The sequence below is a fragment of the Echeneis naucrates genome, chromosome 16 (genome assembly GCF_900963305.1).
Source record: "Echeneis naucrates chromosome 16, fEcheNa1.1, whole genome shotgun sequence".
Taxonomy (NCBI): domain Eukaryota; kingdom Metazoa; phylum Chordata; class Actinopteri; order Carangiformes; family Echeneidae; genus Echeneis; species Echeneis naucrates.
Window position 1 is genome coordinate 21,458,744 of NC_042526.1, and position 144,179 is coordinate 21,602,922.

The following is a 144,179-nucleotide window of genomic DNA, read 5'->3' on the forward strand; positions in this document are numbered from 1 at the left end:
CTGGGGGCACTACAGTAACAATATAAAAAGTAATTTCTGCAAAGCGGAATATGATCGGGGTGACTTTTGAAGACTGGAAAATGAATCATGTACTCATCCCGGCAGCAGCCCCCCCGAGGCACTCTAAAAATTTCTGCCAAGGAATTTTCTAGTTTTACCTCTTGTGCTCTTTTTAACCCAGTGAGTTAGAGATCCACTACCCTTTTCTGCCTCACACAGCTCTTTTTGCTGCTTAATACGTCTGTTTGCAAGGCATCTTTGCACCATAGAATAAAATATTATTATGAATAACAGAAAATGAATGAGAAAGAGAAGAAGAAGGTTGTGGGTTCGGTCCCCGGGCCTGGAGCCTTTCTATGCGATGTCATGCTCTCCATGTGCGAGTGTGGTTTTCCTCCCACAGTCTGCAGATGCTTGTCTTGGTTCAATGGTGACTCTAAATTGCTAATAGGCTTGAGTGTGCTTGTGTTTATATGTTGATCCTGCAATAGATCTGTCTTGGGTGTACGCCATAATCGCCTGAGATGCCAAAGATTGGCTCCAGTGCCCTCTGTAATCCTGATAGGTAAGCAGTTGAAAATGAAATGAAACAACAGTACTAGTTTTCTCTGGACTTAAAAGAGAGTGATCTGGCATAATGTTTAGTCCTGAGAAGGTGTACTCACTGGTATAGATATATGCAGAGGCACTGCCAGGTATTTTTTGGGCCCCATGAAAAGAATCTTTACAATTTATAATTTTTATAAATTTTCTGGGCCCCTCTCAATCATGGGCCCCTAGAATCCTTCTCTAGGGTAGGATATGCGATACATATGTGTGTATAAATATTTTTGCTTTGAGGACAGGTTCTCTTTGTTACCTCTGGCAGAAAATACTCTGAAAAAAAAAAAGGAAAACTCAAGAACCAAAGGCCACTGAATAGCCTTGAGTATGTACACAATACATGCAGTTCGATCTTGAACAAATACAAACAGGCAATAGTTATAGGCAATAATATGCTGAAGGTTTGAAGTTTATCCTTTTAGCACTTTACTTTAAATACAGACTGTCTAAAAAACGACACTAAGATAAAATTAATGGATGAGCCATTGAAAAAAACTATGAGGAAAGGATTAACTCTTCAACTATTCAAAAAAGTATTATTAATTTCATAATTATCATTATTATCATCTTGTGAAAATAAAAAAAACAACCACTTTGAGGAAAACCTATGTAAATGGGTTTGCACAGTGCAACAGATTTAGTCCGGACCTGGCCTTTAGGTTTTCTGTTTGACAGGAAAGCAAAGGGCAACATTTTCTTTTCTTTTTTTTTTTGGAATGCATAAGCGTTTATGTAAAATATTGAAGAGGTCAGATATAGCTACTGCTAAATTGGCACACTTTTCTGTGCTCTTGGGGGTCTGTGGTCTTGGGGAAGTCCATGGAGAAATAATTTAAACTGTATTGACCCTTGGTTGAAAATGTAAAAAACATGGACAATGGGTGGAGTGCATGCCCCATGATTAGGAGTCTAGGTCCAGGTCACTCTCCTTCCTCCCATTCCCTTTCACTCCTCAAGCAAATCTTAAGAGAGAGAGAGAGAGAAAAACAAACTAATCTGGACACTGGGGTTCAGGTCACGATATAACAATAGATCACAAAATGTCCACTGTTAGATGAAGTTGTAGAAACCAAAGAGGTGTTTGCATAACATCTTGCATTACCTATGACCTTGTTCATAACTTTAGACCATAGCAGATACATGCAAGATAATAGATAGATTGTATACTTATTAACTCTTTAATGCCTTCTATCTTGGGAGACTAAAGCCACCTAATTCTTCATAAATGGCTCTACAATTAAGGGAAGGTCTTTTGTCAGTTATGATACAGGAGTTGATGGTAGAAATTTCACCATCACATTGAATTTAAAGAAAAACATTTTTGAAGTTGGACATCTTTTGAGGTTTATGACAGAAAACTTGATAAGTACTGTAAGAAAATATTAGAAACAGGCAGAACAATTACTTTCTTTTGGGAAAATAAGTTCTGTTAGTTTATTGTAAAATGAGTATTTGTACTATTGACTGAGCTGATGAATTTTATAACCAGCAGATTTTTCCTTGCCTTTATTATCTCTTCCTCACTTATTATTTTTGAATAAAATACCAGGAGAAAGAAAGAAGCTGGGCATTGTGAAAAGATGTTCCAAAGACTACAGTGACTGATCAGACTCATTTTCTTGACTGGTTAGTGTGTTTGCATAAAGACTGCCCGCTAGTTTAAAAACTGTCCATTCAGTACCTAAAACAAGAAAAGAAGAAGTATTTCTTCCACTTGTTTGTGGGACCTGGCCTTAATTTCAACCTGACTGTATCTTTCACAGCAACCACCTGATTTAGTTACCTTTACTCACATTCACTAACTTTTCCTAACACGCTCCCAAGACATTAGATTGACTTGAATGTTTAAGTCTTTACACTTGTGTTACATTTTCAAAATAATAAAAAAGATCATACAGGAAGAAGGTAGTACGTATATCTGCATATCTATCAATATCTAGAGAACATACAACTACAATGTGTACAAACGGCTAGGCATAGTCTCTGTAATGTATTTACTTGGTACTGTACGCTCAGAAGAATTTAGGCTTCTCCTCTGTCAGGAAATTCAGGAAAATAGACTTTCACAACCATGGGCTTTCCTCAAGGAAATCCAAAAGTCTTAACAAGTTGCAAAAAGCACAATAAAACTCTGCTGAGAAAAACATGTGGGCTGCTATGTTTTGGGGCCAGAGTAGATGTGAGCTTCAGAAAGAAGATGAATTTGTGTATAACTCAAGAAATAAGTAGTGTCTCCCTTCAAAAGATTTTTCCTTTCTTCTTGTTCTTTTCCATTGTCCTGTGTGAAAAGAGTGAAAATAGAGAACATTAATTTCCTCTCAGGTGCATTATCATTAACAAAAAAACAAACAAACTCATTAAGCTTTGCAGGGACCTGGACCTGGAGTATCCTGAAATTAGATTATTTAAGTTACTTTGTTCACAATACTGACACTCTAAGGAAGAGTAAAAACACCCTAACCCTACCACCATACTTAGACATGGCTAATACTGTAATGTAGCTAACAATGTTATCAACTTAACACAGTCCTTCACAGTGCTGGACTGAAAAAATGTTTTATAATATCACCAAAAAAATCTATATTTAAATAAAAGAATAATATACTTTACTGTGCAACAACTAAGGGCTTGAACTAATGGCTACAAGGTGACCAGGAAATTCTAACCCTAACCCCTAACCCCTTTTCTAGACTTAAAAATACTTGAATAGTGTAAAAATAACACAAGACATAACACATGCGAATACCAAAACACTTGAAATGTGAATAGTGAATGAATTAATGTGTATGGTGATGATGTGTTACGAACTTGGAGGCATCCAGTTTCTGTTGTTCAAGAATTCTCTGCTGAGCCTCCCAGTTGGCCTTCTCCTCCTCAAACACCCGCCTCTTCTCCTCTAGCTCTTTATACTGCGCCTCCAAGTTCCTTTTCATCTGTTCGTGGCGTCGCTCCAGCTGAGGATGGCAACATTTGTTAGTCAGCCATTAAATTGAGTTCATGCGCTCACACACTCACACGCAGGTTAGGTCTCCATTGTGGGTCGCCTCTTTCATAGCATACCATAGTTCATTCTCAAGGTTCTTTGAGTTGAATGGGCAGATTTACTCAAATAACAAAGACATTAGAAATTAAATTTGGCTGGAGAAAATAACCCAAGGTCTACAGCATTGGTGTTATGCACATAATTTGAGGGAGTTTGAAGCCTGTGTTGCTGAACTCACATACAAGATACATGATACAGATACACTGATCGTCAAACACACCTCAGCCTCTGAATCCTTAAGTTTCTGCTTCTTCTCCTTAACCTTCATTTCGAAGACTTGTTCCATTTCTGCCTCCATCTTCTTCATTTTCATCACATGTTCCCTGCGCTCCTCCTCCATTTGTGCTAGGGGACTCCTGTTGATTACAGAAATTAGTTAGGACACACCATTCTGTGTTCAAAGACTCCGCTAAGCTTGCATGGCAATATATGATGGGTTTTGTCATATTTTAAATTTCAGTTTGTTCACTATATATTATCATATAACTGTATTTACCATCTCAGGTAGAAGCAAACCTGTCATTGAAGAGTTGAACTGTTTGAATGTTTGTTTACCACATTCCAAGTCATAACGTAATTTACAAAGCTGTGAAATTAGTCTTTGACTCAGTAACAGGAAAGTGCAAAACCGCAATATTAATGTTCTGCTCAAGCCGAGTGGAGGCAAATTTGGATAGATGTAATCTTGGTTTGAAACAAGGTACTGATAATGTTGAGATAAATGGCAGGAAGTACCAAATTTGGGGCGATCATTTTCTCCTCAAAATATCAAAAAGTCAAAATGGGACAGGATACAAGCTCTAAACATACTGTTTTTCCTAAGAAGTCCGCTTCAAGGCTCTCTCTGCTCTCTCTTCTAAGGTGCTGTATGCTTGCAATAGGAGCCTATTTTTATGGGTCAGAGCGGTGAATGTTGCTCAATCCCTATTGATTTTGAAGCAATGAGGTATATGTTTTTGCTATTTTCCTGAAATGGTCTCATTCATCATTCTGAGTCGCAAATCATCTCCATCTTTGCTTTACAATTCTGCTTAATACTGACAAAAAGTTATCAAAAACAATTGCATTCCTATTTGAAAATTTATTTTTTCTTTTGTTGAGATCAATTTTAAATATATACATTTCAAAATTAAAAAAAAAAAAAAAAAAAAAAAAAAAAGCAGTTGCAAATAAATACTCAGAGAAACCAAATCGTGCAAAGTTTTTTGGTGGATCCATGTGACCTGAGCTTTTGGAATGGCTGAAGGCAGCCATGAACTTCTTTGTATTTATCTGTGGAATGTGAACCTAAACCTGCTTTATAACCAAAATCATAAAAACAAACAAACAAACACACACACACAAAAAAACCCTAAGAAAAATAAAAAAATGAACATATAAATATGTAATCTTAAAACCAGAATAATACTATATGGAGTAAATGCTCCGTACTTAGTGAGCTGTCCCTTGGTCTTTGATGTGTCCACTCCATTACAGGTGACGGCGGCAAGTTTCTTACTGCGGTAATTCTCATAGTGGACATTGTTGGTGACATCTTTCAAATCCTGCATATGAGTCCTATTTGGAAAGGTTGGGTGGGGCAAAACACCAATTAGGGAGGTTAAAAGTTGGCTCATCCAAACCAAACAAAATAAATATACTAATTCAACAAGATTAAAGATTCAATTTCTTAATTTAGTTGACCTGGAATCTGAGTATTAGGCTTGACAAGTTGTTCCATTTATCAAAAGGTGAACAATTTTTAATCTGTAAAATCAAGCACTGTCTCACCTGATCAACATGTTGCGAAGCACAGTGAAATCGCAGTGTTCCCCATTCTCCACTGAAACACATAGGCAGAGATAGGAAGAAAGAGAGGGAAGATGACAGACACAGATGCCAAAGTTGTTACTCTTCAACACTTCGAAAAGAAATCAGAGTTGTAATATAATCATCTGTCCTTGAGCTAAAACGAATTTGATCATTCAACCTATACAGATTTTCTTACAAATAGCGTCACTGTCAGGACAATAAAAAAGTAATATTTGATTTATCTTCAGCCGTGTTCATATGTAGAGGCAGTCCCGGCAAAATTGTTATTATTGTGTTCATGGTGTATTAAATACTATGGTACTGTGGGTTTTATATGGTGGAACTTGGATGACAATAAATAACAAGCAAAACATTACAGAGTTACAATTATGCTACTTATCTCATGGTTCAAACACACATTTCATATGCAAGGTGGTTCATTCATCTCTTTAAAACAAAGGTTTTCACGTGTAGCCATTGTTTAAGGTGACAGTACAAAAAGTACACAACATCATTAGTTATAAAAGCACATTAACAGAGAGATACAACAAGGGGAACGAGACGAGGCCATGATCACATAGGATGATTTTGAGCACTCAAACTTAATAGTTTGTATTGAGGAAAATAGGCCTCAGTAAATATGGGCCCACTAATTACGTCTTTCCTGGAAAACTCTAACCAACCACTGCTGTGCAGCCAATTTCAGAATCACTGATCTATTTAGGCATGCTCACAAACATATTGTGGAACAGACAGCAAGACCACTGAATTCATTATACATTTCTACAATACACCAGCCTCATATCCATACATTCTATAGTATTAAAACTACAAGTTGGACCAGTAGCTTGTTGGCTGTTAACTAGTTTTGCTAAACAGTCATGTATGCAAAATAAGAATAAGTAATTTTATAAGTTATAAGTAATTATACTTCTTCTTTTTTCAGTTTTGTTATTTATTTGAAAGGGACAATACAATTAAAAGATGATTCTAGAACATGCCATTGAATTTAGATCTCTGATCTAAGTGTTCCGGTCTAGATACCTATTTTATAGTTGCCATTACAAGGACTCCTAGTTAGGAATGATAAAGCTCTGACAATTGAGTTAATTGTACTGTGCACCCTTGGGTATATAGTGTTCAGTTAATTTAAATCAATTAAGCGTGGCTACTGCTTAAAACCTTCTTTATATGCCCATCAAATCTCAGTTTTAGATCTAAAACTGTTTATGTTCATAAACCTTCCTCCTTTCTTGCTTTTAAAGTGTTCACTTGAGTCATATTTTGTAATTTGGAAAGACGTGCTTGTTGCCTTTTTCAAATTCAAAATGAGTTGATTATGTGGCAGCAACTGAATTACATCTGCAGAAAGCTGACAATCAGCCTACAGGCAACTTGCAGGCCATTTGTGAACAAACAAGAGAACAGCAGAACCCAATTTCAAACTTCTGGATTACCCTTTCTATTGTGTAGAAGGGATGAGGTTTGCAGGTCTTTTCACATTTCTTTCTAGTTTAAAGATATGACTGAAAAACTTAAGTTAAATAAAATACTATGGCCTTAGTTGACAGTGTATAATACCTTTTTCAGGTCTCCGAACACTTTCACATTACTTCTCACTATGGAGTGCTTTACATTTTGAACTGTGGAATGTTTTGTTGGATGTTGTTTGATAAAACTATTGAAAGAGTAACTTAAAGGTTCAGTATCACAAGTAAAAATGATTAAATGATATCAGGTTGACACCATTACGTACACTGACGCTTAAGTAACATTTGCAGACATTAGTCATTAGCCACCCTAAGCCACTTGTCACACCAAACTAATAATAAAATAAATGTCTACTGTTTTTCAGAGCTCATTTGTTGAAAGCAGTTACCATTTGTTTTGACCAGCTTTTGACAAATTGTTTTATTAAAGCAGCTTCAATAGTAAAAAAAAAAAAAAATACCATTGAGCATTATTGTTGAGTCTTATGGAAAGAAAGACTTAAGACAGCTTACTTTGGTGGTTGATTAATAACCGAGTTTGTGTAGTTGAGCCTGAGAAAAACACCTATCTGATCACAGCCTGCATCTGTGGGACCCTGACATAGTTAGAACACGCAGGGATTCTCAGTGAGAAAATTGAACAGAACTGGTCTTCGTTCTTTAGTATAGTTAGAAGGTTGTAAGTCTTCATCTAAGCAACAAAGACAACAAAGACATGACATGGTCCGACGGGATTCAGAAAAAGGACTGCTGAACTCCTGTGTGCAGTTGATCTTCAGTCTCCTCTTCATTGATATACAACTCCTTGTATATTCTGGTAAGCTTTCCTCCAAGTGGCATCATCATCGGGGAGCAAATAAGGAGGACACCTTACCATTGATGAAACTTAAGCAGTCCTGCCCCTTGGCATCCCAAGCCAGCCATTGACCTCCTGTCTCTTCTAGAGGGGGGAGCTCTGACGAAGGGGAGGGGTATGGTTTTTCAGTTACTGTCTGCGCCCAGCAGGTGGCTAAATCTGGGTCTTGAGCAGCTGGGTATAATATGGCTTAGACCTGGCCCACTTTGGACCCAGAAACAACCCACGTTTTGGCCCAGATTCAGCCCAGATTTGGCCTGGATCAACACCACAGCCTGCATGTGTCCAAGCTAACTGATTTAGGTTTGTAGAGGGGGAGGGAGTGTGGTAAGTTATATGATCTATGCATTACCATCTGTGGAAAGACTCAATGAGGAAAAAGTAGAGGAGTTAAGTGAGGTCAAGGGTCATGGGGGAAAAAAAGGTTCATACAGTAGTAAACAGATCTTACTTGTTGATGAATGACCAAAATACCTGATGTATATTTCGATGTTTTGCTTACTGCATGTCACTTTAGTTGGTATCCTTCAATCAGTGAGACATGGATTTTTGAATAAACTGTCTCCATCCATCAGGTGTTTTGAGCCTGACTGCTTTATCTGCTAGTATAGATTATTTAGATCATAATAATATACTGCATTGGTTCGATGATTCAACAGCACAAAACATTTGAACTAAAACATGCAAACAAGTGTGTATGCGGGACTCCTTTTCCAAACACCATACTTCTACATTTAAAATTCAATGTTTGAAAATTCATGCTATCAAGCCACATGTTAACTTGATGAGTGCAACGGCTATTACATGCCCTTTTGCAAAACACTAACTTGCCAATGCTCATGAACCTATAAGCAATGCGTTAGGCTGGTGGATCCCAATCCTTGGCCCGGTGATGCTTTAAGACTTAAACCTTTCTCACTTTACTCCAGCACAACTGATTCAAGTCAAACAAAATTCAGGGTGCTGAATTGTAAAGTGGGCAACAGGGGCAAATGCACTGCAACAGCTCAAACTGAGCTGCATATTCTGAGATGAAAATTCAAAAACGAAACAAAAAAGTAGAAAAGTAGTAGAAAAGCAGTAGAAAATAATGCAAATCAAAGGATTTGATTCTTCTCTCTTTTCTTCCAGGTCTGATGTCATTGCTGCAGATGTTTCTTTCCAACTTCATAAGTTTATACAGTATAATAATAAATAAAATGTTTTCATTTGACAGCTTTATAATAGCATTTTATAAATTTATTTTATTAAATATATGTATATTAATGCTGAAAGCGTTGCTCACAATTGATTAAAAGGCTAATATTTTTTTATTACAGTATTCCGGTGGTGACAAGTTTACTTCATCAAGCCATCAGCAGCTTCCAGCATCCACTTCGCCCTCCCCTTGGAGTCGTGGATCACTTCCATTTGGTTGTCTGGATACACAGTGCTTGGGTGGAGGTTAGGCATTGTGTGTTTTTGTATCATTTTTATATCTGCAGCATGTTTCTTTTTGCATGTTTCATCTATCTATTTTTTTAGCACTTGCATGTGTGGCTTTTAAATCTGCATTGCTTTTGCATTTGCAGTTTTTTGCTCTTAATGAGAAGGTTTAGCTGCCGCAGCACATTTTCCCCTGTTGGCAACTTTTCAATCACCTGGTAAAGCACAGCTAAGATTAAATGGAACTGCTACATGGTATACCACAGGAGCAAAGAAGGGAACCACAGCATTAGAATGATAGATCTATTGCAGCTGGACGTTAAGCAGCAATCAGCCTCTTGTTTTCTTCAAGACTATTCACAGCATCACACCTGAGACAAAAATAATCAAGGTTTTGGAAGCTTCCTGAGCATCCTAGAATGAACATCATCTAATGCAACTTATACTGTAATTCGCATTAGTTACCAGCATGTATGCATTATAATTGCAATTTTTAGTCAAAATACATTGTAATGATCATAGTATGATCTCCATGTTAATTGCTGAGATCTGGGAACACCTTGGCATGATAAAAATGTCTGATGGATCAGGAAAATGGTTTGACAGGATTTAAAGCAAAGCCTTTCATTTTGAACACTGAAAGAGGTGAACATGTCAGATTTTCATTTTTACTTCCAGAGAGTGCAGCTCGTCACCAAGGCCAGGGCTATACATTGTACATTACAAAATTCTAATTCATAAATGATCTAGATCTGCCCTGCTCCCCATTACTGCATCATATTTGGTGCAGTAATTTTTGTGTATTCTTAAGGACCAACCAACAGCAGTTAGTCCAAACTGATAAAAAATGGTTTAAATCATGTGGGATCTAGGTTAACTGTTGTTTTATCAACTGACTGCTGATGTCTCTCATCCTATCAAGCTTTGTGGTAATGTAACATTGTTCCCGTATCTCAGTAATGACTGTGGTGAGCTGTTAAAGCTAATAGAAATGGTAAGGCATAAATTGCAATAGCGCTCGATTAGCGTGAACATTCAGGGAGGTTCTGAAAGATTAATTTATTGATCGACTTCCAAATTAGGCTGTAGGGATAAAAACAAAAACTATCATTCATGAGTCCCCCTGCTACATCACTAGCTCTTTTGTTCAGTTATTCCTGGCATACACTATTATAAAAAAAAAAAAAACTAAGGACAGATTATATTATTTAAATCTTCTGTTGAAATGAATAAAATCTTAAAAAAAACAAAGCAATACAATTTGGAATTGGTAATTTGTTCTGGTGTAGCATGCAATATTTTTTTCTTTTTAATGGTTGTGGATTTATTTATTTATTTATTTATTTTCTCTCTTTTTATGAAGAACTTGGATATGTTTGATTTGGACATAGAGATATTTTACCATTTTAGACTCAGAGTCAGGCTCATTGTTCATAAAAATTTCATAAAGTGAATTTTTTTTTTTGAACTAGCGTTGAGGACAAAAGACATACACACCGCGAAGAAATAATAAACAACAGAATAAACAACATTCTAGACTAAGTTGTCAGTGGTGTCTGGTGGATTAACCATGTATCAGCAAAACTTTCTAAATTGCCCCAAAATACATAACATTTCAGATGTATTTTATAGCTCATTATTAACATTTCTGCTTCAAATGAAAACCAGATAGTATGTGCCACTTTTTTTTATTCTGTCTTTAATTCACACCACATTATATGGGGAGGATGACAAAGGATTACATTTTGTGTTTATAGCTGAATGGATATATGGTTAAAATAAACCCAGGGCATTGGTGGATTATCAGTAAAACATATGCTCTGTATTCACCCTATTACTATTGTCTCCACATAATTTATTTTATCAGTAAAATATGAGATATAAATGACAAATGCTGGCTTTAAAGAGTATTGCAAGTTTTTCAAGCCCTCAGGATCTAGTCCTACATTTGGTGGGGAACACATGAATAATTTTGGTGTACACAATTTCATATTTCATATTCTTCTTTGTTTTCAAATGTTTGAGGAAAAGTTCCCATATGTATTCAGCCCAAGTCTAATTAGAACATTGGCTTGGCCATTAGCCTTATGCTGAGACAACGCAGCAACATAAAAGTAGAGGGAAAGGAGAGATTGGAGAGTTTAGGGGACACCCTGGGGGACGCAGAGTGTGTTGAGGGCGGGAGGGGTTAGATTGAAATAAAGTAAAAAAATTGTGTTGTTTACCAAAAATGCCCTCTGTCAGTCATGGAAAAGAATAAGTGAAGAAAAAAGAAAAAAGAGAGAAAAAAAGAATGAAAGGTGAAAGACCACAGAGACAAAATATATATTACTTTATGCAAAGATAGATACAACATATCATCTTTCAGGGGACTTTAATACAAATGAAACATTGGAAGGAGCAACTACACTTCATTCCATATAATAGTGAAAAGGTGAAAGGCTGATGTCAGCTAGGTCATTCAGTGCTAAATGCAACTTTATCAGAACACACACCATAAAGGACCATCAATTTTTGATCAAGACCAAACGGGTAGAAATAGTGTGCATGTGTATTGAAGTGACAAGGGATAGGTTATAGCAAAGTAAAACTGGATTAACTGCCATAGAACCTTCTATTTGTTGAACAGTAACTAGGGCAACCCCATGATCTGGGGGTCAAAGTTCTGCAAAAGATATTAAACTTAATTATTGTATAACAAAGTCAGACCCCCTCTCTGAGTGTTGTAATGTGAGTCTCTTTGTTCTGTTTCAAGTAACCTATCTGGGAGATGTTGATGTCCATGCATCTGAGTCTTTTTAGCGGTGAAGGCTAGCTGTTCTTTATAAAACAGCTAGCCTTCACCGCATTTGAACACACAGGCACCAGCAACAAATGAGCTTACACATGCCATTAAACGGCATTAAGATAAAAGCAACATCTTTAAGGTGAACATGATCTCTGGATATTTCCTCCACTGAAGAAACCACCACCACCAGTGCACAGGTGTGGTGACAACTCGTCTTAATCCTGACAGCAGGTGGAGCATCAAGACATCCAAAATGTCTTAAAAGGAATGTTTGCTCTAGAGACAGCACGGCAGCATAGTGGTTAATGCTGTTGACCCAGAATAAGAAAAATAAGGTTGAGGGTTTGGTTCCCAGGCCTGAGGCCTTTCTGTGTTGGAGTTTGCATGTTCTCTCCGTGCTTCTGAGTTCACCTTGTCGTCAATGGGACACAGCAAGTACCCACTGGATGAGGTTAATTGTCTGATATTAATAGAAAGAGTTGCCAACATTATTTTTGGTGTCCTAGAGAATAAGAACGGAATACCCTATGGTGTCAATCTGGGCACAAAAATTGTTTAATTTTAAAAATCAAAAAATTTATGTCGCTTACTGCTAAATTTAAGTTGAAATTAAATAATACATGCAGCATGGTTGCATAGTAGTAAGCACTGTTGCCTCACAACAAGAAGGTTGTGGTTCCCGGCCTGGGGCCTTTGTGTGCGGAGTTTGCATGTTCTCCCTGTGCCTGCATGGGTTTCAAATCGTTTGGGTAAATTTGTGACTCTAAATTGTCCGTAGGTCTGAGTGTGAGTGTGAGTGGGTGTTGGTCTCTGTCTGTGTCTGTGTGTTGGCCCTGTGATGGTCTCGTGACCTGTTGAGGGTGTACCCCACCCTCGCCCAATGTGAGTTGGGATTGCCTCCAGCACCCCCCACAAGCCAGAAACGGATAAGCAGCAGAAGATGAATGAATGAATGTTGACTCTGCGGCTTAAAAGTGAAGCTTTGGATGTTGGGGGTGAGAAACTCCACGGCTTGTAAACAGAAATCAGATTGTCTAGAAGTCTATGTGAAAATGGCCCTACTTCCAATTGGTTTATTGCCTCAGTTAAATTTTTCTCTTCAAGTTCAAGCATTTAGTCTTAACTTTCAAGACCTCTTCAATACATCAGGATGTCTATCATGGTACCACTTAAGGTAGAATAGATGACAAAGCAGAGTTTGACTGACAGACTGTACCACAAACAATGACCTATCAGAGGAAGCACAAAGAAAGTTGAAGGAATCCCTCACGGTCCACTTTCTCCTTTCTTTCAAAAAAACGGCATGAAGGTGTGGCTTAGTCAGCATTTGTTTTGGTCTAAGATTCTGGTGGCTGTGAGAATCTTTCACAGAGCACAATAGTTGAACTGATACAATGTAAAACATAAAAAGCTTCTACATGAATACAAGCAACTATTCATTGGTGGGTTCGAGATAATGGAGCTTGACCACCATTCAATGAAGTTGGTCCTAGTGCTAGAATAGCACTTAAGTCCGACACCCTGTGCAACAGATGGTTGTTCATGGCAAAGAATAACTGGAAGCGCAACCAAATAATGTTATCACCTGAAACATGGCCATCTAATAAAGCACACCTGTCAGAATCAATCCCCTTCAATGATAGAAAATATTTCCTTTTTTTTAGCCTGGTAGTTCATACATTCAGTAGATACATGGGCTGAAAGCAGGGAACATGCACTGTGTGTCACAGATTCTACCAGCTAGATATTTGCAGATATATATAACTTCAACAAATGTCAACATGCTTCACTCTCACTATCTCACAAAGGTATAATCATACAAGCATTTATTGTGAAATAAATAATTAAAAATTCCCTAATAAGTCTTCAGTGTTGATCAAAGCTGCTTAGGTCACAAAGTGGAAGTTGTGTTCTTCCCTTTTGGCCGTAGACCTACCTTCTGCCACGCCCCATGGGTACTGGCGACCTCTGACCTTCTTGCCGTTCACTTCAATAACAACATTGCTGCCAACTACGGCCAATGGCATCTTCTCCTGGAAAGAGAAGGCACCCAATTTTATTTCACATCTGAATAAATAACTCATCCTTGTTTGGCATTGATGCCACTGGCTTAGATTCACATTGAGAGTTTTTAGAGACTGGTCACACTGAAAACTGCTCTGAAAGTAAAGCAGTCCTACAGGATTGGTGATATATAAAGACTACTTGCAAGGCTAACAAGTATAATACTTTAGCTGGCAAGCCAACAGCTAACAAAAGGTTAATACAATCAAGAGCCCTGTGGGTTAATCGAAGGTTGGCTAGCTTGCTTAGCAAAGTTCTCTTTTATGAAGCCATTTCTAAAATAATAATAATAATAATATTTTGAGAATTGGGGAATAAATCTATTTTATTAATTAATATTGTGTTTTAAGACGATTTGCTTATTATGAAACAAATTTTCTTCCACTGGCTCCAGTAGTTTAGGCTGGGCTGAGTTTGTTGCAGTATTACTTGTGCTGAGTTGAACATGTGCAGTGACGCATATTCAGACCCAACATCTTGGACAGCTACGTATGGCAAATCAAGTTAACATAAAGAGCACCTGATTCAATCATGATTTGCAAGAAAATGTGATATAAGATATAAAAACTTTTTCATACTTTGGTACTTTAACTCGGAACCTTTGACCCCTCTGCATTTTTACTACTAAGATCAGTCAGAAGAAATAGTTGATTTTTTTAATTATTAGAAAGACTGTCTGCTTCATTACCTTAATCTTTCGGATGAGCTTGTTGTCGTCGTCATCCTCTGTGTCTGGAAATTCATAAATTTTGATTTTGTGCTCCTGTATCTCTTTCATTATCTGAAAAAGTAAAGAGTACTCAGATTAATGGTTACATGCACACACAGTATATAGATTAAAACATATTTGGATTTTAAAAAGGTTTTGAATTTCTCTTTCTATTATTTTTAGAATCTTTACACAGTTAAAGAAATTATTTAGATAGAAATATTTCCTGTTATTTAAATCTTAGATTTGCTTGGCATAACAAGAATACTGGGAGAATGAAGCAGCATAGGTCTATCAAAAGTTCACATAAAAAAATTTAAATTGCAGATTCACCAGAAATGTATAACCTGGAACAACATTTTATGAGCAGGTTATCCATTTTTCAGGAATTGGCTGGAAGTACTGAGTCCCTAGCTGCCTTAATGTAAGAACAAGCCTCCAGAGAGCCATGGGTCAGGGATGAGATAATTACAAACACAAACACAAATACCTGTTTTTTAAAAAGTTGGCACTCTTCTGGGGTCAGAGTGTCAGCTTTTGCTATGAGAGGGATGACGTTGACTTTGTCATGCAGTCTCTTCATGAACTCAATGTCCAGCGGCTTCAAACTGATGGAGAGAGAGAAAGAACACAATGGACGATTGACCAGTGACCTAAATCAACATCAAATAAATTTGCTACACGCTTGAGAAACAACAAGGCATGAGTGAACTCTGCTTCTTGAGATGGCTCAGGCCACACAATGCTTCACATCATTTTAGTCACTACCATCATTTTTCCTGTGGTGTGCTGCGGCTGTGGCCCTACAGCAAAGGACACCAACAGCCTCAATAAGCTCATCAAAAAGGCTGGTGGCTGTGAAGGCGATCCCAACTAAATGTTTTGAATTAATTATGTCCAGTTGGTTAAAACCTGTTCTGTCAGAGACATGAGGTCCTAATCATTTAACCATTATTCAAAGGCTTTCAGTATACTGTTAGGTCAGTTGTAAAATCTCATTATTTTAGGACAGGAGGCATTAGATTAGACCCCGAGCAAACAGTAGACAGGAGACCTGTGATACTGGTGTGATCTTTAACTTACATAAGGTACATGTATAAAACTGAGCTCAAACCAAAAGACATTCAATTGGATTTTGGAGAACAAAGATATCCCCCCCTCGCGGAGGGAGGCAATGATTTCAATCATACCTAAGGAGGGGAAAGACAAATTGTTGTGTGGGAATTACTGTCCTGTAAGTCTCCTAAATACCTATAAACTATTTACACGTAACGAATAGAGGTAATATTACCAGTACTAATACACAAGGACCAAACTGGCTTTGTTAGACAAAGACAGACCCAAGATAACATTAGGAAAACGCTGCACGTTATGAGACAAGTCACACATCAAAAACTGGAGACAATGATATTGAGTTGGAACGCTGAGAAAGCATTTGACTCAGTGAGGTGGTCATTCTTATATACAAGTATATATAAAGTACTTTCAAAATTTGGCTTTCATACAACTGTAATTAACACATTTGCAGCGTTATATAACAAACCAACAGCTAGAGTCAAAATCAATGGAAGCTTAACTAATTCATTCACTCTAGAAAGAGGAACGAGGCAGGGGTGTTGTGCATTGCCACTCCTGTTTGTCTTGTTTATAGAACCCAAAGGTCTACTAATTAAGCAGAGGGCTGATATAAAAGGGGTAACAATGGCATCTGGGGAGCAAAAACTGGCCCTATTCGCTGATGATTTATTGATAAGTATAACACAACTTACTCAGACACTCCCAAAATTGATGGAATTGCTAGAGGAATTTGGTTTAGTTTGTAGTTATAAAATTAACATTAGTAAAACCCAAGCATTAACATTTAATTATGACCCTCCACCTTAAATTAGGACCAGGTACAATTGGAAATGGGACGCTAAATCCATTAAATATTTGGGAGTCTCTCTACCTAGGGACGTCACGAAACTATACAACATCAATTATGACTCATTAAACTCAAAGATAAAAACTGATATACAAAGATGGAATGTTATCCCCTTTTTAAGTTTAAGCTCCCGGATAGAGTCAATCAGGATGAATATTCTTCCATGGATGTTGTACCTTTTTCAATGCTTACCAGTTAAAATACCATCCAAACAGTTTTTGGAGTGGGACAGACTAATAGCGAGATATCTGTGGCAAGGGAAAAGGGCCAGAATCAAATTTAAAACATTACAGTTAAGAAAAGATAAGGGGGGAATGGGCTTTCCCTGCTTACAGGACTACTACCACGCAGCCCAGTTGAGGCCTTTGGTTTGCCTGTGCTCTGCCTGTGCTCACCTACTTACACTGCAGGATAGAAGGAAATAGAAGGAACAATGTTTAAGGGAATTCCAATAACAGCTTTATTAAGTGATAATAAACTACAAGAGGAACAGGAGATCCCAGACAACTCTATATCAAGCAGCTTCCTGAAGTCCTGGCAGGAAACAGTCAAAATTTGCAGATTAAAAGACACATCTAGGATTATGAGGTGGTGTGCTTATGACTCAGACTTTATGCCAAATAAAACTGATGGTAGATTTAAGACATGGCTCACAAAAGGTTTAACTACATATTATTCATTTGTTCACAAGGGGGCACTTAAGAGTTTTGAGACCCTACTCCCCCTAGATCATGCTCTAGGGAAAGAAGATTTTTTTTTAGGTACCTACAGGTGAGATATTATTATGACAAAAACATTAAAGAGGTGTTAGGAAAAGATGAATCAGGGTTCATGGATGTATTTTTGTCATTAATTAAGTCCAGATCTTGCAACAAAATTATCTCCAAATTATATAAAGCTATACAACTATCCAAACAAGAGAATACAGAATACATAAAGAGGAAATGGGAAACAGAAATAAGGATAATAATCACACCAGAGAGGTGGGAGAAAATATGTCAACTACAATGGATCTCAACCGTGTCAAACACATGGCGTGAGTTCTGTTGGAAAAGTATAACAAAATTCTTTATCACACCAATCCAAAAATGCCATCAAGGATGCGGGGACCCTTGTTGGAGACTCTGTGGGTCTGATGGAGCCAACCACTGCCACATTTTCTGGGACTGCCAAGTAATAAGACCGTATTGGGAAGAGATCCACAAACATATTGAAAATATATTTAACGTGAACATTCCATTGAATTGCGAGAATATGTTTTTGGGTGATATAATGTTTGAAACATGGAACATTAAAGACAAAAAACTATTGACGATATTGTTGGCAGCTAGTAAGAAATGTGCTACTAGGAAATGGTTAAAAGTGGAACCTCCCATCATTGACGAATGGATCGAAATTGTTTGTTTGTTTCTTTTTCCCTTAAAGTTGAGAAAGATAATTTTTATAAGATCTGGACCAAGTGGACTGAATATGTAAAACCAATCAGATCTGACGGTTCTGTTGTTTTTGTGTTATTGCTTAAAAATTTGGGTCCATAAAGGGCCAGAAGGGCAATATTATGGACAGAATCACTTAAACTTTGTTAAAGTCTGTTTTTGACAATCTGAGTTAATGTATGTGTATAGTGGTATATGTGATGGAGATAAGCCTTTCTGAATAAAAAAAGAAAATTGAAAAAAAAAAAAAAAAAAAAAAAAAACTGAGCTCTAACCACAGAGGAATTGTCACACTTCTCTAACCCACTTGGGTGAAAGAACTCCATTCCTATTCAGCCAAATAGTATTGTTGGCTGTGACTTTTTGGCTTTTTACTTTATTATTGCTTTTTAATATTTGTAATAAAATATTCAAGCTTGACCAAGTTGACAAGGTTTTTTTCTTACCAGGAAATTATAAAAACTTCAACCACAGTCATGTTATCGGCTCTAAGATGGTCACCCTAGAGGAGGTGGTGGCAGAGAAACATCTGCCAAAACTGCAGGACGTCTTGGACAACCTCTCCACAACATGATAAGCAAGCAAAAGAGCTACATCAGCCAGAGTAACATACTGATCATGCCTCAATGGCTCAGGGAATGCCTATGAATATCTTTTCTACAAAGTGCTCAAGGCTCAAAACCTCTGCTTTGGTAAAAAAAAAAAGAAAAAGAAAAAGGTTAAATTATTGCACTTCAGCATTGGCAGTTTACACCAGTTGTCATAATAGTTTGAACATGTTAAATCTCCCTGGACCAGATAATTATTTTTCACAACATTTTTTAAATGCTCTTGTGTTTTAACGTCTGCGTTTTTAATGCTATATGTGTCGCTGCTAAAACATATAGCATGGCACTGCAAGTCTTGATTATCTTATTTTCTACTTTAAGGTAACTTAATTTGACTTGCCTCAATTTAACTGCTGGCTTGCAGCAAAATTTTTTTCACAAACGCACACACATACAAAAAGCAATTGCAATAGCATTTTCTCCATGATAATATAATCTTCACCTTTTTGGTGTTTGACGCACCATCAACAAATGCATGCTGAGATAGGCTCGGGAGGCTCTCCTTTGTTGAACGCAATAAGTTGTGACAGAAAAATGATGACGGAAATCTCATTTGTGGTTCTTTACAATAAATATACTGTCATTATGCTGCAGGTAGAAAGACACGCTCTGTAAATGAGGTATTATTGTGAAGAAAATAGCACATTAAATGTCCTACATGCATGGTTTTCCAAAATAAATGTAGTTCAGTAGGTCACCTGCAGAGGGTAACAACGACTGAATACTACATAACATGTAGCTGACAGCAAAGACAATCAGACCCTACAGTAGTAGTTCCTCTGTAGGGTCCCCATTTCTATTTGAATGATAGAGAAGGGCCTGAGTTGTATTAAATGTGAATACAGAGGCAGACAACTTGGAATTGGGCACAAATGTGAGTATTTGCTGCATGAAGGTGGCATATTGTGGAAAAAGATAACTATATACAGTATGATTGCTGTTAATATGTTGTTAGTGAATCACCCACATTATTTCATAATATACCATGTTTTATATCCTAACCCCACTATAATTTTACTGATGCCAATTTAACCCAGACATGCACACACTATGTGACACAAAATGTGTCAGAGATGAGAGATGAGAGAGAAATGAGAGATGAGAGACATGCCTCCATGAGTTGCTGTGAGCCTACAAGCTGATTGGGTGATTCAGCAATGAGAGCAGAACTCTTTTGAGCATGAGCAGAATCGACTTATATAACCTTTTGTGGGTCACAAACACTGGCTGGCAGCTTTCTTCTCCACGGTACAGACACACTTACTTTACCATTATATCCTGCAAAGACCAAGGAGCTGTGTAGAAACCAGTGAAGAGTCAAAAGGCTTTCATCTCACTTTAGTATAGTCAGGTTTTACTGGTTGGCATAGTACTTTGATTTCCTAATTTCTGATTGGTTGACTCAGTAATGAGAGCAGAACTCTACTGAGCATACACAGAATTGGGTTATATAACCTTTGTGGGTCACACACACTGGCTGGTAATTTCCTTGTCTATGGGCCACACTTATTTTACCATTATATCCTGAAAAGAACAACGAGCTTGGTGGAAGGGTTAGGGTTAGCGCAACACATGGTCATACGTTTTATTAACCCCTAAGTGACCAGCAAGGGGATTATCATGGGCCAACAGAAGAACCTTGTATTGGAATGACTGCAGGACCACAATTTGCGTTTCCACACTCCAATCGTCCTGGTCAGACACATGAGGTGGCGTTCAAAACACCCCTGGATACTTCTGCTCTAACTCACCTGACTGTTCAGGGAGTGGAACGAGTCACACCTCCAGATCAAGTAGCCCCTTACCTCCAGCTAGATCGTTTCCCAAAATAAATGTAACGCCCTCAATGGGAACCTCTGTACTCACACCCTCCACCACAGAACCTTTAACCAGGTCACAGTCAAGGTGAATGAAGTAAAGCGGCACACCCACCCACTGCATCCCAAACCTACGCACCAAAGTGCGTGTATTAACAGAGGATTCTTCAGATACTGGCAAAACCCCCTCAAGTAGTACAGACTGTGAGGCTGCACTATCCCTTAAGATGGTCACTGGAACTTTTGGACCTACATCTGTAAGGGAAAAAAAACCTTTCATTATAAAGGGAGCAAAAACCTGAAGATCGGGTTTCACCGAAGCCTGCTGCAAAGGAAAATCTGATTGTTGGGATTGTGGTTCTGTTTTCAACAGGTTAACCGCCTTGGGAGTTTTATTTTTCTTTTCAAGTGCAAAACATGTTTTTAAAGTATGTCCTTGCTTTTTGCAAACTGGTTTGAAAACTGGTTTATCACCTTCTTTTACCCCTGGCTTTAAATCATCGCCAATTGGATTCGCCAGTGCCGGACTTTGAACAGAGGGCTTGAAGAGCCTGCATTCTGAGGATGGATAAGACTTATGTGTGAGAACATATTCATCAGCCAAGACAGCTGCTTTTTGACACATCAGCAACATTCTGCTTACTAATGTATGCTGCAATTTTATCAGGTAAGCAGTTTCTAAAATCTTCTAAGAGAATTAAATCTTGCAGTTTATCAAACTCTTGCACCTGTTCAGAATGACACCAGTGATCAAATAAGGCCTCCTTCTCCCTGCCAAACTCAACATATGTGATACTGTCCTTTTTGTTAAGCTTACGGAATCTCTGCTGATACGCCTCAGGCATGAGCATGTATGCTCTTAGCACAGCTACTTTAATTTCATCATAGTTAAGGCTAGCTTGCGCCAATAATGATGCATATGCATCCTGGGCTTTTCCCGTGAAGACACACTGGAGAAGGAACGGCCAAATTTCTCTAAGCCATTTTAAAGTGATGGCGACGTGCTCAAAAAGAATGAAAAATGTATCCACATCTTTATCATTAAAAGGAGGAACCAAACGAAAAGACAGATTAATGTCAAACTCGTCAAAACTAGTTGGAAACATAGAAGACTGTTGTATTTCGAGTTCTTTTATTCTAATTTGTCGCTTGGTTTCTTCTTCCAATTTACGTATCTCCAGATCATTGTCAAGCTCTTTCTCCTCAAGATCTAACCGGCGGAGCTCAAGATCCAACTCTTTTCAGCAAAGAATTTCTGGGAAGTGACACATTGTGACACAGCTGTGATAAGGCATTGTGTTCCATTCTATAACACATATAATAAATTGCCTGCTAAAGTTATGAAGCCAAGACAGATTCATAAATAAATTAAAATACAACTGTATCATTTAGCCCTTTAAAACTTTGTTTTAAGCACAAGAGATAGAAAACACATACACATGTACATACATAAGTACTTACATAAGTGAGGTTAAAATGCATTTAGGCGGAGTTCACAGGCTATCTCATTTGTATCTTCTCAACAGTGAAACAATACATAAGGTAAATGGGGGGGGGACTTTGGGAATGACTGCTTTAATAGAGCTTTATTTAAAAATGTATATGAAATGAATATTAATTATATATCGTGTAAAGGTGTTATGTATCAGTTGTTAGCTGTTAACTCACTCTAAACTGATCTGCAAAACAATCCCAATCCCAATCAAATTTTTTTAAATACAAGTAATTCATATTTTTAGGTAAACAATGGATGACATATATATACAGTACAGGCTAAAAGTTTAGACACACTTTCCTATTCATTTGAATGAGAAGGTGTGTCCAAACTTTTGGCCTGTACTGTATATATACATATATATACATACACATATATATATATATATATATATATATATATATATATATATATATATATATATATATATACACATATATATATATATATATATATATATACATATATACATATATATATGTATATGTATATATATGTATATATACAGTACAGGCCAAAAGTTTGGACACACCTTCTCATTCAAATGAATAGGAAAGTGTGTCTAAACTTTTAGCCTGTACTGTATATATATGTCAACTCATTGTTGGCATTATTATCTTTCATTTATGGGACCCACGTCATGTCATTCCACCTTCATCCCAAGCAGTACCTACCCATGTCCAGAGGGGGCGATGAAGTACAGGCAACAGTGGACTCTGTTGTCTGGCATTGATCTGCGGTTTACCCTCGACTCTGCATTGAGGAAGTCCTCACACTTACTGTCAATGTAGTTGATGACTGGTTGCCAGCTGAGAAGATGATGGAAAAATATCAGGAAGGGGGTGATTAGAAAAAGCAAATCCAAATCACATATTTTCCTGAAAAATGTATTAGAAGTGTGTTCACCAGTTACTGTTGTCCACTGCATCTCCAAACCCTGGGGTATCAACAATGGTGAGTGTTAGCTGGACCCCTCCCTCCTTGATCAGGACTTTAGACTGCTCCACCTGAAACATGCCAACATTCCCACATTTAGTGCACTACCAATAAACCCTTGCATGGTTATCACATTACTTCTGCTTTACTTACTTAACATCTAACCTTTGAATGTGAAATGTTTGGATCATCTTTCTGCATTAATGTGGATTTAACACTTGAGAATACATTTTGGTAGGTCTGTTCTATCCTCTCCCACGAAGGGCACTAATGATGCACTTGCACAGTGTACGAGCACCCAGCCTGCTGGGGATATCCAAAATCTGCCAATTGTATGTGTCAACATTCAGGCACAGGCACTAAATTAATGACGGATGAACACCAACTCCTCAGAAATGGATGATTAGAATTTGAGTTTGAAATTGAATTAAACATTATAGAATTAGATTCTATGTGTTCCAATGAGCCCAGACCTGACACACACTTGGCTGCTTTGTGCAGCTTAAATGGCAAAAAGGGCTATGTAGAGCTATGCAAAAGTAGCAGGACAAATCACATAGGCAACTTTATATATTATAAGTGCTAATAAATTTTTGTTCATTACAAAACTGGGGTGAAAATGTCCTCTGTGTAGCTGTCTATATGGGCACATTTTATTCTTTCGATAATACACGCTTAAAATAGTGTGATAATAATAAAGTGACAATATATGGCACTGTCAATCTCACCATCACTTTCTATTCACTCAAAGTAACAATGCATCAAACGTTACACCTCATTTTAAGACCAATGAGTGCTCAGAATAGTGCATTTGCTATTTTAACAGTATTAGTGCTGGTGGTGCAGCACAATAATGCTGTTGGTTTGAAACTAACAAAGGCTTTGAGATTTACACCAGGTGTAGGATTTGGCCGATAACATCTTCAGCACTAGAGGCTAAGTAAGCCTTTTTTGTTTGAAGTAATTTTGATGGAGAGGGCCAGAAAAATTCATTTCATACCACAAATTACAATATGGTCATGGAAGATTGATACTCAGGTAAAACGCATTTGTTATTTTCAGGCAAAATAAGATAATCCTTTATTTGTCCCTCAGTGGGGGAAATTTTCAGATTAATATCAGACAATTATCAGACATATAGGAAAGAGAATATAAGCAAAAATACATCATATTCCAAAAAAGGTTTCAAATTTGGGTTCCTGTCCTGAAATATTGTTTTCAAAATAGTAACAGCACTCAGCAGTTACCGGCAGTCACATCAACATCAGCAAGCTACAATCATCCCAGGCCAGTGTGTCAGAATAGAACCCTACATTTTTGGATGGACATTTTCAAAAGACTGTTGAAACTAGTCAGTTTATTAAGCATATATGTAGGTGTGTGGATGTGTTTTTACATACTGTGGATGCAGAAACCTTTTTTGTATTGAGAACCACGTTCATTGATTATTTACATTGATTTATTGACACCTACTACCAAATGGTAGGAAGGTATTGCAACATCCAATATAGCATTGCAGTATGCACTGTAGTACTAACACTCATACTATAGCTAAGAGAAACTTTCTTCACCTTCCACAAACCTTCAGAGAACCTATTTTAGTTTTATTGTGCATCGAGCATCAGTGTTAAAGCATATGTTTGTACTGTAAGTGTTTGTGCATGACATGTCAGCCAACCCAAAACCAAATCTGGTCTTCCACAGTTTCTGTGAGGACAAACAGATTTGGGAGAAAACCTCAAAAATGCTGTCAGTCTCAACACCATAATTTAAAAGAAATCTGATCTGAATGTTAGTGAGTGACAAAACATGAGAATGTTTTAAAATAAAAATACTCTGACCCGTCTCTCTTTCTCTGCCTCAGACCACAGTACCCATTTATGCTCAGACTGTGGTCATGGGGTTCACATGAGGCTTGACTCACATGTGGACTGACATGAGCTTGGCTCATGGTGTCAATTAAATGATAATGTCTCAACAGTAGTTGAACAAAGTTCCAAACTTGATGTTTAGTTAATATTCCCACCTTTCACTTTCTGTCAAATCTATAGTGGTATCAATTTCATATCATACCAAGAAATTTCTTTCTAGGCATGGAATCAAACTGTCATATTGTCTGATTAATGAAGCCCAGCTGAGATGACTCTTCATTCACCAGGTTTTGAAGGTCTGATATACTCTGCAGTCAGATGTAAGAAGAGCTGTGTAGTTCCAGGAGGCTTCTATGCATGGTTTTATACTGATCATAGTCTATGGCGTCACAAAATTTGTCATAATATTTTTGAGCTTCATCTTGTGTTCATTTTGCTGTTGGTGGTGCACAGTCCTATGAAAGCCCCTCTATTACAATTATCTATCATTTTAATGTCACACATGTGAGTCCTCCACATGCAGAGATAATATCTGTGTTTGTATATACACCAACTTTCACTCATTACTTACACAACCACACCCACACAGTCACACAGTTGGAATTACACTCTATATACCACTGTTATTTTTTTCTTTTTCTTCTTCATTGTTGTCCCAAAATGACACACAAACCTCTCTATGTTCTGTTACCAACTGCAGCTTCAGAGCTTCTGGAGGCTCTCACCTCCTCCTCAGTTTGTTGTGACCATAAAAGGACAAAACCAGGCCCCATGGCATGTTTTCCTTCATTTTCCTGACATCCCTCCTTCTCCCTTGTCTTTTCCATGATACTCCATCCATCTCCCTTCCTGCTGTACCAACATTCCCCTCTTCCTCGCTTTCTCTTGTTTTTTTTGTGTGTATTAGTTGAGATTGATACCTTCAGTAACAGTGTGACAACTACAAGAATTCCCACCCATGTAGCTTTAAGGTTGGGTTGTTTTTTTTTTGCAATAAGGATATAAGCAGACGTTTCATGCTCTAAAACATAACATTATATTGTCCTCAGACTGACAAAAAAACTTACATCAACACCCTCTCTCTATAACTCTACGGTCTACATGCAATCTCTTGTTGAAACAAAGCGCTCCAATTATACATGGCTCACAAAACAAGTTTCAAGCAGTGTTTTTCCTTTTCTTGTTTACAACTACTCACCACAAATCACATATAATATGGCGTTTTTCAGCGAACCACACAGCAGTAGGCAAACAGTGGATTGTTAATTTTGCTTAGATTTCTAGCTTTTTAGTTCTTATGTCCACTTATATTATGTTACAGATATGTTAGTTAGCCAAGTTTATACATTGTACATACATACATGGCAAATCCCAGCACTAGACCTTGCACACAACTAACCTGCTTTAGACTTCTTGAACTTGCTTATACAAACACACACCCGTTTCCCCACATGCCATGTTGTTTATAGGCAACTGTTTGAGAATCTATTATCGTCTGTCTTTTCTTTGTCTCTTGTGGTAGTAACAGTTTAATTGAATCATCAATTCCTTTAGCTCTAAGCAGCAATGATTTTATCAGCCTATTTATAAATTAAATTTTAAAAATAAAAAATGAATCACCTTCTGCCCACAACTGGCAATGATCTAATGTCATATATAGCATTATACTTGTAATTTTTTCGCGGGTTTGGTACCGAAGTGTCTGTAGGTCTGAGTGTGAGTGTGAGTGGTTATTTGTCTCTGTCTGTCTCTGTATGTTGGCCCGGTGATGGACTGGTGACCTGTCCATGGTGTACCCTGCCCACACCCAATGTGAGCTGGGATTGGCTCCTGCATCCCACGACCCAGAAACGGATCAACGATTGAAGATGAATGAATGAATGTGATATCGTAAATTACTATATTGTTACATACATGTGACAATAAGCAAATGTTGTCAGTTTCTAAGCTGCTGTGGCTGAGTTGGGACACGTTCTAGCACTGGAAGTATGGAAAGAGTAAAGGAGAGGGCTAAAGACAGCAGTGGGAATATAGTTACACGCCACCTGACATTGATAACCTGTGTTTTTGGAACAAAAGCTCTATATAACCGGTATAACCAGTACTTGTGACTGGTTGTCACAAGTACAGAGGACATAGCCATGCACAAAATACAGCTAGTTTATAGTTCTTGACAGGACCTGTTTGACATCAAGCACAAAAAGTGCATTTCAATTTATGTTGATTTGAAATGTCATCTGACATCATACACACAAAGTGCACTCAAATTATAAATGTCTAGTAACATGCACACCAAATACACTTTAATTTATGTTTTGAGATGTATCAGGGTTTCAACGTATCAATCTCTTTATTTATTAAAATATTATGTTCCATTCCATTGTAAATTCAGTTTTGCTTTGTTGCTAGTTAAAATAATGTAAGAAATTGAGACTATCTCGTTGTGGTCAAAATTAAAATTATTTAAAAATTTTCTTTGAGTCTATAGCATCACAGTTCTAGCCATGTTTAGATGTGTATTCTTTTTCTCTGAGTTTTTGGAAATGTGCTTTATTTGCCTACCTTCTCTCATATCTCAGAGAGCTCATAGTTCCTTATTGTCCCAGTTCAATCTGTAGATGGAAGTTTACTTGTGGTTCCTTTCTCCAAGTCCCAAGTGTAAATCAGGACCTGAATCTTTCAGCTATCAGGCTCCTCTTCTATGGAACAAACTCACAGCATTGGTCTGCGCAGTGGATACTCTTGCCCCCTAGTCCGTGTTCCCTCCTCCTGTCCTCTGTTTTTCTGTCCCCATTCTATAGGTGCTGAATCATCTCTGCTAAAATCAATTAATTGGTTTGATTTGGTTTGGTAAGGCTGTGTCGTCACAGTGACAACACTTAAGTCGGCCATCTTGTCTTTGTTTTTGCCCTGCTTTTCAGAACTCAGCATGAGTTCTCCCTGAAGACCTTACTGACTCTAAGTGGTGGTCCTTGTATGACATGCAACCTTTCTCACCTGCACAGTCTTTTTAATGCGCTGGGAAGGCCCAGGGTAGTCCTTAGAGTACAGGTCAGTCAAGAACAGGGAGTTGATGAGTGTCGATTTCCCAAGACCAGATTCACCTGAGGACACAGACAAAAGTTTAATGCAAAAACTTTACATCTGTGTTTTATTCTTATTATCTTATTCTCTTACGAGTTTGTCTGCAAACAAGAAAAGCTTTCAAATAGAGAAAAGAAAAAATTTTCTCTGCACTTCTAAGTTCTCCCTCACTAGCATCATTAATCTGGTCTTTCTCTGCCCATTGCACTAAATGCTTCCCTTTTACATCCATTTTCATCCCCTGTGCCCATACTGATGTCAAGTGCACTTTTGGGCACAGAAGAAAACTGTTAATTTTACTTGACAAAGAACACACAAACATTCACACTGGCAAACACACAAAATGCTTTGGTTAATGGCTGAACAACTGGTCTCACTCCTTCTCCATTGAAGGGATGTGAAAGGCGGGATGCTTGCCTTATCAAAGACTGGACACCACCGCCAGCCACTGAACTTAAGACTAGCCAAACAGTAGTAAAACGCTGACCCAGGGTGGATACTGCACCCCGAGGGTTGTGTAACTGAGGTCACCAAACATTTACAGAACAAATATTCAGAAACTGCAGAAAATCCTCTCAGATCAATCAAAACCAGAGTAAATAAATGCAATGTTATATTGGAAACTACAGCTTGGAAGCGTTCTACTTCTCCAGTATGTTACAGTAACAAACAGGGCAAAGAGTGGAATAGGTGAAAACTTGTCATTTGCATTACTAATCTTGAATATTTCAAAGCTGCTTCAATGTTCAAGAAATTTTCCCAAGCTATCATTAGAGCAAATGACAGACGGACCTACTGTGTTACAGAAACTGTCGATTTTTCATACTGTTTATCAACACAACCTTTTACAGGAACAGTTACAGGAACTACCTCATGAAACAGCTGAATATGATGACAATGTTGTACAAGGCTGTCATATAATTTATTTATAAATTTATCAAAATGTATTGACAATTGCCACATTTTAACAAAACTTTACTGTTTTAAGCTGCACAACGTTTCTAGCATTTACAGTATTGGTTGATCGTCTCGGCAGGGATGCAACAATATTAAATTTTTTATTGAACCGTTCAATGCATCCTGTTCAGTTCAATACACAGAGGCAAATAACAGCATTTTGGTACATTTCTTCCCGTCACAAAACTATTCTGTGCAATTAGTTGCACTCAAGAGACACAGTAGAGAGAGCTGCATTGCACTGTTCAGGCCCAGTGCCACGCTCTGTTCATGCTGCCTTCAGAGCCAATTAGAGAAAAGAGAGTTGAGACTAAACCTTGAGTATACGTGCGGAGTGAATGGGACTCAGAAAAAGAACATTTGAAGAGGTCCCATCCTCTTAAATGTCCGCAGTGTGGGATCATTTTGGATTTAGTGTCGACTGTGATGACAATGTAAAAACGAAAGTCAACAAACAATGCACGCTGTGCCAGCATTGCTTTGCAATTGCTTAACTATTTTGAATTGATGCTGCACTTAATGTCATGTTCACATATGTTGATTGTATTTGTTGATGTTGTGCATAGTATTGCCTCTTATCAAGTCTCAGTCTGGAAGGGATGTTCTTTACTGTGGATTGACTTACGAACAATTGGTGAAGGAAGGAGTATATGTACACATATACATACACACACACACACACATATATATATATATATATATTTAACATTGGTTATTAGTTGTTGGAGCTGAAGTGGTGAAATATAAGTTTTAAGAGAGACAGTGTGACAGACCAGCTGTAGTATAAACTATTGATGAAATGATTATGGATTTTGATGAAAGGATTATCAACTGCCCTTCATGTAGAATGTTTCTATCAGTTAGTACCAATCTATTTAACATGCGCACACACCAATCATAAACAATGCAGTGTAACACACGTTATTAAGGGACCTCTTTTATTGTGAACATAATCACTTTTTTTTCCAAATCTCAGTATTACTCAGCTTCCTACTGGATGATGGCAATGCTTTATAGAGCATATAAAAGTAAAGTTGGTTAATTCCTAGTCTAAACCCCCTTAAGGGCAGATCTGTCCTAATTATACTGCGCCAACCTTAATTAAATAGCGGTTCCGCTTGACAAGTAGAAGCGCAGTGCCAGCTCTCTGAAAATAGAATAATAACCTAAAAATTAGATCCCTACAACTTCTTTTCCTCCCCTTACTCTGTGGTCCAACACATATTTTTAGGCCTGATGGTATCAGCCAGGCTCCAACCAAGTTCCATTTTTGTCTTATTTCTCTTCACACTTCCTATAATTACGGGCACACTTGTGCCTTGATGTAACTTTGTTATGATTTGGCGCTATACAAATAAATCTGATTTGATCTGATTTGAATCTGATAATTTCTTTAATGATTCTGGTTTTTATTGTTTTTGTACCAGTATTGTAGGGTTTAGAGGGCCATTATGGCAAACACAGTAGTTTATTAATTAATATACATCATTATTATATTTGCATGACTGTAAAATCACCTGAACTAAACTGTTATTCCAAACTTATTATTTATATTGAAATTATTATTTTTTGGCTTTATGCCTTTATTCTGACAACAGCAAGTAGCAGATGGAGGGGAATGACTTGCAGTCAACTCCAACCCAGGTTGCTGCAATAATGAGATATACCTGAAATTTCCTAAGCCCATCCTTACATCAAACATTGTCGCCATGGTGGCATATTGTTCGCCATGAAACATGATGGCTGTTTTAAGTGACAAGGGACTCCTCTCTGCTCATGAAATTTGACACACGTGTGGTCTGACCGCTGAGAACATTCTTTGTAGGTCATTGGCTTGGGCAGGGCTAAATGTCTCAACAGCACCCCCTTGAAAATTTTGACTTTGAAGCGCCGCCTTCCAAAGTGATGCAGCAGAATGACATTTCCAAGGTATAAGCGACACTTGCCAATGCCCAACAAGGCCTCTTTGACCTGTACTCCAACAGGATATCAGCTGTTTTTATTCAAATGATCGATTTTGAGACAATTTATATTTTTTCCACAACTAGTACTTGACCTCTTCCTCGAGTTTTTATCAGAATGACTTCATATTCACTCAGTATCATCTCAAGACCTTGAATATGAAGTTATTCAAATCTTTTTTGTCTATTATGGCTACGTGGTATGGCAGTGTTGCGTGTTTTTGAGGCTTTGCCCTTATAATAAAAGATTAAGTCCTTATTTCCCAAGTATACATTGTCCAATTTGGCCAATATTTTGCAAACCCACCAGCCCTGAACACAGCTATGTCTAAAAGTTGACTCAGAATCAGAATTCCTATTGCCACATACATCATCAATCTTACATGATGTACAGGGTGTGTTCTCTGCATCTTACACTATGACAAACTTAAGAGGATGCCCTCTTGTGGCACATCGTGCACATGGGCAAAACATTGTGCGTACACTACCTACCCCCAAAGAAAGTCAAGGGGGCTCTGACTTGCACATAGGTGCGAGGGCCCGTTCATCGCTGCTTGCAGCTTTAATTTGGATTAAAGTCCATTACAGTACAAGGTATGAAAATCGTGAAAAATCGCAGCTTTAAATTTGAATGGCCAACTTCCTGTTTGAATTAGGGTATCAAACACTTGGAACTTTTGTTTGTTGGGCATTATGCATACATTGACCGATGTTTGTTTCTCTATGTCAATCTCTAACAAGAGGCTAGACTTTAATTTTCAACATGGCAACTGTTATGGCCTCTGAGCTTTGTGTTTGGCTATGTGTGCCTGCTCTCTCTCTCTCTCTTTTTCTCTCAGCTTGTTTTTTCAGCTCATCACCTTACCTGCAGAGTGTGAATTGAAGCACCTGTCGGCAACTGCAAGTCAAGGACGAGAGGAGCATAAAAAGAGCAGAGGGAAATGCTGGATGGTTGGGGCTCTATGAAGAAAGTAAAGGGCAGGCAGAGGGGGACTGTTCTCTGAGAGTAGGTAATAGGCTTCATTCACCCTTGTGACCACCATTTATATTGTCACCACCATGATAAGTGATCAGTTCCTTCATTTTTTTTTCTTATTTTACCAGCTTCTATCGTGGGAGTGTCGCTTCATGTTCGCCATTTATATCTTTGTTTGTTCTCTGATTATTTATGTAATAAAATCATCTTTTACATGCTGAATTGTCACTCTCTTTTCTTTAATTTGGTATTTTTACTTTTTGTTACTCCACCTCATCTCCTGGACCCCTGGGGTCAGCCCAATGCAATTTTGTGACCTTCATTTCTGGGATGCATGAGGTACAATTTTTTTCTCCAAACCTGACTAAGTTTTTTGGGCATGTTTGGGCTGTCAAAAAGGCACCCGGCACAAAAATAGATCTTGAATCCTGTAGCTTTATTTAAAGCTATAGCAGGCTTATCTGTTAGTGATAGAAAAACAAGCAAACAAATGGTCAAAATGGGTTTCCCATAGGATTCCTCACATTCCTCCCCTGCTTGCTCATTCTGTTCACCCCTCAACCCTAAGGCAGCAGCTGGCCCCCTCTTATCCTGGCAGGCTTACTTACTCACACCCAATGGAAACACAAGACACACCCACCCACATGCACATGCAATCACCCCCAATACACACACACCAAACAGATGTGTGAGACCTGAACCAGAAAGTATGAAATTAGGGAATGTAAATACATAAATGAAAAAACAAGACTTTTACACTGATTATGTATGTCCAAATTGTCCACTAATAAACTCTCTTAAAAAGGGGGCAGGGTCAGTGTTTTGGGAAAGATAATGATCTACAAGTCCAGCAGAGTCAATGGGAGAGTTGCAATCTAAACTATGTCAGAACCCAGAACCCAGTTTGACAGGGGCAGGCGGTGGCAACAGTAACCTTGGAGTGATACTCAGCATGTTCCATACTTTCTTTCTTTTTTTTTTTTTATTACTCTCAGAGAGCAATTGTGCCATTACAATATAGAATGCCTAAGACTAAATCTGACAGAATCATGATGTACTGGGTCAGAGCAGATGTGTGTCTCCACATAGAGATGCAGAGAATGAGAGCAGAGCACAGATTGAGACTGTGGAAGGAGAGCGCAAGACTGCAACCGGTAGGCTATGCATGCAGAAACATGTACACATACAAGGCCCCTTCCATGCATGTACACACACACTGACAGAATAGCCTTTTGTATCCAGAGGTGATGAAAGGTCTTTGTGAAGGTTGCTATCTAGAGTAAGTGCAAAATGTGTCAAGCAGCATAAGATGGTTTCACAGATACACAACTCACCAAATGATGGTTATGAGAATGGAAAATACTAAACCTGAGACTGTGAAAGTTATCAGGAAATGGGGTTTTTTGGTAGTAGATGTTTTTGTGTTGTCTATGACAGTTGAATAGACAAAACTATAACTGGCAAAAATCCTGTGTATGTATGAATGTATCCATAGTTAAAAATGGAAATGCAAATGGAAAAGGGAACTAAAGTTATCCTCCACACTTGCATGCCCATCATCTAAATGGCAGATGCAGAGAGTGCCAAGGAAAAACACACTGGCAGCATTTTTTTTTCCTTTTCTTTTATTGCAGGATCTGATTTTTTCTACAGATGTTGGATTTTCTTGTTTAATTGACTGATTTTTGCACTTTAAAACAGGTAATCTATGAGGAGGATAAGTGACAGCACAGAGAAGAAAAAATGTTATACTGTATGAATTTGTCTAGTCCAATTTCTGTATTTATGCATTTAATTTTATAATCTACAATCTACAATTATTTTGTTAATTTCTCAGCAAGCCAAAGGCATGGTAGTGAGGCAAGGTTCAATGTCATATTGTTGTTTAATACCTACACTACCAGTCAAAGGTTTGGACACATGTTCTAATTCAAATGAATAGGAATGTCTGTCCAAACTTTTAACAAATTAATTTTAACAAATAAGATATAATGGACTTGATACAAAGTATTATTTATTGTACTGTGAGATTTCGACACCATTACACTCGAAGGATATTGAGCCATTTGATATAGAATTAAAACACACTCCCCCTCCACTGTTTTTTACACCCAAATTAACACAAAATTCAGTATTGTCTTATTAGAAAGGTAGATGAATTGGGGAAGAACACTTAGAAGCCAAAAAGCAGACAAAAGAGAGCCTACAAAACAGAAAAACTTGACGACACCCAGATACAGCAGCGGTAAAGTTCATCAGTTCGGCATGGCGCCTGCAGACATAAGTAAGGCCATTAACAATCTCAAAACTGACCTAAAAGGAGTCACGCTCCAGATGCAATAACATTTGTATTTTCGTAGTGGCAGAAGGAGAGGAGGGAGAAGACTGCCGGAGTTTACAATTGTATAGTCTATTATACCCAATTTAATAAACCAATCAGAGTTCTTAGGAAGAAAATTGGAATCAACCAACGAAAGTTGAAATCACAGCATTTCTAAAAACAAAACAAATGATCAGATATTCAGTAACAGCTTTGGGTTCAATTTAAAGCCTTAAGGGTATCTACACATTTGGAAGTGATCAGAGACCATTCTGAAAGCAGTCTAATGTGAAAAAGTAACTGGTGAATTGATCAAGAGGATTTTTGTCAGATAGCAAACATTCGAGAGAGCAATGGCCAGTTGAACTGTAATTCAGTGTTCCATGTCCAAATCAGAGCTCTGGGTGAGATGTTACACTCAGCTTCCTCTCTCATGCAAGCTCTTAAATTCTGGCCTGACTTTGCTCTCTTAGGCTTCTGCACTGGCTCTGGATCTTACTCATGTTTCCAGAAGTTTCTATTCAATCTGGCAGCTGGACAAAGAGACAGGAAGCAAATTTTTCCCTCTCAGAGACGAAGAAAGAGAGGGGAAAAGAAATAGATGGGAGGGAGGAAGAACAGACATGGTTTTAGGGAGAAAAATTATACCACAAGAGCAGTTTCTGGTGCAGTTCATTCTCAGGGAATGACAAACAAGCACAATAAGTAGAATGGCTTCCTGCGGCCAAAACTCCACATGGGCAAGACAAGTGCCAACATTGCATTCCAAAACTCAACCCTTCACTTTTCACATTTTATTATATTGTAAGCCTTACAGAAAATATTTTTAAATTATTTTACCTCTCATCAACCCAAAATTGAATAAGTACCATAAGTAACATATTAATACATACAGACTGTTTTTGCTGATTAACTAAAAAGAAAAAGAAAAAGGGAACTGACGTAGAGGGAACTGTCAGCAAAGCTAAGAGACAGAATTGGGTAAAGATCTGAGAAAGGTTGGAAAATTTTTTTTACAGCAATTAAGGTTTCAAAGTCATTTGCCTCCATCATTCTTTCATGGGTGACTTTTGGAGAAACTGATACTTTTCTTAAGAGCTGGCTGCCAAGCCAAACCAAGAAGTCAGAGGAGACAGGCTTTGGTAAATGAGTTGACCAGGCACCTGATGGTCATTTGGATTTATATTGGAGCTCCAGACAAATATCAGAAGATGGCTCTAGTTATTTAGTTAGCAGTCATTTATATCACTTTACCCCAAGTTTAATGTATGATGTGAATAAAAACTGAAGGTCCAAAATGCATTTGTGTACTCTCTTGCATTGCACTGCTTCAACATTATTGGAAAATAAGTAGGTGAAGAGATCATTCCCTCACCTTCTACTGTTTATCCCTTTCCGGGTCAGAGGGGGTGCTGGTGTCAATCCCAGCCAATGCTCAGGGCAAGGGCAAGATATCCCATTGACAGTTCGCCAGTCCATCATAGGGCCAACATACAGAGACAGACAGCAATAAAATTGTGGGTTCAGTTCCCGGCTTTCTGCGCTGAGTTTAAATGTTCTCCCCATGCTTGATTGGGTTTCCTCCCACCATCCAAAGACATCATATTAATAAGTTAATTGGTGACTCTAAATTGTCATTGAGTGTGAGCATGAGTGGTTGTTTGTATGTTGGCCCCATGATGGACTGGTGATGGACTGGTCGCCTGTCAAGCCCTCAACCAGTGTGAGTTTGGACTGGCTCCAGCACCCAGAAATGAATAGTTAGTAGAATGAATTAATGAATGAATAATGATATACCATATATCATTAATCTTTTGTTTACAGTTTTGAAACAGGGCTCGCCTTCATTGCTAGCAAAACAAGAATATATTTTTTCTTCATTTTGAATATATATTTTGTGGTATAGTCGTTATTACATTACAATAAATCCGTCACAATGACAGCTTTCAAAGTAGCATATTCACAACTAATGTCCCTCTTTACCAGAACACTTTTAATTCCATCCAATGCAAGCTACTACTAACTAACAATCCTATAACCTCTCTTCAAAAAGTTTTAAAATTCTGTCATTGTGTCTTGTTTGAACTTATAGTTTCCCTACATCCACAATTTCTGTTGGTGGTACACAGTGCATATTGAACATTAAGCATAAATGAGCCTTTGAACTATGCAGTAAAATTATATTTCGAGTAAAGGATGATGTTGAATGCACCTACATGACTGTTATGTCTGACTGACTGTTAATTTTCAATGCATCTCTGGTAACTTCTGACATATGAGTCACAGATATGTTTACCATGTTTCATTTAGGCAGAATAGATAAACACTATAATTGAACCGTTCATTAATACCAATGGTCTTCCAGTGATTAAAAATGCAATGACTGGTTTTGTGGGTCACCTCATTTAGCAGTGCTTTTCTTATAAGATGCTGTAAGCATCTTGTGAGAAAACCTTTAGAGTGGATAATTGAAAAGTGATCGGACCACTGTTAATTTAAAACTGCCACACTGTTTCATAAGCAAACCTACAATTAAGCTTGTTGGCCACACCATTCTACTACTCTAATGTAATCAACATTTTATATAGTATTATTTTAATGTTTGATGGTACAGGCTTTCAAATTACTGCAGCAAAACCAGGCATGGCTAACATGACTATTGTTGTGACATTTTGGCTACAAGAAGAAGGGGCAGGCAACAGTTATAGTTATTTGAGTAATGTATCAATTTACCAGGAACACAGATGATCTCCATTGTTGGATACTCAATGGTTGACTCTGCTTTTGACCGCCAATTGTTTTAATTTGTTGTGTTTGCATGTGCATTGCCAAAAATGAAGTTGCAGTGTACCCTCTAGAGGACAAACTACACAACCACAATATACATAACATTTTTTTTAAATTGTAAGAAAGTCAAAATTTGCATGTTAATCATTTGCATAAATAATTTGATTGATTTGAACGCAATTAACACATCTCAAAATCTGTCACTGGCGACGCATATTGGGCAGTGTGAAGTCTGTCTAAACAGAGTTGCCGTAAATCACTGTCCAAGATGGCAGTTAGCAGTACAGAGCAAAATCATATTAATGGGTAAAAAAAAAAAGAGCGGTTTCTAAATATGATGTGGTTGGGTATTGTTTTTTTTATTATTATTTATTTATTTATATATTGCAACCTGGACACAAACTCTTCTCTTTAATTGCTCTTTAATTTAAATAAAGACATGTTAAGTATTAATATATTGCCTTCTTTCATGAGTTTTTTTGGCTCCACAAAATGAAACACAGTAATAATGAATGAATATTAATTGGGATTAACCTAAATTAATCCACAGCAGCCATGAGATTAATCTGATTAAAAATGTTAATCGTTGATAGCTCTAATAAATTGCCATTAATCAACAATTATAAACAATTTCTCTGCAAACAGCTCATATTGAACAAAAATATCAGCATGCCAATAAATTGGCCGGGCTCTACATTTGATAGTAACAATAAGACTAAGGTGACCATATTTCTGAAATGAAAATCAGGGACATTTTCAGCACGGTGGTCAAAAAAATCTTAAATCATAAATAACAACAGGGGCAATTACCTGTTCTCATATACTGACTGTTCTGCCCCATTCAAATCCAGGACATTTTTGGGGACATCTTTAACTGGGGACAGGTTGTCCCTAAAAACCTGGGGTTCCTGGTCCATCCTTAAAAAGCAGACTGACTGAATGTAATGCTAAGCACTTGGTCATGTTCTACTCTCTTATCTTTTTTAGGTATGCAGTTGTGTGGTCTGCACGTTTTCAATTTGTTCCAGACCTTCCAACTCTCAGAGACTTGGAATTATGGAGAAATAGCTTTTTCCATAATTCCAGTAATGTTTGATCCAGAAAAAATGTAAATTCTAAATATAGCTATACATTTTGTATTGTAAACACAAGATAATTTTCATTGACATCTGGGCCGTGGTGGAAATAGGGTATAAATAATCCTGATAGAGGCTACCATATACCTCCACCATATCCAACTAAAGCATCAACACTTAGCCAGAAGACACATCTGCACCCTCAACAATTTTTATATTGCGACATGACCTTGAGCACCAAAATCTAACCAGTTCATACTTGGTTCAGAACATGAATTGAAAAACAAATCAGAGAGATGGAACCACCCTGCAGTGTCCCTTTGAAGTCAAAAACACCAAATACAAATCAACACTGAAATTGGTTGCCATGATGTCTCATAGTATGTATGTGTACAAAAGAATGAAGCTGTTGCTGCTGTTCATCTCATTTATTACTTCATTACTAAATACGCTAAGTTGGAAAATCTTTTGACTCAGTTCCATAAAAAACAAATAATACATCAACAAACTTTTAACTCTATGGTGTTCCTAAGTGGCGGCAATCAAAACCAGAAATGAGTTATCTGATTTAAATAGAATGTAAATCTGTAACTGTACGAATGTTATATGAATGTGAATATATACAGTGAGGTCCATAAATAGGCCAGGTGTGTGTTATTCCTTCATTAACTCATTTACAAGGAGCAGATAGAAGGTCTAGAGTTCATGTCAAGTGTGCTATTTGCATTTTGAATCTGTTGCTGTCAACTCTCAATATGAGAAACAAAGAGCTGTCACTATCAGTGAAGCAAGTCTTCATTAGGCTGAAAAATCAAAACAAACCCATCAGAGAGATAGCAAATAGATTAGGTGTGGCCAAATCAACAGTTTGGAACATTCTTAAAAATAAAAAACGCACCGGTGAGCTCAGCAACACCAAAAGACCCGGAAGACCACGGAAAACCACTGTGGTGGATGACAGAAGAATTCTTTCCCTGGTGAAGAAAAACCCCTTCACAACAGTTGGCCAGATCAAGAACACTCTCCAGGAGGTAGGTGTATGTGTGTCAAAGTCAACAATCAAGAGAAGACTTCACCAGAGTAAATACAGAGAGTTCACCACAAGTTGTAAACCATTGGTGAGCTTCAAAAACAAGAAGACTAGATGAGAGTTTGCCCTACAGTTCTGGAACAATATCCTATGGACAGATGAGACAAAGATCAATTTGTAACAGAATGATGGGAAGAGAAGAGTATGGAGAAGGGAAGAAACTGCTCATGGCCCAAAACATACCACCTCATCAGTTAAGCATGGTGGTGGTAGTGTCATGGCGTGGGCATGTATGACTGCCAATGGAACTGGCTCCCTTGTATTTATTGATGATGTGACTGCTGACAAAAGCAGCAGGGTGAATTCTGAAGTATTTCGGGCAATATTATCTTCTCATATTCAGCCAAATGCTTCAGAACTCATTGGACAGCGCTTCACAGTGCAGATGGACAATGACCCAAAGCATACTGTGAAAGCAACCAAAGAGTTTTTTAATGCAAAGAGGTGGAATGTTATGCAATGGCCAAGTCAATCACCTGACCTGAATCCGATTGAGCATGCATTTCACTTGCTGAAGACAAAACTGAAGGGAAAATGCCCCTAGAACAAGCAGGAACTGAAGACAGCCGCAGTAGAGGCCTGGCAGAGCATCACCAAGGATGAAACCCAGCGTCTGGTGATGTCTACGCGTTCCAGACTTCAGGCTGTAATTGACAGCAAAGGATTTGCCACCAAGTATTAAAAAGTTAAAGTTTGACTTATGATTGTTAGTTTGTCCCATTACTTTTGGTCCCTTAAAAAGTGGGAGACACATATAGAAACTGTTGTAATTCCTACAATCAAATGGAGTGCAGGGAAAAATCTTCCCTGATATATATACATATACATACACACAAACATACTGAGGAGGTGCACTGACACCTTATTTTCCAAATGCAGGAAAAATCTTCCCTGAAAAACTTTGAGAATTCAGCTCTCACAAGAAATATTTTCACATTCTTATTCACGGAACAACACTTTGTCATCACCTTTCAGCTTTTGCTTATGACCCTAATATACACTCCTCACTCATGGCTCCAATGTAGATTTAGCAACTTAAACTTACCTACAACCATTAATGTAAATTCGAAACCTCTTTTGACTGACTTCCGATACACCTGGTTGGGGAGATTGGCGAAGCCCACATAGCCCTCCAGGTTCCGCTGCTTAAGAGAAACACACACAGAAACACGCATTCTGTTAATGGAGGCCTCATAAAGCATGTACATACAGTGTGAAAAACAAAGAACCTTAAAAATAGAACACAGACCTGTGAAAACTTAACAGGCTTTAGTCAAAAGAGCCTTAACTACACACAGGTGCATAAAAACAGACAGAACTCTGTTAATGTGGTATTAAACGTTTTTAAACAGTAGAAAAATGCGGCTACCCATGTGAACGGAAACACACAGTTGCTGAATGCATACAAAATGACTAAAATCTTTTTTGAGAACCTGCAGGTTTTTCGGTAGCAAAGTCTCTTTGGAAAGAAGTAGAGCTCGGATAATATAAGACAGGAAAAGCCTACTTCAACGGGAAAAGAGCATGTTTGATAATTGAAATTGAAATCTTCAGAGACAGAAATTGCTAAAAAAGGAACCTAATGCAGGAAACATGCCTTAAGATACACATTCTTAGCTAGGAAGGCAGCAGCAGCTGCCAGATGGCCAGAAAGTGCAGATGCAGCCCTTCAGAAATTGAATACACTCTGCAGAAACAGTTTGGGAGACAGACTAATCTGTGTATCCAAGGGTTTCTTCAGCAAGAAATTAACGCATCCTGAACTGCACGTGCAGGGAAAACTGCTGAATGACATTATGTGAGCTTCAGGAGCAGTGATCAAACCAAACTGGTGTTCAGTAGCCAACTCGTGGATGTATGAGTGCTGGTGTTGGTGAGCTCACTGTCTGTCATGGCACACTGAACTCTGTCAAGAATTGTGCCATTCTTGAAATCCACATACTCTTACTCATATTCTTCTGCATGTGGACTGTCGCATCAGAATCCAAACAGGATGTTTAAGCGTGATAATGCCCCTTGCCACACAACAAGGGCAGGTAGACCACAATAGCCACTAACTGGAAGTCGTCATGGTAGGGATAAACAATTGACAATTGATAAACATGACAGTGGACATGAATTCACTGGTTGATTACAACTCTAATATGTGCTAATGGCATGGCTAATAATTATTAATTTGATCATGCGATGGTTAAATATTTTTTATGCAGTTTTGAAAATATTATGCGTTATTTGTTGACTGATATTGATTATGTTGAGATCTAACATGTTGAAACTATTAAGAATTTAGTTTAGGTATTTTTTTCTTGTTAGCCATCAACCAAAAATTATAGAATTTTAATTTGCTTGTGTCTTATCACATTTTTGAAACACAAGAAAGACTTTTCTGCAAACATTTAATTTTGGTTTTTGGTTTAAGCAATGTCTTGTAACTTTTTATTCCACAAAGATTGAATTTATGTCTTTCACATTTACAAATCAAAAACAAAGTGGGATGTGTCTCCTTACAATACAAAAATTTTCTTGGAGGTTTTGTGAAAGGTACTGTTCCATGTGTTCCATGTTGCGGGAGTTGCTGGAGCCAATCCCAGCTGGCATTGGGTGAATGTAGGGTACATCCTGGACAGGTCGCCAATTCATCACTGGGCCAACACACAGAGACAACCAACCACTCACACTCAGACCTACGGACAAGTCACCAGTTAACCCAAACATGATGTCTTTGGACAGTGGTAGGAAACCAGAATACGTGGAGAAAACCTACGCAGGCACGGTGAGAACATTCAAACTCTGGCCAGAAAGGCCACATGTTGGGGAATCAAACCCATTACATTCTTGTTGGGAGGCAACAGTGTTAACCACTATGTTGCCATGCTTCTGCTCCTTGATTTATGCAATGAAATGTTATTTTTGAAAAACAACAGCTGATAGTTTGAATATAGCAAAGGACGAACCAACTAACCAATACTGTGATAATGGCCAATACTAATTAACTGTATGTGTTCCTCATTTTACATCCAGTGCATTGAATGTGACAATCACAAAATTATAGCTTACATAACAACATCACCGGTGGATGGTAGGAACATGTGGGAATAGGAAAGGAAACAATCTATTCACCTCATCAATAGACTGTGATTAATGCAGTGCAACAGCAGGCACATGTGCATAGAACAAGCCTGAAGCAGTTTCCAACATTTCCATGTTTGATCCACCCACGTGCAAGTTCTGCATGTGTGTGAGTATGTGCATGAGTTGCACAAGGTGCCTCTGTCCACTTTCTTTAAATGGCACTGTAGGAAGTACAGGTAAATGTAACATGACCCAGTCGTTGTTTCACTAACCTTGACAGATATGTCGTATAGATGATGAGGTGAGTTTTTTTACAAGTGAAGAGAGAGAAGCAGGAATGGGATTTAACAAAGGGGAAGCAAAGGTGGATGAGAGATTGGAAGCCCCATACCATTCATGTTAGCCCTTCTCCCTGTCCCAGTGATAATAGTAACTGCCTGGTTCATTGACATATATACTTTCCAATTCACTACCTTGATATGTTCAGAGATTATTGCTGATGCCTTGTTATTGCTTCCATCACTTTGTGTTTTAGAAATTTCACTTGTTAATATAACTTTTGTAAGTAATATTGCATCACTTAAAACTGCAACATCCGAAGAGGTATCAGCCAACTGTGTATACTTCCAGTTGGAAAGTTAAGTGACACCTCGCTTGTGTTCATACCATCCAACATAAAGAGAAGGTGATGCTGGTATTGAGCACAGCTCCAAAACTTAATTTCTGGAAGTTATTCAGCCCTGAAATGTAGACAAATATTATGAAGATTTGTATAAAATAAAATAAAAGCTACTGACAGCAGCTCATAGACTCTCATGCACACCTTTTCATGCACTTTAAATTGAGTGGGCCTGTAGTGTCTAACAGCATGCACAGTCTTCCACCAATGGAGAGCCAATGTCCATGCTGTCCTCACAGAGCCCCATCTCAGTAAAGCAGATCAGGTTACTCTAAAAAATCCTCCTCATGTCAGACACGCTGTGATCTTGCCATATTTTTTACTCAGTGATCTGATGTTTGGCAGACTAATAACCGGGAGCCACATCATGAGGAAATGCAACAAATCTGCACTTGAATAAGTCCAAAATTAAATTGCAAACCAAACTGAATTATCTGTCAGAAAAATTGCAATTATATACTTTCCCAAAATAACCCAAACGTGTGTGGTCGACAGAAATGATGGGGTTGTGCAGGCAATCAACACTTTGCTAAATGCACTAATTTAGTAAATAGGGTTTATATAAGCATCTCTGGCAGGGGGTTCAGCTGCTATTGTCACATTTAAGATGCACTGCACTAATCAATGTTCTACTTCATTAAATATCAAGGTTTTTTTTTATGACATCACAGGTGGCCTTAATTGTCATGCAAATTTGGAGAGCACATCCATATAGTCGAAAACAATAAATCTCACGACCATAGGACTATTAGTGTCAGTTAGTTGGCATTACAGTGACACCATGATGGTGATTGCCTGATTCCTGTCTCACTTTGGAAAATCTTCCACTTGCAACATCAGAGACTGTGGGTGTGTAAACACGTCTAAACAACAATCCGTCACAGCCCATCTTGTTCCCATCTCCACTGAGCCGCATTATGGCACAGACCACGTACCATGGTGAGCGCTGCTCTGTGTGACGTTCACGGTCCATGAAGCCAGTTGCTACGTATCTTACGTCTAAACAGTAAATGAAAAAGCATTCACCACAAACAATCCATTGCACCGAAATGAAAATTGTGTTCTAACTTCGACGCGACAACCCTATTTAGTGAATCTAAAAAGATTATATACGTTTAAAGTGGTATTTTTCTTGTATTTCAGTAAATTGTGCACCAATGATCAGTGGACGATGTCGGCTTGTCAGACGATGTGTTGTCGATATAATATTCCACAAAAAGCAGATTGTGAAGTTGAAAAGTGAAAACTACACCGCCGAGTTCCGAAAAACAACCCATTGAAAACACGAGCGGTGGGAAAGGTTGGAATTCCAGTGTGTTTGAAAGGAAAGTGGACTTACAGCGATACTGGGAACAGCGGTCTCTGGTCTCTCGATCATTGTAATATGCCGTTAACACCCAGGCTGAGCCAGACAGCCACCGAGGCATACACTGAGCCGCCAAGAGCAGGACGGAGTCAGACGGAGCTCTGCGCTGTAAAACCACTCTGACGGAAGAGCAAAACAAGAAAAATGCGCCTCAGAGTGAATGAATGAAGTTAGATAACATATGGACACTGCAACACTACTACCAGATGTAGCGCAGTGACGACAAATGGTAACAGTTTTTCTTTCATGGCAAACATTTTTTTTACAACCTGACATCCGATCGAGAATTTCAGAATAAGACGAAATGCATCGCAATAGACGCATGATGGATGCAACACACAACGCGGTTTAATGATAAAAGAATAGCGACAATGAATGAAAAAAATCTGCTAAACTTAGTATAAAGTATTTGGGGCACAAGTATCATTTGTAATTAATATTTTAACCGTGGAGGCGTTCGGATACTTTGGTAATAATCTCATTTATTATAACATATACACTTTCATTATTTTTGCAATGTCTGGTGAAGATATTTTGAAAAATTCAAACATACTCAGATACATACTCAGATTGATGCTAAAATCTTTGTAATTCAAAACCAAAAAATTTTATTTTCAAATCGACATTAGCAAGCTAATAATATCATCAATGTTGATCGTAATTAAAAGGAATTTAGGCTTTTATATTGAAAGGAATTCCATCTACTTTCCTGTCTACTTCGTGCTGTGTGGACCAGCTTTGTCCACCTAATCTGCTTTCTATTGATTAAACAGCGACGTGACCGGCCTCAAATCGTGGGAGTGAGGTCATCACATGCTAAAGGAGCAAATTTTCTACTCTGAGAGAAAGTTGGATATTTTTTATCAGCAACTCGAACAACACAGGACATGAGAGAATCTTAAGATATAAAGAATTCATTGCATTTTACATTTTAAAAACACAACGTTAATGTCTAGCGAGCCGTTTAATATTTAGTAAAATACATACCATAATAGTTGTTGCGTTGTACTTTATCAGTTCCTTGTTATCGGTTCCTGTCCATTAATATCTAGGTGTTGTTCCCGCAGAACAATTCTTATTTCTTCCTCTTTTTTTTTTTTTTTTTTTTTTTTTTTTTACACAGCAGAACGGTTCCAGCTAATCTCTCCGTGCAATTTTTTATTTCTAGGAGTCCACTGATGTAACTCATAGCATCTGGCACTTTTATGAATATCTGCATCCTGGTTGTTCATCTGTACAAGTAATTTGAGATATTAAAAAAAGGAAAGAAAATCTCTTCACTTTCTGTTATAACTAGACAAATTACTCATTGTTATAGTATCCCTGAAGGTAAAAAACACGATATTTCAAAACACAACAGCACGGAAACCACAACAACCTGTAAAAGAACACAGTTAAATTTCAAAAGACAAAAAATTTAAGAAAACAACTTATTTACAAGTGCCGCTGCAATACACATGAAACCAAAACCTGCGTTAAAAAAAGAAAGCAAAGAACAGTTGACGTGATGTAGCTGAACAAAACCAAGCTCATGATAATGGAAATGAAATATATGTCATGCGTGTGCGACTACACCATTGTTCCCAAAAAAACTTTCCGTTCATTTCCACACAATCACCTCTAACAAATACTGTAATCGGAAACCTGGCGATTCTCTGTATATATTGTTGCTGTAAAAATGTCATTGCCCTGTTCTTTTTATTTTATTAATTAATTTATTTTTAACCTGTCCTGTTCATCAGCAGGGGCAGACAGTATGAGTGCTCCTGGTGTCTTGTTGTGCTGAAACAGTTTTACTCCGCTGGGAAGGAGTCTGACATACTCCTCCTGTCACCATCTGTGTTTAGCTTTATTGGCAATGGTATTGGTTTGCTGGCAAAGCTACTGGGCTGAGGTTCAAGAGTGGATAGAAAGAGAGAACAGGAGCATGATAGGGAAGACAGCAGCAACACTATTAAAATGGGGAAGACAGGTACACAGAAACGACAACAACAGCTACCCCCAGAGCACAGGCAGCCCCAGGCCAACCCATGGAGAGACAAAGGAACCAAAGGACCCCAGGCCTGTCAGGCGCAGCCCACACAGCACAGGCTAAGCCCAGGGCCCCCCCAGCCAGAGACCCGGCCAGACCCCCTGCAAGGACCCACACACCGGCGAGGCTGAAACCCGCTCACACCCCACGCACGGACAGGGCAAGCTGCGGCCCACCACAGTGACTGCACAACAGCAAGGCCCGCAACCAACCCCAGTCCAGCCGCCATGTAGGGAGGCAGACCCCCCCCCTGGAACACTAAACAGGCCCTCAGGCCTGGATTGAAGCTCCCTGCCCCATCCACTAGGCCTCAGAGCTCTAGGCCGATACTGGTGCAGACGGCAACAGGGGCAACAGTGGGGCGGGACGTGGGCCTCATGCTGCCCCTGTGTTCTTTTTATAGTACTTGCATCATGATTGGTAAGTCAAGAGCTATCCAAGTAGGGGTTTGTCCAAATGTGAAGGTGAAACACATCCATCCATCTTCATTCTGCTTATCCAGGGTCAGGTTGCTGGGAGGTGAAACACATTAGGCAAAAGAAGAATTTTACAGAGAGACAGGAGTAAGATCCAGACTTCAAAATAAAATAGGAAATGACAAGGCAAGACAAAACCCTATCTGAATTGGATAGAAATAATAAAAAAATATTTTGACAAATGGTATGTCTATAATGCAATAATCGACATTAAACTCATTGTGAAATTACACTTCCACAAAGCTGACCATTCATAAGCATCACATCTTGACACTGAGACAGCCAAACATAGCAGTTTATATTTCATAGTGTTTGTCCAGTATGTTTCTCTACTGAATAAATTATGAATTGAGAGATCAGCATTTGAAGATGACTGATTGATTCGAGTGTCTTCAAGGCAACTGACCAATGACAACTGCATTGATTGATGGTCAAATTAAAAAATGTACTTTTAATACACCATCACCCTTATGGCCCCCTAAGGGTCTGTCTGATTTTTCCAGTCTTCAAATGAACTTTTAAGCTAAAGTTAGAGGGTATTTTCAAATGTATGTGTTGCAACCGCACTTGCTATGCTCCTCTCATGGTTGCTGTCCCAAAGTCCAAATTAATGCGAAGACAGGTAAACCGGGTGAGGATAAACACTTCTTTATTCAACGATCGTTGAAGAGCATTACATGCAAGCGCCGTGTGTGAAAATGCTCTGAACAACAGAGAGAGGTCCCAGTCTTTTGTACCCCCCGGATTTTCCTATGTTTTTTTGTTATATTATCCTATTATGGAGTTGTTTTTCTGCTTTCGAATGACAGTGAGTCTTTACAGCTCTCGGATCCCCCTCCCCTTCTTTCTTGTTCAGAGCAGTTTTCTCAAGGCCATTATTACATAGGTTGTTCTGCTTTGCACGAGCAGCTCCTCAAGGCCATGATTACGTAAGATGCTCTGCTTTACTGTTACACTACTAGATTATGATTGAAACATATTATATGAATTCTTACAATTGTTACAGTACCGGATTATGATTGAAACATATTATATGAATTCTCACACTTGTTACAGTACCGGATTATGATTCAAACATATTATGATTGAAACATATATGAATTCTCACACTTGTTACAGTACCAGATTATGACTCAAACATATTATGTGAATTCCCCACATATGCAAGCCTGCTAAAAAGTCACACAAAGATACAGCAGATAAACAGTGAACTGGCTGCCACTGAGCTGTGAAATGCTTTGGGTTGGTGACTGTGTGTCAACGAGTAGTTGATAAAATGTTCAGCTGAAATGGAAGACCAATAGGAGGCTCATTTCTAAAAACAACAAGTAGCCAGGGAAGGTCTCTTTTGCTGTTTTCTCCTTGTTCACCTGACCAAAGTTTTCCGTCATCTAATGCTGTGGTTCTCAAATGAGGGCACTCCAGGGGGTATGTGAGATTTTAAGAAAATATAAGTTAAAAACAGCAATCAGAAACCCTTAAAAATGGTTTAGGGTTTTTTAGCTGCGTACCCCCCTAACCTCGGCTGAAAAGATTATTTACAGGGGGTACTTCACTGAAAAAAGGTTGAGAACCACTGATCTAGTGGTTAATTTTTTTTGCAAACAGCCCATGAAGTGTATGAAGTACCCTATCTTTCACCAGGCATTAAGTGCAATTTAAGTGTCTTTGCCAGTTTTCTGGGGCAGCACAGTAGTTTAGTGGTTAGCGTAAGGTTGTGGGTTCGATTCCTGGGCCTGGGGTCTTTCTGCACAACAGTCTGCTGTACTCCTCCACAAACTCCGGATATTCCCCAATACCTTCTGCTCCTGTTTATCTGCTGTGGTCACCAATAAAGGTCATTGCAATGAAACCAAGAAACATTTTTTTTCACAAGAGCCGCATTGGGAAAGCAAATTCAAGGGGAGAGCCACACATTTTTTTAGTCGGAACATCTGACATTTGCCCGCTCGTTCCCTCTCCGGCGTCTTTATTTTGATTTTCGTTTGCTTCTTCCTCAGACTCTTTATCTTCACTATTCGTTCCAACGCTGTGTCTGTCCACCAGGTTTTTGTGCTGGGTTTAAAAAAAATTAGAAATCGATTGATCCATCCATGTGCCTGCATGTCACGCTAGCTAGCGGAGCTAACATCACCAAGTGTGACGGTGTTGTAATAATAATGCTGAAAGTGCGCTGCGTTGCCAGGTTTGACAGTGCCCCCTTTAGGAAACAATATCAGTTGAGGTGAAAGGAGAAGTATAATTACGATGTTTGTATTGCAGTGTTCACTGTATATTTATGTAGCACATTTAAAAAAACTATTGGCTGTGTTACCATATTGTTATAAGCTACCATGCGAGCCCCCAGTTATAGCTTGAAGAGCTGTGCAATGAGTATCTCTGCTATAGAAGCTAATCCTGGTCCAGTTAGAAAGGTCTCAGAATACACAGTTCTCAGTTTGCTGCATAGCCACACACCAATCAGGGTGCCCATGCTGACCCCTGTGCACCACTGAGACTGCCAACAATGGACATGTAAACATCAGAACGGTACCAATGGAGCAATGGAAGTAGGTGGCCTTGTGTGATGAATCATGATTTCTTTTTCATCGTGCGTGCGACGCATACCTGAAGAACACATGGCAAAGGAATGCACTGTGGGACAAAAGGCAAGCTGGTGTAGGAAGTGTGATTTTTTGAGCAATGTTCTGCAGGGAAATCCTTGTCCTGCCATCCATGTGGAAATCATTGGCCAAAACTCACAAATCTATGACAGCTCAGGGTCAATACATAAAACTCACACTAGAAAACACGAGGAAGGATTGCTGGAATGCTCACTGGGAACAGATGAGGCAATTTGGCACAGAAACAAAGGAGAACACAGCTTAGAAGGGCAAGGAGACAATAGGACACAGGCGAAACACTCAAGTGTAATCCCAAAGGCAGAAGCTTGACAGGACATTGGGAATGGCAGACAGATCCCCAAAATAAAACAGGAAGTGACACAGACCTAAAACAGACTATTGGGGCAAAATTGGTTCAGGAATGGTTACAGGAGCAAAACAATGAGTTTGAGGCGTTGACTGGGCCTCAAAATTCCCCAGAAGTTAATCTAATCCTAACAATTTATAAAATGCTGCTAACAACCTGGTAACAGATACCCCAGCACAGCTTCAGGGACCTAGTTGAGTCCCTGCCTTGACGGGTCAGGGCTGTTTTGGCAGCAAAAGGAGGACCAACACAGTAGTAGATAGGTGGTCATAATTTTATGCCTGATCAGTAAATGTTTTCGTAAATAAATAACAACTTAAACAATAGACACAGTTTCTTGGCTGCCTCTTACAATATTTTAAGCACTCTGAACAGAGTTAGGGTGTGTGTTTTCTGAAATGTCATGTTTTGTGAGATGCTATTGTGATATGTGAAAGGTCATTATGGTTTGCAAAATTTTGATGTGGTTTGTGAAATGTTGTGTTTTCTGTAACGTTATATCGTTTCGTGAAATGTCATTTTTTGACCACCAGGTTCACATGGTAATAACAGTTTACTATAGAAATGGTGCCCACAGATTAAACCATGAAACCAGGAACCCAGTCAATATAGTTTCTTTAACTCCAGTCATACGACAGCACAAGAGTAGTTCACAGTACTGGTTTGATGGTCAGCCTTAAACATAGTAGGAAGCAAAAATACATCTATTGTTCCAAAAAAAAAAAAAAAAATTCGGACTTTCAGACAAACAAGGTGGGAATGTCAATGTTAAAAAAATAGCAACGTGTGACATATACATTTTTTTATTTAATATGGTATGTATGGAAATGCATCACAATTTCTATTCCAGCCTATGAAATATTAAATTTAGACATTAAAATAGTTTAAATAGTTTGCATTTAGAAAGGCAGTCAGCTGCTCTTTAGCTTATGGTAACATAGTAGTATAGTGGCCTACTGTGTATGTAGAACAAACCCATCATAGTTTAAAGGTTACATTACGGGAAGTTGCAGCATCAAAACATATTAACTGGCCAGATTTTGTCCATGTTGTCATGATTACAGGCTTGACATCTCTCCTGGGTTGGTTTTTTCGTCAAGGTATTTGATAATGTCATTCACCCAAGGGGCAGAAGGTCTGACACAGAGCTGCCGACCTGCCAGTGTCTTCAGCCTGAATACACATACAAATATGAAAGTTAGGTTCAATGCAGGTGCAATGATGTTAGTGACATATTTTGCTTTCAACTTACAAAATGGCAGATTTGGTGCACTGCTGGCTGGTCCTGGCGTAGCTGAGCACTCTTCCTTTTGGCAGAGGCTTCTCGATGAAATTAAAACAGCATTTCTTTGGGCCTGTACCACGCAAACCTAAAAACCAACAACCTTTGATAAACAACTCTGCAGTGTGCAACAGTCTTTTTGTTCCCTTTTCCATTTCCTGTTGGGCTGCATGACAATATCTCTTTTTTTTTTTTTTTAGTTCAGTTTTAGCTTCCCAGTTTTGGCATTGTGGTATGGAGACCCCCTTTGATGTGTTGCTATGCTTCAAAATTAAATGAGACTGTCTGAATTTAAAAAATTACAGTTTAATAAAACTAGATTTCAATAAAGTGCCAGAATTGTTCTATTTTAGCTTTGTCATCTTCCCTGGCCATTTTCGCTCTTAAAACATTTAATTTATTTTTTAATAAATAAATTTTTTGTTAGCTCTGCCACATTTAATTTATTTTTTAATAAATAAATTTTTTGTTAGCTCTGCCAGTAGGGTAACATCTTTTATGTCACAGGTATGACTGATCATATCGTTTTAAAAGAAGATTACATTTAGTCATCTATCTGTTCAACCTGAGTGAACACATTATTTTCATCTTATTCTTACCTTCACTCAGAGTGATCGCAGCCACCATCAGAACAAGCACAGTGAGAATAAGGCGAGAAGCTGACATCCTGAAATGTTTGTGTTCTCCTCACAGTCAAGCAACAGGTCAGCTTGCTCTCTCAGTTGTGTGAAACCTGTGTATTGCTTCCATATTTATGTAGTTTAGCATTGTTCATGGGGAAAACCCATTGAGTATTATAATTTTATGACGCATTTCTGAAGGAAACTCCAGTTGAGGGGGTGTGTTTGCCTTTTGTGTTGATATTTGTTGTCTAATTCTCACTTCCCTTATTTACATCCCTAATGATTTTCACTGATAATCACCCTTAAAGAATGACCAGTGTTTGTAGAAATGGGTTTTCCCTGAGGTCACATGTGCGCCCAAAAGGACTTTCTATTTATTATTCTCTGACACATGTGATAATGGTAATTCTGATATCACAGACACTCTTTAATTAGTTATTACTTTTGAAAGAGTGACTTGTTAAGTGTTCAAAATTCAAACTGTAAATGAATTAATTTGTTTACAATTCATTTTATTTTCTATACACATTTATTTGATTTGTATATATAATCACCTTTAGCCAACTTCAAGCCTCTTGATGTTGCCCTCCATGTAGCAGTATTACAGAAAGGTGTGATGAATGAGGGCTACCAAGCTGTCCATACCCTGGTTTGGTTTTTCTTCTTTGTTGTCCTGAGAGCATTGTGAAACTGGAGCGCAATTGCCTTCATGTGTGAACATACTTGGCTAGTAAAGCTGATTCTGAGAATGACTGAGCTAAGCTCCCAAGGGATCTACAGTACCCTCTGCAGTTGACTCATAAATTTTTTCCTTCAGGTATAATAAAATTTTTTTCAGCATTTCAATTTGTTCTCAGATGTTTGCTCCCTGATGACTTTTTCTTTGTCATACATAGCTGACACAACCCAAGTTTCTGTGTAAGGTTTTTTTTTTCACACTAAGTACAGGACTAAATGTAAATTTTTATTGCTTGGCTTCTCCCCTGTCCATGTAAAGCAGAAGAACACTTCTTTCACTTCTTTATTCGTTGTCCTTTAAGAGAGACAAAAGCACATTTTTTTGACCGCTCAGTCAGTGTCGTTTACAATAGACTTCTTGTTGCCCGTGTGCTACATTTTAGTGAAAGTTATATCTGTGGTGATATAACAAAGGATGTCTCAATTCCTGTGGCTTGGTTCTGAGGGCCAAAGGATAGTGGGCTTGGACCATTCTGTTTTAATGGTCTTAGGAACCTTTTGTTTCTCAAGCTTAAAGGAAGATGCAGGCTAAAATTACATTTGGAAAGGTGGTATGTGAGATGTGTGTGCCCTCAGATCATTTTAATAAGCTTTGACTTAGACAGTCGATGAATGACCACTTAAAACACACTGCTCAAATAACCACACAGACACAGATTGAGGGAAAAATCCTTGTTTTTGAAAAAGGCGGAAGAAAATAAATTTGTTGAAGAAGCCTAAGAAGAGAAAAATTCCATAGCCACATTACGGATAGGAAAAGCCCATTAAGAACTATCTTGCATCCAAGGACAAAAATCAACCCCAAAAAAAAAAAAAAATTAGAAGGAAAAGAAAATTAAAACGATAGCAAATTCACAAATCAGTTGAACTCAGACCATTATCAACAGAGCGTTGTTACAGTATGCAACTACAAAAGCTTCAAGGTCAACTTCATCAAAACTGAAAGAATTCTATCCTGCTTCTGATGTTGTATGTTGAAAAGAAATGTTAGACAATATCAAAAGCATTTCAGGAAATAAACTCACAAACACTAACCTTCCTTCTGTAAGCCTTATCAGGACTGTTATAATAAAGCAATAGCTCACGACAGGCTGTGGAACATGCTTGTTATATCAAAAGAAAGTGGTGTTGTTTCCAAGGGGCCTGTGACCACTTCATGTGTGAGCTATTGCTTTCATAAAATGGCTATGAAGTATGGCAAAAAGGTTAAAGTAATTGACACACAGCTATGTGATTTATTTATTTCATAAGTGGACGAAATTAAGTCCTTGGCTGCCTCCTGTGCCACGGTTCCTAAGAAATGGACAAATAAGCCACCACATATTTTGATTTCATCACTTGAGTTTTTTTTTTCCATTCATTTACCTGTTCTTTTGATAGTGCAATATGTTGTTTCGTAGAATTTGAGTATAAGGTAAGGAATTGGGTGTCATAGCTGTAGATTTTCCCCACAATAGAACACCCATGAAAGAAAAAAAAAAAAACGACAACAAAAAAAACATTCATTCCAGTCTAGAAGCTGTTTATGTTAAAGTACAGCTTTCCACCACCAGCAGCTTTACTGACCACACTAGTGCAGTCAGAGTGAGGAACAAATGTGGAGCAATTTCTGACTTTAAAGTTGGGGGTTCAGTACAATTACTGTGTTTACGATGGACCAGTATTTATGTTATGGGAGTATTACTTGTATTTATGAGGCCATAAAGAATTATCAGCTCTATAGCTGCTCTTAGCTTTCAATGGGATTTAAAAAATCTTTCTTAAATTTTTTGATCTTTTGATAAAGTCTGACTTAGGTCCAAGTACACTAACTGCTGGTGAGGCCTGGTTTACTTCTGTGATGACTTCTGCTTTTATAAAAATTGGCCAAAAAAGAAGGGTTTAGAAAAACAATATTGACGAAAACCTTTAACATTAAACAACATTTAATTTACCACGTGTTTTCATCACAGAGATGTCATACTAGACAACTTCCTCTCTTTAAATGCTTGTCCTCCAAGCAAATTTTTCCACACTAATGAAGTGTTCTGTAGTATTTAGGTGTCATGTTATAGAACAGCAGAGCTGAAAATTAAATGTTACTATGTAAACTTTTCCCTAAAGTTCTACTTTCCCTAAACTATTAATTCTTTAAATGAAGGGACCATTATTAAACTGTCTTCCTGTAAGTCACTAGTGACCTATAGTGTATTTACATTTGACCACATTTGAAGTTCACTCCTGAAGCGTCACAGAAGAATCGGACACACTCAATCTATAAAAGAAAAGTCTGCATTGAAAAGAGAATAGTTACAGACCATGGAAATAAGAAGAACATATTAGTCATAATAATCATAATAATGTGTCATAAAGTATCAAACGGCCATGTGACCTGACTTGAACACACATAACAAAACAACCTGTATGTTTAACCTGCATTCACCTTTACATACTGTGCGCACATAAACCAGCATGATCTACTCTCTATACTGAGTTACATTAGAGCAGTGTATTCAGAGAAATACCAGTTGACACACAGTTTGTATTGAAAAATATAACACAATAAGAAGCTCAAAAATACATACATATATAAAGTTTAGTTTTCAAGTGATAAGAAAAAACTTGTAAAAATTCAATAGCACGTACCACGTGATAGTGGTTACAGCACATGTCACATTGGTGCGATTACTTTGTGTGGCCAGTTTCTTTTTTGGCTCCCAGCTGGGTGGTGTCTTGCCGCATGTCATTTCCCTGCCCTCTGTTACTCTGCACTGTCAAATAAAAGTTGTTAATTACCCAAAATAACTGTAAACTGATGTAAAAATCATTCACCATTCAGACCATGGAGATATAATCATGGTCCCTGTAGCATCACTGATGCTTGGTTTCCTCCTGCCAAATTAGCATTTAAGTGATCAGGAAGGCCACTGTTACAACAAACCAACCTATCTCTTAAATATCAGATGTTGAATATTTAAGAAAAAATTACTTAGACTTTCCCATACAAACTAAATTAAACTGCTGCGCACCTGCGCATTCAAGTTCTGTAAAAACAATGACTGTATTTGGTCTTGTAGAAACGGTAGGTTATAGAGACCAATTTTACTGTTAAAACAACTTTATTCTGGGAGTATGATGACTCCGTAAACTTCCGATGCAGCTTGTCTTTTAACACAACTCCTTGTGAAGCAAGATTCACACACATCTTTGCATATCAGTCATTTAAAATTGTACTGTTGATTTTAAAATGCATTCACACAACACGGCATGTTGCGCAGTATACCTTGTATGCAATCTTTAGGCCTTCAGAATGTTTCTGAAGGACTATAGATCATAAGAGCTTGCAGATCCCATCGCACCACAGTGATGGCAATGATGCGTCTGTGCTCACACCAAAACAACATAGTGCTAGCTTGCCAACAAGGTAGCTAATAATAATGCTTACTATTCTGGAAACTATGAGGATATCATTTAAAGACCCCACATACAGGCAGCAGAGCGATTGTCACATCACTTGAGCTCTGTACATTGCGTGTGTTTTTGTGTCTGATTTGAGTAAATCTTGCAAGCTGGTGTCTCACATGCACACGTGCTACATTGGCCGACAGTTAGTATGTATTTCAGTGGAAATCTCCTCTTGACTCATCAGGCATCCTGACTCAAGCAAGCAAGTGTATTGAGTCTCTGTATTAAAGCTGTAAACCAAATCATTTCCTCCATGCACCAGCAAAGCCTTAGTTGCCTGAAAAACATGCTATAAACACCTTACTGGCTCAAACTACTTTTTTTTCTTTTCAGTTTCATCCCTTTATACAATAGTCTACCACTTGTTAAAAATATACAACATAGTATTAAATGGGCATTAAACTTTCTATAAAAAGTAAAAATGATGAATTATATCTTTTTCTCATGTTCTTCTTTTCTTTTATTTTTGTATATGAAATTGCCAGTTATTAAGGGACTGATGTAGGTGTGGTAAGCTGGATGACAACAGAAGTCACCACACAGATGCGAAGGCCAATCACCAACTGTATGCTTCACTCCTATCATTAAATCATGTGTTTTTCTTTGGGAGATGGTCATTTAAGGACTAACATAAAACTGTCCCTGAAGGTAGAATCATAAAAAATAGAACAAAAAGCATCACTTAATGTATAGCTAAAACCGACTGAAAAACGAGTGTGGAAATTGGCTACATGAAACATTCACTTTAGGGAGTTCTGGAGGATAAGAGCAGAAAGGTGAGGGGATATTCAACTGTCAAAATGTTCATCACTTCTGTTTGGGTGTTAGGTAAAGTATTTTTTGTATATGTGTGTATGTATGTGGATTAGCCAGGAAGATGAATCTCTCTGGCTCTTTCTTTCATATCATACCTCTGATGCTGCACTCCCTCAAGTGCTTTATATCCATTGACCCAGTGAGCACACCTATTAATTATTCTGTCAACCTGTTTCTGTTCCATGAATTCCCTTTGCATACCTGCAGGTCTCCAAAGGACATGTGTATCTGTAAATTCCTATTCTCCCTCTCTTAATATGGTTGTCTATCATTTCTTCATGGCAGTATTTTTAAAAGGATCAAGTGTCTAAGGCTCCTCTTCCCCAGTGGACACAGCCAATCGCATGGCCACAGACAAGTGGTCGGTGAGACCAGCCAGCTGGGTGATGAAGCTGAACTCCTCAATTTCCTGTGGATTGCAGAGATAGAAATCAAATCATTATGACCTCACCATTATCAGCTTTCATTCTATGGTACAGCATGCCACTGAACAAAACATAGCTTTGACATAATATCACAAAAGCTGTTGGCAAGAGTTGTGTGTTTAAACATCACATAGACATACGGCAACCAATACAGCTCAACCAGGACAAAACCGAGGTTTTAATTATTGGTCCTGTAGGCAAGCGACAGAAACTTCTGCCAAAATTCCAAAATTTCACAACATCACAATATATAAAAAAAAAACCCTGCTTGCTCTTTGACTCTGAGCTTCATCTTATACTGCTTCTCAGGAATAAAACAAAAATAGGCTTTCACCATCTTCAGCACGGAAGTGATGATGTATGCTTTCATTTCGAGTTGTTTAGAATGCCCTGCTCTCTGGTTGTCCCATGTGTGACCATTTCACTTTCAGCTACTCCAGAATTCAGCTGCATGAGTGTTGACAAAGACGTTACGTTACACCTGTTTTAGAATCATTGCATTGACTTCCTGTGCGTTTCAGGATCAATTTTAATGTTCTTTTATTCATTTACAAATGCCTGAACAATCTTGGGCCTTCTTATATACAGTAGCTGATCTACTCCTACACTATGAGCCCACGCAGACCCTGAGGTCATCTGGTACTGGCCTTTTAGTTCCAAAGACAAGAACAAAAACCTGTGGTGAAGCATTATTTCATTTCTATGGCCTGTATCTCTAACACAGCCTGCTGGAGGGCCTCTGGGATGCAGAGAAAGTTTTCAAAAGCAGTCTCAAGATACACCTTTTTATGTTAGCTTTTAACTGATCCTTTCTCTTTCCTTGCCTCCACACTGGGAGTTTTGTGTGGTTACCTGTTTTTTTCTCTTTCCCTCTGATCATTCTGTCCTTCCTTTATTTTCCTTTTTAACCTGTGAAGCAGTTTGTGTTGCTGATCTGTCTGAAAAGTACTACATAAATAAAATTTGATTTGCTTTGATAGACAATGAGCAACGTCAGCATACATTGGAAATTGTGCGTCCAGCCACCTGAAATTGACAGTATTCTTCACTTGCGTTCTAGTTCTGTTTTTGTCTTCATTATACCCAGAATTCTATCATGCTAATGAATGAAAACAATGTAAAAGATAGCTAAAAGAGAAATATGCTCTTGGAAAAGCTGTAATTCGTGACAAACCAGTTCTGTGTATCAGCTCATCACAAAGTGTTGAATGGGACTGGACAACTAAGTTTCCCTGCAAGCAAGGGTGCCCTGCTGAAAACAGACAGGACTTTCCACACACAAAGAAAAATGTCACTTTGTAAATAATGCTAACATCCCTCTTTATTGGAACTGAAGGGACTTGTCCTAATACTATAATGAACAGTACTGCTACTTGTATTCTTACGACAAATGTTATTCCCCTCAAATACTGTCTTTTAACACAAAACAAACAACTATGATAAAACTATGATAAAAAGTATAGTTACATTAATTATAAAAAATTAAAATTATAGTAAAATATTACAAGGAAATCTATCATCACCATCAGTTACTGTGTTCAGACATATTTAGGAGTATTTATCATCATGAAATGTTATATTGAATGTATAACCTACAACAGAAATGAGAAAACTGAATAAATAGGTTCGAGGTCTGCTGATGACAAGATCAGTGTCAGTTTACAGTCATTGCACTTTGCCACAAGGTGGCGTCAAATGTCTGAGCTTCTTGACCAATAATCAACCAGAAAGCAAAGAGCATCTGTACATGGGATGAAATCAAAAGAAGAATATATCACATGGCTTCACAATAATCAGGCACTATGGTGATTTATCTCGAACTTTAAATACACAGATCATTCATCTTTGTGTCAATTCATTGTTGGTTCTGTAACAGAAAATTGAAATACTGAAACCTTTCCTGTTTTTCCCTCCTAAACCATACCAGTTTCCAGTCCTGGTGCAGGCCCTCGTCACTGTAGAGGATGTAGTCGATCCGTCGTCCATTGCCTTTCAGTGGGATCTTTCTCCCCTTCTGATTGCTGGCAGGACACTGGCTCTTACTGGGAGGAAATACCAGGTATTCCTTCCTCCCCTCCTCATTTTCCATCACTCTGACAGACACATAGTGTAGGTAGGTCCGTTAGAATGAATAACTGAGAGAGCTGAGAGATGGATCGATTCTGTTGACAAGGGATGTAGCCCTGAACGCATTTTAAGACAATCCAACACAATAAAAGTAAAGCAAAATCACACAGGAATGGGGACACAGACTGACAAATCATGGACTGCAGTGTTTAATGAAAGGGTCAGTGGAGTTATAAAACAGCTAAAAATTATGCCTTTTCTAGTGCCATTACAGATTACATTAAGATGTTCTGTTTGTTTGCATTTGTTTCTTTAACATTAGAATTTCCAAACTCAACCTAACATCTTTTCGATTACCTGCTCAGTCTTAAATGGTTGAAGCTCTGCCAATAATAATATGTTAGGCAAGCCGGATGGGGGAGTCTCCTTACTTGTGAAACTACACTACCTTGCCAAGTTTGACTGTCTAGTCGGACATTAATATTCCTTCAGTCCAAAAGTGTACACATAGTAAAATCACAAAGGACTAGGTGTTCCATGTCATGAATTTTGTCATGAGGTCTATTACAGATATAGAGTAAATTAATTCACAGCCCTTCTCTCCATATTTCTGCTTCTCTCCCCCCTCTTGCTTGACAGTGGGTATGCTTGTTATCTTGGCCCAGACCAGCTTGTGAAACTAAGTCAATGGTCTATTCAGTGTTTTCTCTTTTTGTCAGCAGATGTGTCCAGTGCTGGCTCTTGCTATAGGCGGCGTAGGCTAATGCTAGTGGGGCCATCAGCCATGAAGTGCTTGCAAGACAACACTTTTTCACAAAAAACTGAGGTTTCAAGGAAGAAGTATTCTTATGGGACAGCCCAGAGGCACCACTTTGGCAGATCTCAGAGGGTTCCTATAAGGACACTGCTTGAGTATTTAGGTGACTTACTTTTGTAAACTCTCAGGTGTGCAGACTTCGTCGTCGTAAAGGCCACTGGGATCCAGGAGAGTGCCTGTTGAATGACACATTAGAAATGATACATGGCAGACACAGTTGCATATGGTCATGCACATTTTGAATAATTTTCAACTGAAGTCCTCTCTTCCTTTAATCATCTTCCTAAAAACTCACCTTGGACAGGAGGCAATCATTTATTACATTTTGTTAACACTTGCTGGTTGCAGTACAAGTTAATTTGGACTTTACCATAAACATTTCATGGTTTATTACCATAAACATTTCATGGTTTATGGTAAAGCAATACTGTGTTTAGTGAAAGAGAGCAAAATCATACTCCAGCATTGGTGGTTAACTGCTGATTGATATGTCACAAAAATACAACAACTTTGAAATGTATTTGCTGCACACAGCAAGGCTAAACAAATAGTTGCCTTCGAGGCAATCTCTTTCTCTAAGATATAACTTTATTTAAAACAAAACTGTTGTCCCAGGCATGTGTCTAAAATTTGCTCTGACATTATAAAACCTTATATAATTTTCTGATACCTCCTCATTTGAGCTATTGGATGTTGTACTTGTGTTTATATTGTGTTATGTGGGTAGTATGCTTAAGATTTAGAAGCTTGTAAGAGCAGTAGAACAAGGGAAAACGGAGAAGCGAGGAATTGTAAAGCAAAGCCAGCTTGAAAAACTCCACTACCACAGTCTCAAGCACCAATGCAGCCTCAATGTGGACCGAATAAGCACAACTGCTCCATCAATGTTCCATTATAGTGTTTGGTGCACATATAGCATCAATGAACAGTGCATGATCTGCTACAGATTTTGGAGTGGAGAATATTTTCATAATAACTGGTTGCAAAATCTAAGGAATCAGACGAGTTGAGAGACACATCTTTCAGTAGGATAGGGTTTTCACCACATGACTGGTGCAAACTGTGAAATGTGCACAATGAGCATGTGACAGCTAACTCAAAATCAGAAATTGGAATTATGAGTCAACTTTATGCCAGATGGACCAGTTAAGACATTAGATGAATCTGGGATAGAGATTGAACAAAGGCTCTCACCAGCGGTGAGAATAAAGGCACCAGTTCTTGTCATGCCACCAGCACAACTCCCCGTAATAGACCTGCTAAGGTAGTCAATGCCTGTGCTGAAAAAATGCCTGATGAGGAAATAGATGTCTAAACTGAGACATTATTTTCTAAGATTCTAAGATTGAGACATCCGCCAAGATACTTGACCTAATCAGTTTGGCACACCTTCCGGCTGTAGTTAAAGTGCGAATATGTGAAATGAAAGTATGAATATTCAGTCATTCATTCAATCATCTTCTTATCTGTTTATGGGTCACAGGGGGAGCTGGAGACAATTCCAGCTCATACTCGGTGAGGTACGCTTGAATAGGTCACCAGTCCACTGTAGGGCAGATACATATACAGACAGAGATGAACAACCACTCACACTCACATGCAGACTTACAGACAATTTAGAGTGACCAATTAACCTCAACATGATGTCTTTGGAAGGTGGAAGGAAACTGGAGTACCTGGAGGAAACCCACGCAAACACGGAGAGAACATGCAAACTCCACACTGAAAGGCCCCAGTCTGGGGAATCAAACCCACAAACTTATTGCAACAGGCAACAGCACTAACCACTATGCCACCTTGCTTCCCTAAGTTTTAATAAATTGAATGACTGCCCCAGGATTCTTTAGGCTTTTTTTTGTGCCAATTGCAGACACAACCAGCTACTACTACTACTCATGGAGGCGGCTATTACAAGGAGGAGAGTACTCAATTGACACTTTCCATATATTCCATAAACTTCATAGTGTATAAAATAACATAAAAAAAATATATGCACTCAACAGTTATGAAGCCTACCTCTGAATATGGTCCGAGTGATCAAATCTCAAATACAACCCAAATGTATCTTGGGTCTTTCGCACCTGAAGCTGTCTACTTATGATCGGCTTAGCCAAGACAGATGTTAACAACATTCCTGAACATGGTCTCTGTCTTGCTATAAATTCTGACATGGCCATAAGGCTGTGATGAATGTGTGGGGAACAAACTAAAAGTTAATTACACCAATGTTGACCTCAACTTCTAAAATACATGGACAGCCATATGTGTTTGTAACTACACATTTGGGATTTTGGTCTGTGGTTGACATATTTAATCTGCCGTCATGTATAATCAAAAGATATATAACAGGAATGGAGATGATGATCAGTGACATGTGGTTCTCAGTAATTTTATGATCATTGCTAAAAGAGTTCAAGGTTTGCCATAATTCAGTGTTGTAAATACAGCACAAATGCTGTAGGTTTTCAGTACAAGTGGATGGCAAGGCAGCATTACAAAACAATTCCTGGAGCTCTGAGAGTTCTGCACTTTTCATGAAATCTTTCTTTTTGGATCGTTATAGTATTCACTTAGATTTAATCTTATTTGGATAAGCATTATGAAATGGGATAATCTTCCTTCCCCTTTTTTTATTGAATCAAAATCCCACCCCCATAATAATGAGGACATCTGATGTGTTTCCATGGCTTTTAAAATGAATAAGCTGTCCTATAAATGAGTCCTTTCACTCTGTCTTTGCCACAATGTCCCAAAAATACTACCAGCCTAAATAACATATCCAGACCAAGACAATCCAGTCTTTATGTCACTATGTGTCCAAGCGTCAGCGCAATGTGCTGCATGTATTTTTAATTCACAGTGTGGTTGCATTCTTACTTAGCCAGACAGAGCCAGATTATACTGTACTTTGCTCTCCATGCACTGTATAGATCACAAGCTTTTAATGCAATTATGAGTATATCACAATATTTGTATGGAGTTTAATATTATGAGTCCTGAGTCAGTGTTAATAAATATGTTTTGTTTTGTGTTTGCGTGTGTGTGTGGTTACCCAGAGCCCATGGCTTGTCCTCCCCTGGCCCAAGACGACAAGGGTCCTTGTAATGAGTAAAAAGTGCATGCTGCTGCTCCAACTTGTCCTCTGAAAAAACATTAGTGCACAGACACAAACACATACAGAGATACAAACTGAAATGAAGTTTAATTCTCTAAAGTGAAATCGAAATTATAAAGTCCAGTAGCAGAACACAGTAATAATGTGCGTCACCAAAAATTCAGTTATCAGTAATAGTCAAGATAGAGTGTTTAGTGACTAAACATTAACTATATTTAGATGAGACAAGAGGAAATAGATTGGCTTCTTATTTGTGAATTTTCTTGCCTTCTCTTTCAGAAAATCCAATTATGGGAAAATAATCTTTCAATAAAAGTTTTACCAATGAATCATGTGTTTATTTACACTTCACATATAAGCTTTTACCAATATACTTAAAGCTCTAAATATTTTAGCCGTTTTCACTGCAAAAACATTGGCATCTGGCAATATCCTTTGGCAAAACTATAGCAGGTATTGTGCATTATATCTTATATGTTAAGCAATGCTAACAAATATTCATTGCTTCTTTGGAAGAGTTGTTAAAAGGTGAAACCTTGTTGGTGTATGAACTGTTAGGTTTGGTTTTGGGTTATCTCTGTCAACTGTATACAGTACCTGAAGAGCAGTTGTCAAAGTTGAGGTCTCCAAGGATGACATCAAAGGCCACCAGATCTTCAAGCACCTTCTCGCCTTCAGGTGGTTGGGATGAGGAGTGACGAAACTCTGTGCCCCACTGGAGCAACAGGTCCAGCTGCTCACAACGCACAGAGGCATCAGCTGGTGGAAGGTGCAGTGTATAATAAGAGGGAGGAAACAGATATAAATAGAGAGGAGCAAAAATGAACAAAAAAAAAAAGAAAATGCAAACTGCTTGCTGTATGAGCATATGTGAATGACACTGGCCTAAACTGATCTATAAAAAGCGAGAAGGAGAAGGACAATTGAGTTGTGCAACTAATTCAATTTAATAATTTTTACCCCATGGGCAAGATGGTGACAATAGAGCAGTTCACCCTGAGGTTTAAAACTGCTCTTTGGAAACCTGTCGCTGGCATCGTAGGTGCTACAACAATTTTTATTTATAGTCTTAGCTCTACAGTTCTGCAGCTCTACAGTCTTTTATGAAATTGTTTTGATGCTATTGGCTGTGGTGTTTCTGTTCTTGTGTTCATTGAGAATGCTCTCAATGTTCCTGTCTCCAAAAGCAGCAGATAGTTTCTTCAGCGAAAATACAAACCTAAACCTAAAGAAACTGTCCAGCAGCAATCAGTGGACAGAAGCTAAAAAGATTGCTAAAAAGAGACTTTCACTGGAAATATGTTATGAGCCACCTGGTGAATGTGTGAAATGATACATTGTGTACATTTCACAACTTTACTGTCCATCTGCTGTAGTACTGTATTATCCTGATACATAGTACACAAACTACTATCCCTAATTTTATGTTGAGAATTTTTATTTTCTTACTTACACATCAATGCTGTTCTTCATTCACTGTTGCAAATTTTAGTAAAATAATATTAAGCCACTGTAGGTGGCAAAATTTGCTTTAGTTCAGCCAGTAAATCAGATCAATTGGAGTTTAGAAAGATAAAGTAGGAGGTGACTTTGGGGAGGTGGTGGGTGGGAGTGTGCAAGAGCGAAAAACAGCTGAATAGTCGATGGTGTGAGAAAAACAATGAGGGTGAGCACTGACTGAACCCATCTATGTGTCAGTCCTGAGCCAGACACAGAGCACCATCTACTGGACACAGGCGGAAGTCCAGCTCATATCGCAGACATTGTACAGTTAACATGCCATTTACAAGGTTTAACTTGTATGCAATGACATGATGCAAAACTGGTAAGTGTTTTAGTGCCATATAGTGGACACTGTGGACAAAATATTGCATTTTCCATGCCATCCACAGCTAAACATTTTCAGTTTTAATACATTAGGGTGGGGGTCAATTAATTGTTGCTTGCAGCTTTATTTGTTTTGTTTTTGAATCCCCCTTTAAAATAACTAAACATAAAATAATAATGGATCTGAATAGTTTATGAATGTGCTGCAAGCTACTTTTTGCATTCAAATAGATGGTGTATTTCAAAAAGCATAGTCACTCCTCCCTCATTCCAGGCCCTGCTCCTCCAAAGGCTTCATGTTTGATTGATTTTTAGAAACAGACTTGGCACAACTATATTTAGGTGGCGTAGGAAGTGTAGGAGGAGCTTCCATTGCAGGCGAAGGGGGTCGATGTGTGTGTAAAAAATGAATGTGGCTTTGACCAAAATAGGGCTGTGACGCCTTAAACAACTTGAGCTCATTGTCATGGGAACAGCAGATGGAAGCATAGAGGGCTTTTGAAGCATTGACCTATCTGGATATAGATACATACTGACATACAAAGCTGTATCTGTATCTAAATGATTAAAGCAATCTGAGTTTAGATGAGCTCAAAGACACATTGCAGATGTGCGCCACTCCACAGAACAAAGTGAAAAGCAATGTCCGTGAACTCGTGTAAAAACACATTAATGTGTGCATGTGCATTTGTTGTGTATGTGTATATGTGGTTGTTTCAGAGAAAGAATAGAAAAAGTTTGAGCATGTAACTATACCTTCTATAGCATGGAGATGTGTACACGTAAGATATCCCACAATCCTTTGCTCCTGATGGGAAGTGCCCACGTGAACCTATATAGAACCAGTAACAAACATGACTCACTATGTTGTGTTCAAACAATTACAACATAAAATAATAACAATAACAATAACAACAATAATAATAATAATAATAATAATAATAATACAATCTAAATGAAGATCAAAGTTCATTTAGATAGTTTTTATGTGTAGTATACAAAGCATGCCAAATAATAACACTTCCAATTACATCCTAAAAGGCTAGGTTCAAACTTTATTGATCCCTGTGGGATAACAAACTCATGACTACAGTAATTTGATTGCAGCAGTTTGTGTGTGCTGCCTAACAGCAAATACAAATATGTGCTATGTAAAAATATAGAAGCAAATGCATTCACCTCAGAGAAAGATTAAGAGAGAAATAGTTGAGTTATGCAAACATGATGCCTGGATCTTTAGACTGTTACAATACAATACAAGAAGTTCAGTGTTACAGTATAATTAAGCTGACATAAGGACAATGTAGGTATGAAAAAAAATCAAATAATGACTAACTTAATTAAAGAATTTTCTTAATTATAAGGCGTTATTATGCTCTTTATCTTTAAAAAATCCATAACAATTTTTCCATAAATATTATGGTTATGAGACTTTTGAATTCTTAGACTCATATCACATCATAAACATGATCCAGATTTACAAACAGTAGGGGACAAGAATTTCATAACGGCTACCATCCACATAGGATGCTGTTGCTAGATTTCAGCTCAAAGTAACAAGTACATTGTTAGAGAGCTGTTTGTAAAGCTCTTTCTAATTACAAAACAGGATCAAAATTAAATTGTATCAGTTTTTTTTAAATAGTGCTGATTCATAACATAACAATAGAACAGGAGATCAATCGCTTCACTGAATTTTTAAAGGGACCCAACAAATCCCTCCATTTGTTAAGTCATTAAAGAGCTGAAATGTTGTGTTATTTGAAAGTCAAATAACCAATTGCAGTGTTCTTTTCATAATGTAGTATGACTCCAGTGGTGTGAGCTAAACACAGGTAAGAATTGTATATTTTCAATACATTCTTATACACTTTATACATTTTACAATATCTCTTCATGGCCACAATTGATCTGCTCCCACTGCAGTGTAAGCAGACACCTTTAGCATCAGTACAAGGAAGAAGCAGAGAAGCAGGACATGTAGTGTGACAGAGGCTGGAAATTCTGAAGTGCTGGTGGGTGTGTGTAGACTGATGAGGATGAATAGATGGTTGCAGAAAAAGGAATAAAGTTAATACGGGTGGGTGGTTTGAAGTGGGAAGGTGTCTGGGTAGAGTGGATCTCCAAGGCAAGAGATAAAATACACCATATTAGAGGCCAGTTTAGAGACAGCAATGAACAAAGTCTTATGACTTTGTTCAACCATCTATTCATCCTCAGTTTAGAGTGAATTTTTTGTAAAGCCACATAGAGTGAATAATGATTCTTTCATATATACATGTTATTGATCATTGCAGTCACAATTACACAAAAGTAATGTTTCAATTAATGTTAGCCTTTGCAGTTCCAAAGCTTACTGTCCGTCAAGGTTTTTACTAGAATGTTTTTTTTTTTTTTGTATTTCACAGGAGAGCAGGCCTTTTTGTGTGGTTAGTGGTGGTTAGTGGTTAGTGTATTCCGGTTCCAAGATATTTTTCAATGTTTTTTTTCTTTTAATTTTGAATCATCAATCAATCAATATTGTGAAATAATTTTTTTTAAGCATTTAGGGTGAGAGAGGCTGCAGTAGATGCAACTGGGGATATTGGCACAATGTATGTGCCTCATCTTTATTGAATGTAACCATCACAGCATCTACCTTTTTTTTTATATAACTTTAAGCACCCCCTCCCCTTTATGAATCTGTATGATGGTTATCCGCTGAAGGGTGGCTACCTCACTGCACAGCTCTCTTTTTCACTTTTACCTTTGCCATCAGTAAAGACTAAATCCATTGTGTCAGAGAGAGAGACAGAAGGGGAGGGAGAGAGAGGCACTGAAAAGCTATTGCCCTGTGTTGACAGATTATACACACACACCCACACACAAACACACATGGTCCATTTTAGAATCACAGGTACAAATATTTTAACCTGTACAATTATCAGTATTTATTCAGAAAAACAATCCACTAACTAGAAAAATAGGATCGCATGGAGGCAGCAATAGAAGCTTTCAGATGGCTCTGGCTAAAGTGCGGACAACAGGGGGGACTGCAGACTGCCATTTCAGGTTGCCTTAATTAGGGTGTCTCTTCTAGGACCTCAAAAACCCAATGACTCCAGAATACAAAACTGATGATTTATCCAAGTGTATTCATTGGAAGACGAGGGGAAAACCCTTATTATTACTAAATGAACAATATCTATTGAAATTTTTTCTAGGTGGGAGCAAAGTCAGAGAGTGTGTCAAGTAGTAATGAGTGAGAAGGACTAAAAGTTCAAAACTGGGAAGTGAGGGTTCAAAACAGGGTGCTGCCTTGGTGTCTGGAGGATAAATAGTGGCGAGGAAAAAACAGTAGGCACATCAAAGTCTGCACCTGACACCTGCTGACACCTCACCATAAAATTTATTAATTAATTCATCTTCAACCGCTTATCAGTTTCCACATCACGAGGGAACAGGAGCCAATCCCAGCTCATACTGGGTGAGGGCAGGGTCACCCTGGACAGGTCGCCAGTCCATCACAGGGCCAACATGCAGAGACAGACAGGGACCAACAACCACTCACACTCACACTAAGACCTATGGACAATATAGAGTCACCAGTTAACCCAAGCATAATGTTGGGAGGAAACTGGAGTATCTGGAGAAAACCCGCACAGGGAGAACATACAAACTCCACATAAAAAATCCCCAGGCCGGGGAACTGAAACCACAACCTTTTGTTGTGGGGCCACAGCGCTGACAACTATGCTGCCATGCTTCCCCGCCATAAAATTATTCTTAAATAATGATAAATAGAATTTATGCAATTACACTGCTATTGCCAACGGTCTTTCACCTTTACTATTCACTCATAATCTTACTAATTGCATCTACAAACTCATTCACTCAGTCACTACCTAAAGCTCATTACCATAGGTGAGGGCTAAAAAAAAGACTGGTATGGCATGGATGGCAAATCAATACCCTCGTCCATGAATATCAAGAAGAGTCAAGAAGACGACATCGGATCACATCAGATGTTGTGAGATGATAATCAATCTAAGGTACGAAGGTACCAAGTAGAATACAACAAAACACTGAAATACTTATACTTAAAAAGGCAATTTGGTTTGGGAATAAAATACACCTTATAAACCACCCCTTTATTTGCACATGGTGTTAGTTATGGCCAAACTGTGCCCATAACTAACACCCTTCCATTTCTCTGCATCATTGGTCACAGGGTTGTTGAAGTCCCTCCAGGAGAATTATTAAGTTCCCCAATGGAGCCCTCTTCCAGGAGACCACCCAGGGGACTCCAAAGGCCTGCTACTCTGAACTGCTGCAGTTTCTATTAACCCTGGCATCTGTCACTGGGAATACTGCAGAAGTAAAGCCCAGCTTCTCTCCAGGAGTTTGGTTTGAGAGCCTTTGATAAGCATGGAGACAATCAGAAATTGGATATTAAAATCTTTGCCACATAATGTTTTGCCAAGGTTTTACTGTTTATACATTTTAGATTAATTTAAATTCAGCTCAGTTTGAAATATAGTGAGGAGTGGAAAAAAACACACTTTCTGAGTTTTAAAGATTTTCCAGGTCAAGAGTAAAAGTTGTCAATCAATTATCACTGATGTTATGGAAAAATGCTCTTATTCACAATTAGTTTTAATGTCAAACAGCAATACGGTCTTTGGGTTAGGTTGGGCCGAGCTGGAACAATGCAGGCAGAGGAAGGCATAAACCATTTTAAAATACTCAGACCATTCACTTCAGAAATCCCTAGTGGATCAGAAAACCACATCAGTGGACAGTTAATCCATCTACAATGCAGGACTGAAAGATACAGAAAATCATTAATTCCCACGGACAACTACAGTACCTAACTATTGGACATCACAATTTCCCTCCAGGGATTAATACAGTATTTCTCATTCTGAATCAAAAGGTAAAATAATCTACCTACTAAGCCCCTCTACTAGCAGATGATTCTTTGCATTTCTACAAAAATGGATTCTTGGACGATTTCTTGGCTGGGATAAGAAAAGAAGTTGTTTATGTGGTTATCACAGGTTTTAAAGGACAGAGTCTGTGTAGAATAGTAAAAGTAAAGTAAAATCTCTGACCTTGGCAAAGAGTGCCCCCTTGGCTGCCAGAGAATCTTCACCTCTCCCATTGGGATAACACTCATACCGAGCATCCAGAATTGGGTACCGGCTGGCCAGCATAAGCCCACTGTTCAGGAATTTGAACTTGGAACAACAGCCTTTCCAGCCATACTGGCCAACATCACTTAGCACATAGGGAAAATAGTGATGCAATTGCCGCCGGAGTCTAGTTATAGATCCATGGTCAAACACTTCCTGTAGAGCCAGGAAATCTAAGTTGGCTGGGAAAAAGGCAGAGATCTCATGGTCGAATGTTTCATCTCCTTGGCGGCGTTTTCGTCCAGGGCGTTTAAAGATTGACGTGCGAGGGACATGAGAGAGAATATTGTTGGAAGATATCCCTACTCCACTCTCACCTCCATGGTAACGAGCAAGAGACTCCCTGGAGGCAGTAACGCTACCAGTATCTCCCGCTTGGTTCCCTGTTTCAGCCTCTTCCTCCTGGGCATCTGGTTCTGGGGCACTGATGCTGATTTGAACCCCTGAGGTGTGAAGTGGGCAGCTTGTTGAGGATTTTGGTTGGGTCCCTTCACTATGCGTGGAAGCAACAGGATGGTCAGAGATATTCTTAGGCTCTACAGAATGCATGGGACAGTGTGGAGCCTCCCCTGAGCTGTGAACGGGACAGTCTGAGTTGTTGTTAGCTCCTGTGGGATGGAGTTGGCAGTCTGTAGTAGTGTCTGTTTCATCTTGGTGAAGAGGGCATCCAGAGGAGCCCTGGTCTCCTACAACTGTGTGTAAAGGGCAGTTGGTAGCACCTGAGGAATGAATTGGGCATTCAGTGAGTGGTTCGGGTTCAGTGTCAGTTAGGCCATTGATGGTGTGTGTTTGGTCAGGACGATGGTCCACTGAGGAGGTACGACGGAAGCCTGTGGCAAGGCTGCTGAAGGATGCCGCACTAATGAATGGAACAGATAAAAAGAAGGACGGGAAATGTATTTCTTTGATTAGTAATTATGGCAGAAGTAAATGTTCTTACTATTGCAGTGGGCCCCAGAGAGAACTCTCCTTACCTGATGGAAGTGTTGGTAGGCGAATCTATATATATTTTTATTTGAGGCCGACTGGCACCATTTCGGATCCTCTTCCCCACCTCACGGGCTCTCCTGTGGGTGTCTGACAGGTTGTTAAACCTGGCCAGGGAGTCAGGCAGCAGGCATACATTGGCACTGCAGAAACAGAAGCTTCTGCCTTGTGGCCTCCATTCACCAACACCTATGCCAGCAAGCGCTGACTGGGCTTCCTCGGCCTGGTATTTATCTGGTCTGCACAAGCAAAAAGAAAAAAAGAAAAAAAAAACCAACAACAACAAAAGAAAATTGGAAGTTAAACGGAAGATATTCAGTACTTAAAATACATATCCTGTGTAATTTATATGAGAGAATCAAATATTTTCACACAATTGTATTTATTTAATCTTTAACAAGTGTGAAAGAGATGTTTTGTGTTTTTCTGTAGTCCACAAAAACCTGTGCTGTTTAGCCCTTTGTTAACAACCAGCCATTTTAGGAGATATAAAAAGTTTTCCAAAGGTGTGTAGTCTTCTTGAAGGGAAAAAGTCTCAAAAGTATAAATTTAAAGCCAAAAGCTGTTGTATCCTGGATAATTATATACATTTCAAATGATACATTGAACAACATTTTCAAACTTGGATTTCTGATGCCTATGGATATTCTTGTAATGATGGAAAATTGGGAATAGGAAAATGTTTCAAAAGAATTTTTTTTTTTTTTTTTTTGACATGTTTCAGGTGTATATGCACCAGATTATCCTATGGCACATTGTTTGAGATCTTTAGCCCGTTGTTGTTGTACACATAACTTTCATTTTTTTTTTATGCTTTTGTTGACAGACAAAAGACTGTATCCATCAAATTTGAGCAAACCATTAAGATGACTGAGGCGTTGCAGTCTTAACATACAGTAGATGTTTCAAATGGATGTTTAACTTGATGGGAAGATATACTTGCACAGGAAAGGAAAAGACTCTTCTTGATAATAGAGACACGTGATTGATAATGACCCTGATGGAAATGTATTTAAACCTGAGTGCTATCTAACTTTGGTCTATGCTTTATGTAGGTGTTTATTATTCATTCATTTTTAAATTTGTTATTAATTTTCATTAATTTCCCTTTTTTTTTCCTTTTTATTACCCTGTACTATCATCCTTTAGTCAGCTATTATTGTTTTAAAGTTAGTATCAGGATGCAAAACAAGTGTGTGTCTATTGTAAAAGCAATAATAATAACAATAACAAAAAAAAAACAACAACAAAACATAATCAACAAAAAAGAAAAAGACATACCTGTACTATCATCCTTTAGTCAGCTATTGTTGCTTTAAAGTTAGTATCAGGAAGCAAAACAATAATAATAATAATAATAAAAAAAAAAAAAACAACAACAAAACAAAACAGTATAATCAACAAAAAAAAAAAACAGTAAAAGACATACCTGCAGTGTGTGTACAAGTAGGGCTGGCGGAGAGCCTGCAGTGGAGCCCAGATAATGAAGCCCAGAAGGGCAAAAGGGAGGGAAGCGAGGAGGAGGAACAGGTAAACAGGTGCAGAGATGAGGACACACAGGGTGAGGAAGGAGCAGGGGTCCTGGGAGCGCTGGTGCTTCTCCAGTGAGGTGGCCACACATGAGGCTAAGAGTCTGTCCAGGAGCCAGTAGCAGGGGAACACCAAGCTCCATGATAAACCATCCAGGAAGTGCAAACTCGCACTGGAGTAAGGGGTAGTGTAAAGGACCATCTCTTTCCTTCTTTCTCTTGCTTACTTCCTCTTTGACACTTTCTTCTCACCTCACACTCTTTGTTCACACCCACATAAAATCTTTAATCAAGCACAAATTTTCTGAATAAATAAATAAGATTCGATTGTAGACATCCCCCCCTCATTTGACAAAGCTGAACTACATGATTTGGGTGGGTTCCTTCAGAGCTGAGTTCATTAACCCTTCCTCAGAAATGACCACCTCCACTGTAGGGGTCAAGAAGTGCAGACTGGAGGTAAGAGGTGGCCATGATGAGAGATTTTCTCTTGATGCTGGATTTATGATTGTGTGGACTTCAACAATCTGAGAAGCAAGCTGCCATTCAACTTCACCTTTTCCACAAGACCTAAGGTAAATAAAGAAGAAGAAAACAAAAAGAGACAGAGTGGGGAAGGGAAAAATAGATGGCAGTGATTAATTTGCTTTGATGTAGCATTCTGCAAGGAACAAAATGCCTAATTCCATGCTTGTATGACAGGAAGGGAAATTAACTTTTTTTTTTTTTACATTTGAGAACTCAATGAAATTTCTAAGCGACATAAAATATACTTTAAGTAATCTGAAAAAATATGCATTAATACTTAATCAAATGTAGTTTAATAGAAAACACCAGTCAGAGCTGAAATTGCCACAGCAATTGAAGCAAGTGAAGACTTCACTTCACTCCACTTCAGTTTTATCCTCCTTTGATGCTGCAGTTTTAACCTGTCTGACTACATTCATCCAGACAGAAAGTATTTAGTGAAGTCACACTCACTTAACCTCGGCTCGGCCCAATTAGGACCTGAGCAGTCATAGATGCAAGGCCCTGTTGCATCTGTTGGTGTTAGTAGGGACTGAGTACTCAAACTCATGAAACTCAGCATGTCAGGACTGTGTCAGAAAATTCTGATATTAAATAGGTTGCAGGAATAAATGTCAGAAAGTAGGTATGTATGTACGTACATAGATCTCACCCTCTGTCTGCACATACATGCTCAATATCCATACCTCATACTTTAACAAACCCCTCCTACAGTTTTGACCCAAATGACTTCAGATTCACTCAGTATCATCTCAAGAGTTTGAGGATGAAAAAGTATGAAAATCTTTTTCATTTTTGTTACCTGCTGGGTATGGTGCTAGCACCAATTTCAGTGTGTCGACATAAAACAGGAGAGCCATATTACTCTAGCATACATACTCTGATCTGCCCAAAATCATGTTGAGGGTCCTGCCCTGAAAAAGTCTCTGTGCCAATCCTGTGTCAAACTCAGGGCACAACCTACAGAAAAATGGAAGTCGGCCTAACATCATAAACATCAGCTGATTTTTATGATATGACCAGGATGAGTTCTCCACATCACACCAGTTCCGCAGAAAGGTTTTGAGATTTAATGCATTTGGGTGGGGGTGAGTCTGGGGTCCTCTGAGTTGTACATGGGTGCTAAGGCCCATTCATCGCAGCTTGCAGCTTTAATATCACTTTGGGACAGTAGCTGTGAGTTAGCGTGGTGTCTGCTCTGGGTCCTTCATAAAATAACAAAGAAAATCAACTTCCTTTCGAGCTTGGCATTATACTACAACTTTGTACCAGCAGTTAAATATAGAATTTGCCTACTTCTGCTGGTGTCCAGCTGGTTCTGTCTGACTATTTTTCTTATCTAGAGGACTAGGTGACAATACATTAATGGCTCACCATTTTGTGTCCGCCTAGCATTACTGGTCCAAGATTAGGCAGGATTGAGCCATGGGATGCATTAAAAGAGGTGTCATGCCACCACATATGGCTGTGGAGTCAGTAGCGCTGTCTTACACATTATAACTTTTATTTGACAATGACAGAATTAAAAGTAATAAGAAGAAAATTATTATTTTTATTATTATGTATTTATTTATTTATTTATTTTTTGTTTTCAGCAAAGTGCCACTATCCATAGGTTCCAGGTTTTCTGATCATCAGTACATTTCTACTCTACTCAGCCTACCTGGAAAAGGTGTATGAGGGTTAGAGTTAGTAATGCTAGTAATCGTATAGTAATATAGTAAGAATGCTATTTAATGCAAATGTTTATTTCATTTTCTCAACACTATTTTTGGAGAATACCACAAATTTTGAAAAATCATAATCAAACGGCTAACATCTACTGTCAGCATAGTGATGTATCTAAGCTTTGAAGTGGAAGCTGAAGGTGAATTTTTTTTAAGTATTTCAAGGAATTCACTAATCCAAGGAAGAGCTCAGTACAATAGAAAATGGGCTGTGGAAAGAATTGTCGGGATGCCAGACACAATGACAATAAATACTTCAAATCCATTGACAAACTTTCAACAACAACAATAATACCCCAAGCCGGACTAGGAAGAGATCCAGATCCACCTAGATGAATAAATGATGACTAGATTCATTTCAGCAGCTAGGGTTTAGAAAGACGTAAAGAGAATGCTGACCTCACTGTAACCCCATATACTCCACATGGCCCACCAGAGCAACAACTGCAGCTGAGTGAGACCATATTTGATCCTCATCTTGCCATCAAATCCACTTGCTGCAGTACAAAAACTGTCATTCTTCATCACACACATCTGTGACTGTAAATTGTATCACTCTTTGACTAAATCCTGTCTGTTTTTAATTGTGATGTTTTGGGACTTTTTGGTAATTGTTTTAATCTTTTATCATCCTGCTCTGCTCTGCCTGTTCATCTCCCAGCCAAGCTCAGTGTCTGTCTGTCTCCTGGGGACGCCAATGACATCACTGTAGCAGGACTCATCTCTGGTGGGGACAGGTGCAAACAGGGATGAGGTGGATTGGCTGACTGTTTGGTGTAAAGAAAATAACATAGCCCTTAATGCCTCCATGGCAAAGTAACTGATTCTCAACTTCCACAGGAAAAAAACTGCAGGACGACTGCATGATAAGTGACGATGACTGGCTAAGGTAGATTAAAATTTCATTGGAAGCCAAACAGAGACAGAGGTAGGTGGGTCACAAACCACACACAAACACAAACCCACAAGCACCCCCCCACACACACACAACCCGGACACAAGAGGTTATGGCAAAGTTGAAACAATTCAAAGGCAGCATTTACAAACTGGAAGTACAGTAATTTACTGTATTGTAGTAGGTGTCTATTTCATTCATTTAAAAATATAGATGTAAAATATTTAAAAATTATAATATTTTGTTTTTATTATAAATAATTGAATAAATAGGGCAGCATGGTGTCATAGTGCTGTTGCCTCACAGCAAGAAGTTCATGGGTTCAATTCCCAGGCCTGGTTCCTTTCTGTGTAGAGTTTGCATGTTCTCCCTGTTCTCCACAGTCCAAATACATCATGTTTGGGTTAACTTGTGACTCTAAATTATCCGTAGGTCTGAAAGCGCGTGTGCGTGGTTGTTTGTCTCTGTTTGTCTTTGTGTGTTGCCTTTGTGATAGACTGGTGACCTGATTGGCTCCAGCACACCTCGTGACCCAGAAAGGGAAAAGCAGTAGAAGATGGATGTACTGATGGGCGGGCAGCATAGTGAAATAGTGCTGTTGCCTGACAGCAAGAAGGTCATAGGTTCAATTCCTGGGCCTGGGGCCTTTCTATGTGCAGTTTGCATGTTCGCCACAGTCCAGTTACATCATGTTTGGGTTAATTGGTGACTCTAAATTGTCCATAGGTCTGCATGTGAGCGTGAGTTTGTTCATCTCTGTCTGTCTCTGTATGTTGGCCCTGTGATGAAGTGTAGTCCGTTTCACAAAGCAGGTTCAACAAACTCTGAGTCTAACCCTAAACTCTGAGTTCATCTACTCTGAGACAGGAAACTCTGAGTTCATCTACTCTGAGACAGGAAGCTCTGAGTTTTCGGTTCCAGAAAAGCTGATTTCAGTTAGTTTGATCAACTTGGAGTAATTTCACCCGAAGTTACAGTCTTGGACAGACGTTTACATACACTAAAAAACTATTCAAGCTTTAACCCAATTTGGCACCCAATTTGGATGAAGACATATATGTGGTTATTCAATAATAGTATCTTCATTATTCTGCCAATGGGGCAGATGAGAATTTTTGACCTAAGATAGATATTTAGTTGATTTCCCCAAATGACCTCAGATTCTTGTGGTTCATAAGTTTACATATACCCATACACCCACTTGTCTGGCCTTAGTAGTTATTAGTTGAAATTAGGTTGTGCAATCATTCATGGAATCATCCCTTTAGTTTGGTGTTCATTCATGTTGTGTAAAAGCCAAGGTGTAGAAATTATGGGGTGTAAAAGCAGCTTGACTTTACACACACTATTTCGACTTGAGACTTACAATGGGAAAGTCAAAAGAATACAACCATGACATCAGGGAGTGAATTGTTGCCTTGCATAAGTAAGGCTCGTCTCTTGGGCCAATTTCAAGGCAGTTTGATGTACCAAGAGCATCTGTTCAGACAACTGTCCACAAATATAAGCACCTTGGGAGAACAGCTGTAATGCCACGGTCTGGAAGGAAACGAAAATTAACATCCAGAGATGAAAAAGCTTTTGGTCTCCCTAACCCAGAGACCACCAAGAAAGCCATCTGCAATGAATTGGCTGCCTCAGGAACAAATGTCTCAGTGTCCACGGTCAAGAGAGTTCTCCATCAACATGCGCTAAGAGGGTACAGAAAGAAACCATTACTCAAAGAGAGACACAGAAAAGCTCGGCTGAAGTTTGCAAAAGAGCACCAGGATAAGAACAAAGCCTTCTGGAAGAGTGTCATGTGGTTGGATGAGTCTGGGCATAATGACAAACAATACGTTTTCTGGTGAAAGGGTGAAGCCTTTAATCCCAACAATACCATCCCGATGGTCAAGCATGGTGGAGGAAGTATCATGTTGTGGGGTCAGGAACCGGTGAACTCCAGAAGATCAATGGAATCATGAAAAAAGAGCAATACTTTGCAAGGAGACGTCAAAAAGTCAGCCTAATTTCTGCAGCTTGGTTGAAATCGGATCTTTCAACAGGACAATGATCCAAAACATACTGCAAAATTATTTTCAAAATGATTTCAGCAAAACAAGGTGAAAGTACTGGAGTGGCCTCCATAAAGCCCTGACCTCAATCCTATCAAGAATATGTGGAGTGAACTGAAGAAACAAGTCTGTAAGAGAAGACCGTGTGAGAAGCTCATTCATGGCTATCCAAAGCGACTTGCTGAAGTTATAAAAGTTAATGGAAATGCTACCAAGTGCTAAGCCCTGAAGACAAATGTGTATGTAAACTTAGGACCAAGTCAAAAAGCTGTGTTCGGCAAAGAAATATCAATAAATCTCAAATTATGAAGAATTTTTGCCTTTTCTTTTTATTTCCCAAAAGCATTAACCCTGTAAACTTCTGACCATGACTGTAAACGTGTGCACCATAACTATAAAAAGACAGCATCAATGGCAAGTCACCATGGCAACAGGGGAGGAGGAGGGCTGTGTTTTTCAAACCACTAGAACTGGACATTTTTAATGCACCCACAAGGTGAGTTTGAACATGTTTTTAGAAAGAAGTGCGACACCGCTGAGGCTGTCAAAGAGAGGGAGACTGCGTGGGAGAACATTGCTGTTCGGGTCAATGCGCAAAATTTAAATGTAGTCATTTGCAATCACAATAATATTACAAGGGAAAACTGCTTGAATGGCAGCCTATTGATTTATTTCATTTAGATGGAATCCTGTGGGGGAAAGGCGCCCTTGGCAGCAGTTTAAGATGAAATATAAAAACGTTGTTCAATCAGGTAAGACCTCGGTATAATCTCATGGGGGTACTTCATTTTGATCATGTTTCTATCTGCCAGGTGGAGCCTCTTCACAACACAACAAGTAGTCAATACTCCAAAGATTTTGTTTAAGTATACTGAAACATATCACTCATCTAGGATGAAGATTACGAGGAAACTGTGTCTACTGCCTTTACAGAGTGGGATCCAGAAAGGCCTACAGAGGTAACATCTAGATATGTTGCTGATGGCTCTCTTGCAATTCACATTCCTTAGCATTCTGCTGGAATAGAGTGTGACATTTAGCCTACACTGAGGTAATAACACATTCTCATCCTTTTTAACAGGGCATGGCTGGGCAGCAGCAGGAGGGTCCCTCAACTTCCACTGCACAGATTCCAATCATTCTGTGGAATGTAGGTGCAACTGCATCACTTAATGTCCTCCTTATGTATTCCCAGTTACCAGTAAAAGAGATTTACAAAATTCACCTGCTGGAAAAAAAAACAAAAACAAAAACAAAAAAAAAAGAATGGCTCTGACAGGTTTTTGTCAAAGATGGATAATAGCTGTTTCAGGGTGAGGCACACTTTTCTGACCATCCTGCATACAGTTGCCTTACTCAGGTGCTCTGCATCTCTGGCATTGTACAAAAAACTCCCATTTGCAAAGACACAGCGCAACATACAATTTCTGCTGGGATGTAAGAGCACGACTACGGTTGGTAATGTTGCAAATGTAAGGATGGATTAGGTTGTCAATCTAGATGATGGAGTGTGGTGTGAAACGGTACCGATCAAACAGATAATTGTCTGGAAAAGCTAGACTATCTATGCGGTCTGATAACCATCTCCTGACGAATATTTAATTCTCATTCTTCATCCACGGGGTCGTTATCAAAAGGACATGCCATGTTAGTGAATAAAGACGCCACCTACTGTGCCTAATGGACTTCTAACATATTCCAACTGACTGATTTTTGTTTTTTTATGATATTTTTAATGAACAGACGTTCGAACAACGTTACACCAAAACTGCTGACTGAATGAATGAAGATATAAAATACTGTGCGTAGCTGGAAGAGGACGGAGACAGACAGAAACTCAAGGTTTACTGTGAAAAACCTAGTCCCTCCCAGGCTAGGTTCACAGAACCTGTTACTACAGTAACTGAGAGCTTAAGTTACCTCTCGCTGGGAAACAGGCTAGAGTTACCCCTCTTTCTCTTGTTTGGGTTACCTCCCTTTGTGAAACGGAAAACTCACTGTTCCCCTCATTTCAGGGTTAACAGACTCCGAGTTTCCACTAAACCTGCTTCGTGAAACGGACCTCTGGCAACCTGTTTATTTTCCTTTTAAATTATGCCACTTCTGTAAGGAACATGCATTTGTGGGATGAGCAGCAGAACTGAGTATGTGGGTTGAGCTCATGAAAAGTTTGCCAAATCTTCTCTGTGTAAATGACGTATGATGTAAATTAACCATTTAAGTACAGCCCATGGATTTGAAACAAAAAAATCAAGATGTGAGTTCAGTGCAGCCTTTCACCTTTAATTTGAGGGTATTTACATCCAAATTTGGTGAATGGTGTAGGAACTGCAACACATTTTATATCTGCCCTCCACATTTTTAAGGGACCAAAAGCAACTGGACAATTGGCAGCTCAGCTGTTCCATGGCAAGATGTGGCTTATTCCCTCATTATTTCATTTCCAAGGAGCTGATAAAAGGTTGAGAATTAATTTCAAATGTGGTATTTGCATTTGGAATCTGATGAGGTCAGCTCCCACAATGAAGTGTAAAGATTTCTCCCTATCAGTTAAGCAAGCCATTTGTTGGCTGAAAATCTAAACAAAATGTGGTAAAATCCACTAATTGGCACATTCTTAAAAAGAAAACACTGTTGAGCTCAGGAGTGAAAAGACCCTGTGCAGTTCTGGAACAGCATCCTATGGACACATGAGACAAGGATCAACTTGTACCAGAATGATGGGAAGAGAAGAATATGGAGAAGGGAAGGAACTTCTCAAGATTGAAAGCATTCCCACTCCATCAGTGAAGCATGGTGGTCGTGTAATTGCGTGGGCTTGTTTAGCTGCCCATGCAACCAGTTCTTTTATATTATTGATGATGTGACTGCTGACAAACACATGATGATCCTCTCTGAAGTGGTTTGGGCAATATCATCTGCTTTTTTAATTTTTGACTGACCATTACCTGGCTTCATGCCTCCTGCAAGACTCCTTGCCTATCCCATGCTCGGGATCCATGGTGAGCGCTACAATTCGCACATCACAGAACCAGAGTCAGCTAACTAAGGTCAAACTCAAGACTGTCTCCTCCACTCTACATGGTTCAGCACTAATAGATTGTTTAGCAAGGTGGTTTAGCAAAAACAAAGCAGCTTCTCCTCCTCCCCATTGCGACTATTACTGCACCATCAACTTACTTCCAAGCGCACCCATCCCAAAAAGGTCGGTTGTACTCATTATCCGCAGCCAGGACTACATTAACAGCTCCCTGGATGCGGGACATATCCAACCATCGTCCTCCCCAGCCAGGGCAGGCTTTTTCTTTGTTAAAAAGAAGGATAAAACTTTGAGACCATGTATTGACTATTCCCCACTCAACAACATCACAATAAAGAATCAATACCCCCTTCCTCTAATCTCATCCATTTTTGATGTCCTCAAAGGAGCTAAAGTATTTACTAAGCTGGACCTGTGGACTGCTTACCATCTGGTGCATGTCCGGGAGGGGGATGAGTGGAAAACGGCCTTCAATACAGCTCTAGGACACTATGAATACCTGGTCATGCCCTTTGGACTGACCAATGCTTCCGCAGTTTTCCAGGCCCTGGTAAATGATGTCTTAAGGGACCTATTGAACAAAACAGTTTTCGTCTACCTGGATGGCATTCTCATCTTTTCCCCTGATCAAGAATCCCACATTTCAACTGTTTGTGTAGTTTTGAAAAGACTGTTGGACAAATTATTTGCTCAAGTCAAAAAATTCATAAGGGATTGCAGATTGTCTTGTTTTCCTTGTGAGCAACATCCAGTGTTATTATCCCCCACTATATCCTGTGTCTGACCATTTTGTTATTTGATTCCGAGTCTCTGCCTGCCAACTTCGTACCTCTGCCGGTCTGGTTTTGGCTCTTGATCCCTTTTGCTTGCCTGACTGGTTTTGACCTTGGACTGAAATAAAGACCCTGAGAACTGAATCCTGCCTGCTTGCATTTGTGTCTGCCAGTTTCACTGTTCTGACAGGAGTAACTTTTCACCAGGACATGTCCTTTGTCCCTCGCATAAAACAAATCAGTAGGGCAGCTTTCTTCCACCTGAGAAACAGGAAAATCAGAATCATCCCTCTCTAAAGATGATGCAGAAAAACTAGTCCACCCATTTATTACTTCTAGGCTGGACTACTGTAACTCATTACTATCGGAATGTCCAAACAAATCTCTGAGATGCTTTCAGTTGATTCAGAATGCTGCTACATGAATATTAACAGGAACTAGGAAAAGAGATCACATCTCTCCTGTGTTAGCTGCTCTTCATTGGCTGCCGGTAAAATACAGAGTAGAAATTAAAATCCTTCTGTTAACATATAAAGCTCTTAATATCTCAGAGAGCTCATAGTTCCTTACTGTCCTAGTAGGCCACTCCGTTCCCAAGATGGAGGTTTACTTGTGGTTTCTAGAGTCTCCAAGAGTAAATCAGGAGGCAGATCTTTCAGTTTTCAGGCTCCTCTTCTATGGAACCAACTTCCAGTATCGGTCCGGGGGGCGGACTCTTTAGCAATTTGTGTTGGCAGACTTTTCTGTATGACAGAACTTTTTTGTATGACAGAGCTTATAGTTAAAAAGTTAAAGTCCATCTACTCTTTAGCTATGCTGCTATAGGCCTGGACTGCTGGGGGAAGGACTGAGCACCTCCCCCTCTTGCATGTGCCGACATACCAACAACCCAACCATGTTTCTCCCAGTTCCAAGCATGTGTACTGTATTTACTAACCATGTTTCCTTTCTCTCACAGTTCCTCTCTCCTTTCTCTCCCTGTCCTCATCCTGCAGGTGGTGGATCATCACTACCCCATGTTCCTGCACGACTGCTGCTCCCTTATTCTCATGAATTCCACACTACAGCATCATGTTCTTGCCTACACCTGTTTGAATATCCCCTCCTCCTGCTCTCATTCTCTCCCTACTCTACCCAACTTTGTTGCACCTGTCTCTCTCTCCCTCTCTCTCTCTCTCCCCCTCTCTCATCCTCACTCTCTTTCTCTCCCTCTTTCAGCCCAACCAGTCGAGGCAGATGCCCCCACTTCTCCCCTGAGCCTGGTTCTGCCTCTTAAAGCAAATTTTTCCTTGCAACTGTCACCAAGTGCTTGCTCACCGGGGATCTGTTGGGTCAAATCTTGGGTTAAATCTGATTGAATTATATTCAGCCAAATGCTTCTTTGGTCATTGGTCATTGCACGGTGCTTCATGATTAGGGACGGGAATGGAAAACCGGTTCTTGTTGAAAACCGGTTGCTAGTGTTTCAATTCCTTGAAATCATTTGCAACATTGGCAAACAATTCCCTTATTGATTCCAGTAGGTGTGAATGACTTAGCATGGCTTATGCAACATTCGTGGCGATGTCATTCACCAATGCAGCCAGCAGGAAACATGGCACCGAAGCGGCAGAGACACTTTTTTGGTTTGGTTACATTTCATGAGAAAGGACGACAACAGGGCAAATGCAATACTTGCAAAGTGGATATTTCATCTTGGGGAGGAAATACTGTAGAATATTAAATAAATGGGCTCTTAAGACCTGTTGGGTTTGTAGGGTCATACTCCTAAACTAAACAAAGTTGATGCTAATCGACCTGTTTGTTCTCCTTTTTTCCAAATGACAATCGATAAAGAACTGAATCGCTAGGCAGAATCAAAAATGTAATTGGAATAGTAAAAATCTTATCAATTCCCACCCCTATTCATGGTGCAGATGGACAATGACCTGAAGCATACTGCAAGATTTTTTAAGGTAAAGAAGTGGAATGTACTGCAATAGCCAAGTCAATTATCTGACTTGAATCCAACTGAGCATACATTTAACTTGCCAAAGACAAAACTGAAGGGAAAACGCCCAAAGGACAGGCAGAAAATGCAGCCAGCTGCAGTGGATGCCTGGCAGAACATCAGAAGACATGAAACCCAGTGTCTAGCGAAACTTCAGGCTGCCATTGACTGCAAAGCATTTGCAACCAGGTATTTAACATAACAATTTGATTTGTGATTAAATTGGTTCGTCCAATTACGTTTGGTCCCTTAAATAGGCAGAGGGCACATATTATATGTGTTTTAATTCCAACACCATTGATCGATTTGGATGAAAATACCTTAAATTAAAGATGAAAATCTACACTTTAAGCCCATCTTGATTCTTTCATTTAAAATCCATTGTGGTGGTGCACATAGCAGAAATGCAGAATTGTGGGAATGTCCAAATATTTATGGACGTAACTGTATACGTACTTGTAAATGGCCTCCTTAAGATGTTCATCTACATAAATTTGTTGTTTTATGAATATATATATTTCCGTTTTGAGAGTATTCTTTAAAGACCAGGTTATTATTTATTTATTCACGTTAATAATTGGACTTTTATTTTGAAAGGCCACTCGCTTGTAAGCAACACTTCCGGGTGTTTCACGCTACCGTACCGGCTAATAATTCATGATTGCGTAACTGATTTAGCAGCTAAAAAAATTTATAATTTAATTTTGTGTGTATAGGACAAAATACAGTAAATTGTAATTGTATTTTTGCTCTTTCTCTTTAGCTCTTATGGTGCTTTTCGGTGTTTAAAATGTTCACGTAAGTGCATGAAGATTAAAGAAATAAACGCTGTGAAACATCAGTTGAAGAGTCCGACCATCAATTGGCCAGGGATGCTACAGTACTCTGTGTGAGGCCTGCATAATTGTATATTAGTCAGGACATGGTGCAAGTGATGCCTGGAGAACAAAAACTTTCAAGAACTGCTTTTGTTTTGAAATAGAAAATTGAGCAGCACACACACACAAACACAGCACAAGCTTGTAAATCAATAAATGAGGGAAGTGATAAAACAGATTAGACCATCTGTCAAAACATGTCGCTTCTATTCGTCTACTCAAAGTGTCCATGTCTGTGTTGAACAAACAGTGTATGGCTGCAGATTCTGAAGGAGCAGCATTAAATTCAGGAAATGCCACATTTATGTAAAGTGTATATAGTACGCACACACACACACACATACACTATCCAATGGCGTCACTATGTACTGAGCATGCTCCAGGGAGTTCTGTTGTCATGGTGCCTCAGTCACAGGGACTTAATAACTGTACCAGTGTAGCTGCTTGTCAGTGTAAATAGGGCACAGTCAGGACACTCATATGTTTGCAGCAGATCTATATCAAAAGGCAACACAGCCACAATTTGTGGTAACACTACACTCATAACTAGTGCTTGTCTGCTACTATGAAGCGCAGTCTCACTCAGTCTGCTTCAATGCATATATTTCCTTTCAGTTATGAAATTATTTCTGTCAGGGGTGACACACATTTACATAAACAACAAAGCAATCTGGCCTGAAATCAGTCAATTCAAAACAGAGGGTTGAACATCTCCCTCAAGCTGTCAAGCTTCTTATCTGTACTGGATAAAATGTAAAATTATGTATTGTGTATTGAAGTCATTGATGTGTGTGTGTGTGTGTGTGTGTGCGTGAGTGTATATACTGTTGCATTTCTGGATGATAAGCTCTGATGAGTCACTGTACAGTAATAAAAAACAAAACAAGATTCCACTATCAATTAGTTAAAGTAAATAACTTCAGTTATAGTTTATTTATGAGTTTCTTACAGTACAAATCAAATTTTACCTATGAAAGAAAAAATTCATCACCTCCCACTCACAGCTTGTAATGATCTACTGTCCAGTATAGTAACTTTTGGATCCACTGCAATATATGCACACCTTCTCACCTTTTAATCTGTCCAAAATAGTTTCCATAATTCCATCACTTATCGACTTTTCTTTTAGACCCCATAACAACCATTAACTGACACTTCCATTTGAAATTTCTTCAACTGGTCTTTATCATTAGGCCATGTACCACAGACTTTCAAGATTGCAGTAAATAAACTTTCACTTAAACTTACATGTTCCAGATGTTCTGTGTAATTATAGAGCCATCTTTAACCTCCCTTTCACTCCTAAAACCAATGATGTGAAAATCTGAACAGAAATTGTTCATCTAAATATTTTCAGGTTTTTTTGCCCAGAAAAAGCACTGATCAAAGTCACCAATTACACTCAAAAGGCTGAAGACGGTGGGGTGGCCTTCATACTCGTCCTGTTGTAATCTTAGTGCTGCATTTGATACTATCAATCAAAAAATTGTTTACACACAGGGACATTTAATTAGGATTAAATTTACAGGACTGGGCATGTTTAAGTCATATATATCACACAGATTGGATTGTTTGTTCATGCCAAGTGAATCATGATACTCCACAATGCTCTGTGCTAAGACTACTACTTTTCTTCCTCATTTGCTTTCATTAGGCAATATTATTAGGAGGCAACACAAAATTTTCATTGCTATGCAGATGACAACCAGCTGTATTTATCCATGAAGCCAAATGAAGTTAATCGGCTAGTCAGACTTCAGGCATGACTTAAAGACTGGATGAGCTGGAAGCTTTCAATTCTAAATTCACACAAAACTGAAATTATTGTATGTATTGGCCATTTGCACCTTACACAAACATTATCTGATCGTATAGGTACTCCACATGGCATTACTTTACCCCATTATCTTGGAGTCATTTTTGACCACGACATGTACTTGTCACCCACATAAAACATGTCTCTAGGACAGCCTTTTTTCATGGGTACAATATTGCAAAAGTCAGAATCATCCTATCACAAAATGTAGTAGTACTAGTCCATATATTTGTTACTGCTAGACTGGACTATTGTAAAATAGTGTTGTGCCTAGGATTGTGTATAGCATTGCCTCTTATCAAGTCTCAATCTGGAAGGGATGTTCATTACTGTGGACTGACATAAGAACAATTACTGAAGAAAGGAGTGCAACAGGTGAAAGAGGTGAACTTGGATATGTAAATGGAATGGCATGATATAACAATGATAATTAAGTGGCTGGTAATGCTTGAGGATTTGGGCAAATGAATGGCAGATCGTTTATCAAAATACAAGGGGGATTCTGTCTGAGGAAGGAGAGCTCTAAAACTAAAATTTGATTCACTGTTGTCTAATAGCCATGCCTCAAACCACTCAGAATAATAATAATAACAATAATAATAATCATCATCATCATCATCATCATCATCATCCATGTGTATAAACTATATCACAACATGGGTCACAATGTAGTAATATAATCTGTGCTGGGAACTCAGTCATGTGAAAGAACTAGTCCTCCCATCAAACACAGGGAAACTCTTCTGGTAATCCACAAAGTCAAATGTACAAAAGCGTAATTGTGTCATAGCTCTCAGATTATAAAGGCTAACATGATGGATGATGGTGAAAATACATTCAGTTCTGCAATGTGGTTTATCTAGCAGTCTGAAGTAACATAAAATGTCCATGCAATTTGTAGTAAATGGGTTGTTACAGTCCTTTAACTGAGTAACATTATTGTTTTGAGTCTACCCCGTAATTTTTTGATTCATTATGTCCTCTGCTTTATGTTCCTGTCTGTCTCCCCACACATTTGCTGCCTCACTTTCCTCTCCATGATCTAACTAAGCACTCTGGATATCAGTAAAGCATGTCTGGTCTTTTACGTAACACAAAGGTTGCTATTGGCATCTTTCCACCATTAACCTGTTTTTTTTACACCATCAGTTGTGTATGACATTCACAATGTGCTTAGTAGTGTGCCAGTTATACAGTGAGAAAGAAGGTACATAAATGTCCCGGTTGTAATCTTGACTTGCTACTACAAGTAATGGTCAGAATTGCATGAAGGGTATGTCAGTATGGGCATGGTTGTCTGACTTGCAAGCAGACAACCAGAGCTAGAGACCAAATCTAGTATTTCCTAAGTATAACCAAGATTTTAATAACATAATTCTTTCCAAAGAGGAATTGGGTTGACAGCAGAAAACAAGCCAAAACAAGCTAAATATGTGACCAATTAAAATTGATAAGACCGATCCAGTATTCCAGTTCTACCTGTGTCAGAATCAATATTTTATGTTGTCATATACACTTCATCTTTTATTTTGAAAGTCTTATCGCCCCTCAGTATTGTCAGCTTTCTTCCCTTCTTTGTTCTATTTCCCGCCTCAGCTAATTACCTAATTTGTTTCACCTGTGTCCTTTCTCCCTAGGTATTTAAACCCTCCCCCACTAAGCCTCCCTTTCCAGATTGTGTACTAGCCTTCTTGTGTTTGCTCTGTTTGCCTATTTGTGTAAGACCGGTTTGCCTTTTGACTTGGATTTTCCTGCCTGACTTTCCATGTATGATCACCTGCCTCCATCTGATTAAAAGACCCTGCTTTACTGGACTTGATACCTTTGCCTTGCTTCCCTTTTTGCACTGGGGTCCACTCCCTGATGCCTTCACAGTCTGTCATATCTGTTTATTTTTTTTTAGCTCTATTTGAGTTTCTTCAACTCCTGAGAGAAATGTCTTTCTATCTTGTATCTACAATTTCTGTAGAAATCCCCATATTTAGTATAATAATAATAATAGCATAATAATAATCATTATCGTCATCATTGCAGCATATGCATAAAATATACCAGCCACATAACAAACACCATTCTGTTTAACCACTTGTTTATGCCATAGCCAAATCATCCACAGTGTGTCTACCTTCTCGAGTCAGTTAACCATTGCACCCAAAAGCAACGGTTCAGAATTTGGAATCGTTTCCGGTAATTTGGAACTGTTTCCGGCCAGTCAGCAAATCATCTGACTCAGAGCTGCATGCTACATGAAACAAAATTTCAACAAGATTTCAATGTTCCAAGAATTTGGTTTCTGGCTCATACACAGACATGGGGAGAACATGCAAATTCCACACAGAAATGCCCCAGGCCGGGAACCTGCGGCTGTGCTATGCCGCCGTGCTGCCTATTAATTATTATTATTATTATTATTAAATTGGACACTTTTGGTGGTGCATTGATTTTTATTTTTTTTTGGTTAACAACTATGCTGCCGTGCTGTGTGTAAGCAGTCAAGTTTATTTTTAGCCAAAATGTATGAATATTCTGCAAGAAAGCTTGTGTTCCCCTAGTACACCTTCCGATGGTCCCATGGGCAAACACTTGGCCCCACAACTGCACAGTTGCAAACATTTAAAAAAATTATTAAAAGCAGCTGCTCAAATCATTAAAACTGAATGTGTGCATGTTGTACTGTATGTTGGCTTATCGTATTATTTAATGACGCACCCTTTTAACAACGTCCTCCAGGAACTGCCACCTTACCGTGGTGGAGGGGTTTGTGTTGTCGGAGGCAGTATGAGAAAAAGAAGTGAAGTCTGCACACCAGCCACAGCTCCAGAAAATGTATTATCACCAAATAGTAATACGTTGCGTCAGAAGACCTTTCCTCAGACTTGAGACAGGTGAAAGTACAACCTCTAATTATACCCACATGATGGGTCACCTGATTAATCATGTGACATGAAATAGGTTACACATAGGTAAGAAGTATTAAAAAAAAATTACAAATCATTATACACATTGCAATACACACACTCTCTATATACATAATAAAAAAGGAGAAGAATATGCACAAGCATGCTATGTGGACACAGTCACACGACAACACATCAGGCATGAACAGCCATCATACAGTCATGTATTGGGTATTCAAGGCAACTTAATGTACTCAGTCTGGTGATAAATAACACATAGTGAAAAGAAGGCATAACAGGTGTAACCAAGGTAATTTTTTGTCAGAGGCAGTATGCCCATGGTAGTGTCTCTGAAGGCAAATTGGTCTGAGGTGAAGGGTCGGACAAAGTGAGGTTCAAGAAGATTTCTGTTGGTTAAAAAGGATAGGAACCAGATTACCTGGCCCAGAGGATTTCCAAGGTTCTGCTCTGGAACCAGGCCTGAGGTTGGGGCCTAACGGCAAACACCCAGTGGGTGTAGGCCCAGCCACCGGGTGTTTGCCGTTAGGCCCCAACCTCAGGTAAAGTCTGAATGGACGACATGGGTCTATCCTCCCTTGGGCCCGCATCCATGGAAGGAACCACAGAGTTCTGATGCACTGTGGAGTGGGATGCAATGGAAGGCAGCGGCATGGCAATCCCTTGCTGACAAAATGGCTCTTGGGACATAGAAAGGTCACCTCTCTGGTGGAGAAGCAATCTGAGCTTGTTGAGAGGTACCAGCTGGATATATATATAAAAAAAAAAAACAGTTTCACCCAGTTCTAAGCATTTATACTGCATTTACTAACCATGTTCTGCTAAAGTCTCTGTCTCTCCCAGTTCCTCTCCTCTCTCTCCCTGTCCTCATCCTGCAGGTGGTGACTCATCTCCATCCCATGTTCCTGCAACACCTGCTGGTCCCATATAGCATGAATTCTGTATTACAGCTCAACTCCATGAACTTCATGCAACAACATGTTCCTGCCTACACCCCCCCCCCCCTCCAATGCCTGTCTCTCTCTCTCTCTCTCTCTCTCTCTCTCTCTCTCTCTCTCTCTCAACCCAACCGGTCGAGGCAGATGGCCGCCCCCCCTGAGCCTGGTTCTGCTCGAGGTTTCTGCCTCTTAAAGGAAGTTTTTCCTTGCCACTGTTGCCAAGTGCTTGCTCATCGGGGGATCTGTTGGGTCTCTTTAAATAAATTTATAAAGAGTTTGGTCTAGACCTGCTCTATATGTAAAGTGCCTTGATGTAACTTTGTTATGATTTGGCGCTATACAAATAAATCTGATTTGATTTGATTTGATTTGATATAGTAGGGCTAACTTAAACACATAGCTCTGACTCAAGAACCAACCTGCTAGAAATGGGCTGGAGTCTTTTCTTCGTTGCATTTGCAGGGGCTGACAATTTGAAGGCAGTTGTGGGCTTACTGCTAGCTCCATGGCTCTTTGCCAATGTGTTAGAGTTTAACCCAGGGAAGGAAAGTTTCCCTATGCCTTTGAGTCAGGGAATGGGTCCTGACAGTGGTTGGCGTGTATGCCCCGAACACTAGTTAAGAGTATCCACTCTCTTGTTCAACACCCAAGTGGGTACAAACAGCACAAAGGGTGTGATTGGTAGGAACAGCCTGCCTTGTCTCAACCAGAGCGGTGTTCAGCTGTTGGATTTCTGTGCTACTCAGGGTTTGTCAATAAGTGACGCCATGTTCAAACATAATAGTCTCCACCACAGCACCTGCTTCTTTTAGTCATCTTTTAGCTGATCATAGACCAACACCTGGTGGTGATTTTGATCAGGTGAGTAGGACAAGACAAACATGGCATGACCAAACAAATAATGAGTATCTGCTGGCAACGTCTAGCAGAGGTCTCTGCGTCTGGTCTTCAACTCACACCACCGACAGAGCATCTGCCAGCAGCTACCAGCAGACCAAGTGTTGCACAGCATTGTCAGTGATGCCAGTGAAAACCCTGGCATGGTAGGAGTTCAGTGAGGCCAACAAGAGTTTTAATTGGCCACGAAGAAATTCTGGCAAACAATGGGGCCACTTAGGAAGGAAAGCAGCTCTATGTCCACACCATTTACAGGGTGGATTGGGAGCTGCCGACCTCAAAGTAGTCAGTAGGTGTAAAGAATACTTTGAGGATCTTTTCAATTCTTAGACTTATTTATATGAGCAATAGCAGGGAGCTAACATGCAGGTAGACAAACCTAGTTTTCACTTTTAGTACATTAAGTCATCAATAGTTGACATGCAGTATCTGACCTCACAAGTACAGACATACAATGCACAACCCCACACCCAATGACAAACATTCCCACACTTTGCTGTGGCCTGTGGCCTGACAGAACAGTATTGATTGTTCACAGTTGATTTGTTACAGCTAGTTGCTGCATGGTAATCCACTGTCAAAATCACACAAGAATAATTTTCACTATTCTATCTATATACTTGTCATTTCCAAATGATACTGGCTTTAATTACACTTTGTTTCTTACCTAAAGATCAATGAAACTAAAATGAAAGTAAGTAGACTCCTCCCTCAAGGTAGCTTAAATTAAAAAGAACTTACTACCTGTGGTAATTCCCCAACATGCTTTTCACGACAGATGTCAATCATCTGTATCACCTTAGCTTAATTAAAACCATGTGGGAAAATTTGCTTTGATGAGATGATTTTTGATCAGTTTTCACTTAGGCTGACAGCACTTTGGAGGGAAACCGTAGCAGGATAAGTGGTTTCTTTGTGGCACAAAATTCCTTGTCTTGTGTCCTGTTGCATCTCAATCAAAGGCACATTTGTAGAGAAAGTCTGCAAAAGAGTGATTTTTGATAAGAGGGCTTTGGAAAGAATAAGACTGCCAACCATAAAATTTTTGAATCTTCATCTAGGCTTTTTCTTATTCCAATTTAACTATATAAATACACTGAAATAGAAAAAGAAACTTTGGGAGGATGGCAATTTTGATTATTTTAATTTGGCCTGCTAGTGTTGTGGGGATATGGGACTACCTCTACAGGTCCTCTGTTGTATTGTCAAATAATTTTTTAAAATTCCCCATGTGGAGATTCATGAAGGTTTTGGTAATATTGATAACAAAATACTTAAACTGATCCAAAATCTTGAAGCGCTATTTGTCAAAAAGATGTTGGTTGTTTGTGTTCTTTATTGGGAATAAAATGCTCTTGTTCATGTTTATTTTATATCCCGAATAATTTATTTCCTAATTTATTCAAAATTTAGATTATTGTGAGGATTAATTTAGAAGGGTCAGATATGTATATTAATAAATCATCTGCGAACAGCGAGACCTTGTTGGCCTGCCAAATAGAACATGTTAACCTGAAGTGTTTAAATCTAATCTTATGTGTCTGTACTGAAGCCACTGGAGATGTATAAAGGAGCTTGATCCATGAAATGTACTTTGAGCCAAAACCGAGTTGAAAAGAGATACTCCCATCCAGCGTGAGTTGGAGTTGGATGTGTATATAATATTGAAAAGTTTACGTATGTTGTGGGTCAATTGTCTATTTTTAATAAAACCTGCTTGGTCTTTGTTAATTAATGTTGGGAGTATATTTTCTAATCTAATTGCCAATATTTTAGCTAGAATTTTGGTGTCTATATTCAATAGACTGATTTGTCTGTAAGATGCCACTTCTAGTGTGTCTTTCCCTTTTTTGTGTATAAGAGATATTGTTGCCTGATAAAATGTTGTTGGAAGAAAGCCTCTCTCGAATGATTCTTTGAAATTCTCGTTAACAAATGTCTTATAAAATTTGGGTGTGTACCCATCTGGGCCTGGTGCTTTCAAGCTTTGTAAGCTGCGTATCGCTAAGGTGGCCTCCTCCAAAGTTATAGGCTCCTCCAACAGACATCTATCCTCCTGACATATAGAGGGACTCTTTAAGTTATCAAAAAACTCTTGTATAGTCACAGAATTAGCTGTTGTTTTTGCTGTATATAGTTTAGAATGAAATTGTTCAAATTCTTGATTTATTTCTTATTGGTCTTTTGTCAAATTTCCTGAGCGGGTGTGAATTTCAGTTATATGTCTGGATGCAGATATTCTTATCTGGTGAGCCAGTTGCCTACTTTTAGAGACATCTGGAGTGTCATTTGTTTGCATATAAAAAGCTATTTGGGATCTGATAGTCTACATGGGTTTCACTAGTTAGTAAACCATTATCCTTATGCCATGTTTTGGCTGAGTGTTTACAGGGAGAATTTAATTGCAATTTTAGCGGGGCGTCCGATGAAACTATGGCTTCATAAGCTATATATTTCACTGCTGTAAGTAGCTTTGAGTCTATGAAGAAATAGTCAATTCTGGAAAAGGATCTGTGCGGCTGTGAGAAAAATTAATACTTTCTTTGGTGCTGGTAAGTATGTCTCCACACATCTATTACATTGAGTGATTTAAAAAAAATTTTGTAGCAGTTTTGCAGATTTAGACAGATTGTTTTTTATTCGATGATCTATCACGCACCGGATCCATCACAAAAATAAAATTGCCAGCTAGAATTAGGTTGTGGGTATGAAGATTGATTCTCTATAGGAGCGAAACAATGTCCATTTTAATTTCTTCAAACGCGATGTCAGCTCTTATCTGGGTCTAAAGCTCCTCTCGGAGCATCTGCAGGGAAAGCGCGGTCTCGGGGGCAGGTGTTTTCTGCTGTGAGTTCACTGCTGCTGTCAGCCATGTTAAGGCTGCCTTGTGTGACTGGAGTTATCGTTTTCTGTATGTGTGCCCCTTGTTGTTTCCCTCTGCATGAGCTCCTCTTCATATCAGGAGTTTAGTTAACAAGTGGTTAAAGTTTTAGGTTCTGCTCCATTTTCTTGGCTTTTGGAGGTTTGAACTTATTTATTTATGTTTGATTGTCAGAGCTCTCCTCCTCTGCTGCTTACTCCATTGAGCAGAAACCAGAGTAAATATATTTCTAAAGGTGGTACTGACATGAAATTTTTACCAGATGCTGGTAAGAACCCATGCAACCCACACATGCAAGGAAATCAAACCTTAGATGTCCATAAATTAAGTTACGTGTGATAAAATGGAATGACACAGGGAAAAAGTATTGAACACATGAAGAAATGGAGGTGCAAAAAGGCACTTTTGGGATTGCCTTCCACATGCTCTGAAAAGAACAATAGAGAGGCCTATATGTCCCTCCTGAAGTCTGGGCCAGAGTTGTCTGCCTGTTTGAAAACTCCGCCACAACCCCATCCATCCATTTTTTGTTTGTTTTTCCTTTTTTTCTCCCTGCTTGAACCCAGGGTGGACCACCACGTGATCAGCTGATCCATGTGCTGAGAAGACCAGCACGCCAACGTTGTTCCCAGAAGCTAACAAAAAACAATCATCGTCCATGATCTTCCCCGCTGCCGCCGAGGGATTCATCACACTGAAGTTACTCGGAGCGGATCTCTCTCTCTCTTTAACTCCTTCACTCCGGAGGAGCGGAGCAACCAAGGTAAGAGGCTTTAGGTCTGGCCAGAGACAATTAGAGTAGTGTGCATTGCATTTTCTTCTACCGTGGCTTTTCTACCGTGGGATTCAGTTCTATCTGTTTGCTTGCTTTGTTTTACTTCCCTTAAATCCCATAAGTTGCAAAATTGACTGGTGCTACAGATCTCGTGTCGGCCGTCACCATGACCAGTGATTGAGCAATATCAGTAATTAAAGGACCAATACCCGACCCGTGAACTCTGTTCGCTGGCTCGGCTATTGTGTAGTGATATTGTAATAAACTGTGGTGACGTCGTCTGCGATCTGGTTCTCCTTCCCTCTTCTTCCCCTCACACACATTCACACACGGTGACCAGTCGCCATCTTGGCTCCGACGGGTGCTTAGTCGACGTCATTCCATGGTCATCTTTACTGCTCTCACACACACCCACACTCTCACAGGCTCACACACTCCTTCTCTCTCCTCCCCCCACACACACACACACCCTCAAGATCCATAGATAGACTGGTGCGATTGCGGTTGCTGTGCTATTGTGTTTATCATCGCTATCACTATTTATTAGTGTTAGGCTATCCATATTGCTAACCCATTCTTATTAAATGTGTGTTACCCGTTGTAGATTAGTAGCTGATATGTCATTGGATAATCAAACTACAACAGCCATTTATCCAGAGTGATTTTATTTTTAATAATTATTGCTGTGAATAAATTCTGTTATATTTTAAACAGTCGTCGTTGTGATTATTGTGGCTATAATTGTGATGATTGCTGGATTCATAATAGCCAGTGCTCGAATTTACTCCTTTTGCTAACCCTTTTGAGACTTGATATTGATTTTGCTAATTTGGACATTGATCCCTGGGTGGTGTCCCGAAATTTACTACTTAGAGTAAATATTCTTAGATATCAATAGTCTGTTTCATAATCATTGATACTCATTGCCAATCTCCAAATTACTCCTACCGGTGCGCAACAGCACCAAAAGCCACGACACCAGCTGAAATCTATCAGCAATCAGAAAGCAATCCTGTCCCTTGTCAGTGCAAGTTAATATCTGCTTCAGTCCAAGCTGATGGCCTATAATAAGGCCACACAAGAAACATCTTGTGAGGAGTAAAAGCAAAAAACTCTATCAAGACCTTCACAACCTTATTGTTGTGAAACATAGTTTCGCATAGTTTGCAAGTTTCCTGACAGGAGTCAAAAGAATTAAATTAAAAAAAATGTAAATTAAATCTTCAGCGCACAATGAGATATCAACAACAGTTTTCCATAAACCCAGCCACTGAATAAATCACAGTCTCTGTTTTTGGGTCGCTCAACACAACCACTGAAACTCCCCTCTACCCTCACAGAGTGGGAGAAATCCCAGCAGAAGAAGATGAAGTCTTCATGTAGATCTTAACCCGAGGAATCCATACAAAGAAAAAGAGCCCGACCAGAGGCTCAATCATCAGCTATACATACACACCCTGTGCACAAGGCAGAATACACGGCTCTCATCAGTGCAGGTTCTGGATCTCCGTAACAAAACATGCGGTCCTCTAATCAACCCCCAAAAAATCTGCAGTGAAGGGTTAGCATGCAGCTACCTCGACGACGGTCTGGCAGAGAGAGAAAAAACACGACTGCACGTACACCCTGACAGCGTCTGATTGGTTACGTTACGTTACATCACGTGAACGCCTCATGTCACCCGAATCTTGTGCACTTTGAGAAAGGCACATTTGCCACACTTGGAATAAAACAAAGTACTCTTTATTAACAGATAAATAACTTGTGTAAATTGATCTTTTTTTTCTATTTATTGACATACTTGAGATTTTAACCATAAATGCTATTTATTCATTTTATGTAAAATTGTTTAAATCAAACCCTATTTATTTATTTATCTGTCACATCAAAATATTAATTTATTAATTTAATTGATCTAATCAATTAACTGGTGAACTGGAATACTAATAAGGGCCTAGTAACCTGGGTTACAGACCACTTGTGGAGCGCTTCAGAAAGACCTGGAATTAGCAGGTACAACTATTTCAAAGAAAACAATAAGTAACACACTCAACAGCCATGGCCTGTATACACTCTCACCACACAAGACTCCACTGATGAAGAAAAAACATGTTGAAGCTCGTTTAAAGTTTGCTGCACAACATTTAGACAAGCCTGTGAAATACTGGGAGAATATTGTCTGATCAGATGAGACCAAAATTGAAATCTTTGGATGCCATAATACACACCATGTTTGGAGGTCAAATGGCATAGCACATCACCCATCACAGTGAAGTTTGGAGGTGGGAACATCATGGTGTGGGGCTGTTTTTCAACATACAGCACTGGCAAATTTCATGTAATTGAAGGAGTATGAATGGAAAAATGTACCGGAGACATTTTTGATAAAAATCTGCTGCCATCTACCAAGATGATGAAGATGAAACGAGCAAGACAATGATCCCAAACACACAGCCAAGGAAACTCTCACTTGGTTTCCGAGAAAGAAAATAAAGCTGCTAGAATGGCCCAGCCAATCAGCTGACTTGAATCCATCCAATCCATCTTGAATCTAGAAGAGGCCCATGGAACCTTCAAGATTTGAAGACTGTGGAAGAATGGGCCATAATTACACCTGAGCAATGCAAGCAACTAGTTTCTCCATACAGGAGGCGTCTTGAAGCTGTTACTACTAACAAAGTCATTTTAGGTATTCAATAAATTTAAATGCGTTCAATACATTCTCCCTATGTCATTCCATTTCATTATGCACAACTTAATTAATGGACATCTAAGGTTTTATTTCCTTGCATGTGTGGGCTGCATGGATTGTTACCAACATCTGGTGAAGATTTCATGTCAGTGGCACCTTTATAAATATATTTACTGAGAAAAATGGTGACGTGTTCAATACTTATTTTACTCGCTGTGTATGCATTTTAATGCAGACCCCAAGAAGAGTAGCTGTTGAATTGTTGACATCTAATGGAGATCCTAACAAACAATAAACAAAGAATTTCCTCCTGTGAGTAACATACAAGTACATCATAAATTATATTTTATCTTATGCTCATGGGGTCTGTTTCTAAGTTTTCAGGTCAAAATCATAAACATTCATTAGTCCACTGGAGGTCACTTCCGAGTATCCTCAGTTGAATCCCAACTGACTGTATTTTAAATTTGGATGACCAACTGTTACTTAGTTTTATTTGAGCAGTTGGAAGTTATTTGGATTGTAAGATTTATCTTCCTGTTATTGATTCATCAATCTGGTTACAGTGGCAATACTTTGTCACTCTTTAAGATACTGAAAATCAACAAGACATCTGATGAAACACACTAATATCAGCACATTTAATGTGATTTTATTTAATTTTAGTTTCCCTCTCAGCTCTGTACAGGCATGTAAAATACTTTTAATTTGCTAGTGCGCTATCTTAACACTTAACGGGCAAGCTTAGTTTCGACACACATATGCATTTGTACATGATGCTGCAATACCATAATTGATCTCAGAATGAGAAAATACTCAATTTTTGTAAGCGGAACTGTCTGGCCCCTGGGCTTACCTGTTTCCTGACTGCTCTGGAGCTAAAGTGAAGTAGAGTGTGTTTCAGTCATGCTTCCATTACACTACCATAATCTACTTTCATAACATGTATCATTATCATTACAGCAAGAATTAAACAAAAGAAACAAGGAGTGGAGAGGGCTAGAAGGTGCCTTCCTGCCTTTAGAACTTAGAAACTTCAGCAACCAGAAATGTGAGAGCATTCCTTCTGAAGGACAGAAGGTGCTTCTCTTATCTACTGATTCATTCATTCAGTCATCTTCAACCACTTATCCATTTCTGGGTCGCGGGGGTGCTGGACCTGAAGAGGTCCATCACAGGGCCAACACACAGAGACAGACAGAGACTAACAACCACTCACACTCACACTCAGGTATACAGACAATTTAGAGTCACCAATTAACCCAAACATGATGTCTTTGGACAGTTGGAGGAAACTGGAGAACCCACAAACTTCTTGTTGCAGGGCACCAGTGCTAACCACTATGCAGCCATGCTGCCTGTATCCACTGATACTAGGAGATTTTTTACATTTGAAAAAGAATACTGAGGTATTGAGTTTTGTAACATGTCATGCAATTACATTAATGTGCCCAATGGGAGAGACTCAAAACAAAGTGTGAAATAAACCTGTTGTCAATTCTGCATGACAACCAGAGAAAGTTGGATATAAAGACCTGTCTCTAATGAAAATCTGTTACGAACTGGAGTTAGAGGTAAATAAAGACTAAAAAGACAGAATGTCTGTTGCTGGGCACTGTGGTGGCTCACCAGGTGGGTTCTTGGTGTTACTTCTTACTGTGGTGGTCAAGTCCAGTCTGCAGTCCCTACATGGAACCTGCAGTAATATGGCACATGTTCTCAGACACTCCCCATTTCATTGCATGGATTATTTTTTGTTTTTTCACAAAATCAACGTGCAACAAGATTATTGTTTTTCTGTTGGTGTCACTCACTTTCAGTCGACTCAGAGAGTCTGCAGTGCGCAGCTATGTTAAGTTTATGTGTTTGTGTTTCAGGATTTGCAAAGAAAAGAATAAAATAAAGGAATTATTTTAAATGTATGGACACTTAGAAGTCCCTTTAGGAAACTCAAGTATGAGAATACGATGAATTTAACTGCAGGAAATTAAGAGGAGGTGGAAATTATGTTAACATGAAGCCTAGAGCAAGAGCTCCTGTTTTCCTGCTGTCATCTTTCACCTCAGCTAATTACCAAACAGAGCTGCTGCTTTTCAGCCCTCCCCCACTCCTCATCCTCTCTTTCATACTCACACACCCACACCCACACACATTCATTGCGGTCAGAACATGGCCTGTAGTCCAGGCCACGTAATGAGAATGTGTATCTCCAGATGGATGGACTATGTGATCTGAACATGTACTTGTTAGTTTGAGTTTCATCTTTGTATGTTCAGCTTGGCTTGTTTGCCCTGAATTTCTAAAGCCAGATGTGTGTGTCAAATGTGGTCAACATAAACACAGCTCCATCCAAAGCACCTTTTTCAGATGTCACACAAGAAGTAGATTAGGGCCTTTGGGAGAAAGACAGAATGGCCACAACTACAGCTAACACACCATATTAAATTGAATTGTTTTTCTTTTGTTAGAAAAGAATTGCAAAAAAATTAATGAGCCATTGACATAGTCAATGAGGCGGTTTCATAATTTAATCAGGCAATGACTGTCACACACACACACACTCACTGTTTCCAAATATAAACCTTAGACTGGAAGATTAACTCAGCCAAACCCAAATCCTGCTCTCTGCATTCTCTTGGTTGAGGTAAAGGCAGGACCAGCGGTGAAAACATAATCTCTTCATGTTCACACAGTCTGTCCACACTGATCTGCCAAGAGGGGCAGGCAGGCAGGCAACCAACCCCTCTTCAGCCCCCCCAACCATGCCCCTAAAAGCAGCAGAGAGACAGCCAACCACTGCCCCTCCCATTACCATCCCCACCCCCACACCAAACACACACCCACAGTTCCACTGAACAGCTGTCCAACCTAAATGTAGTTTTACTGAGATGCACAGATTTCAACAAAATCGGTATAATCCAGAGTAAACATTGTCCAACCACTTTCATTCAAATGGCTTACAAAGAAGAACTGTTCCCTTTCCAAATACTTCCCCTAAAAAGCCAATTTGAAAATATTTATACAGTAATCTTGGGGTCTTTAATTTACATTACTGAATATAAAGTAGTCACTTAAAAAGCCAGTGCATAAAAATTTGCACCTGTAAACAATCTTGCTCTGTGAAGCAGTTTAGAAGAGCAAAGAGGGACGATCATTTTTATGTCTGTGTCATGTTCTGGAAAGCATGTGCTCTTTTATTATTGAAAAAACATAACAGCACTACCACGACTCTTTAAACAAGGTAAAAAATGCATTTTTTATGACACACACATACACTCATCATCTATGAGAAAGTGGCAAAATGTTTTTGAATGCCGTACAAAAAAAAAAAAAAAAGGGCAGCTTCACTCTCAAGAATAAATCACACAATGTGATCTGTAATGTTAAAACAAAATACCAGATACAGTAGACAAACTGATAAAGACCTGAATATTAAAAACTAGCTTAAGGTGTTACACCCCATTATAATTTAAGATAGAAGATGTTCAGGAAAAGTGTTTAGTTGATGGTTGAATGTTTGTGTATCTGTCTCAATATTCTATTTCATATCATCGCATTTTAAAAGTTGTGTTGCAACCACTGTTCACTGTAATCCTGAATGTTTTCTGATATTAGAGGAAAAGGTCAGAGGTGATTTTTATACAAATGAATATGATACGTTTGATTTTTACGTGCAGGGACATTTTGACAAATTAGTTACCATCTGTGTTTAGGCCTTGTTAGTATAGTGGTGAGTATAACCTTGTGATAAGTGAGAGACTGGGGTACGACTCCCCGACAAGGAACCCCAGCTACAAGGCGCCCACTCCTGCCTGGATAAATGGGAGGATTGTTTCAAGCATAACTATAGCAAAGTAAATCATGCAAGTCGCAGGATGCTGACTTGCTGTGGAGAGTTCAAAAATAAATAAATAAATAAATAAAACACTTGGTGCAATATGTCTAACATATCATATGTGTATTAAATCTGAATGAGCGTGTGTCTATCTATCTAATTTCGGATGCTAAGCGCAGGAGGGTGCCACAGTCAGTCAGCGAAGAAAGGTTCTGCACATAGACTGTTAATAGCGGTTCAGCAAAGAATGCCATACATAGCTTGCTTTTTAATGTTTTGTTTTGTTTTTTTTTTTTTCTACTCTGCACAAGTAGACAGTGCATATTTGGTTGCAGTGGGTACAAGTATTCGCCCACATTCTTGACCCATTCATCCTGATCAGAGTGAGTTAGTGAGGTGGAGAAACTTATGCATCTCTAGCTCACTTTGCTGATGTGGCAGTGCTTCAGCTGAGTGAAGTCTTTAAAGTCCACTGTACAGCCAAAGTCCTTAACACAACCTGGTTCCCCGTCACATCCAAAGAGACCTGACTTTTGTCATTTGTGTCTATAAGAGGAGGGGAGAAATGTTTTGTCTCAGCTTTGAGACTCTGAACAAGAACATAAGCAATCCAAGGTTGACCATCTGTCTGCTGATGAGAAGTTAGTGTGGGAGTGTCAAAAAAGAGACTGAACTGCAATATCTAATTCAAAAATTACAAAAAACACATTTGTAGGGTTGTGGAACCAATCAACCAGGTTGAAGTTAGTCTAGGTTTGATGGAGTTGGACCATATATTTGAACTATCTGTTCGAAATCAAATTCTATGTGATAGAATACAAAAATACACCAACATATCTAAAACAAATCCACATAAGAAATTTCAGTATATGTTATTGCATATGGAAACAAATTGTCAGAACGGCAACAAATGTACAAGAGATTGATACAGCTGTATAAGTTTGTACAAATAATGTTTCTCCGCTAGAAATGCTGATCTTGGCCAACTAAAAACAGAGGAATGCCACAAACATAGAAAATGTATGAGTGTGGTCATAGCTGAATAGCGTACACATAAAAAATATCTCACCAATGTGTCATTTTTGTTCTTATGGCCTAACAGGCCGTTTAAGAGTCATTGAGGAGCTACCATACTTTAAGGGAGTGGTCTCCAACTCCGGTCCTGAAGAGCTAATGTCCTGCATGTTTTAGATGTTTCCTGCTCCAAAACAGCTGATTCAAATGATCAGCTCATCATCAAGCTCTGCTGAAGTCTGAAAAGGAGCCGCACATACTGTAAAGACAGAGAGAGATGAACAACCACTCACACTCACACGAAGACCTACGGAAAATTAAGTCACCAGGTAACCCAAAAATGATGTCTTTGGACGAGGGGAGGAAACCAGAGTACCCACACAGACACGGGGAGAACATGCAAACTCTGGACAGAGAGGCCCCAAGCCGGGAAATCAAACTCGTGACCTTCTTGTTGTGAAGCAAATGCGTAAAACACTATGGTGCTGTGCTGCCCTCTGCCATTCCAATGGTGGTTTATATTGCCTTCATCTTGTGAAAATGGCTTCAATGGACTGGAACAACCATGCGTTTTCACTTGATGCACTTAATGGGTGTCAACAGTGTTAGCCATCTACAAAATCTATAACATACTGAAGTGGCCTTTAAACAAAACAATGGCTTTAGTCTGGTGGGCTGACCTCTGACCTTTCTGTGAAAAGGGACAGAGACAGAGAATGTCTCTTTGAGAAGTGGATAGAAAAATAAAAATGTCATCCTCCCACATGATGTTAGTATCTTTTAGCACCACAAACTAGCACAAATACTGTTATTCAACAACTTTCACTTACATGTTCACAGCTTGTCGTAAAACATGAGTCTCAATAATGAGGGCCAATTCTATTGGCATTCCTTAGTATGGATGAACACTCTGGGCATTTTTATTTGATGAATTGGAGATGAAATTGGAATTGGAGAATTGGAGATGAAAAACTAATATACTCATATATTCACAGCACTCAAGACAGTTCCTGTCCAGGCGTTAATCCACCTGGACAGGAACTCTGGTTTACTGTGTACAGACAAAAAGAAATGAGGGCCATTATTCACCATCAATCTGCATTGGTTTACAATTCTGCAAAAATAAAACAATCTCTGTACCCTACCATGTGCTAAAACATCAATCAAACATAATCACATCCAGGAAGTGCACATAACTCATGCCTGGGCCCTGCTGAGATGTCCAGATGGCAGGTATGCACAATGTGAAAACTGAGTGCAAAGCTGAAAAGGACTCTTGAACATAATGTTGATCTTCACAAATACAGGAGTCTTCCAGCTTTAGTAAAACAAACATATTCCAGGAACGAGGAAAAAATGGTTGCTGGCACCACACTAAGTCGTAATTCTGTCTCAGTCAACCTGCATCACAAACTGGAGATGTGTAATTCAGAGTAAGTAGGCATGGCTGCTGACTCAATTTAGTTGCATTATGGGATATATGTGGACACCAACCCCTTTGGACCCATTCCAGTCAAAAAGTACTGACATCTTCTGCTTCGATTTTGCCCATTCTTTTCCCCTTATTTCTATTATGAAAATGTGCATCCAAATGGATCAGATGTCAAACATCTTAGATAGATTTTTGATATTTAAACAATGTTGAAAACAATGGCTTGGATTGAAGAGAAAAATGGGAAACAAAAATGAAAAAAGGAGAATCAAAGGCATAAAAGGAGAAAAGTATATGGGAGTACGCAAGAGAAGATTGTGAAACAAGAAAAGGAAAAAGCAGAAAGGACATCTGAAAAAGAAGGAAGAGGAAAGGGAAAAGGAGAAATAGAAGGAGAGGCGAGCCAGGCCACACCTAAGCGTGCTCTCGACCAAAAAAGCAATATCTCTCAGCAGATTCACCAGCTCCTGTACTTTCTACCACAAACTGGGATGCTGTCAGTGAAGAAACCCTGACACAGCCTCGACAGACACTGAATGTGTAAACCAGTAAATCAAAAACTATGTATGAGTGTATGAGTGTCCAGTGTACCGCGGGCGCGCGCGCACACACACACACACACACAGACAATTAGAAGAGGAGAGTTGCTATGCTTTAGTGTTATTATCACTGTTGTTGTATCATTTTGTTTTTCTATTCAGTTGTATAAGATTGGTTGTCTGGGGTCAGGTGTTAAGAAAACAGGGAGGGCAGGATGTGAAAGACGCAGAGGAAGAGAAAGCATATTTGTCCATTGGTTTATGCAAATATGAGTCAAATGTTAGAGCCCAGACAGGCACTGGGAAAGATTTAGGCGCGGCTGGGAGGCTTCCCTCAGTGGGCAAACAGGAGCTGTTAATTACAGGCAGCAAGGATGTATCTGTGCTGTTACACAACCATTAGGGAGATGAGCTCCCTGGGAAAGATACCGCTTTTGATGCATTAGCGATTCTTACCGAGCAGCTGAAGATCTATCCTGATTTCCGACACAACAGACAGCGAAAGAGAATGAAAAAAAAAAGGCGACCTACTTGTTGGAAATTCCCCGCACATGGACTGTAGATTATATGCAAACGGTGGAGGTAGTTTTTGGTCGCTTTCTGCTCCCCCTCTATGCTGAGCGCAAATAAAGGAAATCCAGCGTCGGGGGAACGGCTGCTGGCTGCGGACCAAGAGACCGATCGGGCGTCTGGCTGTCTGACTGAGCTGCGAAGCGAAGAAAGGCTTCTCTTCAGCACCATACCACTTTGAACAGTTCCGGCTGACGTCATCGCCTAGCTACGACGACACGCCCATTTCGGGGGAGGTTGCTGTACTTCGACTGACTGTTCCAATGGATTATAATTTAATTGATTCAAGAAAAAGATGATCATGCACATTGATGGGTAGAGCAGTGCAATCCTACCACACAAGAGGAGAGCTTAACAGGAACTTCATCAATCCTCCAAATATTGAAAATACAAGTTTTCTTCCAATTTCCTTTGATTCTCTCTGCTCACCAGAAACATATCCAGATTAACATTTATTTACAAACATTTATTGACAAAACATAAAGCTTTAGCGTTCTCCCTACACAGAGAGTTACATAAATTGAGAATAAAGTACTCTGGATGTACTGTCAAGACAGCAAACCTCACCTACACAATTGGAAATTTTTGGTTGAATTATAAATATAACCTACATACACATATATATGCATACATATATAAATACAGTCTATGCAGATTGTATTTATATGCCCCAAACAGTTATAAATTTGTGTGTGAAGGAAAAGAGCCTATGCTAACCCTAACCCAGGTCATAGTACAAAATTACTGGCACTCGTGGGTCACCTGTAAAGGAATGAAGACAGATAGCAAAGCAGATATTAATAAAATATGAAGCATGCTTGTGTCCAGGTCATTGCCTAATTCATTAGGATTCATCCTGTGTGAGCAATGAATGTTAACACAAGATATAATGGAAATCTGTACACTAGCCGTAAAGGTATTTCAGTAATAAAAGTGGTAGATCAGCATATCAGGAGAATGACATCGCCATCCCCAGCGCCAGGGGACCATCATCTCGACCACGCGTCTCAAACTCAGGCCCGCGGGCCAAATCTCGCCCTCGGTGTAATTATATTTGGCCCGCGAGATCATACCAAATATGTATTAGAGCTGGCCCGCCAGCACACAGCGCATACTACTAATACTACAAATCCCAGAATGCTTTGCGTTGGCGCGTCAGACGAAACCGCTAAGCGCCCCTCCCTTTCTGTTGACAATCGTTAGCATCCATTCTACCAGGCACATACAGACTTAGCTCACCTGCCATGTTACGTAGTGCACAGTTGGCTGAAAAACTCCGAGTTGCCGACTTTGAAACCCAGAAACGCAGATTTGGACTGCCCAGTAATCCGTTTGCGGTTGACGTGGAAAGTGCACCAGCCAACCTCCAAATGGAGCTGATTGAACTCCAGTGTAGTGAAGTCGAAGTATGAGTCTGTGGGTGCTGCACAGTTTTCATGTTTCCTCCCCAACTCCGTGCCCAAGCTGCTCAAATGCTCTCTATGTTCGGCAGCACGTCGATGTGAGCAAAGCTGAGGATGCTCATCTTTGAGACGTCTTAGTGGTGTTTTGTTCATCTTCATCAAAGAGAACAGTTGCTGAAGAACTTGCGACATAATTTGCGCCTTAGTAATTACGCTAAATAACCCTGACTCATTAACAGTGATATTTCACTTTTTACCAGCTGGAAAGGTTGGCGATAGTGGAGACGCTAAAAATATCGTCTTCACTGAGCTATTAGCCTCAGCGTGCAGCTCACAGTGAGAGGACGGTGCCAGCAAAGCAAAAAGTTTAGCCTTGGGTAATATCAGGAAGAGGCCGTGGTCTTGGGGATATCCTTGTCCATAAACTTAATAACAGCGTAACCAAGCTTTAACTAAAGGCTCTAATTTTTCTCAATGGGGACCTTAAACCAGGAATGAACTTTGCACAAAAGCAGAAGAAGAGGTCGTGTAATTCTGATTCATTTCAAGCTGAATTTTAATTTTTTAAAATATGTAGATACATTAAAAAAATCTAATTAAATTGATAAATCATTACTTAATACCAACACTAAAATTATTCATTTCTAAATGAAGACAACACATTTAATCTGTTTCAAACGAGGAGTTGAATTGATGAGCTACAGTTAAATATAAAACTGCCTATTGTTAGCTTGTCTGGTATAATCAGGGGTATTGTAGCTAATAGCAGTGCTTCAAAAACTGATTCAGTTCATTCACTTGAAATCTTTTCTCTATATATTGCTGTTATGTTATGTTTCAGTTTTTAATATTCCTCAATCAAAATATATTAAACAGATTTTTAATAGAATATTTGGGCATTTACTCCACAGAGCACCTCTGTAGATTGAGCAAAATAACAAAAGGAGGGAATACAAATCTATATGATGTTTTTCCCAGTGAGCGTTTCTGCTCTCCTCCTCCATGGCTGATGAGGCACACCTGCCCCGCAATTACCAGCAATCAATCCACTATATAAACCCTCCTCGGACTTCTCTTCAGTGACAGAGTATCCTGCCTGAGCTTTTCTTTGTCTTTTCTTTGTTTTTGTTGAGGTTATGTGATGTCTGTCACCGATGCATCTGCCTCACCCTTGGTTCTTCTTGTGATTTTCGATTCAAGCTTGTTTGCTCAGCCTCGCTTTTTGTTCTCTCTTGTTACTATCTATCTAGTAACTACTTGTTACTATCTATCTTTGTCTCTTGTTACTCTGTCAGTTTTTTAGATGATCCAGCCCAGTCTCTGTTTCCTCTTTTGGTTGTACTGGTATCTTCACGGACTATTTCTGTTGGACTTTGTTAGCTGGAAATAAAGACTTTGTTTTACTGGATCTTTTTCTCATTTCTTTTGTGATTCATGACAATTCTCCCACTTGCACACTAAACATTACATCCTTCCTCACAAACTTTAAATGCTGATGCTATTCCACCACCAGCTCTTTGCTTCTTACTGTCCATATTTCATACTTGCGGAACCAATAGTATACAGAAAACCACAATACTCATGAAAGTATTTATTAACTGTTAATATACTGCCAAAATAGTTATGTTGGAGGTGGTAGCTATGTAGGTGGGCTGGACTATTTCTGTCTCAGAGTGAAGAGAGAGCCAAGCAGTTTGTTGAGCCTCTGAAATATATTCCTCTGGTGATGTTTTTTGTTTGATGGGCCAGGGACTGAGGTACCAACAGTTGGTTTGGTGTCAGCAGCAAAGAGGTTTTCGTTGTCACTGCCTTATGGCAAACTGTTGGAGTTTGTGCAGTTGCTGTTGTTAGCATCACAGGATGGCTCTTCCTTAGGTGGAATGTTGGTTGCTGCTGAGGGTCCAGAAGAGAGAAGCTAAAACAGGAGAGATGTGATCTCTTTTCCTAGTTCCTGTTAATATCCGTGCAGCAGCGTTCTGAATCAACTGAAGGCCTTTCAGAGATTGGTTTGGACATCCAGATAGTAATGAGTTACAGTAGTCCAGCCTAGAAGTTATGAATGCATGGACTAGTTTTTCTGCATCCTCTTCAGAGAGTGTGTTTCTGATTTTCCTAATATTTCTCAGGTGGAAGAAAGCTGCCCTACTGACTTGTTTTATGTGAAGGACAAAGGACATGTCCTGGTCAAAAGTTACTCCAAGATTTCTTACAGTGGAGCTGGAAGCCAAACTAATGCAATCTAGACTGATTAGATTAGTTTCTCTGAGGTGCTTAGAGTCCAATATGCACAAATTCTGTTGTGCTAATTGACATTCCTTTTACAGAATTCAAAAACTGTCAGAAGTCTGTATGTCATTCATCTACACAAACAGAACTTGCAGACTTAAAAAAATGAAACAAAACAGGAGAAGAATGCAAGAAATGGAATTGGATATTGAAATAAAACGAAGGACCGTCATAAAACTGGACCTTGAAATCCAGAAAGTGGAAAGAGAAGTGAGTATTTTAGTGCACACTGTAACCATAACTGTAATGGTATATTCACATTCATATTTGTTCCTTCTACATTATTTCTAGGTTCCAGACAAATGACGACTTTAAAATAAAATAATGAAAAACATTATGGTGTCCCCTCTTTTTCATGAATGTGTACTTCACCATTGATTTAGTGAAGTTGAATGGAAAAGATAACTACACACTGTGTGCTGCGAGACAAAATGCAGATAAACAGCAAAAGATAATGCATTTTTTATTGAAAAGAGCCTAAATAAAAAAACTAAGAGAAAAAATTTGTGATATATTGCTCCCTGACCAGTCGGCCATTAATGCTGTCAGGCCAAATTTGGACATTTTCCCAGTCTACATTGTTGGCCACTCAGGGGACCCTCTCCTTTCTGAGGCCTGCAATGTTATGTAGTACTGTGCATGCTATTAGGATATTGCATCTCGATTCAAGCCCTGGCTTTTCCATGTGCCTGGTTGTAGGCCTGCTGTGGTGGGGTTTGGGGGTCCGGAAGGGGAGTCAATAGAAAGGCCTCACAGGCCAGAGAATTCACCTGATGAAACAAGACATACTTCAGAAAACTACACAGCAGAGTTAGACACTCTTGATGTCGAAGGTGCTTAAAAAAATTGTGTGGCTTACTTTGTGAAAGTCTCTGGTAGATTGGGCTGGCTCTAAAGACTTATGTTATGGACTGAGCTGGGCCACTTTGTCTCTACATTGGTGACAAGGCAGTCAGCATCACAGATCATTTGAAACAATAAGATGTAACCTATTAAAGTCAGTTAATGCTCAGAATTAATTTATGAATTAGAATTAATTTATGTAGGTCACAGTAACAACTACTTGCTCTTACCTGAATATTGATAATGTGGAAGGATTTCCTGTTGCTATGATCAAACTCATGTTGCCCTGAGGGGCGTTTATTGCACCAATGGCATTAGGGAAAGCTGCAACATAAAATAGTAACTATCCAACTGAAAATTATACACTCATGGTTGCCATTTGAAATTCATTTTACCTGCAATCTCGTAGAACTCCTCCTGATGAAAACATGCACCAGGGATTTAAGTGCCAGAGTAACACATTTTATGGTGTGGCAAATTGTCCCTTTATTGAGGTTCTCCGCATCCTCAACAGAATAGAGGAAACCCCTGCTTGCAAAGAACCGCAAAAAAAGACAGACCATCTATGGTACACTGAGCGTGTGGCTTTGTGCTGTCCGGTGCTCTATTTTTGGTCCCAGCAGCTGGCATAAATACAGAAAACACCTGAATATCATATCACCCCAAAATCTGTACCTCTCAAACAGATAATCATCTTCGAAGGCCAATGGGTCCAACCTGTTTCGCAACACTCTCTCACACCTACATGCTTGTCTGAGGATTAGGGCTTCCTTTTCTAGAACATCCTCCAAAAGGGGTCATGCCATTATGAAGAGGTAACAGGTGAATGGGAGTTGGACCTATATATACCCCGCTGCCCGTCACTTAATTGAAACAACCTTTGCTACTTTATCATCCAAAGACCATGGAAATGGTGTAAAACACATTAATTTGACAGGACTGACAGCGGAACCACCAGACGACTCACCAGGATTAAGCTTAGCCTGGTTGCTAGCCTTCAGAGAATAAATCACCATAGTAACTTCACCAGGATAAATTTAACCTACTTTCATGCAACCAACCTGAGGCTAAGTTCAGCCGGGATACCCAACATATCCCATCTTAATCGCTTATCCTATTTTTGTGCAATACCCCCACTGTTTATGTAGCTGCTCACAGGTCGGTTGAATTACGACAGTTGCTTTTGTTATCATGTATCGCACTAACGGGAGCACACAGCACAAAAGAACCACTGTTGTCTATGTCATCATTCCTATGAACACTCCTAATCCTCGAAACGCCTTTTTCCAAGATAGATTAAACAGCCAGTCCAAATTCACATCCGTCTTCGTGTTCCAGTTTTTCTTCCGTACATGCTCTGTCTGTAGGCTTCTCAGCTGCTCTAGTGTCTTTTTCAAATTCCCTCCATTTCCAGTGTGTATGGGAATAACCGTGCAACACCCTTCTCCTATTCAATCACACACTCCCTGTTCCTCTGCAGTCAAAACATCCAGAGTGAATCTATTCTGTAGTCCCATTTCCGATGTGGCATGCAATTGCTCTGTCACATCCGTCATCATTTCTACTGTGTGGTTGATAAACCTCTGTTGATTTTACCACAGATAGCCTGACTTGTGGTGTTGCACATTTTTACAATTCTATTTTGGCATGCAATCAGTCCTTCCGAGTCTATCAGGTCTCTATTGCTGCAATTTAATGCTTGTTCTAGCTCTGGCTATGCAGAAAGGGAATATCATGTCCTCAGGTAAGGTCACGGTAAGCAGGGGCACAAAGTCTGGTGTCAGCTTGCTTTTCAACAAGTCTGGGCAGTTACTCTGATGTCTTCTCTCTACGCCTTTCTGGGTGGCCTCATCTCCTCCTGCCATTAACACAACGGGCAAAGCAAAGCCCTGCTCCTGTCCAACATGTCTCCCTTGCCTCTGGGACTGGACATATCTGGGGGAGTTTACTGCTTGCCTTGCCTCATGCACCGGTAGAATAGATTAGTCTCCCACTATATAGTTCTTAGCTTGCCTAACTTCAGCTGCCATCTTTCTACAAGACTCCTTTTTGGCCTGTGGCCTTGGAGCCTTATTTCCACGAGTTTCACGGTTGCGTTTGCTGTCATGGTTTCAGTGCTGTGCCAATACAGTGGTATTGTGTGTAGTTGAAACATATTTTGCTGGTTGGTTGGATCTGGATCGTATCACCCTTTGGACCCTCTGTTTTCACCCAACCCGCACCTTGGACTCTTATGTATGTGACCGGTTCATTCAGTGTCAGCTTGTTCTGCCTGGTGGCCACCACTCCTGCTGCCAAGGCACATTGGAAAAACTGATTTATCTGTGTGATGTCAATGTTTTGCTGCTGTGGTTCAGGTTCAGTGGTTATCAGAATTATTATTGCTAATGGTGTAGCAATGCAACTGATCAGGGTGACTCTGGCCTTTGATACTGTGTCATTATGTTCCTGGTTCCTCAGGGTTCTGCAGGTTCTCTGGAATGTCCTTCTCTTCTTCTCTGTTGAAACACATCCTTATGGATTTTAGGTAATTGTGATAGATAATCATTAATTTCATTTTCCAACTGTTCTAATGGCAGGGCCTCTCAAATATGGTGCAGGCAATGGGTGCCCCATGAACATTTCATGCAGTATTAGGTGGGTGGTTCTGTCAGCTTGTTGGCAAGCCAAATTCTGTTTTATCCCTACTTTTTTTTACTTCAGCCTGACAGCTTTTTCCACAAGATGAGGTCCGTTGTATGAGCTTATTGTGTCTTCCAAACACAGAAACACATCTCTGCACAAAAACTTTGCCACTGATTCTGCGTCTGGGCTTCACATTGGAACTGCCACAACTACTAGGACATGTCTCATTTTCCTCCCTCTCATGGGTGCTGTCATGTCATTGTAGTCTATCACAGGATGTCGAAAAAGGTCCTTCTGGTGCTGGAATATGCACTATGGGAGTTAAAAAGTTTTCCTGACATTATGTTCTACGCATTCTCTTAGTACTCTATCGTCCATCGTCTGTCCATGAGTGGTGTCAGATCTTGTTCCACTATCAGGGGACCCATAGTACTTTGTGCTGCAGCACGTCTAGCAGATGCATAGCTTCTCCATTTGCTATTGGCATGCCATCAGTCCTGTGAATGTTATAATTAAGGAGGAGGACCCAAATGCAGAACACAGACAATCAGAGTGTGGGGAAGAAAGAATGGGAGTTTATTGCAGGAATGATGAATGTAGCAGGAGGAGAAGATGTCCGTGCGATGGAGGCTGAGGGAGTAGGTTGATGACCAAGGTACAGAGATGAGGGTGGAGAATTTTAGCTGGCTGGAAGCGTGGCAGGCAGGCAAGCAGGAAGGTAGGTAGGTAGGTAGGACAGCCACAGTGGTCGATACAACGATCTGGCAAAGACTGGAGAAGAGCGCCAGTGTTTTAAACAGCAGGGGTTGATACTGGATGGATCTCAGGTGAGTTGAATGATGCAATTAGGAGCCCAGGGGAGAGAGGGAGTTGCCACGCCCACAGCACAGACACACACAGAGACAGACAGGGGGAGGGGAAACAGGACAGAGAAAAAAAAAACAAAACACAGGGAACAAATGACACAGTCAGGGCTGTGACAGTACCACCCCTCAATGGGAGCCTCCGGGTGGACCCCCCGCCCTGTCAGGACGGGCCCGGTGGAAATCCCTGATGAGAGCCGGATCAAGGATGAAACAGCGCAACGTTCCTCAGGACAGTACCCCTCCCAGTCAACCAGGTACTGATATCCCCGACCATTGCGCTGGACGGTGAAGGCCGGATGATCATCCACGACATGGGTGGGTGGAGGTGAATCAGCTGGAGGGCACAGAGAGGCTGAGAGAGACTGGTTTTAACTGAGAGACATGAAAGGTGGGATGAATCCTCATCGATTTGGGCAACTTCAGTTTAACAACAGACGGATTGATGACAGATTCGATCTCATAAGGGCCAATGTAGCGTGGTGAGAGTTTCTTGGAATCAGTCTTTGATGGAATATCTCTAGCGGATAACCAAACTTTCTGACCTGGCTGATAGATGGGAGCTGGGATTCTATGGCGGCCCGCAAGGCGCTGGTTGCGTTCAGCTGTGTGGAGCAGGGCAGTACGGGTCTCCTTCCAGATCCTGCGGCAGCAATGGAGGTGAGCCTGTACTGAAGGCACAGAGACTTCCTCTTCCTGAGCTGGGAACAAAGGGGGTTGATAGTTGATGGGGAACTCTCAAAAGGGGACATACCAGTTGCAGTGCAGGTCAGCGAGTTGTGGGCATACTCAACGCAGGGAAGGTGTGAGCTCCAGGAGGAGGGATTTTTTGCAACTACACAGCGGAGGGCAGCTTCCAGGTCCTGATTAGCACGCTCAGTTTGACCATTAGTCCGGGGGTGAAAACCAGAGGAGAGACTCACTGACGCTCCAAGAGCTCCACAGAATGACTTCCATACCTGAGAGATGAACTGTGGGCCTCTGTCTGACACTATGTCCAAAGACATGCCATGGAGACGGAAAACATGATGGACCAGCAGTTCTGAAATCTCAAGGGCTATGGGGAGTTTAGGTAGGGGCGCAAAATGCACAGCCTTTGAGAAACGGTCAATAATTGTGAGTATGGTTGTGTTACCTTCGGACGGGGGTAACCCAGTGACAAAATCAAGAGCAATATGGGACCATGGGCAGCCAGGTATTGGCAGTGGGCAGAGCCGACCAGCTGGAGGGCGATGGCTGGCCTTTCCCCGAGCACTCACATTGCAGGCCCTGACAAAGCCTCGAGTATCAGCATCCATGATGGGCCACCAGAAGCGCCTCTTCAGGAGAGCGAGAGAGTGTGGCAAATTCCTGGATGACCGGCAAAACGAGAAGAGTGACCCCACTGGAGAACCTGGGAACGGACAGCGTTAGGCACAAAAACACGATTAGGGGGTCCGTTACCTGGATCAGGCTGGGTGCGCTGTGCTTCTTTGATGAGGGACACAATCTCCCAGGTAACAGCTGCCACAACACAGGAGGTAGGGAGAATGGAGCAGAGGTTTCTTCACAGACATACTGGCAGGAGGATTATTGGGGTTGGTTCTCACGTGTGGGGGAGATGGATTGTGAGAAATGGGCCAGGATGGTGAGCGGCTTACTCTCTCCCTACGACGTTCTCGTAGGTGGTTATTGATTTTGATTGACAGGGAAATCGTCTCTTGCTGCCAACTCATCCTTGACTACATCATTCCAGCCAGAATCTGCAGCTATAGTCCTAAACTCAACTGAATATTCTGCTACACTATGGGTTCCCTGACGAATATGGAGCAGATGTCTGGCAGCATCTTTACCCCAGACAGGATGATCAAAAACCTTTCTCATCTCCGAAACAAAGTTAACATAGGAGGAACTAACTGCAGGCTGACCTTCCCACAAAGCTGTATCCCAAGCTAATGCACTCCCACTAAGCAGCCACATAATGTACGTTATCTTGGACTTATCTGCGGTGTAGGTTGATGGCTGCTGTTTAATGACTAAGGAACACTGCATCAGGAAGGCTCTACATGTTCCTAAATCCCCAGAATAGCGCTCCGGCGCTGGAACATAAGGTTCTCTGGCTGGGAGAACAGGAGCGGCTGTAGCGACTGCCGGTGGAGACTGGCTGGATTGGGGTTCAGGCGCAGGGTTGGAAAGGTGAGTAGAAAAAAACTTTACTTGATTCCCAATTCGAACTAGTTGAAAGAGTCCTGAGGGTTTCCATAACTTCTTGGAGAAGCTGTTCGTAGTGACCAACATGATGGGCAGCAAGGGCATGACGGAGTGAGTCGGAGTCCGCATGGTAAAAAACAGGGTCTTGGGGGGAGGGATCTGTGTCTGCTGGGTCGATTGTGGCCAGATCGTTCTGTTATAATTAAGGAGGAGGACCCAAATGCAGAACACAGACAACCGGAGTGTGGGGAAGAAAGAATGGGAGTTTATTGCAGGAATGATGAATGTAGCAGGAGGAGAAGATGTCCGTGGGATGGAGGCTGAGGGGAGAAGGTTGATGGCCAAGGCGTGGCAGGCAGGCAAGCAGGCAGGTAGGCAGGTAGGAGATCCACAGTGGTAAATACAATGATCTGGCGAAGACTGGAGAAGGGCGCCGGTGTTTTAAACAGCAGGGATTGATATTGGATGGATCTCAGGTGAGCAGCAGGGAACAGGTGAGTTGAATGATGCAATTAGGAGCCCAGGGGAGAGAGGGAGTTGCCACGCCCACAGTACAGACACAGACAGAGACAGACAGGGGGAGGGGAAACAGGGGGAAAAAAAACAAAACAAATGACACGATCAGGGCCGTGACAGTGAAAAACCTCCGTGAACATGGCATACGAAGTATGCAGAAGTATGCAAAACAGGAAACACCACTGACAGAAAACGGAGGGGCAAAAGGCAAGGGAGGGATCCTAAAACATTGATATTTTCATGTATTTGTTAACAAGGGTGAACCAGGTATGTTCTTGTTGTTGTTCCACTCCACCATTGGGCCCAGTTCATGTGATTCACCTCCGACTCTTATCAATGTAATGCGGGGTGAGGAGCCTGGGACTTCAAACCATCCTTGTAGTTCCATTGGGAACTCGACGGCTGCCGCTGCACCTTGTGGTCTCACCGAGATGTCATGGCTGACAAGGGTGAAGTCTCACTTCCAAACATTCTCCATAGTCACTGTGACTCTGATGTTCATCATACAATAAAGTGCAATGCAGAGGCAGTTGTGTCTCTAGCAGTGTCCAGATTGGCCTTTATCCATGGTTCCCATGTTTTCCATTGGCGTAGGACTGATTCCTGCAATGTGGGCTGCGCCCAATACACCAATGGCTGCACACAGTCCATCAGTGACATCATTTCAACTGGTGAAGTCTTCGGGAAATCCACATAAAGGCCTTCTTGGGAACAAATTATCTGGGCCTTCAGTGGATTAAGTGGGTATAGGATATCTCTTCTTAGTAGGTTAGCTGAGTAAAGTAATGGCGCTATTAATTGTCTTTCCTATGATTAGCATTGGAACTGGCTGTGTGAGTGGTATGACTTGATGTTTCCCAGAGAAGCCTACAGTTTTTACTGATAAATTCAAGAGGGGGTGAGTGGAGCCAGCCTTTCCAATACATGAGTAGGTTGTGCCTGTGTCCAATATGAAGGTGTGCTCTTGGTCTTATACTACTACTGAAATTGTTGGTTCGTCTAATGGTTGTTTCAATGTTACAAGCATAATGGTTTGCCCTCTTGGCATCCCTAGTCCCATTGAGCTGCTGGTCCCATCCAGGGGCTTGGTTGGCCCCCAGTGGCATTTTTCTGTGGCCTGTCTGTCCACACCCCCAACATTCATTGTTCATGGGGTCTTGATTCACGTTTGAGGTAGATTGTCCACGTCCATATTGTGGTTGGAATGGAGGAGTTCCCTGCTGTTGAGGAGACGGACTGCCCTACTGCTGGGTAAGTTGGCTGTATTGCTGTTGTGAGAGGGGACCTCTCCATCTTCTTCTGGCCATTCCTGGTCTTCATCCTCTTGTGGGGTATCTGGTTTTGCCTGGCATGGTCTGCCCTTGATAGGCACCTTCGCCACTTTCTGCTGTGCCATTCTCGTGTACATGGATGGGTAGCAATGTTGGCATTGCTGGTGCTGCTGGTGCTGGTCCATGTCGGAGTTGTGGTGGGGTGGAGGCACCACTGGAGCTTGAGTGGTTGATTCTTTTGTGGTCGCTGACACCGGGGTGGTTAGGACCAAAAAAGCAGAGCACAAGAGAGGGGTAGACAGTCGTCAGTCTAACAGTCATCCAGTTGCTTCTTTACCTCCGGTGGCATGACGTTTTTGACCATTAGCTTGAACAGGCTTTGTGTGGTGTAGTTGGCATTTCAGGGGCTTCCAGCTTCCTCTTTCCACCTGCGTTAAAAGTTGTGCAGAAACTGCTGGGCATCATCTTTGAGGGTCTCCCCCTCTAGCTTGGAGGGATCAATTTTCTCTGGGTGGCGCCTTCTTAGTTCTCTCCATTCTGCGTTAATGGTGCCCTCCAAATCCCACCTCATCTGTCCCATTTCCTTTCACTACTGCTGACATTCCTGCACCCTTCTCACTCATATTCTCTCGTCCACACCATGGCTTTTCATGCAACATGCAACACACAAAGAATCTACCTCATCAGATTCTGTGCTGACTTTGTTGCTAGTTTGTTAAAAATTTTTGTCAATTGTAGTATCTTATCCAATTCAAACTAAATTTTTGATGGGTTTTTGGCTAGGTTCTTTTAGGAATGGGACTCCAATCCCCAAAGTCAGTTGCAGAGTTTTTCCAATGTTTCACGAGAAAAAAGAGTCTCAGAGTCTTCAGACTCTAATGAGGTTGTAGTTTAATTCAAAATACAACAAGTAACAGCTGAGCGGTTTGGACCCCAGGATCTGACAAGCACACTGCATGTTCGTGCTTCAATCCCTTACTTACATATTTATTAATATTTAAAAATATATTATTTGCCTCATATGCTTCAGTGCATGCTACATGTTTTAAATATGCTTTTAGAAGAAGTGTCATATGTTCTTAATTGCTTTACAGCATGCTACATCTTATATGTTTTCCAGTGACATAGTGATTAAACCTGTGCCTACATAATGCTCAAAAATTTCCTTCAACATGAACCTAAAAAATAGTTTTTGGAGTGCTTGTGTGGAGTTGCATGTTCTCCTTGTGCCTGTTTTTGTTCCCTCAGTGTACTCCAGTTTTCTCCCACCATCCAAAGACATCATGTTTGGGTTAACTGATGATTCTAAAGTTTTCTGTAGGTCTGAGTGTGAGTGTGAGTGGTTGTTTGTCTGTCTCTCTGTGTGTTGGCCCTGTGATGGACCAGTGACCTGTCCAGGGTGAACCCCACCCTCACCCAGAGTGAGCTGGGATTGGCTTCAGCACCCCCCATGCCCTGGAAACGGATAAGCTGGAGAAGATGAATGAATGGTCTGTTGGGTCTCTTTAAATCATTTTATAAAGAGTTTGGTCTAGGCCTGCTCTATACGTAAAGTGTAACTTTGGTATGAAATCTGATGAATGAATAAGAGACCCTGCTGCATTGCCCATTTAAAAATAATGCAGAGGAAGCTTGCTGTCGTTCATATGGTCACTCTGCCCACTTAATTCATTTACTTACTGTTAATTTTACAAGTGTAAAAAGTATCTATATAAATAAGCATTTGTACATTAATAATATTATGACAATTGTCCCAGTATATCTTTCCTCACAGTTTATTATCATAAAACATTCTTTACATTAAAACGTTCTTTGCACAGCATCTTAGTTCTGAATTACTGATCAAAAATATTTCTGTTGTCTATGCTCTCTTTGAACCTACTGGCAGGCAACACAACAGCTAAATGCTAAATGAAGTGACTGTTAACAATTTCACACACTTACCTCTGGTCCTCCATTGTCAGAGCTAGAATAGCCTGCATGAGCATCACAGAGAACGATCACCATTCAAGCCGCATGTTGTTAACACATCATAAGAACCCAAAAGATTGCACTTCTCCATGCTTATTTAAAGTATATGATGTGTAGACATCACTAACTTGTAAAACAGGAAACATAATAAAGCAGAGAAATGTGGTGTTTACCATCACGTTATCAAAGCAGCAAGCAGAGGAGAACATAATGACTCTCTTTTTCCTCTGCTTTTCAAGAGGAAAACCAAGGGCCCTTCCCTGTTCTACTAGTAGAACTGCTATAAGGAACATCAGCCTTCTGCAGGCCTGCTCACAGCTGACTCATCCTGCATTGTTGATTCAAGTACCTGCTTTAAGAAACAAAGATAAAACAAATTTAACCCACTGTCAGTAGCAAAGGCACAAAAGCTTCCAGCTGTTTTTTCAAAGCCACGGGAGCTACAGCAGTTGAAGAGCTAACTCTGTAAAATGAAAAAAGGAGAAACCAGCAGACTTCTCTGCAACCACAAAGACAGGACTTGGTATAGTTAATTTGTCCCCCACTGATCCAAGGACTACTGGGGGACATCAAGTGGTTTGTAACACTGGATTATTTGAACACCGTTGATGATTCGGAAGAAGAATCACAGTAAGAGAAGAAGGAGTTCTGAGTACAAAAAGCCCGACAGGGGGGACATGGACATTACGACCTGTTGATGGACTCAATGGACTGAAATCTTTAGATGTGAATTTGTGTGTTACTAACAGACACGCATACTGTTCAGGGCAATGTGCTCATTGCAGAGTTGTAGTCAGTCGAGTGATGAGGCATGAACTCTTCTCGGAAAGAGGTTCTGTTCCTAGTACCATGTTGACACTCCTGATATGAAAGGTTTAACTAATGCATTAGAATTGTTTTATTATTTCCACATGCCTGTGCAATGAAGACTTGCTTGCTGCTGGTATATGCAAAAACGAACAGCTTACACACAGTCGCTCACATATAGGCTTGAGACACGCATAATAGCTGTTTTCATCATATATTCTTGACGTAGGTATTAGCAGTAAGAATCAATTTATCACCACAGTGTTAATTGTCATATCAATATCCATTTAATTTCATTATTCAGTGTTTGAGTTTTTTATGAAAATGTGTTGTGTTGATGGTTCACGGTTCAAGGTGTGACTTGAGAAGTTGGTCGCCAGAGGGGAAGGGGCCATGGGAGAATTTTCCTGAAAGGTTTTTCGCTCCCATACATCTCTGAAGTTGTGAACTGTCTTATATATTCCAAATGTATGCAGATGAATGTTGTCATTATCACATTAATGCTGGACTTATACAATATCGAGTATTTCAAAATAATTTTTTATGTTTCAGTCTCACTTTTCAGTTTTGATTTTATGATTCAGTATATCATATCATTTTCATGTTTCAGTACATAATATAATTTGTGTTTTAGTTTTTAATTTAGTTTTGCAATGTTATGTGTTATGTTTGATATGTTATGTTATGTTTCTCCATCATTTATAATGAACACATTAAGTTTAAATCACTGCAGTGATTTCAGGGGGGATATGTGGGAAAAAGACAAGGTTCAGAGGCCTTGTCTCTGTTCATGGGTCAATATGAGAGCCAGGTCATCAGGACCTGCTCTGGCGCCTAACAAGTCAAAACAATAAGGTGCCAGGACAGAGAACTATACCACACACACACACACACACACACACACACACAAAGCTGCACAATCACTATGGTTTAAGTTAAAGATAAGGGTGAAGGCTATCCACACAACACACACACGTAACCTGTCTTAGGTATAAGAAGCATGTCACATGTTTTTCTGGTTGCTTCTGTCTGTGACTACGTTGTTAGTAGGGCTGATGTGAATAAAAGGATTCCCCATCTGACACCTGTGTCAGATGGGGCTAGCTCAGTCCTTTGTTTGTCTGCTTGTCAGTGTGCTAGAAATTACTTTTGTTCTTAGTGTGTTTTACTATGTTGTTTTTTTATTATTATTATTTATTTTATTTTTTTTAAATAAATGACTAGTTAAAGAAGGCTTATTTTTCAAGCATTCCTGACTGAGTATAAACTCAAAAATTTACAAATAAGAAAGTATATTTGCTGCTGAAAACTAAGCTACTGCCTGTAGCTCAGCTTTCCACCTGCTACAGTCTGAACCAATACAGCCTGGACCACTACAACCTGAACCACTACAGCCTGGACCTCTGCCAGCTATAGCTTGACCTACACTTGCTATTATAGCCTGGACCTCTGCCAGCTATAGCGATCCACTACGTACTATTATAGTTTGAACCTCTGCTAGCTGCAGCCTGGCCTCCACCTACTACAGTCTGGAATACTCCATTTGCTGCCATACCTAGCCAGAAATGCATTCCCTCATAAAAACCCTGCTGGCTTTTTGGACTCTGTTGTTTGCCATCCTGCTATATGCTCAGACTCATGATCCCAAACTGGTCAGTAAGCTTTTTACCTGGTCTGCTGTCATGCTTCATGGTGGCGACACATTGGACTTCATTCATCACCCACAGTTGTGTCATCCTATTCGCTCATTAAAAGTACTGGACCATTTAGGTACCTCAATACTCATTTCTATTCACTCATGTTGCTCCAGCAGCTGTATGGCTCTCATTCTTTGCTGGTGGTCACAACTTCCGTGAAACATAATCAACACAATGGTTTTGGTAACATCTTCAGCCGCATGTCAATCATTCTCCTGTTAGTTATCTCTGGAAATGTTCACCCAAATTACGCTGGATCCCAATAAATCTGCTGGCTTTTGATGGACTTCAGCCAATGTCCTTAAAAGCATCTGGCCATATTATTGCTGCTCCCATCAGAACAATATTTAACCAGTCAATACAGCTCTCTGTTTTCCCTCCTGTCTGGAAATTGGCCCTGATTTTTTCCCTCTTTGAAGGTGTCTCTGACTCTGACTCCAACTGCTACCGACTCATTTCCATATTACCATGTTTAGCCAAAATTCTGAAAAAGTTGATTCATAAACAATTAATCCACTTAACTGTTTATGAATCAACTTCTGTCTGACCTGCAATCTGGTTTCTGGGCTGGTTTTGGGTGTATTACAGTGGCCATAAAGGTTCTTGATGACATTATCACAGTCTTATCACAGGTCTGCATAATTGCATTTATTGACTTTATTTGCCTCCTTTGGATAAAGAAGCGGATAAGATAACACCAGCCAATCCTTTTGAGTACACAACAGTGGACGTATTTGAACCGAAGTGAAAGATGAGGTGAGAAAGAAAGTGACACTCAAAGTCCGGTTGAATAATCTTCTGCTGCGTGGCATCTAGAGCTATGCACACAGATGTTGTTAGTGACCAGTCAGCCTAAGGTTTCCTGTTGGCGATTCACAGCACTGAGAGGGTCCCCAAAAAAGCTGTAGTCAGATCCTGGGGAAAAACTTTGTGGGTGCAAATTCTGCCCTCAAAGGACTCAATTTGCTCCTTGGTTGCCTGGAAAAGTCAAAGACTGAAAGTGAAGTCTCAAAGAACAGCATAGAATGGACTTCCACACCGTAGACTCACCTCACAGGCATGGAGCTGCAGATGTGGAAGTACACACCATGAAGCAGGCCTTACACAGTCTGGGATGCAAAGTGTCCTTACGTGGAATAAGTTCCAAACCTTCCTGAACATGGCCTCCAACCCCACCAATGAAAGACCCATTGATGCCAGAACCCAGAGCAGGAATGTGAGGAATACATCATTCCAAATTCACTTCTGCTTGGACGTGCTGGAAATTCTGGCCATCATTCTTCACAGAGATGTCAGGTGTATCATCAAACAAAACAAAATCGTGAATAAATCGAATCAAATCAAATCAATCAGATTTATTTGTAGAGGGGCATCTGCCTCCACCGGTTGGGTTGAGAGTGAGAGAGAGAGAGAGAGAGAGAGAGAGAGAGGGTGAGAGAGGCATGGGGAAAGGGGGAGTAGGCAGGAACATGTTGCTACATGAAGTTCATGGAGATGAGCTGTAGTACAGAATTCATGAAGATATGGGACCAGCAGGCTTTGCAGGAACATGGGATGTTCTGCCAGCAGCTGTCATCCTGGTGGAGCACAACCTTTAGCAAATCTTGCTCCACAAAGAGTAAAAGTGGCTGATGAAAAGCTGTTCCTTCGGTAAGCACGGAAGTCGTCAAAGATGACAGCATAAAACACTGTTCAGAGGGTATCAATTCCTCTCTTTAATCTTGGAACTGATACCTGCCCAAGATGAATTTCAGTGTAAAGTCGATGACTTTTAAGGTTTACAGGGAATCACACTTACAGGTGATGATATTGTTGTCACAGCAAGAACAAGGCAAAGCATGACAAAAACCTTCTGAACTATGCTGCAGTAGTCCAAAGAGCCAAGGGTACAATCTGTGCCACTGAAGTCAGCTACTTCGGAATCACAGAATCACCAACAACAGAATAAAAGCCTGACACAGCTAAGTTTGTAGCTGTGAGGGACATGGAGCCACCAAAGGAAAAAGGTGAGCTGGAGACAATCCTCGGCATGATTAACTTCTTGTTTAAATTTGTCCTTGGGCTTTCTGATGTCAAAACACCCATGTATCCTGCTGAAGGAATCCAGTGATTTCAGATGAGATGCGAAAACCATTAGTAGCAGCCCCTTTAAGACTTAAAATAATGCATCAGTTGCAGAGATATGACTTTACCATCATTCACAGACCAGGCAAAGACATTCGTGTTGCTGACACTTTCTCCAAGAAGTCACTGCCTGACCGGGACAAAACCCTCAGTCAAGGAGTGGGCATACAACTACACAAATTTTATAGTAATTTATTTGTTAATGACACCAGGCTAGAGGAAACTAGAGCAGAAACTGGAGAAGACACCCAAACTCATGCTGCTAAAGAAAAGCAATAAGGCAGGATGGCCTGAGGTTGTGCCCTTAGAGGATAGCAGAATAATGGAACCACTATGATGTACTTTTAGATATAAATGACATCATATTCAAAGGTGTGAAAATCATAACACAACGAAATTAAAAGTGCAGCCCTTCAATAGTGCTAAAGATAACATCACATTAAAATATATAGTTCTCTAAAATAAATATAAAAACACAGACCACTTTCATGATGGAAATTGCACAAATGTCATGTTTTTGCAGAATTTTAGAATGCTCTGAGCTCTGTTGAGGCAGTGAGAACTGTGTAGATCCTCGAAGATTTGGTTAGAAAACATCTAATCTGCCTTGAACACAAGGAATTAATGATAAGCCACAAAATCCCAGACAGACCATAGCAAATTGTTGCTACTTATGCGTTCACCTGGAAGAGTTGCTCCCAGTGGACTATTAAAGCAGATATTTTGATCTTGGTGAGCTACGCAGCAAAGCTTCTGCTGTTAGCCACAAACCAAAAAATTCCTTTGCCAGACAGAGCACGGAAGAGACGACGATATCAAACAACGGTCCATAGTACAAGTGCAGAGAATTTGAATGGGAGTTCACGCACATTACTACAAGCCACCACTATCTTCAAAGTAACAACTCTGCTTAGAAGGTTGTGTATATTGTCAAATCTGTGATGGAAAAAGCCAAAGCTGATCACGCTTAAACAGAAATACCCAAATGGACTACTTCAGGTCACCAGTCAAGCTGCTCATTAGCTGTCGCAAAAACTCAGTCCTACCTAACACCCATCAGCTATTGCTATGCAGTGCAAAAAGATATATATTGCAGTGTTCAATGCAGTGATGTGCAATGGAAAATTAATGGAAATCTTATCTAACTTGTTATGAGATCATAAACCAAAGTATGTAATGTAGCGGACTCTGGATGGCAGAGATGAGATAAACAAGTCATGGTAAGGGCATGGGGGGTTGCTCTGGTACTAAGGAGAGCCTCTTGAGCCCACACCGCATCATAATACTATCACTTGGACCTAAAACAGGAACCAAAGGAATGTCTAACACCAAAAAAGTCCTTAGTATTGAAACTGGAAAGATGCCAAAGTAATTTACCTTAAAAGGACCTTTCCAAACCTGAATCCTCTAAGGATTAAAACTACCTCATAACCTCTGATATACCATGCTAGCTATGTTATCAAATGTTTATATGTTTAGAACCAGCGTTTTCTCTCTCTCAATCAAAATGTATTATGTACACCAATAGATTAGTTTGAAACCACTGTATTAACTACTTCTAGGGATAACTATATAGTTTGTGTATGTTATGAAATGAGAATGGGCCATGGTGGGAGAAGGAAAGATACATGTGTGAAAATCAAACCCACTTTAGAAAGTTTCTGTTATGCAACACTTTGGAAGTGAAAGTGAGGATAAAAACAGCTGTTTCCTCTGGCGCGCACTCTTACTCTTTACTTTTTGAAACTTTTACTCTTTTGAAGCTCTACTTCTTTTTGTTTGGTTCTTGGGTTTTTTCCTTTACATTTTTTCCTTTTTGCGCACCTCAATTTTATCTTTTAGCTTCCCACACTTGTTCATACGTGAATGAGTATTTTATTTTTCTTTTGAAAGTTTTTACTTTGTTACAGTAACAAGCCAGATCAATTCAAATTAAACCTCACACAAGTGAGTCTTGAATAATTTTGCTCCCTTTTTGTGGAGCGTGTGGCCCTTAGTGCCCTTAGTCCAGGTGAGTTGGCCTGTGCTGGTGTGTTGATTTTATTTGAATATAGGATTGTTCAGGTGAGTTTAGTTGCTGAATCTGCTAGTGGAGCTTGTATTGCCTCCACCTCCTGCACCCTCTATATTTTCATGCCCCATACCCAGAACCAGGGTCTGTATCCCATCCCTACTTTAATCTCCACCTCTTCTATTTCTCCCCCCTACCCGAACCAGGGTCTCTATCCCCACCCCTCTTTCACTGGTGGAATTGGTGAGAGGTTAGAGTAGTTGACAGTGGTGCTGCTTGAAATAGTTCTTTGTGTTTGTGCCTCTTTGACACCATGCGGTTAGCCTAGGAGAATTGGCCTGTGTTGGAGTGTTGGCTTTGCCTGTTCAGGTGAGTTTAGTTGCTGAATCTGCTAGTGTAGCTTGTATTGCCTCCACCTCCTGCACGCTCTATACTTTCATGCCCCCTACCTGAACCAGGGTCTGTATCCCATCCCTACTTTTCTCTCTCTTCTATTTCTCCCCCCTACCCGAACCAGGGTCTGTATCCCCACCCCGCCTTCACTGGTGCAATTGGTGAGAGGTTAGAGTAGTTGACAGTGGTTCTGCTTGAGATAGTTCCTTTTGTGTTTGTGCCTCTTTGACACCATGTGGTTAGTACAGGTGAGCTGGCCTGTGTTTGAGTGTTGGTTTTGTTTGAGTATAGGACTGTTTAGGTGAGTTTAGTTGCTGAATCTACTAATGCAGCTTGTATTGCCTCCACCTCCTGCACCCTCTATACTTTCATGCCCCCTACCCGAACCACTGGTGCAGTTGGTGAGAGGTCAGAGTAGTTGATAGTCATGCTGTTTGAGATAGTTGTCTTTGTGTGAGGAGTGGTGACGGCTGGCATTAGGGGGTGACTCTGGGACACCAGTGTTCAAGGTCTAGCCTTCTGGAGGTGTTGTGGGCCTAACTAGACGAAACACCAGTGAAATGAGGTTCCCACCTGATGACCCCAAAGACACGATAGCTATCACCGCTCACTGGCCTTGTTGGATATTATCTGTAGGGAACATAGAGCAGGGTGAAAGTTTGTTGCTAGGAAGGTGATCATCATTTTTTGTCGCACAAGTTTCTTGTGTTTTTTCTAAATTCCAAATTTTGTTCTTGAAATTCAGAAGGTTTCGCGTTGTTTGGCCAGTGCCAATACCTTCCCGAGTTTTTGATATTATTATTTGGACCTGAAAGCTTATTCCAACGTCAACCTCCGGCCCGGCTATCCATATGTTCAGGAGTGGCTGACCAGACAGGAGAGTGCCTACAGAAGGAAGTCTGCTGGTGGACTACTTCAGCTAATCTGGCAACGTCCGTTGCACTGTTGTTCCTCTCCATTGCCCAATAATAACCTAACCATTAGAAATAGTACTGTTTAGCCTAGTCTTCTGTGTTTATTGTCATTCATTCATTTTTCCTTATTAGTGTTTAGTCAAGGGCAGTGTAGTGGTTAGCGCTTTCGCCCCACAATAAGAAGGTAGTGGTTGGATTCCCGGCCTGGGCCCTTTCTGTGCGGAGTTTGCATGTTCTCCCCGTGTCTGTGTGGGTTTCCTCCCATCTTCCAAAGACATGCATGTATAGGTTAACTGGCAATGTTAAATTGACCATAGGTGTGAATGTGAGCGTGAGTGGTTGTTTGTCTCCCTGCCCCTCGCCCGATGTGTGCTGGGATTGGCTCCTGCTACCCGAATGTGGATGAAGATGAGTGAGTGAGTGTTTAGTCGATAGTTGTTGTTTTCTGTTCCATTGAAGTGGGATCGGAGATCAATTCTATCGAGAAATCGCTGCTTTGGTAAGACTGATCAAACTAATGAATAAATTCAATAAATTTTACTGTCACCTTCTTGGTTTGTTGAAACCAGAAGAAACTGTATTTGAAAGAGGGGAGATTCTGACCTGTTTTGAATTCAGTCCTGATTGTCAGGTGGGTCAACATTTCTGGTAGTCTGTCAGTCACAGGGTAGCCAGATCTAACACAGACAATAGACTCATTAGGAAAACATCTGCTAAGATAGTAAATCAGGTAAGAACTAGGCCCCCTTTCTCTTCTTTCCAGCTCTTTTTGCAAACAGTGAAGGTCCCAGTTGATGGTCAATATTTACATCAGGTATGTTTTGAGCATTAACTTAACATGCAGAGATTTCCTCTAGCTGCTATGTCTGTCTTCTTCAGATTCCATGGGAACATCAACTGCTATGTTTTGTTTTTTGTTTCTTTTTTTTTTTTCCAGAATCCTTACTCAGATGAAGTCTACTAAAACCAATAGTGAATGAACCCATAACACATATCGTAAAGCACAATCATCACATAGTGGATTCAATAATGCTTCTATCACAGCAGTTTTTCCCACTACATCTAAAATATGAACACCAACCAAACATGTCATAGTTGTTTTAAAGGTACAAGTGGGGGATAAAAAATGTTCACCTATGAATAAAAACATTCACTAAAATGCTGAAACTAACTAAAAGGCCCAGTCTGTCTAAATGTGGTTCTTGTTATTTTATTCATTTACTTCAGTCTCCCCAGCCATGTGTCAACAAACATTTGTGATGAGCTACATTCATAAGGGTTTAAGACAGCTGTAACACATTAAACACAGCCTGTTCTAAATGCTAATCAATCACAATTACACAGCAGTGTACAGCACGCCTGTTTAATAGGCCTGGAACATGAGAAATGTGAAACAGTAGCCTATACAGAACAAGTTAAAAAGAAAAAATGTCCACCCAAAGTGGGATTTACCATAAAAACACACACCACATGCACGCATACTCTCCCACCCACACTCTATTTCCATCCACCCTGTCATTTTAAGCAGGAATGGTGAACACTTTCCAGATTTTGCTTGGAACAAAAAAGTATTTATGTCTTCAAACCCTAACCCTTGTCATTAGAAGGCCCCATATAGCATCAAGGTTGGTTCCACCCATGACACCACCACTCAGTTCTGCCCATGTTTCCCTCTCTCATCACGGCCAACACCTTTGTGGTGATACTTAAACCATACCCTGAGACTCATCAGTTTGGAAGTTGAACTTAGGGTGAACAACTGAATCCAAAAGCTATCTGTCATTATGTTTTTTATTCCTTTTCACATGATTTATCTTTACCCACTATGTACAGTAGCAAACATCTGTCTAAGACCTCATAAATCTGCAGTGCCTCATACAAACAGCAGCAATTACCAACTTCTTCCCACCGAAGCCCATTCAACACCACTGGGCGACATCCACTGGAATACGTTCACTTATACTTTCTCAATGACACTGAAAGCCTTGATCACACAGTGAAGTTATGAGGCAAATCTGCCATGAGCATTCCTTATTCTGACCTGCTGTCTGGACATTCCTAAAAAATGGAAGACAAAGTCATGATATGTCAAAGCTTATTCCTCATTTGGTGCAATATCTAATTTAGGATTTCTTTCAAATTCAAAATGTTGTATAAGGGTATTTTTTTCCAACAGGCTTCTCAACAAGAGTTTGTTCTTGAACAAAACCCAAAGGTTCCAGTTTTAGTGCTTGATGTTTTGAACTTAAAACACTGTTTCTTTTATACATAAACAAATGGTGATATGACAAGGACAAGGATGGGTTGAGGGGAAGGGTGGCAGGAGGATGAAGGCATTTGGAAGGATTTGCAATAATCAAAGGAGGGGGTTGAGGTAAAATTAGAGTGTAATTATGTCTTTCTCCTTTAAATTAGAGAGGGGAACAGTCTGCCAACCTCCCGCTGATGCAGGCATCAGGCCCTTTTCTTTACCCTTTCAGTGAGCAGACTATATCTTGCTGTAATCTTTACGTTATTCTCATTTTTAAACTTCCATAGTGGCATTTAGTTCACACTTTTACTCATTTAGTCATTGAGGAACATCAAATTATTCTTAAAAGAATTCATGGGGTTCAAGAGAAGTATTTTTCCTATCAAATGACAAATGCAATAGACAAAACAATACAACAATCATTAAAAACATACCGTGAGCACTGTCTGTATGTTATTAATATATCTGGCAACTTTTAGACCTGAAGGCATTTGATACAATTGATGCTGTACACTGTATACACATAAAATTGCACAGTAAGTATTGGTGCTTGCTTCCCCAGACACATTATATTTTTCTTTTATGACATAATTATTGGGCAGAATATAACACATCATTGGAGGCCTTCAAGACTGTCATTAATGTTGATAGTCCAAAAATAAACTATTTGGAAAAACCCATTTGAAAAAAGTAAAAAAAGAATTGCTCCTATGATTGAAATCATGGATGATGTGAGAGGGTTAGGATGAGACTGAACCAAAACACAAACTGATACTGCACATGGCTATGCATAAGATTGGTAAAGAAAGTTTGCATATGCTTGAGACTGTGAGAGTAAACCAAACAATTAGTTGGAAGCCAAATACTGAAAAAAATATTTGGCTGAGGGCAACTATGTAGTCTTGTGGTGAGCACTCTGTGGAAATTGTCACTACTATGAACAGGGCAGTTTAAAAGTGGCTTCAGCCTATCTATCTGCAAGAGAAGGAGGAGCCTTTTATCAGTAAAAGCTTTGTTATTTCCCAGAAGTAGTACATATTAAGGTTGTACTTATATATACTAAATTAAAAAAAGTCCAAAGTGGCTCAATGATTTTTATTTTCATTTTTTTTTATTCGTAGGAACAATTTTTTTTCTCCCCACATTCCTTTTTGTGTACTTGCTTCACATCTCTTCTAAATCTCCATTATATCACATCCACAATAACTATGATCTATGACTTTAAGACCTGATTAAAATTTCAATATAAAGCGCAGAATACAGCCTGCTGAGGAGGCAGAGCAAATATCTTGATGATTAATTCACAGATCCAGATGTCTTATACTGCTTATCCATTTCCGGGTAAAATTGGGGGTGGTGCTGGAACTAATCCCAGCTCACACTGGGCAAAAGCAGGGTACACCCTGGACAGGTCACTTCCATAGCAGAGCCAACACACAGGACTGGGAGAACATGCAAACTCCTCAGGCCCCAGCCCAGGAACCAAACCCACGACCTTCTTACTGTGGGGCGGCACTATGCCGCCGTGCTGCCCACTGTGTGTGAAGCAGTCATGCTATTATGCTATGTTACAAAACTGGATGGACATCCTGATAGTAACTACGAGGGTGACCTTTTAGTGTTCTCAAAGGCTTCAGCCACATCCCACAAAGTGTTCATCTTGGAGGCTTGAGACACTGGGCCAACACTTAGAGCGTCATGATTTCAGATAATATTTTGTGTACATAGTGAAACAAATCTTCAACAAAGTGTTAAATCAATTACCATATAACTGGCTGGTTCAGCAGTCAACCAACTCAAACCAAACCCAAACTCAAATGTCACATCATCCGTGCAATAAACCATGACTTTAGATATGCAAATGTTCCATCCGGTTATCCCAGTATATCTTTAGAGAACATGCTATCTCATGTCCTTGTACAGAAACATGAAATCAATTAGACCACATATGTGGAACAGAGCAGTTAACTTTTTTGTTTTTTGTCAGCCAGATGGCTGCTTTAAATCTGGAAGGCAGCAGGTCTGTCATTATACTTGGGTGTGTCTGAGAGACAGAAACTGGAAACCAGACTACAACAAGCACTCCCACGAATCTTAGTGTGAGATCACACCACCCCCTAATGTGTACAACTGGTACTATAACCAAATATTACTGTATTATGATGAGCACTTAACACTGTGTACAAATAAGGATATTTCATACATCAGCAATAAAATAACAGAAGGTTCAACAAGGAGAAAACCATGGCCAAATTAGTCTGTTGGACTATAATGAATGAACATACAGTTTCAGATGTTCCATTATTCCTTTTTTTGAAAATGTGAGAATGGGAAAACTGACTGTATTTGGGTGTTTTCATTCAAGCATATTCAACTCTCACAGGGGAACATGATTTATTTATTTATTTCAGAAAAGTCAACTGCTGACTAAATACAAAGACAGTTTCAGCAAATGCCATCAACCAACTAGACCATGAGTCATAATTTTATGACCACCGACCTAAAAACTTGTCAGCACCTTTGTTGCAACAAAACAGACTTATATTGTTGAGGCATTGACTAGACCCCTAGCAGGTGCTTTCGTATCTGTCACCAAAACACAAGCAGCAGGTCCTTTAAGTCTTGTAAGCTGCAAAGATGCCTCCATGAATGTAGACTTGTGTGTTCAAAGTATGCCATAGAGCCAGGGAGGTTTGGAGGCCAAATCAACACAACACATCTTTGGGTGCTGAAAACCCATTCCCGAACTATTCTTTCAGTCAGGCAGAGTATAGTCTTGCTAAGAGAGACCTGACTTAATGTTCCTGGTATGCATGAATAGCATTAATGTAACCAAATAAAATATTTTTAAAATACTGCCAAATCATAACAGAGTTACTTCAAGGTACTTCATACATAGAGTAGATAGACCAAAATGTTGATAGAATCATCTAAAGACACCCAACAGATTGTTCCAATCTCTCCATGAGCAGGAAATTGGTGACAGTGGAGAGAAACAGAGAGATATGGAAAAAGAGAGGGAGAGAAAATGTAACATTTGGTGAAAGTAAGAAAAGAATGGCTGTCTTCCTTGTATGTACTGACTAGGAACACCCAGTTCTGTCCATACTATGACCCATTTGTCTAGTTCTCCCAAGTTGCTGACATCCTTATGCTTGCCCATTTTTCCTGCTTTCAACACAGCAATTTTGAAGATAACATGAGATAATCTATGCTATTACTTCATCTGTTAGTGAGCATGATGCATTCACAGTGGCGTACAAGGTCCATTCTGCTGGCTGTATTAATCCTTCAAAATACCAACAAGCTAGTATTTTATTGTTTAATGGCCTAAGCCCTGTAATGTGTCATCTAAAAATTCTGACATTGGGTGCACACCTCACTCACATGCTGCCTTTCAGTAGCAGAGCCAATACCAAATAAAGCTTCAAGACCAACATTGAGAAACTGATGGTGCCATCAGTTGCTCAGTTTCACCTTGTTATTTAAAATAAATAAATAAATAACAACAACAACAAATCACCTGCAACAGTTGCGCATTGTGAATAATAATATTCATATTGCACAGTGGAATAATAACATACTGATTACATTATGGAGTGCAGTGTAGTGCAATCATCAGTTGTAGTGTGTGTAGTTTGTGGTCTTTTTAGACTTAATTGTCCCCAAGGAGAGTTTTTTTCCACAGATCTGTACATAGGGACTCCACATGAGGGGCAACCACACTTAAACAACATGACACAAAGCAGAATAAAACACTGTGCCCTTCTACACCTCTGTGTTCTCTACCTGTGTCCTGAGGGCAGAGGTGTGAGATATTCATATAGTGGGTGTCTAGAGTCTTGTTCCACTGAGGTTGCAATGCATTTGGTGGCCTTGATATTGAGCTCAATAAGGTTGTGCGTTTCTTGACAGAGAGTATATTATAAAAAGAGTTGGAGCAGTACAGAAGAATGGCCAGATAATGCTTTGGTATGATAACAGAAGACGGTGTGGCGCAACTGTTGTGGCGGAAAGAGGTGGAAAAGAGGAAATCAGGTTGTCTGGACATGGGTGTCAGATGGGGAATCTCTTTATTCACATCAACCCTACTAACAACGTAGTCAGAGACAGAACCAACCAGAAAAACATGTGACATGCTTCTTATATTTATTAATAGGTGAATACAATTTGGGTTAGAGTTTCCCAGTTAAGAGTATTGCCGCCCAAAGACTTCACCATAGCCCCACCGATTTACAGCGTAGCTCACAGTGGGCTTCCCATCTCATTTAAATCCTCAGCCTGTTATCACACGCACACAAACCAGGGGGCTCCTGGCAGCGGCTCTTCACTTATCATATAGTGCTTCACTAAACTCTTATTTCCACAGCACACAGCTCGAGCATCTCCGGCTTCGTTCTGTGGTTGGACAGCTTAACTTTTCTAACACACTACAGGGGTCCAACTTGTCCCTCCTTTCTCTCAGACAGCCTATCCAAGCACTATGACTGGCCAGTCCAGGCCAGATATGTCCAATCAGCCAAAATGGAATTTACACCTACATTGATCAAGCTGCCACAGAGCACCTTCCATGCTTCTCATAAATACATAACCATAATAATACAACACACTTTTACAGAATATGCTGGCAGAACCTCCATGTGCAGGTTTCACCTGGGACCTGTGTCCCCCTCTGATCCTCCACCACTCTTTCCTTCAACAATGTTTCAACAATGTTTTTGTTCCAATAGCCTCAATCCAAGGGTATTCATTTTGAGTGCATCCACAATAGCTGAGACTTTAGCTTTCACCCCCTGCAGTGAGTGTGCTAGTGTAGGTTTAATTTAACCTACCTTATGCTGCAGCTTTGTTGGGTGCGGGACGCGGCGGTCTCCCTCTCAGCCCAGGATTCAAACTCAATTACTTCGGTGTCAACAGTTATGTTGTGGCGGAAAGAGGTGGAAAAGAGGAAATCAGGTTGTCCGGACACAAGTGTCAGATGGGGAATCTCCTTTTTCACATCAGCCCTACTAACAACATAGTCAGAGACAGAACCAACCAGAAACACATGTGACATGCTTATTATACCTAAGACAGGTTACGTGTGTGTTGCGTCGATAGTCTTCACCCTTATCTTGAACCTCAACCATAGTGATTGTGCAGCTCTCTGTGCGTATGTGTGGTGTAGTTCTCTGGCACCCAGATGTCTTCTACTTATTGTTATGACTTGTTAGGCGCCAGAGCAGGTCCTGATGACCTGACTCTCATATTGATGCATGAACAGAGACAAGGCCTCTGAACCTTGTCTTTCTCCCACACAACATAGAATTCTCTAGGCTTACAGATGACCAATAGTCTTTGGTGACCCCATTTTTGAATCTCTGTGATTTGTTAGTCAAAGGTGAGTACATTGTCTAGAGTGTGTGATGGTGTTGCAATAGTCCAAAACAGGGTGGTCATCTCTGTGAGGAGTTGTCTGAGTATTTAAAGTAGGTGGTCTTAGGAGATGGGTTGGTGCATTTGTTGGTGTAGAGAAGGGGAAGCAAGCTTCAGCATCAAAACAGCCATTTGGGGGCAATTCCCACCAAATAAAACAAACATCGAGTCACAAAACCTATTTGACAGCTTTCATGAATGTAGTTTCATTACAGTTATGCTTTGTATGTAAGAACTGTAGTAAACTATGTTTTATTTTACTCAGAAACTTTTATTTTTTGGTATCTATCCATGGTTACCTCACCGGGTGTTGAGAGCTCAAAATAAGTCACCAGCCTGTCTGCAACAGATGACGCAAACAAGGTGGAAAACATATTTTATGTAAAACATTTTATTTCAATGCTACAAGATAAACTAAATCTCCAGAATCATAACTGGTACATCGAAAAACACTAGACAGAATAAAACATTTTTATAGACCCCCAACCCAAAAATTGTAATTGTAAAAATGCTCTGCTATGACTATTTCTTCATTGAAATTGCTTTCCCCCCCAAAAAAATGGTTTAAAAAAAGCTCTCAAAGAGGCTAAAGAGGCTAAAATCACATCCACTATTTCTCCCTAATTGAAAAATCCAGGTGTTATGAATATTCATGAGTATGCAAATGTGTCAGACTTCCACCTGCCCACTGCCGCTGCCTGATCTGGGTTGCTCGGTAATAGTGGTGCGCTGTTGCAACCCCAGGAAGAACGCTCGGAAAAGCATCATGCTTCAAGATGAGCTTCGTTGAGAAACCCATCCGTTTTTGCTCCAGGTTCAAGAAGCAGCCATTACCTGCAGCACATTATCATTTCAAATGAATTGCAACCATTTCTCCCACGTGATATGATCCTTTGGTAATTAGCCTCTCCACACCCAAACACAGAGCAAGCGTTGGCCATCGCTGTCTGTTTTATGTTGCTCCCGCATTCCAGTCTTTGCATATCTTATGTAAATGAACTGGGAAAGAAAATCCACGGGATTGGTTGCTAGGATTTGTGACATATGAAATCCAACTGAGGAGCTAAAAAACTGAATCCAACTTTTTCAGATCTGGTTTTGAAACTGCATTTTCAAATCCAAAATGCTCAGTTATGGCGCGCACTAGAGACTTCACAGCTGAAATGTCTTGTAGCAGAACCCAAACACTACAGAGACATGTTAAATAATTAAATTTTTGGGTTAGGGGGTCCTTAAATAAAAAAAAACCCCAAATTATTTATTCACATTATTTTCTCAAAGTGAGCGAGAGCTGTGGCAGAGGGATGGAATAGCTGTATTGTGGCTCTGGATCCACGTGTTGCCAGCTCCTGGTGTAGAGTAAGAAAGGATTCAACACACAGCCTTGTGGCGCTCCAGTGTTGGTGTTGAGTGCTGGTGATATGGTTGAGCCTACCTTCACAGTTTATATAGTCTATTGCTGAGGAAGATACAGATCAGTTGATGGGGGCTGTTGAGCTGGTGTAGATTTGGATTATCATATACCTTTCATTGAAGTATTACAGGCAGCGCTGAGGTAGCTGAGTATCCTGATGAATTCGACATAGGAGTCCAAGTCTGCCCCTCTTAGCCTTGTATACATGTTCAACTACAGCTTCTCCAGGCATTTTGTTATGATAGCGGTGATGGCAAAACAGCGGTAGTGGTTGAATTCTGTGGGCCAGGGTGTTTTGGGAACCAGAATTATAGTGGGAGTTTTCCAGATAGTAGATATTTTGGCAGTCATGTAGATTTGGGTGAAGACTGGATGAAAGATGGGTGAAAGCTCCTGGGAACAGGTATTAAGTAGCCTTGCTGGGATGCCTTCAGGCTAGCACCTTACCCCTTCCTCAGTAGAAGAGGCTGATTCCTCTGGTACCAGACCAGGGAGGGCCTTCAACAGTTCTTCTCATTCAGCCAAGAAGTCAAAGACATCAAAACAGGCATAAAATGAGTTGAGTTCTTTTGAAAAAGATTCTGAATGGTTTCCCCTCTGGTTAAATTTTTGACTCTCTTAAACACATGTTTTGTGTTCATGTTGGCATGTTTCGTCTCTCTATTTCAACTTTGCCTTAAATACTTCATTTTTGATGTTCCAGTTTGCCATTGTCAGAATAACCCAGTCCTTGCTTTTAAGGGGGTTTGGAGTTGGAGTTGGGATATTTCCTTATTGTTTTGACGGGGATGGTGGAGCTAATACAGAAGTTTATATCGTCTGTAATGACAGAAATTCTATCATACAGATCTCCCAGTCTGTGCAAGCCAGAGCCTTCGAGGTTGGTATTGGTGTCTTCCGGCCACAGTGGGGCGCTGTACCATTGTAGTTTGTGCCGTTACAGGTCCTGTTTTTATACAGCGGAAGTAGAGAGATGATGTTATGATCTTGAAGTCCAAGCGGGAATATGAACGGTAGTTAAATGCATTGGTAACGTTACTGTAACACTTTTCCAATATGTTTTCTCCTCTACTCGAAGTGCACATGCTGTTGAAGTGATGTCACTTCAAAGTCCAGACTGCAGGTGTTAAAATCCCCAGTATTAACAGCGGAGCACCGGAACACTTAGCTAGCATAGCATTAGCATTCGCAGCTATCATCTCCGCTGCTACCTTTGGGTTAGTATTGGGAGCAACATAAACACAGCTGACCACAGCAGTAGAGGATCCCCAGCGGAGGTAGAAGGGGTGGATAGACAGGCTCAACAACCCCAGGTGCTTTGCACAGCTTACGGTGGACTTTGATGTTATTATCCCATTTGTGGTTGATCTGTAGACGGACCCCACCACCGCAAGTCTCTTCCGTTCTGTCTGTCCTGACGGCGAAGTTGTCCAGGCTGACCTCGGTATCGGAGATGGTCACGTCCAGCAGGCTAATGATACAGATGTCCCTGAAGACCCTTTTCAGTCGGCACCTGAAATGTAGCAGATACATTTTGTTTTGGAATGAATGAACATTTGACAGAATGATAGAGGGAGGAGGATGCTTTAATGGACGTTTTCTCCGGACGGTAAGACCACAGCAGGCTTGATGTTACGCAGCAGCGAAGATCGTTGGAACAGGAGCCGTCTGTCAGATGTGATAGGCTACGGCAGATAAGCCAAGTAGTGACAAGTAGGATTACGATTGCTTTGTAGGAGCGGGTCATTTCAGCAGTGTTTCCATAGAAAACGCTTCACACATACATCTAACAAAGACGAGGTATGGAGTCAAACAGTTACGGTGCTGTCGCCCTTGTCCCGGAGTCATGGTCTACTCAGAGCCATGTTGGTGGCGGAGCCTGACCATTGTACAATAACACTTATTCACACACTTTGGGTGAAGCAGCGTCCCGGGGCTGTCAGTGTCCAGCAGGAAGTGAGAGTCATTCACCAACATTAATGACAGTTTAGCCCTCATTCTCTTCTTACCCACTACCTCCAGGGAGTCAAGGGGGCACCCAGGGAAGAGCTGCACTGAGGTGCTGCTGCCCTCAGACGACTCCATAATAGATGGCTGATGCCACCAGAGCATCATAGAAGGCCTTTGGAAGTGCCCCTGTCACTCCAAAAGACCCCAGTCACCTGAGCCAACTCACATTTCCTGTTAGCCAAAAGAGAGTTGTGACCAATTCAATACAATTCCATTATTATGACAATTCTAATACTGGATAGTAACCTGTGTTTTAAATGATCAACTTCTAAGACATGATGCCATTATAATGAAAAGGCACATGCATTAGCAGAGCCAAGATTAAGTGGTTCGGAGAGTGAGGTTGGCTGTCAGCTGTGCAGGAACATCAGGTTTAGCCTCCAGCACATTCTATCCCGTAACTTTCCAACTTTTTCTACAAACTTAATTTCACGCTAATGCTCTATGCACCTGATTGATAACCATAAAAGCACCACATATATATAAGTCCTTGCCTTCTTACACCACTGTGACAGAGAATGTGGAAAAGGCATTAGTCATCGCTAGCTAGCATTGCTGATTTTAGTAGAAGTGCAACTGCAATTAATTTTCCCTGCTTAGCACCATAGCATTGCATGAATTTTCTTGTTTTGACAGTTTTTTGATAACAAACCACTTGTAGTGTACAATAGTTTATTTAGACTGAAGAATGAAATGCTTTGAATTTAGCACACAGGAAGTCATATCAAACATTACCATCTTATCTACGTTTTATGTCTTAAAAGCTGCAAATTGGCCATAATCTTCGGTCTCATATCAAATATGAAATCCCTCAAACTTGCTATTTTGTTAAAAGTGCTTTTGTTTTTGCCCCACCATCTTGGTCTGGTTTTAATGTGCCATTCCTTTCATTTTTGCTCTAATATGCTATATGTATGTCCTGACTGAAATTGATCCAAATTTAATTAATGTGAATTGGAGTGTTTAAGAGAAACCATTTACAGAAATTTAAATAAGATTTGAAATAAAATTTACCCTCTTCAACTTTCAATAGAAGACATTGTCCCAGTTTCACACACTCAGTGACAAAAGCTCATAAAAAGCTGTTCAATCTAGTGCTGACTTTCACTTAACTGAGTCTTTCTGAACAATGAATTTCGTGAAACTTTTTGGCTTTAGAGGAAAATTAAACATGATCTCACAAATCGCATCACAAACGTGATCTCACATTCTCAGCAACAAGTCTCAGCAGTATAGGCAAGAAGTGAATGCTCTAACTTCAGAAGGCTTGTGCTACTGCACTGAGACCTCTCATCTCCAGAGGTTCTTGGATGACTCTGGAGTGGTTGGATGTATCTGCAGTGGTGATTGTTTATGGATTATAAATATCTTAGGGTACACATCGACAATAAACTGGACTGGGCTAGAAACACTGACGCCCTCTACAGGAAGGGCCAGAGTCGCCTCTATTTTCTCAGGCAGCTGAGGTCCTTCAACGTCTGCAGGACTATGCTCAGGATGTTCTATGAGTCTATGGTAGCCAGTGCTATCCTGTATGCTGTGGTGCGCTGGGGAAGCAGGCTGAGGGCAGTTGACACCAACAGACTGAACAGACTGATCTGTAAAGCCAGTGATGTTGTGGGAATGAAGCTGGACCCTCTGATGGAGATGTCCAAGAGGAGGATGCTGTCCAAGCTGCATGTCATCTTGGACAATGTGTCCCACCAACTCCATGATGTGCTGGTCAGTTAAAGGAGTGCATTCAGTACAAGGATTACAACAAAATGCACCACAGAGTGTCACAGGAAATCATTCCTGCCTGTGGCCATCAGACTCTATAACTCCTCACTCTGACTGTCAGACACGATGATTTAATTGCTTACTCTGGACCCTTAATAATGTACAATAACGACTTGATGTGCAATAATCCAGTGCGATATTCTGCATTCAAATGTTAATAAACTGCTCCCTTATTTATCAATGTAGATACAAGAACAAATGTAAATGTACACTCCTATTTTAGTGTTAGATATATTTTATTTTATATTAGTACTTACATTTTTTAGATATATTTTATACTTTCCTACTTCTTTTTGAATGGGAGCATCTGTAACGAAAAGCAATTTCTCTTTGGGGATCAATAAAGTATTTCTGATTCTCATTTAATGGTAGCTATTGTTGGTGTTTTACTTCTACAGTAACTAAATGTAACTGTATATGTATCTATGTAACTGTCATAGTGCTATTACGGTAAAAATAAAACTGCATGAATTGTACATCTGATTTGACCTTATTTGCTTGTATAATTAGTTTATACATTCATACAAACAGACAATAACTTGTTAAAAATGTATCAAATTCTTTATTTTCCCAGCAGGAACATGACGTATGTTGAAGGCTCCTGACCTTAACGTACCTAGTAGAGTTCACTGGGCTTGTGCTGACCAACTAAGAAATGTCTTCACAAAGATCATCAACATCCCCCTTTCAAAATGCATCATCCTTGATTTGTTTAAAATCAGCAAATCATCCCCTGCCCCAAAAAACTAGGCACTAAAGACCTCAACAACTACATAGCACTTGCATCTGCGATCATGAAGTACTTTGAGTGACTGGTACTTAATCACATCACAAACAGTCTTCCTCCCACCATCCATCCACATCAGTTTGCCCACCCTGCCAATAGAACTATGGAAGATCACCATTGCCATCACCATCGCAAGATACTGCACCCACCTAGAACTCCATGACAGCTATTTGCAGAACCTCTTCATTGACTACAGCTTGGCATTCAATACAATAGCTAAAATATTAATTAGGAAATTCCTTACTTTGTGGCTCTCCTCCCCCATCTCACAGGCAGTGAGACCTTAAAATACATTTTATTCTATTTAGTCTTTTTTCCCCCAATGTAATAGTTATGATTGTAGAGATTTAGATGATCTTGCAACATTGAAATACAACCGTTTTTAAAAAAAATTGTCAATCGAAATATGCGTCCCACCTTGTTTGCATGACCTGTTGCTGACAGGCTGGTGACTTATTTTGAGCTCTCGACCCCTGTTAAGCTAAGGTAGGTTTTGTGGCTCCAGGTGGGTTTTATTTGATGGGAACCACGCCCAAATGGCTCTTTTAATGTTGAAGGTTGCTGACCCCTGAGCTATGGCATCTCAATCTGGTGCCCAGGTTGCTCGCAGACAAGAAAGATCTACAGAGTAGTAAAGGCAGCATAAAAGATCATCAGCTGCTTGCTGCCTTCCTTGAAGGATATCGCCATTTCAGCAGTCCCATTTCAGTCACAATTTCTGTGTAATAGCTTTACTTTGCTGTAATTTTAATTTTCCATTTTATTGAATGAATTATATTTTCTGGTAATCTGGTAATTCATCTAAGAAAATTGAGACAAACTAAACTCCGTTCAAGAGCTGGACAAGAAAACCTGTTAAGAAAATCTCAATATGTTTGATACAGTGGTCTCGGTTCGGTATGCACTATGAACCAAACAATACGTATTTTTATGTATTTATTTTAGCAACTTATGACGATGTGCTCTGTGCCGTGCCTCCCTCATTCATTCAGACCAAAAAAAGCTGCTAAGACAGAAGTTACACATGAAGCTAGCCTGTTGCAATATGGCTAATGCGTCTAATGTATGTAGGACCAAAAGGGACAGAATGAAATATATAAATAAATCTTTAAATAATTACTTAAATGTGTCATTAATAAATTAAAATACAAGTTAATGTAATGTAAAAATATATATAATTATTTCACTATGTGAAATAACCCATCTAGGGTGTGACCAGGAAGTGCCTCATTTGGGCTGGGCTCTGAGGCAACTACAGGCAGCAGCAGCAAAAGGTAAGTGTGTATGTATAGGATTGTGTGTCGCACCCTCAAACGCCTATAGCAGGAGAAAAAGAGTCCCGGCAGTGGGGAAAAGTTTGTGGAAGTGCAGGACTGCGGATACAAGTGCAAGTATGCAGGAAACAGGTGCGTTCCCAGAGAGCAACGCATGTCAATCGGAATGACGGAGCGTCCACCGGCGCCCCGTCACAGTGCTGCTTTCGTTTTATATGGTGCTAAGTATGCACAGCAGAAAATGTAGCAGGTGTAGCTGCACCAGATACATTTAATTTAATTTAAGTAATACTAATTTTAATAAACCACAATTTAAAAAAGCACGGACATTTATTTTTTCTATCGAAAAAATATCGAATCGTGACACTTAAGTACTGAACTGAACCAAACCTTTTTGTGTATCTTTGTACCCCTAATATGCAGTGCATAGCCCTCAACAGCCATGATTATTTTCATGAATAAGTTTTATTTTTTCTTATTATTACCTTGCTGGTCTTTCTCTTTCTCAGGAAAATCCTTTGTCTACTGTTGCATTGTGTTGTTTTAAACTCATCAAAAGCTACCGCTTTTTGATGTCCGCTTAGTGTTGTTTCCTGATTGAAATGTTTTATAATGCTCCCTCGATCCAAGTTTCAAAAAAGAACCAAGCAGCTTTAAATTAAAAGGGCGCATTCATGCTCAAAGGATGATGATAAATACAGAATTAGATTTTAAATTTAAAAATGATAATGAATCATTTCTATTCCACCTCAGGGGAACAATCAGACTGGTACATCTGGACACTGCAATTTTTCTCCATTCTTTCTTGCAAAACAGCTCATGCTCTGACAGGCTGCTTGGGGATTGGGCGTGAACAGCTCTTAGATCCAGCCACAAATTTGCAACTGGATTGAGATCTTGACTTTGACTTGGCTTCTCCAGAACATTCACCTTTGTTGTCTTTGAACCATTTCTGTGTAGCTTTTGTTGTATGTTTGGGGTTATTGTCTTGCTTGGAAAATAAATCTTCCAAGTCATAGATCTCTTGCAGATTGAATCAATTTATGCCCCAGGATTGGGTGATATTTTATGCATTCATGTTCCCCTCCATCTTTATAAGCCCTCCAGGGCCTGCTGCAGAGACGCATCCCCAGAACATGACGTTGCCATCACCATGCTTCACAGTGGAGATGATGCATTTGTGGTTATGTGTAATGTTTGGTGTTTGCCAAAGTCTGATGATCAAACATCTCAATTTTGTTTCATCAGACCAAATAACCTTCTTCCAATTGACCTTGGAGTCTCCCAAGGAAGCCAAAACAAGTCAGATAGTCAAACTGCAGACATGTCTTGAAGACATAAAAGTCTGGATGACCCAAATTTTTTAAATTCTTAATGCTGACTAAACTTAATTTATTATTTATTGTACTCAGCCCTAAGCACCTCAGAGAAACCCTATCTAATTATCAGTCAGCTCCACTGTTAGAAACCTTGGAGTAACCTTTGACCAGGACATGTCCTTTGTCCCTCATGTAAAACAAGTCAGGAGGTCAGCTTTCTTCCACCTGAGAAATATTAGGAATATCAAAAACATCCTCTCTCAGGATGATGCAGAAAAACTAGTCCATGCATCCATAACTTCTAGGCTGGACTACTGTAAGTCATTACCATCTACGAACAAATCTCTGAAATCCCCTTCAGTTGATACAGAATGCTGCTGCATGAATATTCACAGGAACTAGGAAAAGAGATCACATCTCTCCTGTGTTAGCTCCCCTTCTGTGGAACTGACTTCCAGCATCGGTCCGGGGGGCAGACTCTTTAGTAGTTTTCAAGACCAGGCTTAAAGCTTTTCTGTATGACGGAACTTATAGTTAAAAAGTTAAAGTCCATCTACTCTTTAGCTATGCTGCTATAGGCCTAGGCTGCTGGAGGAAGGACTCTCTCTCTCTCTTTAAAAGTCAGAGGCTGCAAATTCTTGTCAAAAAAGCAACATTTTACTGACCAAAATTTCATTTCTAAAAGCAACAAAAGAGGAAAACACCCAAGGGGGATGAATACTTTTTATAGGCATTGTAAATAATGAAAAAAACATGCACATTTGGAATTTTCTTCATGCTACCCTGACTGAAATATCAGTGTTTATTGGACGCTTACACTTCCAATGTATGTGCTAATGTATTAGCTGTGAAAACAGCATGGCTGGACAACCATGACAAAACTGATATCGACTCCAAGGTGGTGTTAAGCACATGTATAACCCTGATCCTGAATGCCTGATGGATATCGCCTCTAAATTGTACTTTAAGCAATATTAGTCCATTTGTATTGTGTGGCAGTAGTTTGGTGAATGTGGTATTACTAAATGATGATAAAGCAGGGCTACATCTGTGTGCACTACAACCCTGAAACATTGTTAAACAAAGTGAAATGATTGTTCTGCACCTTTCAAAAAGTATGCAACAGAAGTTGAATAAATGTTAACATCTGGAATTACTGTAATGTAATAACTGACGCGTCACTGATGTTACACAGAAAAGATGTTACATCAGTGACACATCAGAGAGGGAAAAAAAAAATGAACATACGCCACACACATTTGAAACATATTCACAGACAAT

General features: G+C 39.8%; 3 protein-coding genes across 4 annotated transcripts; all 3 read right to left on the reverse strand.

Moving 5' to 3' along the window:
• Positions 1–1,263: 1,263 nt before the first annotated feature.
• Positions 1,264–44,459, reverse strand: LOC115056289 (septin-7-like). 2 transcript variants are annotated; one of them, XM_029522609.1, is made up of 13 exons: positions 44,198–44,459; positions 40,153–40,249; positions 27,854–27,960; positions 22,956–23,056; positions 22,724–22,858; positions 15,260–15,377; positions 14,749–14,841; positions 13,933–14,029; positions 5,417–5,468; positions 5,078–5,203; positions 3,867–4,002; positions 3,412–3,557; positions 1,264–2,881 (listed from the first exon to the last, which is right to left on the reverse strand). In XM_029522609.1, the coding sequence occupies exons 1-13, from the start codon at positions 44,234–44,236 to the stop codon at positions 2,842–2,844; spliced, it is 1,287 nt and encodes a 428-aa protein (XP_029378469.1). In that variant the 5' UTR covers positions 44,237–44,459; the 3' UTR covers positions 1,264–2,841. The 2 variants fall into 2 exon arrangements, with proteins under 2 accessions (XP_029378469.1, XP_029378468.1); XM_029522608.1 differs by having other exon boundaries at positions 40,153–40,252.
• A 5,841-nt stretch (positions 44,460–50,300) lies between these two features.
• Positions 50,301–51,706, reverse strand: LOC115056717 (monocyte chemotactic protein 1B). The gene is made up of 3 exons (XM_029523398.1): positions 51,584–51,706; positions 50,955–51,072; positions 50,301–50,875 (listed from the first exon to the last, which is right to left on the reverse strand). Exons 1-3 carry the CDS (start codon positions 51,648–51,650, stop codon positions 50,761–50,763), a joined length of 300 nt encoding a protein of 99 aa, XP_029379258.1. The 5' UTR covers positions 51,651–51,706; the 3' UTR covers positions 50,301–50,760.
• A 1,928-nt stretch (positions 51,707–53,634) lies between these two features.
• On the reverse strand, positions 53,635–104,863 carry smpd3 (sphingomyelin phosphodiesterase 3). The gene is made up of 10 exons (XM_029523753.1): positions 104,697–104,863; positions 72,447–73,116; positions 71,005–71,256; positions 69,950–70,889; positions 65,613–65,688; positions 63,627–63,788; positions 62,967–63,056; positions 60,027–60,090; positions 58,955–59,123; positions 53,635–57,014 (listed from the first exon to the last, which is right to left on the reverse strand). Exons 2-10 carry the CDS (start codon positions 72,746–72,748, stop codon positions 56,913–56,915), a joined length of 2,157 nt encoding a protein of 718 aa, XP_029379613.1. The 5' UTR covers positions 72,749–73,116; positions 104,697–104,863; the 3' UTR covers positions 53,635–56,912.
• Positions 104,864–144,179: the final 39,316 nt, after the last annotated feature.

Excerpts from the sequence above, each read along its gene's own strand:
- LOC115056289 (XM_029522608.1), bottom strand. The coding sequence starts at position 44,236 with ATGATCGAGAGACCAGAGACCGCTGTTCCCAGTATCGCT. Across the intron at positions 5,469-13,932 it reads CCCATGGGGCGTGGCAGAAG|TGGAGAATGGGGAACACTGC; the intron begins GTAGGTCTACGG and ends TATGTGTTTCAG. Across the intron at positions 3,558-3,866 it reads TTAAGGATTCAGAGGCTGAG|CTGGAGCGACGCCACGAACA; the intron begins GTGTGTTTGACG and ends TGCCATCCTCAG.
- LOC115056717 (XM_029523398.1), bottom strand. The coding sequence starts at position 51,650 with ATGTCAGCTTCTCGCCTTATTCTCACTGTGCTTGTTCTGATGGTGGCT. Across the intron at positions 51,073-51,583 it reads TGCGATCACTCTGAGTGAAG|GTTTGCGTGGTACAGGCCCA; the intron begins GTAAGAATAAGA and ends GTTGGTTTTTAG. Across the intron at positions 50,876-50,954 it reads TGCACCAAATCTGCCATTTT|GCTGAAGACACTGGCAGGTC; the intron begins GTAAGTTGAAAG and ends ATGTGTATTCAG.
- smpd3 (XM_029523753.1), bottom strand. The coding sequence starts at position 72,748 with ATGGTCCTTTACACTACCCCTTACTCCAGTGCGAGTTTGCACTTCCTG. Across the intron at positions 70,890-71,004 it reads CCTACCAACACTTCCATCAG|TGCGGCATCCTTCAGCAGCC; the intron begins GTAAGGAGAGTT and ends TCCATTCATTAG. Across the intron at positions 60,091-62,966 it reads GGACAAGCCATGGGCTCTGG|GCACTCTCCTGGATCCCAGT; the intron begins GTAACCACACAC and ends GTCATTCAACAG.